Source organism: Phascolarctos cinereus, unplaced genomic scaffold, assembly GCF_003287225.1.
Source record: "Phascolarctos cinereus isolate Bilbo 61053 unplaced genomic scaffold, phaCin_HiC Scaffold_3;HRSCAF=262, whole genome shotgun sequence".
NCBI lineage: Eukaryota > Metazoa > Chordata > Mammalia > Diprotodontia > Phascolarctidae > Phascolarctos > Phascolarctos cinereus.
Window position 1 is genome coordinate 98620700 of NW_027555736.1, and position 144179 is coordinate 98764878.

At 38.4% G+C, this 144179-nt stretch overlaps 1 protein-coding gene across 3 annotated transcripts; it reads left to right on the top strand.

The window, feature by feature from the left end:
- The first annotated feature begins 11748 nt into the window (after window positions 1–11748).
- GPAM (glycerol-3-phosphate acyltransferase, mitochondrial) lies at window positions 11749–81718 on the top strand. Of its 3 annotated transcripts, none has more exons than XM_020988017.1 (22): window positions 11749–11980; window positions 41795–41849; window positions 42766–42896; window positions 43225–43347; window positions 46604–46677; window positions 49287–49400; window positions 56178–56327; window positions 58033–58129; window positions 58498–58634; window positions 59838–59937; window positions 60715–60927; window positions 63487–63600; window positions 64652–64737; window positions 65638–65756; window positions 68356–68426; window positions 69117–69381; window positions 70144–70286; window positions 72319–72396; window positions 75418–75558; window positions 76580–76769; window positions 77083–77141; window positions 78062–81718. In XM_020988017.1, exons 3-22 carry the CDS (start codon window positions 42795–42797, stop codon window positions 78104–78106), a joined length of 2421 nt encoding a protein of 806 aa, XP_020843676.1. In that variant the 5' UTR covers window positions 11749–11980; window positions 41795–41849; window positions 42766–42794; the 3' UTR covers window positions 78107–81718. The 3 variants fall into 3 exon arrangements, with proteins under 3 accessions (XP_020843676.1, XP_078007180.1, XP_020843675.1); XM_078151054.1 differs by lacking the exon at window positions 11749–11980 and adding an exon at window positions 39594–39749 and having other exon boundaries at window positions 77083–77145; XM_020988016.2 differs by lacking the exon at window positions 11749–11980 and adding an exon at window positions 39594–39749.
- The last annotated feature ends 62461 nt before the right edge of the window (window positions 81719–144179 follow it).

The following is a 144179-nucleotide window of genomic DNA, read 5'->3' on the forward strand; positions in this document are numbered from 1 at the left end:
TGAATCAATCTCTGTTTAGAAGCAGCATACATTCTAATGAGATCCAAGTACATGTACAAAATATTATATAAAAGGAATAAATGCAAAGTAATTAAGTCCGAGGTGGTTTGGGAAGGAGGGCATTAGTTGTGAGAATCAGGATTCAACGCCTACCTCACAGGATTGTTTTGAGATAACACGACAAAAGCTGTGAAAACGTCAAAGAGCTGTTATTGTTACACTTCATTGACTCCTCTTCCTTATTTTTCACTCACTTCTAGCCTTTTGCAGGTCAGCTTATTTTTCCTCTCTTTAACTGACGATTTTTCAAAGTGTATCAATGATCTCCTAATTAGTAAATGTTTTTCTTCCCTTCGGTCCTTAGCCTTCTTGAATTAACTCCCCATATTCAATCAGTTGCCAAGTTGCCAATTTTATCATCATCTTGTACCTACTCCTTTCTCTCTATTAATACATATTGACATTCTCACTATCAATTAAGGGAAATTAAATCATGTCTATATGGGAGAATGGCTTGAGGATCTTCTCAGAGAGATGAATTAAGGTTGAAGAAATTGATTTCATCATAAGCCCAAATGTATATGAAAAGCCTCATTTCAAAGTATTCTTGGTCACTCCACTACTTTGAAGCCTTCTGCCTGCAGTAATAGGTTCCATTCTGATCTCCTTTGCCTGTAGCTTCATGCCTCCCCGACCCATCTTCCACACATCACCAAAATAATCCTCTTAAGGTACACATGTGACCATGTTCCCTTCCCTGCTCAAAAACCTTTGGTCACTTCCTATTGCCTCTAGGATAAAATAAAAAACTCCTTCACCTGGCATTTAGGGACCTCTGTAGTCTGACTCAAAATTCTCTTTCCAGCTTTGTTTCATATTACCACCCTTTAACATTCTCTGTTACAGACAAACTGGGCCACCTGTTCCTGAACTCTATATTCAATGTCTAACTTTCCCTGCAGTTACACAAACTGTCTCCTATGTCTGACATATACTCCCTCTATAATTCCCCATTTCTGAATCTTTAGCTTACTTCAAGGTCCATTTTAGATGCCTCCATTCTTTCTACAGCCTTTCCTGATCCTATACTTTGAAGTATTCTTTCCCTACTCAAATTTTCTTAGAGGATCTTGTCAAGATCCTTTCCAGGCCTCTTCTGTCACTCTCTACCTTGAATCATATTTATGTTGAAGCATTCGTTGTAGAATGTATATTTCTTGAAGGCAGAGATAACACAATTTTAAAATCTTCGCCTCACCAGGACTTAGCATAGTGCTTCATAAGTATAGACAGTCAATGTTAAATAAGTGCTTTGGAGGACATTCTTGGTCAGTTAAGAGTGGTTCCAGATTACCTCAGAGGCTTCTTCTAACTCTGAGAGTCTATGTGTGAGTATAAGGGTAAAGCTGCCAAGGGACTTAGGTAATTAGTCAACAAGGTTTATTAAATTCCTATTATGTCTCAGGCACTGGGGATGCAAAGATGAAGCACAAAGTGAAAGAGTCTTTCTTCTCCAGGAATTTACATTCTTTCAGGATTAAGCAGGGATTGGAATCCAAATCTTTTGACTAGTACTTCTACTACATTGGTGGAATAGTTAAAAGTAGTGGTCTAAAGATTAAAAATTCAGTCAACCAATTTATTATTTTTTCTACAGGATCCTGAATAATCTATTTGGCTTGAACTTTTGTTTTACTTTGTTGACTGGTTTTTGTTGTTATTGCCAGAATATGTTGGTTGTTTCGTACAGTCTAAGTCTGAGCCACTGAAGGTCAACTCTGAGTCATATTTATCAGCATCATCAGATATTCACTATGTCCTGAGATGGCCATTTGTTCTGACTTTTTCAACTTTACAAACCACTGTGCATTTTGTTCTCTGCTTTCAAGATGCCATCAAGAGTGGGAACACATATAGATTTTCTCCCTAAGGTTTGACTGAGTCATCAAAGGCACAGATGCTCTGAAGATCCATTGCTATAATTACTTCACTCAATTTCTTTAGCCAACTTCTCTACCTTTGAGGCTGAATCTGAGGTACATAGTGCGAGAATGCTTCTGACCTAGATTCCAAGGAAAGACTTTGATACAGCCTAGGCTAATTTCCAAACTGGAGCCTCTAATGCTCCTCTCAGGTGAAGTAAAATTCATTCGTTCACTTGACAATTATTAAATACCTCCTCTGTGGTGCCTCTACAAAAGTCTTACTCTAGCATCTCCTTCTGGCAGAGAAGTTACTCTGAATCCTCAAAGCTAATGGCTGTGGTTGGCAAGTTATGCTAAGTTACAACTGGTTTGAGTAGAGAGTCTGTGATAGTTTTTATGTTTGTTGTTCAAGGACCATCCTAGCTTGGTAAGTAGAGACTGACGATCAGATGATGAAATTTTTGCCTCTATGGACTTCTAGCAGTTAAATAACATACCAACTTGGAGTAGGAGCTCATTTGCCAAATATCATGGAACAGAATAATAGAAAATTATGAGCATTATCATCCCATGAAGTACAGAGGGAAAGCAGTCAAAGACAAAATGAACCTGAAGAAAGTTTGATACAAGATCTAATTAAGACAAATCATCTGAAGGGCATTTATAGAGGAGACTAGGAAGGCAACAAAGAAATGCAAAATAGACGAAATTTTTTCATGTTACTGATATGCAAAATGGCACTCGGTACTATGCACCTGCTTCTGTAGTAACTAATAGTGTAAGGAAGGTCAGAAAATGGAGCAGAGAGGACTAAGAATCCCAATGATTAAAATGCATATAAAATTAATTTAACTGTTGGTAATCTTAACATGATCTTTGTTTAATGATCAATGAGATGTCATGTTGCTAGAAAAAAATCCATACCGACATATTCACTATAAATGAAGTCGTATCTAAACGGAAGGAAATAACTTGGCTTGCAAGTTCTTCTCAGAGAGAAAGTAGCAGATTAGAGGTCTTAGAAAAGTTCGTTTCATCCTATGCCCAAGGGCACACGAAAAAACTAATTTCATGGGACTTTTGATGATTTCACATTTCAGTGCTTATGAGAACAGTAGCAAACAGTTCACTATGGAGATAATTATTGTTTTTGCATAAACAAGCATTCCACAGGATGAAGAAATAGGAAAATAATATGAAGGACTTGGCAAGCTCTTCCAGACTAAGTCAATATATACCTTTGTAACTAGTGAGTTCAATGTAAAAGTGGGCATAAAGGAGGATAGTAAAAACAATATTAGGGCACCCATGTGGCATGATGGATAAAGTGTCAGGCCTGGAGTAAGGAAGACTCAAATTCCTGGGTTCAAGTCCAGCTTCAACCACTTACTAACTGTGTGACCCTGGAGAAATATCTTAACCCTGTTTGCCTCAGTTTCCTCACCTGTAAAATGAGCTGGAGAGGGAAATGGCAATCCATTCTAATATCTTTGCCAAGAAAACCCTAAATAGGATCATAAAAAGTCCAACACAACTGTAACTCTTGAACAACAACAACAATAACAACAAAATAATGTTGGTAAATACAGTTTATTATAAAAAAAATAAGCTAATAGCTTATAACGTTCTCAGAAATCTCACAGTTCCATGTCATGATGTAAGAAGCAGTTGATTGGGTATTTCCACTTCGTTCTGAAGCCTGACCGAGGTATAGAAGGGCCAGACTTGTTAGAAGAACTGGATTTATATACGTGAGGTATATAAAAATAAGTTGAAATACCAGCTTGGCATTTTTCACATGCTTCCATCTTCCCTGGATAGGAACAAAACAGAATGGACTTGTGTCATGGAGCAGAGGAGAAGTAAGTTTGTGCTTATGTACAATTTCCTGCCCCTCAGGAGTACTTAATGGTTGTGGGCAAAAAAACATGTTAAGTTTCCTATACTTGCTTACAGGTACTAAGAATTTGGACCACAAATTCCTAGTTTCCTTCTGCCTTTGTTTCCTATTCTGAGGATAGTCAGTCAGTCAACATGCTCAATGAGCATTTAAAGACTAGATATCCTGAGAATGGATTTTTCTTACCTAAGATATAGTAGCTGCTATGGCATCAATCACTTCTATAGAAGTGCATACCAATAATGAATGTGTGTTTGCACACCACCTGAGTGAAGAGACCCTGAGAGTGGACATTTTCCTGCTATGGGAGTTACTTTGTAAGTAATATCAAATTACCTAGTTCCTAACTTCTTGAGCTCCCAAGAAAAGGAAAGATACTGAGTTTAAGAATAAGTCACTGATCTATTACATGAAGATTTACTCAATAGAACTCTTCTTGGTGAGGGAAGAGTATATCCAACATGATCCCCAAATATGGAGAACTCGGGCTATGCAAAAGGAGGTCAAGCTAATTCTCCTTACTATTGCCATATGTTTGCCCATCAGTGCAGGTCTAGTTTGAAGGAAAATTGTTAAGTAGCCCCCTAATTAACTTCCCCCAAATTTGAAAAAGTCTAATGGGCTATTATTTGAGCATCTTATGTTTCCTTTTGTTCATGGGATCCTGTGAATCCTTTTAATCACATGCATTTTCTATGGATGAAATACAAGCTTTCCCGTACTCACACTTTTAGTCCATCAAATGCCTATATAAGAGTTGAGGACTTTGTCACCTATATTTTGGGAAACCTAGATACAAACTGTATCTAAGATTTATTTTAAAGATTTTCTTAGAGTTAAGCTCCAGATTGAGGGTGATGAACAAAAAGAAAAAAATTAAGGAACTGACCTTTTGGGGCTAGTCCTCAGAGTAAGAACCAGTCTACATTACTTCAAAATCCTTGGAGGTACCTGGCCCATGGGTTACAAGTCAAATAGTGCTGGACAAAGTGAACCCTAACATCCATCAAATTCACTTCAGAATCGGCTGCCAATCTGTAGTCAGATCATAGAATCATTAGAATAAAGGTTAAATTATTATTTATTTGGAATATATGATAAATATGAAAAGACATTGTACAATGCAACTTAAAATCCAAACTGTTTTAACAACTGATTGATGCCAAAAAAAAATTTAATTTTTTTTTGCGGGGGCGGAGGGGGAGGTTAATTGCTATGGGGAACTCTGGATGTGGAACTTCATTTCACTGATGCTGATTAGCTATTCTTTTGTGACTTATAGTCAGTTTTCTAGTATGCTGAGAGATTAAATAACATGGTCATGCAACCATTATGGTTCAGAGCCACAGCTGGAGTAGATATTTTTTACTCCAAAGTTAGTTCTCTATGCAGTTCACAACACTGCTCTCCAACACTACAAAAATAATTGCCACTAACAGGAGGGCAAAAGAGCCTAGAAACTATCTCCGTCATCAAATATTTAATCTCTTTGCCAAAAGGAGTCATGGAAGTCAAGGACTGTGTAACTCTGGAACATAATCTCATTTATAAAACATTTTGGAGGATGATGATAGAAGAAAATGAGAAATACCATCTCAGAAAAGGATAAAAAAAAAATTAAATAATCATTTATTACGTGCCTACTGTGTGCCTGTGCTAAGCACTGGGGTTACAAATAAGCAACAGAAAGATAGTCCCTGATCTCAAGTTGCTTACAACCTAGTGCAGAAGACAACACACAAAAGGAAGCTTAAAAACGGGGGAGCAATGAAGGGGGTACCTCATGCAGGGGCATCTTGTTCAGTGCAGTTGAAATCAGGCAGAGCTGCAGATTTCAAGTGGAGTGAACTAGAAGTCTATTTTCTGCTCTCTATAAAGAAAAGCTTTGGGAAGAGTGTAGTACTCTACTTTCTAGACTTCCCACCAAAGCGAGGTTGAGGAAAGTCATATTCAAGGCTTGAGTGGTGATGAAATTAGAAATGGTGAGCTTGTATTAGGAGGAGCATTCTATTCTGTGGAGCTGAAACCTGGCAGAGTTGCAGATGCAGAGTCTTGGTGTGTGACCCAAACGATCATCCCACCAGTATTATAGATGAAACTGGATGCAGATGGAAGAGATGCAGAATGGGACAGATTTGTCAGTATTTTTACATTATTTATTTTTGTTGTCAACTATAATTGAAGTATCATTTTTGTTATTTACTTAAAGAAAGGATAATGATAATAAGACATTGTATGCAATTATTGCAACCTTATCATGTTGGGTGGATCTTTTATGACTTATTTATAGAAAGTTGTAGACAAGAATTACATAGCATAAAAAGCTACCCAAACCAATGAATATCTGAATCTATCAAAGGTCAATGTACAATGTACTTTGGGAAATGCATGATTAAATAAAACTTAGCCCTTGCTGTAAAGGTAGAGCTACTATCTCTCTAATCTAGATGAACGGTGGATTCACAGTTCTTGCCTTGGTCCCCTTGGATGGATAAATGCAGATGAAACTCCTGCCATAGCTCTGTGTCCAGTCCTGGACACTTCATCCAGTCCATGGGGGTCTCCAGGTCTCCTAAGCTCTCTAAACTGGCGAATTAAATTGAATAGGGAGAGCTTTGCTGCAAGCTGTTTGTATATTTTTGTCTTTTTTTCCATTATAGCTTGTTCTTTCTCCCCGACTGAATTATAAACTTGTGTGAGGATGGGACTGTGCCTTCTTCCTAGTAATTCCCTTGGTACAACTGGTGCTCAGTCACTGCTTTTTGACTTCAGCATGACACTGCACTGGAGTCCAGGTGGGGCTTTTAGCTGAGAAACCCTATGTGCTTTGTCTCCCTCTGGCACACAGTGATCCCTGTCCTAAGGACCTTTCACTTTTTATTCACAGCATTAATCCCTCTCTGGAAACAAATTAAAGGGGCCTGTCTTCAGTTTGCTTTTCAAGTGATCCATAGGATTGAGCACTGGAAGGGATCTTAGTGGTCATGTATTTCAACTTCCTTGTTTTATAGATGAGGAAAATGAGTCCTAGAGGGAGGAAATGACTAGACCCAAATTGCAAAGATGGTAAGAAGCAAACCCAAATCCTTTCATTCCTATGCTTTTTACTGTACCAAACTGCTTCCTCATCTCATGCTATGTGTACTTTAGAAGGAAGCAAAGTTCAATGAAAATAGTGCTAAACTTCTTTGAACCCAAATCATGGCTTTATAACTTACTATATTACCATTGGTAATTGAGTTGTCTGGGCCTCAGTTTCTTCATCTATAAAATGATGATATGTAAAGACTATTCTGGTGTTAAATCTATGATCCTGGCCACTAGGCCTAATTGGGGAAGGGAAAAGTTTACCTTTATTGAACTCCCCTCTTCCATTTTATTTCTTATCTCCTTTTCCCCCTCTTTGGGACTCCTTTCCCTAGCCCAACCACCTCCTAATCATACTGCCCTCCTATTGCTTGAAGTTCCATATTGTGGCATGCCATCCAGGCCAGATCTGCTCTACCCAGAAGAAGCCTTACCTTTTTAGGTCAAGTTGTGAAGGAATTTAAAAGTCAAATACAGAAATTGCTATTTGGTCCCATAAGCCTTTGGGAACCATTGAAATTTACTAAGTAAATGATCAGTTACACACTTAAGGAAACTTATGTGGAAGATGGATTGGAGTAGAGAGACTTGAGGCAAGGAGAATAATGAGGAGGGCAATAGAATCATTTAGGTGAGCAGTGATGTGTGAGCAGACAGAATGGGTCAGTTGTGAAATATGTTGTATAGGGAGAACTGGCAAGGTTTGGTAATTGACTGGATATATGAGGTGAGGGAGAGTGAGAAGATATGTATAATAACACTGAGATTACAAACCTGTGAGGCCAGAAGACTAGTGAGATCTTCAGCAGAAATAGGAAATTTCCAAGAGAGGTGGGTTTGGTGGGAAAGATAATTAGTTCTGTTTTGGAGATGTTAAATTTGAAATATCTTTGGTCACCCAGTTTGAAATGTTCAATAGGTAGTTGGTGATGTGAGACTGAAGTTCAAGGAGAAATTGGACTTGGATGCACACACACACACAACATGCATATCTACATGTGTATACATGTTTTCTGTGAGTCATCTATATAGAGATGGGTGAATTTCAATTTCCTCATATTTAAAATGGAGACAATATCTTTATTACTCATCACAAGAATGTTGGTAGGACTTAGTGAAATTTGGGTGTGACCAAATTTCTATGTAAATTGTAAGCTATTATTGTTCTTATTCTATTATCTCTGGAGGGAAACAACTCAGCCCAAATGATTTTTCTCACGGTGGCTTTTGAGAAAGGGTGACAAAATAAAATGTTCAGGCTGTGTGGGGAAGGTGTCACCGGGGAGTGGGGTGGGGGGACATCTTCCTTCTACCATACTATCCGTTAAATCATACTGCCTCAGCGTCTGGGTAAAGATTTCTCATTTTAATCCTAAGGTTTCTTCCAATTTACTTTCCTTCTTTTCTGACTGATGTGGACTGGGAATCAAACCTTGGTGTGGGTGAGAGGGAACAGATTGATACTTCAGTTCTTAAAGAACTGAACTACCTTCATTTCATGCTTCTGCTTTTGAGTAGGTGGAAACTTCTCTGGAAGGTTCTCTGGGGTTTCTACTGCCTTGTGTCCCACATGTCACTTTTTTGGGGAAGGGGAAACAGAGGGGAGATATAGAGGAAGAAGAAAGGGAAAAAGGCATAAAACTATACCCTATGACAAGCCTTACAGGAAATCCCTTTGACAAATCTTTTAGTTTTGGCTGTCCAGCTGTTAGGAGCACACCCTCCTCCCCACCTCCCCCATCCCTGACTGTGAGTTCCTTGTTTCTCTGGAGGAACTAGAGTCCTTCGTACTTAGCCTCATCGCTGGATGTCTGGTTCCTCTATTGCTTTTTATAGATGAGACGTCCCTTGTGCTACCCCCTGGGTTAAACTAAGAAATTCAGTAGGTAGGAATAATATTCTAAGCAAGCAGGGCTAGAAAAAATGGAGCTCAAGCAAGGTCAAATATTACTTATGAGAGAAGGGATTGATACCTGGAATTTGCATTGCTAAGCATGCCTAAACCTACGATTAAATAAAAATGATCCAGTCCTGCCAGAATTGTTGGGATGGGGACCACACTTTAATAGAAACAGACTGGAGGCCAATGTTAGATAGTCAAAAGAATATTCAGGTGGACCCATTTTTATCAATTCTGTCAGAGTCCAAATTTCCATTTTTCTGTATTAATGTATGTTTAGGCACATTACAAAAGGGTTCAAACAAAGGTTCATTTTTAAAATGGAACTTCCCTGATGCACTCAAATATTTGTTTTAGACAATAAATTCCCTAGAGTGGGGCTAGAGAGAAAGAAGGGACTCTAGGTTTTCCTCAGTCATTGACACTTTTTTCTTGCTGAAACAACTGTATTACCTTGAATAAACGTTTTATGTCACATGCACCCAATAAAATCTAAGTTTCTTGAAGGTAGAGGTTTTTTTCTTCTTTTTTGTCGATCAATACAATTTAATTTGGGTAGCTAGGTAGCTCAGTGGATAGAATACCAAGCCTGAAGTCAGGAAGACTCATCTTCCTGAGGTAAAATCTGGCCTCAGACACTTACTAGCTGTGAGACCTTGGGCAAGTCACTTGAACCTGTTTGTCTCATCAATTCTTCATCTGTAAAATGAGCTGGAGAAGGAAATGGTAAAGCCCTCCAGTATGTTTGCCAAGAAAACCCCAAATAGGGCCATGAAGAGTTGGACATGACTGAAAAGACTGAACAGTAACAACATTTGATTCAATGCAGCTCAGCAAAAATGAAGCACCTCCTATGTGCCATGCACTGTGCTAGGAATTAGGGACCCAAAGACAAAAAAGAAGGAATGAATTGGGGAAAACAACATATATTCAGATTAGCAAATACATGAATACTCTGTTGGTCCTCATCCTAATTCACACTCACTCTGTCAAACCAGGTCCAGTTCTACCTAGCTATGTCTTTCGCCCTTCCTCAAGGTGTTAGGATTACTTTTAGGGTTTCAGGAGATTCTTCTAATGCCATTGGCTTGAACTCCATTCCAATGTGTTTTCCCCAAGAACAACTGCCAATTATATTTATCTTCTCTATATTAGTGACTGACCTAGTAATTAGCACCACAGTAACATTCAGGGATGTTTACCGAAAAGATTTAGCAAGACCTAGAGCACAAAAATATTTTCCCCAATAGCAGGGCAAACTCCCTTCTCTATCACCTTAGTCCTTGGGAAGAGCAGGCTCACACATAAAAGACACAGTAAATATGTGTTGAAATTAGTTTAGTCCAATTCATTGAAAGAATAGTGAATTTAAAGCATAAGCAGGCATCGAGTATGGGGTGTGCCTGTATATTTTTTGTATGTAGGTATTTGTATATAGGTAGGACATGATCACAGAACACCTATAACTTAGAGGTGGGAGATTTCAATTCCAGTTACATTATTATGTGGGTGACTTAAGGTAAGTGAAACCTCCATTTGGTCATCTGTCAAATGAGAATAATGATACTTGCTCTGCCTGCCTTGATTCTTTAAAAAAAATAAATTCTGAATTAAAAAGCACCAAAAAAGAAACATTTCCAGGTAAACAGAAAGAGGGTTATACCTAAAACCATGAATCTATTATGTACAGCTTACTTTAAAAAAAATGCTGTAAATTCAACATGTTACTTTCAAAGCTATCCTGCTTCTGTGTGTTTCCTCCTAAATTTCCTTCTGTTTCCTTCTGAGTATTTTTGAGATGCTCCAACGATTCTTTTATTCTTCTCTTTCTGCCAATACTATTGCTTGCTTTCCCTTTTCTCTAACACCTCTCTCCAAATAAAATGAGGGGAAAACAAACCTTATAACCAATTAGCACAGTATATCAAAACAAATCCACACATTTGCCAAGTCCACAAATGTATCTTTCTTTCTGTACTTTGAGTCCATCATTCCTTTGGCAGTAGGTAGGTAGCATGCTTCATCTTTCCTGCTTTGCTTTTATGGAATGAATAAAGCAATGTGTGTGAATGTGCATTGCAAATGCAAAACCTAGATATAAATGTAAAATATTGCTCTTAGGAAAGCTTAAATACCCTGACATTGAATGATCAATCTTAGTGAAGATTCAATATCTCTGAAAGCACATGCAATGTCAGCGGGGAAAAAGGACTCACTTTACACTCAGTTTTTCAGTAGCATGGCAATGGAATGATATGAAGGTGTAGGTGTTCTGTGAGCACATGTTACCTATGTGCAAATATGCCAGCACACACCATACTCTATGCCTGCTTGTGCTTTAAGTTCAGTGTTCTTTCAATTTAATTGGACTGAATTAATTCAACAAATATTTACTGAGTGTCTTTTATGTGTGACTCTACTTTCCCCAAGGACCAAGATGGTAGAGAAGGGAGTTTGCTCTGGTATTAGGGAAACTATGTATTCCCTGGTATTCTCTGTGCTTATGCTGTTGTGACCTAAACACTATCTGTCATCCTACTAAAGTGATGCTTCCTTAGCAGGATGAACTCTTTTTCCTCTAATGGCTTTGATTTTGGTAGGCAAGGGTCTGTTGTCCCATGCGACAGCATGAAGCAGGTGGCTTTGACTACTAGACTTGGAACTCCATCCAGCCTGGAGGGGGATGGGACAGGGAGGTGTTTGCCCCAGAAATCTTCCAACCAGGCCAGGCCAAGCAAAGGTAAAGAAGACACCACCTGCTGCATCATTAAATTATAACAAGCCCTGATATTCATTCCAGAAGCTTTGGGCTTGTTTGCTCTTCCTGGTGGAAGGGCAATTGTGATTGGCCCACCCACTGAGAGTTATCATGCCTTATCTCGGGCTGGTTATTATTTGATTAAAAGAGGCTTTCTCCTCCTGCTCAGTTTCAAAATAGAGCACTGGTTGGGGCATTTGTGCCTGGTGAGCTTGCAGTCATCAAAGAGGCTTTTGCTGAGGTTCCTGGAGAACTTTATAAGTCCCAGATCCGCTCCACAAATGAGCATCCAGAAGAGCTTTCAGACTTTCCCCGGGCTAGTGGTGGTCTCTCCAGAGCAGAGAGCTGGCTCATTGTGAATTAACCAGTTGCAAACAAACTCCAAACACCCTCAAGAGCTGAGCAGCCAGGTAACTTTTTTGTGCCCTCCTATTTCTTGAGTTATCTCATGGTGCAGAGGATGAAGGAAATTCTGGTTAGGGTCAAAAGGGTGGAGGTGGCACTTTCAGATACTAGGGCTTATATGTCAGAAAAAATAGAAGATAAACATGGAGATGCTAAATTTAGAAGAGCTTAGAAACACTTCAGGCTATGCAGATCTTTCTTTGGGTTCTGAAAATAATAACAGCAAAGTCAGTGTGCTTCCTTGTCTATTTACCCTGGGAAAGGCAACTAACTGGATAAGTTATGGCCAATTATTTAAGCTCTGAAAGGCCTTTGCTTTACCATTCTCTTGGCCAACAAACTGTCCTATAACTAGGGGTTCTTAACATAGTCCATGAATTTTTTTTTAAGAAAAGATTTTGAGGATCATATTTCAATATAATTGACTTCCTTCATAATCCTATACATTTTATTTTATTTTTTATTTTTTTGCATTTAAAAACTATATTCTGAGGAGTAGCAGCCTGCTAGAAGGGCTCGTGCTACAGATAAGATTGAGAACCCTTACTTTAAGCTTACTGATTTTGTATACATTCCTTTTTGGTGCTTTCTTTTCATGGCTGCATCTCCAAGGGAGAAAAAAAGATATTAGTCCCTAAAGCTATATTTAATTCTTTACACTTCACCCAGCTATAAATGTGTGTGGGCTGCAAATGTGACTGTTTACCCTTTGCACTTATTAAAACACAACCTGAAGATGCTCTGGGAAAAGTCCCCAGTTCTGAATTTCCTTTCTAAGATCTGCTTTCCTATTTTGCTTGAGGACTGTATTTTATTTGCAATGTGTTTCCTTTCATTTGAACCATATTCTAAGCTTAATGGACTTTTAGTGGATAAGGAAATTGGCCAGATATGTATGTTAAAGGCTATTCTCTGTGATGAAAGCTGGAGTCCTTGTGGTAACCTGCTAACTGTAACTATGCAAAGGGAGGATGAACTGAAGAGATGAAGGGAGAGATTTCACATTTTTGAAAGATGCTTGGGGGGAAATACATACTTCAAATATAAAGGGAAAGAAATAGGACTTTTATTGGCATCATATGAAGTGATGCTTTCAATCAATTCCTTATGCTTTGTAAGTTATAAAGCAATCATTCAAACTAATTTTCTTTTACTTGCTTTTTCTCACTGTCTTAAGTCTTGTTTTTCCTTGATGTTTTTTTTTTAATTCCTAGTTGCTGTTATCTGAGTTGTAATTAAGCTAAGGCAAGTGGGATATTGACTCAGGGTACCGAAATGGAGAGCAGAGGGACTTTATGAATTGCAAGTCTTGTATTCACCATGCATACTGTTATGACTTGAACACGTCCTATCTCCCCACTTAATTGATGTTTACTTAGCAGGATGAACTTTCCCCAATGGGTTTGAGTTTGACAGGCAAGAGCCTATTGTCCCATGTGACAGTATGAGGCATTAGGCTTTGGAGAACAGGGAGACTCCCTGATGGGTTGGTCTTGGCATAAGAAATAGACCATAGCTAGGTCTCCAGAGAAATGCTGTTCCTCAAGACCAAATACATCCCTGGAGAGAGAGGCAGCACAAAGACAAGTGGTCAGGGGCTGTTCTGTCCCTTGGATAACTTTCTGCCTAACAATATGGGGTCGTTAAGGGGACTCACCTTTAGGGGACTCAATTCCCCAGGGGACAGTATTCGTCTGTGGACCTTATTTCGCTAGATGAGAGGGGACTTTCAGGGGACATCACAACATATTTTCTCCCCACCCCGGACATAGGGGGAATTCAGGCTGCTGAGGTGGGGTGCTTCTCTTCTCCCCATTAAGTTAAGAAGGAAGATTAGCACAGTTATAAGTCAGGCCTGGAGCAGTTCTTCAGACCACGATCTATCCTCTTTCTTTCCTCTACTGCATTGGCACCAGGCTCCAGAATTCCTAGCTATGATTCTGGCAGACACATATCTTCCGAGCCATTTTTGTTCACAGAAAGTTTTTTGGGTAAAAGGATTACTCTTTCTGATGTGAAATGGGGCAGTGCTACTAGCAAGCCTCCTTTGTTAATGGAACCCCCAAGATTATTAAGACTAGCAGGTCCCATTTGAATAATATTTGTATTGTTATTAATCAGATGTTTCAGCACCAGAAATGACACAGACTTTCCACTTTAATAACTTCTGGAAGCATAAGTTTGAATGGTGTTACATAGGGATTATGCTTGTATAGAACTTTAGAGCTGGATGTAACTAAAAAGTTGTTGTGTACAACTAGTTCACTTGGCTACAGAGCTTACCTAGGACCTAGGATTTCCCAATCACCTGAAGAATCAAGACCAGCTTGATCTTTCACTCCAAGCACGCATTGATGAGGCGGGAGAAAAGATGGCAGCAACTCCGTTTATTTTTAGCAAAGCACTTACTTATATAGCAAAATAACAGGAACTCTTTCTCAAGTTACAGTGATGTATAGCCCATGCTGTGCTCAAGGACAGTGCATGCACAGTCCGTGCACTTACCTACCACCAATCACAAATACACTGTTAATGACTAATGAGTAACTAGGGAAGTTAGAGATGCATAGAATGGAGCACCGAACCAGGCAACTTTTGCTCACAGATCAATCACCTGAGAGGGGCCTCCGCCCATCAGTGAGACCTCATGAACAGCCTGTGGCCCTCTACATCCTTACAGATCCCCAACAAAAAGTGGTCATTTGGTCTGATCTCCCATCAAGCACAAGAATACTGTCTCCGGCATGCTTGGGAGCACTTTTATTCAGCCTCCACTTGAATAGTTTCAGAAGTTCTTGTCCAGACTCCTTTTCTAGAACTTCTGCCCTTTGGTTTTTAGTCCTACCCCCAATTACCAGCCAGAAGCCTTCTCTGATAATCAATCAGCAAGCTTTTATCAAACGATACTACATAAAAGTGACAGTGCTAGGTTCTGAAAATACACAAAACCAAAACTGTGACTGCCCTTAGGGAGGCTACAATCTATCAGGGGAGATAACGTGTGCATACATAATAAATGTGTATGAAATACTCATGGGGGAAGCCTTTAATAGTGGAGGGGGATAGGTGGAGGGAAAGGAAGGCTTCATGGAAAAAGTGACACTTGAGTGGAGTCTGTTCTAGGAATGGGGTGCCTGTTGACCTTTTCTGCTAATTATGGTGCCAATGGACCTGGATTCTTTTCTTCACATCTAGGGGAAAGAAGGGCCAATAGTGTTTCTCTCTCTCTCCCCTCCTAACTTGGATTCTTGTGGGATTGGATTGTTTTGGGTTTTGTTTGTTTGTTTGGACCTGAGTAGAAAACTCCTAGTGGGATAACATCCCACCATTGATGTAGACTGGACACTTGTCTATAATTTGTCATCTTAGAAAGTTGCCTGGGATCCTGGATAACTAAGGGACTTGCTCATGACCACATGGACATTATGTTCTAATAGTTCTTCCTAAAGCCAAAACTTGTGTGTATATGTGTGTGTGTGTGTGTATGTGTGTATACAACATATATATATATATATATATATTATGTATATATGTATGTATGTATATACACACATGCTAAATTGTACCAGAGTCCAGCTCCTGGCTCTAATCAATCAACAAACATTCATTAAGCACTTGCTATGTGTTAGATCCTGGGGATAGAAATAGAAAAGTAAGATTGTTGTTACTCTGGTGGAGCTTACAAAACAAATACAATATACAGTGATTGTGGTGAGGGGCACTAATAACTGGAAGAATCAGAAAGGGCCTCTTGAACGATTTGGCATTTGATTTGAGACTTGAATAAAATTAGGGTTCCAAGAGATAGAGGTAAGTAGGGAGAGTATTCCAGACATGGTGGATAGCTTATGCAAAGGGAGAAGAAAGTTTGAATGTGTTACATGAGGACCAGCTAGGAGGCCATCTTGGTTGAAGATTAGCATAAGTGAAGGGGAGTCATGTGTAATCTACCAGGAAAGATAGGCAGGAGTCAGAATGTGAAGACCTTTACAAGTTTAATAGAGGAGTTTCTATGTGAGCCTAAAGGCAATGGGGACCTGAAGCTTCTTGAATAGGTAAATAAACATTTGATTTAGGAGCCCTTTGGTCATACTTTGGTAGCTATGTGGCAGCTACAGTTTATCCTTTGTTCTCAAAGAGGACCATGACATCGGGGAGGTGATACCATGACATGCAAGTGAACTGGATTTAAGTGAGGGAGGCTGTGCAAAGTCACCAGCCTCACTTTCTCCTCTGGAGCCATCTGGGTCCGGTGGCCAGATATAGATCAGGACAACTGGAGATGGCCTTGGATGTAGTAGGAGACTTTTTAAACTAAGGTCTTTAATAGATCTCAATTTGACTGAGGCAACACCCATTTAGTGATTAAGGCTAGGTAAGAAATGAGCAGAGAGTGGCCTCAAGTGAAAAAAAAAGAGTCAATTTGGGAGGGGAAGACCTGGTTAAAACAGAAACAATTGCTTTTTACATTCACTCTGAGTCAATCAGGGCCCAAACAAAGTGGGACTTGGGCTGGGACCTATTGCTGGCCAATCAATGAGAGCCAGAGTGATTTGGGTTTAAGGAGTGGTCCTTAAGGAAAAAAAGATTTCAGCAGGCTACAATTTACTAGATCCACTATCTCTAGTTCAATCTCTAGTTCAAATATCTGTGTAACCTGTGGCAAGTCTCTCAACCTCCGTCTGCCTCAGTTTCTTCATCTGTAAAATGGGGATAATAACAGCACCTACTTCCTAGAGTTGTTGTGAGGATAAAATGGGATATTTGTAAAGCATTTTGCAAATCTTAAAGTACTATATCATAATCATCATTATTATTATCCACAAAAAATGTCAGTTTCATTTCTTTTATTTCAGAGACATTATCAAGTAATTTAATTCTCAAATTTAGGATTTGAGAAATGAAAAAATGAGTCTTCCACATTTTGCAACTCTTCTGCCATTTCTGAGATCAAATATTACAAATTAAATATGTACATGTGGCTTTTGTTATTCAAAAATAATAGAAGCAGCTCCAGTAACGTTAGGTGTATGAAGGCTTTTATAAATACTTTTTAAAGACTTGCATTGTTTAGTTTACTCATTTCTGCTCTATCAAAATACATCTTCAACTGTGTTTTCCTTCCTCATCCTTTCACCTAGTGCAGTCATTTATCTGATCCCAGATGAGACCTCAGGGCTTCCCATGACTGTGATTAGCTCTTATCTTGGCAGGAAGCCCCTGACTGAGCCAGTTTTGGACTCAGCATCTAGTGTACCTCATAGGGTTGCAACTGCCTCACTGGATTTTCTGCTTGTTTCAGATTCCTGTCTTAACTGCCTGCCTTGATGCTTGTATGACTGCTGCTTGTCTGACCCCTTCAGCCCTCATCTTGTCTGCCTGAATTCCTGAAATAAGCACTGTGACCTCTGCTAACCATAAGCCCCTAACATTACCTAGGTTTCTAATTCTGACACCCCAGCAGGAGCTACTTCTGTCTTGCCAATGCACAGAGCCTTGGCATAACACTATCATCCTCTAACATGACTCTCCTCCATCACAGCTCAGGTTAGTCAAAGAGACAGGATCTGAGAATGTTTGAACTAGAAGAGCCCCTTCGAGATGGTCAGTCCTACCTCTTTGTTTTGGAGCCTAGGAGAGTGAGGCCCTGAAAGTTATGATGTGATGCCCAAAGCTAGAGAGCTGGAGGCACAGTCTGGGTTATATAACTCATACTCACAATCTCAGATTAATGCTCTTTCCAGTCTACCCAATGGTCTCGGTTAGAGATGGGAAATTGTACACAGTACAAGACTGACTCCGGGTACACTCTGCAAAATTATCAATTTAATTTTTTACCCCTTCCTACTTCTACCAGGTTCTTTCTTTCCCTCTAATGCCTTTTCTATTCCCTTTTCCTATTCCAGTTGATCCCCAGTGTCTTCACATAGTCCAAGACCCCATGAGAAAGTTGACAGGAAAGTGTTAATGTCTGAAAAGGATGGAGTGTAGTGTTCTCTCCTCAAAAGGATTTGTGTTTTTAAAAATGATGCTCATTTAAACCAAAGGATTGAATCTCTCACATTAAAATGTTAAGAATTGTGGCAGATGATAGGGGAGATAATTTCAGGCAATGGGAGGGAGTAAAGAGAGGGGCTTTCAGAGGACACCTAAAGAGATTATGAGGCTGTTTGCCTGTTTAGAAAGTAAACTTGCTCCTGGACACCAAGAAATGTTGATATCTGCCTTGAAGCAGCAATGTACAATCATTAACACTGCCTAAAGATTGCTTGAGGCAGGGCATAGGTATATTCTGTTCCCCAGAGGTAGTACCAAGGTAATCCTTTCCTTCCTACCCTAGCCTTATTGACCTCTCCCTGAGTGACTCACTTATTCCATTACCACCTCCAGCACATGGTGGTTAGCCTTACTTTCCTAGCTGCATTTAATTTTCCTTTTGTGAACTCAGGGCAAGGTCCTGCAACAGTTCATCCGGCCCGGGGGGGGGGAGGGACTATGTAGCATCTTTTCTACACAAAATTAGAAGTTATTATTCTTCATGAGATGGGCCCATATTCTGAAAAATTGAAATTTGTAAGTCACACTAAAAGAAATGACTGGCAAAGGACCTACCTGCAACATTATAAAGGAGAAAAACTGGTCTTTGATTTCTTCCGCCCTCCCCTCTCTGAGCTATTTCTTTCTTCCTGATGCCCATCTGACTACAAGTGCTATTCTTGCTCTTAGCTTGCTTTCAACTAATCCCTAGGGCGATACTAGCTTATTATCATCATCATCATCATCATTATTAATCACCACCTCACATTTACATAGCACTTTAAAGTTTACAAAGTATATAATCCTGACACAATAACCCGGAGAGGTAGGTACTATAAATATTATTCCCATTTTACAGATAAGGAAACTGAGACTCAGGAAAGTTGTGACTTCTCTATAGTCACTCAACTAGTAAGTCATAGAACATGCTCTGAACCTAGACCTTCTGTCTCTAATATTCTTTTGCCTCTATATACCACATTATCTCTCTAGTTACAAACTGAAAGCAGCTGAAGGAGTGATTACTTCCAGAGATATTTAATGCACTTTCAACTCTTAGAAACCAAACTGGTTTTTCTATTCAAGGGAATGAAGATAATGAATAGTAAAGGGTAGGGGGGAGGAGTGGTTAGTTTAAAACAAAACAAAACAATAACAATAACCACCACCACCTTGATTTGCAGCCAGGGAACCTGTGTTCCCATCAAGTTTCAGTTGTGTCAGTTATTAGCTGTGTGACCTTAGATAAGTCATCTCACTTCTCTGGGTCTGTTTTCCTATTTTTAAAATAAAGAGTTTAGATTACATAATTTCTAAAATTCCTTCCAGCTCTAACATTCTGTAATTTAAATAAAATGTGGGATGCAGGTGGTAAGTAGGCTGGATATTTGGGGAAGGGTAAACCTAGTCCTTCCCAGCAGCTTCTGGTGAATGTTTAGAAAATCTTCCTTTGGTAATTCAGGAATAATGAAATCTGACTTTGTGAATTAAGTGGAAAGAACATGGCACTGGAATCAGAGGGCTTGAAATCAAACCTTAACCTCTGATGCATACTATATGTGTGACCTTGGGTAAGTCCCTTAACCATATTGAGCTTCTGTTTCCCTATTTGTGAAATGAGAAGGTTGGACAAGCTTGCCTCTGTAATCCCTCCCAACTTCAAGTCTATGATCTGAAATATGCCAGGATATAAGAAATGAGCTGGAGAAGTAAATGGCAAACTATTCCAGTATCTTTGCCAAGAAAACCCCAAATGGGGTCACGAAGATTCAGACATGACTGAAATGACTCAACAACAAAATAAGAAATAATAGGCCGAAGGAAATCTTTCCCAAGTTCTAAGTAGAAAGTTGAATCTCAAGGTGAATTTTTCCAAAGGGGTCCTAATGGGAAAGCAAAATCTTATTTAAAATAGAAATCTCATCTATCCCTCATGAATTGTTTTACCCGGAAGTAGAGAATCCAGTCTGCCAGCCTGGAGTCAGCCTTGGAAGCAAGCAGCTCTCTTGATTTTCACACTAGTCCCTTCTAATTAAAATCCTTCATCATTGCTCTGCTGCTGCTGGAGCAGCATCCCCCACGCTCACCCCAAGTCGGCAGGCAGGCATAATTTTTCCCCCTCTGCCAGGCCTGATTGCTTCCAGAGCTTCGGATTTGCCATGAACGAGCCCTTTGGTGGAGCTGAAGTGTAGTGGTTATTGAAATGCTGTTTCCACATAATTTAATCCACAGCCCTGCTTAGAGATAGAGATTGTCCAAAATAAGATGGATTTGAAAGAAAACAGCAGTCATTTTCTCAGGGCTGTTTGTGGAGCTGGGGTGTTTCAGATGAAAAGAATTCCTCAGTTAGCTGGTATGTGCTATGGAACTTTAATTAACCTGGCGTGGGTGTGAGTAGTTGAAGGGCATGTCTATGAAGTTTGGATGGATTTTTGGAATGAATACCAAGAGAGGCACACAGGGATGGCAAAGAAAAGCCTGTGGATGTTCATGCTTCAAAGATAGAGACCTGTATGAAGCAGACAGAATTACAAGTACAAGGAGTTTAGACTTTAGAGATCACAATCCACTCCTATCATTAACTTATTTTTTACAAATGAGGAAGTTGAGTGTGACAGGAGGGTCAATGAAGTGATGTGCTTAAAAGTCATACAGTTAATAAGTGTATATGGGGACTTTCTTCTTATCAATGGCTTCTTTGGGGTATAAGCCCAGTAATGGAGTCTCTGGTTCAAAGGGCATGGACATTGTAGTCACTTTATTTTCGTTGGTCACTCTCTTTTATAATCCGCTGAGTCATTAGCTTTTCTGACTCTGTAGACAATAAGAAAACACTTCATAATCTCAAAATGCTCATCTTGTAGCCTTGAGGCACACATGGACAGAAACAGGTCCCTAAGACTCCCATCTGGTTAACCAGAACTGAGAATGGGAACTTTAGATAGTACTCACATGAGATGGTTTGTTGTTTAGTTATTTTTCAGTCGTGTTCAACTCTTCATGATCCCATTTTGTTTTTTGGCAAAGATACTGGAATGGTTTGCCATTTCCTTCTCCAGCTCATTTTACAGATGAGGAACTGAGACAAATAGGGTTAAGTGACTTGCCCACAGACACATAGCAAGTAAGTGTCTGAGGCTGGATTTGTGAACTCAATAAGAGGAGTCTTCCTGACTCCTGGTCTGGCATTCTATGCTCTGTGCCATCTAACTGCATCACATGAGATGGTGCCTATAATAAATTCAACCTTGCCATAACAGAATCATAGATCTGGTGTTGGAAAGGACTTTCACTTCTTATGTCTCTAACATGTCACACTGTTGTCAAAGGATCATGGGTTTAGATCTAGAAATAACCTTAGAAACTATTTAGTTCATAGACAGCTTACTTTACTTTAGCTTACTTTCTCTTTTCTTTTCTTTTTTTTTTCTTCTTTTGGACTAGGCAATGGGGTTAAGTGTTTAGCTTAGTTTCTCAAGGTCACACAAGTAGCAAGTTGCATAGGTAGGGTTTGAATAGGACCACTGGTTCCAAATCCAATTCTCTTTTCTTTGTGCCAATCTTTCTCAGCAGGGGCATCTTTCCCTGTTGATTTCCTTCCATTGGCTGTGATTTTCCTACACGGTAGGTAGGAAAAATGAGAATCTCATTTATCCATTCATTCAGCTCACTAACTAAATGACAAGGCATTTGGTGAGTTTAGGAAGAAAAAGTCATAGTTAACTCATCTTTTACCCATGCTTCTTTGAGTTTCTTCACCTTGACATTTAGAGGATAGCAAGCCACAACCAACCTCCTGCCCCCAAACTGAGATTCAGTGAATCTATCTTTACCAAGAGGCTCACTGCCAGTGCCAACAAAGGCTTCATCCTTCAAACTCGTTGAGCTGTCTGAGATTACTCATGATCAGAACTGTGTGAAGTCCTGGAGAAACAGAAGAAAAAGATCCTGCCCACTTACATTTTATTGGAATTATTATTCTGTCTTACCTTAGAGACTGTCAGGTTCAACCATATTTTTCAGATGGGAAGCATTCATGGTCTAGTAGAAAGATCATCAGACTTAGACTCAGAAAACCTGGGTTCAAATCCTGCCTCTCTCCCTGACTAGAAAATTTGTGTGTCATCTGACCTCTTTGCTCTTTTAGTTTACTCCTCTCTGAAGTGATAGGGTTGGGGTCAGCTAGGTTGTGGGGTGGATAGAGCATCAGCCCTGGAGTTAGGAGGACCTGAGTTTGAATCTGGCCTCAGATGCTTACTGTGTGACCCTGGGCAAGTCACTTAATCCTGACTGCCTCCAAAAAAATAAAATAAAGTGATAGCGTTAGACTAGATGATTTTTAGGGTCCCTTCCAGTTCTAGTATTCTATTGTTTAAAATTATTCAACAAGCTGTAGACTTCTTAATTTAGGTCAGAAACTCCTCCAAGAGGTCATAAGACCAAGGCTAATTGAGGTCCAAAATTGGGAACAACATCCTGCCTTTCATCAGCTCAGTGCTGTGTGACCCATTTCAGAGAGGGCTAGGGTCTGCTCCCTCCTCACTATGCAATATACATCCCTTCCTAGGAAATCCTTGCTCCATTATTGAGAGAAGAAGTCAGTCTGCCAGGGCTGGACAGTTCAAAACCAGGAAGTGTCACAGCCCCTCAAAAAGGGCTTCCTTCGAATTCGTGAATTCTATAATGAATTCATGAAAATCTAGAAGAGTGTCATCTACCTCAGAAAGCAGAAATAATTGAAATAAAAGCTGTCCATACCTGTACCCTTATTAATTCCATTGTCTTTTATAGTTCATCATATAATTTTTATAGGTAAAGATCAATCTTGGGTTAGCTCAGGCCACCGATTCCATTTATAACTAGTCTATAGTATTGATGAAAGATTCAGCCATTTAAATCACTGTGGCTTTTAAAATGGTACTTCCCCCATACTAGAACTGTTATTGTCCAGGAACCCTAGATGCTCCTGGGGTTATGTAGCAGAACTGACAGAAATGACTAAATTTGTTAGATGTATCCAATTCATTTATTCACATCCATTCATAAAACATCTACTTTGTGCAAAGCATTATGTTAGGCACATTAAAAGACTAAATGAGACAATTCCTGCAATCAAGTAAATTAGCAATCAGATCCTGCATCTTAGCCTTTCAGAAGTAAAGATTCATGGCACCTCAGACTTGGAAAGGACCTTGGAGGTCGTCTAGTTCAACTCATACCTGAACAAGAATTCCCCATCCTCCATATACAACATCCCCCACAAATGGTGTCTCAGCATTTTCTTATAGATCTCCAAGTGGTGGAGAAATCATTACTACAAGAACAGTTAGGTGGTACAATGGATAGAGTGCCAGGCCTGGAGTCAGGAAGATCCAAGTTCAAAGATAACTTCAGGACATATTAGCTGTGTGCCCTTCAACAAATCACTTAACTTCCATTTACCTCATTTTCCTGTTCTGTAAAAGGAAGATAATATTAGTGCCTATCCCCCAGGGTTGTTGAGAGGGGAAAAAAATGAGATAATATTTGTAAAACACTTAACACAGTTACTGGCATATTGTTGGGGCTAGATAAATGTTAGCTATTATTAGAATATTATTATTACTTTCTGAGGCAGCTCATTCCTCTTTTGTACGTGGTTTAAAGTACATTAGCCCTCTGGGGTAAGTGAAGTAAAGAGCTCTACACAGAAGGTCATACCTCAATCAGATAGATAGATGGATAGATAGAAATACAAACTTATCACATATAAAGTAGCCATGGAAGTTTTATTTACATGGAAGTTTTTATTGTGGTGGTATTTGTATAATAGACTTCAATCTGAAACGGATATTACTGTATACCCAAGTAAATATTTGATAAATAGACTGTCAGCTCCTTGAGGGCAGCCCTACAAGGCCTTATGCATAGAAGATGCTCTATAAATGCTTGTAGATGATGATGAGGACATAGTGTGTGTGTCCATTTTGGAGAGAACAATTTCCTGCCACATAAACATGTTCCCATGATGATGCCTATTAATTTTTAATCTTTTCAGTTTCTCATTGAATTATTCAAAGGGAATGAATTCTTTTAAATGATGGAACAGTTTTGCAGACTCAACAGTTTTGTTCTGGCTCACTAGTAGAATCTGCAGTATTGAAAGGGAGCTTCTATAAGATGGTAGCCAGGAAAAGCTTCCAGGTTGCTGTTATCTCTTTTCGTTTTTGTTATGATTCTGCTCCCTATTCTTAGAACTTTGTTGAGACTGAAAGGAAGGCAGGCAGATTAGTTGTCAGAACAGAGGAGAAAGAGTATGAAAATTAGCCAGAGAAAACGCTTGGAGCTGAGCTATGTAGAGTCTTGTTTGTGGAACATATCACAGTAGGATAGAATCAGAGCTGGAAAGAAACAGAGACCATCTAGTCCTACCTCATCATTTTATAGAAGAAGAGATCTAAAGATGTTTTAAATAATATTTTATTTTTCCCCAATTACATGTTAAAACAATTTTTAAAGCTTTTTTAAAAAAAGTTTTGAGTTCCAAATACTCCCTTTCCCTCCTTTCCTTCCCTTCCCCCTCTCTGAGATGGCAAGCAATCCAATACAGTTTATACATGTGCAACCATGTAAAACATTTCCATATTAGTCATTTGGTACAAGAAGATGTGAATAAAAAAAATAATGACAGAAAGTGAAAAAATAGCATGCTTCAGTCTGTATTCAGAAAGTATCAGGTCTTTCTCTGGAGGCAGATATCATACTGTATCATGAGTCTTTTGAGATTGTCTTAAATCATTATATTGCTGAGAATAGCTAAATCATTCACAGTTCTTCATGGTACAATATTGCTGTTACTGTGTACAATGTTCTCCTTGTTCTGCTAACTTCACTTTGCATCAGTTCATATAAGTCTTTCCAGATTTTTCTGAAATCATATTGCTTGTCATTTCTTATAGCACAATATTATTCCATCACAATAATACATCACAGCTTGTTTAGCCACTCCCCAATTGATGGGCATCCCCTCACTTTCCAGTTCTTAGCCACTACAAAAAGATCTGCTATAAATATTTTGGTATAATAGGTCCTCTTTCCACTCTTTTTTTAAAAATGTCTTTGGGATATACATCTAGCAGTGAGACCTAGAAATGTTAAATTTGTCTAGGTTCACATAAGAAGTAGGTCCTCTGACTCCAAATCCAGTTTTCTTCCCACTGCCCCAAGCTGCCCAGGGGACATACTTGCACATGTTTCCTCTTCCATATTCCCTGGAGGCAGAGACTATATCATATTCATCTTTGTGTCCTTCCAAAGGGTCAAACACAATATTTGTCAATAAATGATTTCGAACCTTTGAGAATGGCTGCTATAAAAAGTTAGTCAATCTAAAAGGTGTTACAAAACTTCCCCCTTTCCCCCCAGTTTGGTTACTCTTAGGGAAATCATATATAATGCTTTTGTCCTATGTTATAGCTGGAATAGTATTTGGTAAGGCTTCTTGTTACAAGTTCTTTGCTGGAGTTCCATTACTTGACATGATCTTAGAATTATAGAATGCTGGAACTTGAAGGGCCCTTAGAAGCTGAGACTCAGAGAAGTGCTAACTTACTCATTTTATTATTGGCAAGTTATATGATTAGAATCCAGACTTCCTCACTCTCAGCTTGGTTCTTTTTCCCTCTCCCCCACTCCCTATAGCTTATTTCCTACCTTTTAAAAGCATTTTTCTTTCTAGAAAAAACCGTTTATATTTGAGAATAAGAAAAATACATATAAGAGGGGAAAGAATCATGAGGACTATAAAAACCCATAGAAATCAACTAATCCTACCACTTATACAGATGAGGAAACTGATGCCTAGAGAGGCTAAATGACTTGCCCAAATGTCACAAAGCTTATAAAGTCAGAACCAGAACCTTAGCCTAGTTCCGATGACAAAATCAGTGCTCTTTCCACTAAAAGCTGTGAGATAGAGAGACTGTTCTCTAGGAGAATATTTGTCAATAACAGTGAAAGAAATTTGAATATTCTTGACTAAGAACTTTTGGGTTTTTCTGGGCTGTTAGAGAAAGGAGAATTTCTAATCCTCATTCTTACTAATTGGAGCAGAAAGAGTAGATTAACCATTTTATTTCCTCATAGTAGCCCTGGCTCATACAGCTAGGATCAGACACTATGGCAGGCCCCCAAATGCTCCAGACTAGTGCCAACCAGATTGCTTCTGTCCAGCAGAGCATGATAGAAACTCCATCTTTGTTTCGGGTCCTCTGCCTCCCCCTTTGCTCACTATGAGCCCAGTCCCCACATCACCCTAGAAACAGAGGAGTGGATATTTTTCTTTAATGCTGAAATTCCATCTCTTAAACCATTTGAATTGTTGAACTGCTGAGTGCAACTTCAGATTAATCCACTTACCCTAAGAGCTTGCATAAGGTTTTCTGTACCAGATTAGACCAGCGATTTAGGTCTTACTTTTTAGACTGCAGCCAGTAATTCAGACTCTCATCTCACATCCTTAATTAAAAAAAAAGTGAAGTCTTTCAGCTAGAGGTTTGATATGGGTTAGGGAGGAATTTAATACATCCCTTCCTCTGATGTTGGCTCTTTGGGACTCACTCAAATAGTGAAATCTTGAAACAAAATCCTTTTTACTGTTGGCTATATCATAGACTTGTGGAAAGGTAGAATGATATGGTTGAAAAGGGCTTTGGAGGTCATCTATTCCCCATCACATTATAGGTAAAGAAACTAAGGCCTAGGGAAAAGATGTGACTTGGTCAGGGTCAAATAGTTCACGTGAGAATTAGGCCTAGAATCAAGCTTTTCTGATTCTTCTTTCTATGGGTTTTCCCCCCACCCCTGTACTACCAGATGTTTACCCAAGAGGTGAATCTGTCCTGAGACCCTCTAGAGCAGGGGAACTTTAGTTTGTGTCATGTACCCTTTTGGCAGTTCAGTGAAAGCTGTAGACCCCTTCTAAGAAAGTTTTTAAAATTCGTAATGGAAGGAAATGCTAAATTGCTGAGGTTAATGAAAATATAGATATATTTTCCCCCCATTCCAACCGTAGTATGAAGTTAATATTAGAGGAAATGCAATCTCTTACTTCAATTAAATTTTCTTACCAAGTGTCTAAAGGATCATTGTAAGTAAAGGCCAAGAATATAAGTATTTAAGTTCCTAGCAAAAAGCACATTTCTCTCTCATTTCTCCTTTCTTATCTAATCCATCCAGGTCTGTAACTAATACTTTGTAATAATTCTTTGAACTATCTCCCTGACATATTTGACATGTGCTTTGCATATAATGGGTACCTAGAAAATTATTGTTATACTGAATTAAAACTGAAGTGTACAGATTGGTTCTTACTTTGCTCATTTTTCTGAAAGGCAGAGACATGCTCATTAAACCTTACAAACTTTGAGAATTTTGCTAAGTTTGAACGTTCATTCTTGAGTATGAGTGTTTGATTGATATAGGCTTCTACTGTATCAACCATTTTTAAGTATCTACTATGTGCTAGGTATTGTACAACCTAATGGGGGAAGACAATGCACAGAAGGAGCTTTAGGGGGAAATAGGGCAGCACAGATGGGGCAGAAGCAGGGACTAGGTGGCAAGGTCAGAGTAGTTCCAAATAACGCAGTCAGGTGAGAAACAAGATGTTCTGAGTTATGATCCCTTCTTACATGGAGATTTTGGAGTTCATGGCTCTACCCTCTAATCTGATGGACTGAGGCAGTAATGAAGTAGAGTGCTAGGGCTGAGGGAATCTTGCAACATGATGAGGTTTTCCCAACAATGATCTTCCTGGGGCATGGTGGAAAAGTCAGAGATATCCCAAAGTAGTGAAGCCCCTTTTGGTGCCCACTTTGAACAGATCCTGTAAAGAAAGTAGGGAGGCCTGAGAAGCAGACTCAGGAGGGTTACACAAAAATTACTCTGTGAGGTAGGTAGTTTAAATGGATGAATGTAAATCCATCCTTGCTGATTAGCATAACCATTTTACATATAAGGAATAGGGAGGTAATAGTCTACTTGTATTCTGTTCTGGTCAGGCCACATCTGGAGTAAGGTACTCAGTTCTGAGTACTATAGTTTTAAACCAGAGAATAATCAGATTGAGAGGGCAGCCAGGTTAGTGAAAGGCCTAGAATCCATACTGTATGAGAATTATTTAAAAGAAATGGGTATGGTTAGCATGGAAAAGGATAGACTCAGGTGACCATGAATGTTGTGTTCAATTATTTGAGAGGCTGTCATATGGAAAGGCTGCTAGACTTGTTCTGTTTGAACTTAGAGGGCTGAACTAAGAGTTCTAGGTAGAAATTGAAGAGAGGCAAATTTAGACTCCTTAACTAACAATTAAAGCTGTCTCAAAATAATATGGGCTACCTGGAGGGGTGGTAGGTTCCTCTACTGACTCAGAGGTAGATGACCACTTTTCAGGCAGATTATACTGGGGATTCTTTTCAGGTATGGATTACACTAAATGGCCACTAAGGTTCCTCAAAACTTTCAAATTTTATGTTTCTCTAATTCTCTGATTTTAGAGGACACCCAGGACCACTGAAGACATTTGCCTATGTTCACACAATTAGTAGGTTCAGAACTCAGATCTTCTGTCCATCATCCTTTCTGCTGCCCCCATAGCTCATTGCCTGCTTATACGTAGACAGCTCAGCAGGCATTAAAGGATACTCATTCCTGGTATTCTAGCAGTGAGGATGGGTTTACACTGATTCCGCCATACTCTTTCATCAATGACACTTGTTGTGCAATGGGAAAATTAGTGGTTCGAGTTGGATTTGTGGCGAGGAAGGACAGCTCAACAGCTCAGCAAACTTTGATTCAGGGATTGAGTCAGTGACCTTGACCTCATTAAATTATCTGTGCTATGTGGATTTCCAACCTTTCTCCTTGATGTTTGGTATCTGCTACTGCTGGAAATTGGAGATGAGTAGGTGGCTTAGGAATTCTTTGCCAGAGGGGTAGCTCTTGTGTTATGTCCCACTCACCTGTCTGCTGGGATTTGATGCAAACGCATCACTCTGCTTTTCTTCATGCAGACCCCTGAATCATCTGAAAGATATTCAAACAAGTGCAATATCTCTTTGAAATATTACCTTATCTGCCATCTCCAACGGGAACTAACACTGTGCTAGCACTTAGTGGAAAATCAGCTATTGTAATCTTATAACAGGCCAGGAGAGCTAATAAGTTTCCAGCAACCTAAGCCCACCAGATAATGGTTTTGTCCCTAGTTTCACTCAGAATTCACAGCTCAGTTCTCTTCATTAGCATTGCTTTTATTCTTTGGGGCCATTGAACAGGTGTGAAGAGTCCAGTCATAGAAGTTTGCCTAACCAGGTTTTAAAAGCAGAATTTCCATGAGATCAGTTGCTTCATCTGCTTCCCGAGGGAGTTGAAAGTATTATCTTTAATTTAAAAGGACTTTCTACTTTACCTTTTGGATGGTAGGAGTGGGGATGGGGGGAAGGTGGTCTCCTGCCTAGTCACTTTAAAATTCTTCCATTCAATTAAAATAGACCCAGAATATTATCTGTGTTCTCCAGGAAGCTTTTCCTGCCTCTTCAGCCCAGACTCAGTGCTCTTTTTTTCTAAATCACCAAAATACTCATTTGGTGGGTGTAGGATTTGTTATTTATTTTTTTTAGAAAAAGGTTTTATTTTTACATGTCATTTCTTAATAAAATCCTTCCCATTGAATTGTGTTTTTTTTGTAACGAAGAAAAATAGTTAACAAAAATCCTTCGAAAGGAAACCTCCTCCGACAGTATAGCAACATTGTGTCCCCATCATCTCCCCACCTTTCTACTGAAGAGGGAAATGGTTTTCATTATCTCTTCTTCAAGTCCTGACTCCAAAACTAGCCATATGGTCCTGAGGATGTCATTTTATTTTTTTGTGTTTCTATTTTCTCACCAAGAGTGATAATAATACTCACATTACCCACCTCCCTGGGTTGTTGAGAAAACACTTTGTAAATCTTTAAAAGCTATATAGACATGAATGATTAAATTGTTATTTATACCTTTCTTATGGCACATCATATTTTGTTACATTTTGTAGTGATTTGTGTACTTCTCCCCTGTTTCACCCCCCCCACCCTCCAGAAAATGGGGGCCCTGCTTTGGGGCCAGTTTCTTATTCACTAGAACAATACTTCTTAACAACATCATCAAACATTTTAAAACTACTAATTGTACATAGAATGGAGTGGAAAGGATGCACAAACTTTAGATAACATATAGTCCCTGCCCTCATGGATCATGAGGTCTAGAAGGGGATGCAATACAAACACAGTAAACTGAAACATACCATGTTGAATAAGTCCATTTGAGAGCTGCAAAACAGAATGCTATGTGATGTCGTGGGGGAAGATCATTACCAACTGGGAGAAACCAAGAAGGTATTTGGGTTGGGATTTAAAGGCTGGCCATGAATTCAAGAACTGCAAGGATGTAGGAGAGCATCCTGTACCCCCCCCCCCCCAAGAAAAAATAGTTTGAGCTAAAGCAAAGAGACAGGTGAGAAGGCAGTGTAGATTCTGGAGGACACAGATAACTCTAGTTTGCCTGGACTATACTGTGTGGGCAGGGGAGTAATATGAAATAAGGCTGAAAAAGAAGCATGGTCCCAGCTTATGGAGAGCCTTGAATGCTAGGCAGAGGAGTCTGAACTTTACTAAGCAAACAATAATGAGCCAAAATAAGATTTACTGAGCAGTGAAGTATCTGAGGAAAACCCCCCCACAAAATACTACTATGGTGGTCTGAGATTTAGTCTCTTACATCAGAAATAATTTTTTTATTTAAATTGAGTCAACTTATATCTAAACCATTTCTAGCTTGGAGGAAGAGATGTCCAAACTGGCATAGAACCCCATGCTTTCTGATGTGGCTCTCTGTCCCAAGGAGATGTAAGCTAACATTTGCAGAAATCTCAAATAAGGAAAAGATGTCTTAAAACATAGTCTAGGCTAACATTCCAGAATTGAGTAACCATGTCATTATCCCATTTCTCCAGGCTCACTCCCCTCAAGTAATCTAAGGGGATTCCTTCCAGGAATCTATATTGAAAATCCAAATTGAATAGGAGGTTAGAAATGCTTCCAATAGAGTTGAAGAGGATAATTCCCAGGGTAGGGATTCTAGTTTAATCCCTTCAGTAGAATAAGAGAGATTACCTTCTGATCAATTTACTCAATGAAAGGTTTTTTTTGTCCTCAATCTATTACCCTCTTTTCCAAGGGACTTTCCCTAAGAATCTGGAAAGGACTTTAGTGAAAATATTATTTCTTAATATTTCTAGAGAAATGAAAAATAAGATTTAAAAATATGCTTCTATAGGAGTTACACGACTAAATTTATGCATAAAATAGATTTTCCTGAAAGCTTTATAATGGATGTTTGGGAGCCTGAAAAGAGCAGAGGCAGTGATTGTTGCAACAGTCCATGTGAGTGGCAATGAGTACCTCTGATTAGAGTGGTGGGAAGAGGAAAAGAGATGGGAGAATGTAGGAGATACTGTGAAGGCAGATTAGATAATACGTAGTAGTCATAAGGAATACACTGGGCACTTAACATTTTGTTGAATTTACAAGAGATTCATAGCGTTAGGCTGTCTCCTTTTGATGTCAAAACAATGACCTAAAGAAGAGAATTAAAACAATTGTTTGGTTTGCTTGCCTGACATTTTACATTTAATGTGATTACTATGTGTTTTCTTTTCTTCCCACTAAAATGAACTATTGTTTTGGTGTTCTGTAGACATAATATGATATCAGTGCTATTATTTTGAAGGTATATAAGTTCAGGTATGAGTCACACATGGTAGAATTAATAAAAACTGGAGCCTTTCTAATGGAGCTGAGTATACAAGTGTCTCCAACACTTTTCCTTTTCCTATGTGATACATGAGCACAAACCCTATCTAGTCTTCAAAATATAAAAGAAACAAGGCCAATGAAAAGCACTTAATTGCTTTTTGAAAATCCACCCCCCACAAATGGGCCTCTTTCTCTCCCTAATCATGATATTATTAAAAGCGCAGTACCCAAACTTGATCATCTTCTAAATCATGCTTTAAAATTTTCTTGGTCCCATAAACAAGTTAAAGTCAATATTGAGATGGTAACAAAGGGAGGTTGTTTGCATATCTGTAACTGGCAGAGCAACTATAGGGTGTAATTTGCCACATATGAGACAGAAATTGTTTTTCTGGGGCTTGAATTAATAAAGGAAGACTCAGGTTGAAAGGCACCAGCCAATCCAATCTGACAAAGTTTATTAAGTACTTAGGCACTATGCTACATCTGGGGAGATATTTGTTCAGTTGTTTCAAGCCTTTGTGATACCATTTAGAGTTTTCTTGCAAAGATACTGAAGATTTCCTTCTTGGGCTCATTTTACAGACAAGGAAACTGAAGCAAACAGGGCTAAGTGACTTACCCATAGTTACACAATATCTCAGGGTTAATTTGAACTCAAGGCTTCCTGACTCCAGGCCTGGTGCTCATCCATTGTACTACTGAGCTGCCTTGGAGAGATATTAAAGCCCACTAAAGCTATCACTTCAAGTTAAATGACCTCTTTTAAAGAAGAGCTTCTCTTTGTAATCTTATTGATACAGTCACATCCAGTCTAAAGACTAAGATTTCAAATGTCCCTTTATTTTATCTATTGACCCTAGAACTATTTCAAATCACTAGATATTTTATTGTGAAATCTTACGTGTAGATTTAAGTCCAGCACGTCAGTTGCTTCAGCTTCTCTAAATAATAGAAGACCAATTGGTCCTCTACTGCCTTAAATAGCTGTTAACTATGTCTCTTTGTATATGTCTGGACTGTGGACATGATAAGTCATATAGCCAATACTGAATTAAGATAGTCAGTTTCCAGTGCTCTTTGTTCTCTGGAATAAAAGCTATTCAGCAGAATTTGAGTAGAGGGATGATAGTATGCTACTGTGCTAACTTTGAACCTGATTAGGATTTGTTGCTATTTATTAAAGTGGGGCTACTGGTTCAGCAGGTAGTTACAATGCAATGTCTATCACTGCCATGAAAAATAATGTATCAAGTACTTACATATGATACTATCCTTTATGTCATAAGGCAAATTAGAAACCTTATTTATTCTAATAGTTAAGCCATTAGTGTGGATCTAAATAGAATAGATAAATATTATCTAGAGAGTATCTATGCAAGAACTCTTTAAGTAACAAGTAACATTGCACATGAAAGAAACACATAAAATAACATGAAAGAACAATAAAGAAGAAGATAAAAAGAGAAAAATTCTCAGGAAAAAAAGCTGACAATAAGAGCTTAAAAAAATAAGAGGCCAAGAAGACTTACGACCATGATTAATAATATGATAAGGGCCTAAAGGAAAAGGAGGACAAATTTCCAGGAGAATGGCATAATACTTCATTATAGTAGGTAGAGCTAACAAGGTTAAAAAAAAAAGTGAAGGTAAATGGATTAGAGCTCCTTCTCTCCAGAAACAGGAATGGAACTACCAAATAAACACCCAGGATGGTTGAGAAACTTAGGGAGAAGAATTAAAGGAACGTATAAGGTGGAAAATAAGATTGCTTAATGTAGAATTTAAAAAGACAAAGAAATAAAAAAAGAGAAATGAACCAGTTTAGGATATTGGAAAACTTTAATAAAGCAGTGAATACTTGGAAAAGCAAAGATGAATCTCAAAGGTGTTGATATGGAAGAACAAAAATCAGAGCATACCCAAAAGGTTGCAAATATGGAAGAATATTTTAATGTTCTACAAATCAAAATAATTGATCTTGAAGGCAGATATAATTTGAGAATCCCGTCACCAGTTTTGATAGTATTGTTGACCTAAAAGCTTCAAAGGCTCCTACTATGTTCAAAGAGGGCTAATGAATGTTGCAAAAAGAATTTGACCTTATGGTTCTGAAATTTATACCTGTTACTTTTATAATACTTAACATCTTATATTTTTGTTGTACTTAATATATTCTTAAGTGCTTTAGATCACATTATTTCATTTAAATCTCACAACAGCCAGGATATATTACTATACAATTATTACCACTTCCATTTTGCAGGTGAGAACATGTATTTTTTTTTTTGGCTAGGCAATTGGGGTTAAGTGACTTGCCTAGGGTCACATGGTTACTAAGTGCCAACTGTCTGAGGCCTGATTTGAACTCAGGTCCTCCTGACTCCAAGGCCAAAGCTCTATCCACTGATCCACCTAGCTGTCCCACATGGACATATTTTAAAGAAAACAGCTAGGGCACCAGAGAAAGGGGGAAAGGAAAATATTACTTCATGATTTATTGAGTGAACCCACAGTATGCACTGTAATACAGAACACATCCTTTCTGATTAATTCACAAACTTAATCTGTAGACTCTTGAACTTTCCAAATAATTTAGAGTAAGAAAGAATATTTTTTTCTTACAATGAAATGTGGGAAATGATCTCTCAAAGTCTTTTCAAAATATTTCAATACTTTGGAAGAGTAACATTCAATATATAATGTTAATTGAATCCCATTAATTTCAGAATTCGATTGGCATATCACTGTGGATTGGCTTCAAGTTCCCTTTCACTTAGCAAATAATTTTTTCTTTAAATTAGTAAATATAAACAAGCTTTTAAGGAGAAAATTTTCAGTTTTTAAGAGAATCAACTTTTTTTTTTGGCAATTGGGATTAAGTGACTTGCCCAGGGTCACACAGCTAGTAAGTAACAAGTGGTTGGTCTGAGGCTGGATTTGAACTCAGGTCTTCCTGACTTCAGGACTGGTGTTTTATCCATTGTGCCACCTACCTGCCCCAAGAATCAACTTTTGATTCAAAGTACCTGAAAACCACGGTCCTGGACTCAGGAGGGCCTGCGTTCAAATCTGGCCTCAGACACAAAACACTCTCTAGCTATGTGACCCTGGGCAAGTCACTTAACCCCATTGCCTAGCCAAAAAATAAAAAATACAAAAACAAAGTACCTGAAAACCACTCACTCATTGACTTCAAAACAATTTGATATTCTAATTGCAAATGACTCATTCTTAATCTATTAGGAACCCTATTATGTCACAGCTTGATTTGAATTGATTTCAATATTTCTATACTTGAAACTGACATTTAATTTCTTTTAAAATTCTACAATTTGGGTTTATTAATTCAGATTGACATAATTCCCAATCAGTCCTAATTAACGAAATGTTAAAATATTTTGAAATCATTAAAGTCTTGACTAAAGGCAATGCAATTATCCTCCTCTTCTTTAATATCCTCATCCTGAAAATGCTCTTCTCTTTTTCATGAGGGTGGGTCCTAGTGCTACAAGGTTGGTTGCCCAGACATTGGAAGGAACAGCATTGAGGGTACCCAGGACTACTCAGGGATTTTAAACTACATTATACAAGTGTTATTTTAAGGAATCAGTTATATTCAGCCTGTATAAAGAAGACTTGGTGGGAGTGGTGGTGGATCAGGATAGCTGTTTTCAGATACCTGTAGGCTTGGTATGCAGAAGAAGAGATCAATTTATTCTTTATTCTGCTTGCCCTCAGAGTGAACAACTATAACCCATGGGGGAGGTTGGAGATACAGGGGAGAGGATTTAGGTTCAACAAAAAGACTTTTCTAATAATCACAAAAGGCAAATACTAGAGTCAAATACTGGAAAGGGTTCTTTGGGAGGTAGCGAGCTCCCTTCCATTGGAGTCTTCAAGAAAAGGCTGACTTGTCAAATATGTTGTAGTCAGGATTTATGCTTTGATTAGGATTGGACTAGATCTCCTTTGATAATCCTTACAGTACTATATCTCTAGGATTCTAGTTCTTTTAGTTCAAAGGGACAAAGAAAAATAAGACTTCACATTATTACAGTTAGAGATGCAGTGGACCTTTGGGTAAAGGAAAGCAGCAGCTGGTGCTAGTAGCACTGGGGGAAAGTCTTGAACTCTTTCCTACTTATGGGAAAGCCATTCAATTATAGCATATGCATGTAGCAATAGCTGAGACCTTTGGGTTGGTGTTCCTAGGCCATTCCATTTTACTGAGGTGACTGAGCTGTGAATTTTTAGAAGGGGAGAGAGTAAGAGATTTAGGTGAAAACTTGTTGCAGGTGAAATTCTGTGGTGTCTAGCTATCCATGTGATTTTCTTGTAGTTCTATCTGGGTTTGGAATTCTCTATGTTCAGTGAGTTCTTGGGGTAAGTTTTATGCATTGGTCTGTGTTGTAAACTTCCTGGTCTTAGCATGCATTAGATGAGGATGATTCTGTATCACAAGGTCAGTAACAGTGACAACCTTGATAACACTTGCTGAATGTTTCCTTATTTTCTTGGGTGAGTCTTATCAAAGACCACATAGGGCTCTGACAATCAGTGGTCATGGGAAACTCAGGCTACTACCATGGTTTGATTCTGTTTAAAACCTGGAGTTAACAAGGATAAAACATTACACATATACACAGCAATAGAATCTGTCCATTGTGATAAATTATTGGGAGAGTTATATTTTATTTCAGAGACATATTTCTCTTGGGCTCAGAGGCTGGATCTAATTTTCCTTGGTTAAGCATTTTAGAGTATTCTATTTCTTCAATCACCTGGATTGCAGGTGGAGTAAGAGTTATTTTTTCTCTAAAACAGATTCTGAATTCTGACAGGCAGATTCTACTATTATATAAGTCAGCACATTCATTTTGATAGGAACACTCTGTTAGTATTACAACCAGTCACAGGTTTTTTTTTTTTTGGCAAAATACAAGCCCCTTATATTTCCTTCTGTACCATCTCCTAATGACTATTGCCCTCAGTATTTCTACAATCATCCTTTGATGTTTTTCTAAAGGAATTTCTTCTGGTTTTCTAAACTGATAAATTTATTTTCAGTCAAACAGCTACTTAATCAGTTGTATTAAATGAGAGTTAGATTAAATCTCTAGGGTGTTTTCTATTCTTTTCTATAATTCTCTGACAGTAAACACCAATCAGAGGGATTCATTCTCTACTAGCTACCAGTCTTTCCTGCTTTTGATTTACTGGATGTCTGGACTAGAATCATTGACTGCCACCATCCAGACAGCCCATTGCTGGGGACTTCCCCTCCCTCTTTTTAAATATACTGTTGATCTACTCTTCTACTTAGAATCCTGAATTATAATAGCTTGAATCATAGACTATGAGATATTGCCCCTTTATTGTGGGGATAATGTAGACATAATTAGCCCTATGATGATGGGCAGGTCACTTTTCTATAGGCTGACTTCAGTTTCTTCTCCTGTAAAGTAAAGAGGTTGGACTAATTGTAATAATAATAATAGCTAGTATTTATATAGTGCTTTTAGGTTTGCAAAGCAGTGTACATGTTTGCTCATTTGATCCTTGTAACAATTCTGTGAAGTAGGTGCTATTATTATCTTCATTTTACAAATAAAGAAATTGAAGCTGAGATGAGTTAAATGACTTGTCCAAGGTCAATAGATAGTAAATGTCTGATTTGAGATTTGAACTCATGTCTTCCTAACTTCTAGTTCAAGAAACATTTATAAAGTACTCACTAGGTGCTAGGTATTGTGCTAAGTGCTGGGGATACAAATAAGAAAAAGACAGTCTCTACTCTCAAGGAGCTTGCAATCTAACAGAAGAAGACAGAACACAAAATGAAGCTGGATACGGTGTGGAGGGAGAGAGTGCCCCTTGAGGGAACATGATGATAATGGAGTTGAATCCAAAGAATGTAGCTGGCAGGGTTAGGTGAGATGTTTCTAATGTCCCTGCTAGTTCTAGCAATCTGTAATTCTGATCTGGGTTGAGAGAGAGGCTCTCTACTCTCCCCATTTCCAGCCAGATGACTACAATGGGACTTACACCATCACCATCATTGTTACACAACTGCAGTTCTTATAGGTGTCCTATAATGTCTTTTACTATGATTCAACCATATTAAAACACTGTTACTCCAACTGAGTGAGACAGGAATGTTTCTCCACCCCCTCCCCAATTTCACTATTCTTCTTCATCACAAACTATAATGGAGTATGGAGGCATTGATCCATTTAGAGATGATTGCGACTCAGCTGGAAGTACCTCCCCACAGTCACTTTATGTGGCAGTAAGAGAGATCCTAACCTGAAGCCACAGGATTCACTAATGCCAGTTGTTTTTCTGGACTCCAGCCTTCTAGGAGGTAATAATGTAAACTTTAAGCCCCAGACTGCTGATTAGGACTAGGGAGCTAGACTGGGAGGCAAAGCATAGCCCAAGATAATCCTTGGTAGCTTTGCAAGTCCCAGGTCTAAGTAGGATGCTACAAGGCCAGGAACAACAGAAGACTTGTATCTGAGCCGTGGTCCTTTTTTCTTTTCACCTAGGTAAAAAGGTATCTTGAGAGGTAGTGTATCCTAGTGGATAGAAAGTTGTTCTGGAACCCCAGAAGAAGTGGATTCAAGTCTTTCCTCTGACACATACTGAGTGACCGCAGGGCAAACAGCTTAACTTCTCAGTAATTTAGGCAGCTAAAAACTACAAATTGGGAGGAAGTTGCAGACCTATGTTACTAGTTCTCTGTACTCCTAAAATCAGAGTTCTAAGGCCTATGCCTAACAGAGTAATATCCACATAGCAGTATATGTGTCTCACCCTCTTATTTCCTTTTTCTCTGTACTATATTTATTGTATGGTTTCTGTGCTTTCATTGTATAGTAATGTATATTTGTATGTGTGAAAGTTTCCTTCTGCTAGGTTGTAACCACTGTGAATGCAAGGTCTAGATTTTATTACCTATTTCTTAGTATCTGATAGACATAATTAATAGTTTTTGCCTGCTGGTTTAGTCTCCAGAGTCAGTTCTCTTAGAGGGATTTAATGGACTTACCTCCCCGATATTAAAGTCAGGGCAATTGTATCATCCTACATCAACCTGAAAATAAAAGGCAAGCAGGTGGGATCAGGTATAAAAAAGAAGAATTATAAGCTGCTATGGAGTCTATTTAGGACAGCTAGGTGGTGCAGTGCATAGAGTGCCAGGCCTGGAGTCAAGACTTATCTTCTTGAGTTCAAATCCGGCCTCACACACTTATGAGCTGTGTGACCGTGGGCAAGTCACTTAACTTTGCCTCAGTTTCCTCATCTGTAAAATGAGCTGGAGAAGGAAATGACAAACCACTCCAGTATCTTTGTCAAGAATACCCCAATGGGGTCATGAAGAGTCGGACAGGACAGAAATGACTGATTCAAACAGGAAGAGCATCAAAGGAAAATCACAGAAGTGGGGCCTCGCTTCACTGGGGTCTCTCTATTCAGTCATTTCAGTCCTTCTTCACTGGGACAGCTTTCCCCTGAGGCGCAGACGAGCACGTGCTGGGGGCGGAGCTTGGGAGCAGTCGCCCCCCAATAGCGGCGCGCCAGAGCGCACACTCCCCCCATAGCCCGGGCCGCCCTGCCTTTGGCCCCGCCCCCTCTCCCCAGCAGTCGGCAGGTCTCTCGCGGCGAGCTCGGCTTCGTGACGTCATCAGGGCGCGACGCCGCATCTAGTGCCCCCGCCACTGCGGCGGCGGCGGCGGCGGCGGCGGCGGCTGCGGCGGCCGACACTAGAGTGGGACAGAGAGACAGAGAGGGAGAGAGCGCGCGCGCAGCTGCAGCCACAGCTGGAGCCGGAGCCCTAGCGGCAGCCGGAGCCGGAGCCGGCGCCGGGCAGCGAGGCGAGGCCCGGCCCGGCGCTGCTGGTGGGTGTCTGCGGGAGGAGGAGCTCAGCGGGGTCCGGGCTGGCCGCACGTTGGCTGCGGCGCTGTGGCTTGGGGATCGGGGCTCCTTTGTCTTTCTCTGCCCTCCTCCCTCCTGTTCCCCCGGGCGGGGCCCTCGCCAACCTGTGAGAGCTGCGGTCATTCTTCTGCGGCTTGTTGGTGTATGCCCTGGGCTCTGGCTCTGCTGCCCTTCCTTTCCCTCCCCAAGGGGCACGTGTGAGGCTGTGCCTTTGACTTGTGTCACCCCCGGGGCACTCGGTCGGGGGAGGGGAACGGTGCCTTAGACCCGTGTCACCCCTAGTGGCACGTGGAAGGTGGGTTGTGCCTGTGCTCAAGGAGACGGGCATTGTGCAGAAGCTCTGACTCAGCCCCATGGGGATCCCAAGTTCAGTGGCGCCTGCCACTGTGTTGTTCTGCCCCATCCACAGAGAGGTCCTCTTCAGAAGAGAAAGCTGGGGTCTGAATTCCTCAAGGGTCAAGAGAGGGAGACAAATCCCCATTATCTCTTAATGAGGACAAGCCTCACATCTTCCCTTTGGATGAAAAGGATCTAAACGGGTTGGGTGTTTTTTTTTTTAACCTCCCTATAGGAATTGCAGTGAAACTTCTCTAAGCTCTTCACCTCGCTCCCTTAGTGATGCAGGAAAAAAAAATGTAGGGGTGTGTGTGGAGGTTGATGGTGAAAAGAAAAGGGACTCTCCATGCCCTCTTCGAAGCTAGTGTTGAAATAAGTATTGAAGAATTGTGAGAACAGAAGGCACACATGCCTAATTCCGTGCCAACTCCTGTTTAGAGAGCAGGTATTGCAAGGTTTTTCCCTCCCACTAGTTAATACTTTCAGGCAGGCAGCGACAGCTAGAAGGAAGTCCAACTGGGATCTTTCCTATGTGTGAAGTTGGGAGCAGGAAGACGTTGCATTCCTCTTGGGCAAAAAATCTTTCACATCCTGGCCTTCTCCTTGGACTTCTTCTCCATCACCCTTGCAATTTAGTTCTGTAAACTTCAGTAGACCAAATTAGTTTTTCCTGGCATCCTGTTATCACTATTATATGGGAATACTCAAACCAAAAACTGATAAACAAATGCTGAGCTTTTATTTATAGAGGAACTTTAAAACCTGATGTGTATTTTTACTCTTATATCCTTTCCTATTAGATTGTTATAGTTACTGTAAGTACTTAAGAACATAAGTATTATTGGATTAAGGGTGATGACTGTCAGACTATTTTAGATAAATGCCTCGGTCTAAGTCTTAACTAAGTGGCAGTAATTACTGTGGGCGTTGTGATGTAGAATTTAAAAAAAGTATTAAATCGAACTATACTAAAATGACTGATTTAAGAGTTAGCACAGAATAAATTAGGAAGTTTTTATATCTTGTGTGTATGTTGCTGTACTTCCTCTCTTGCCGTGTGTCCTATAAGAAACTCTAATGGTAGAGCCTTCTGAATATAATTGCTTATTGGAAAGGGAGAAAGTGAGTGAAGATCAATTGTGTTTAGTTTTGGGGTCTGCATCTTAAAGATGTAAAGAGGTGACCAAGATAGTGTAAAAATCATGCCATATCAGAATTGATAGAAGGAATTGGAAATGTTTATCTTTGAGAATAGAAGAGTTAAGAAACAGTTCAAGTATTTGAAGAATTGTCATGTAAAAGAGATTAAACTTCTTCTGTTTGGCCCCGAAGGATAAAAGTAGGAACATTGGGTAGATGTTTCAGAAAGGTACATTTCTGCTGACATAAGGAAAAAAAAACATCTTAGTAGTCATAACTGTCCAAAAGTGGAATGGCTTGCCTCACTGAACTGTCTTACCAGTGAAGTCTGTGAACACTTGTTGGTGATGTTGTAGACAAGGTCATTTATAACCTAAATGACTAGACCTTAGAGGTTCCTTCTTTCTCTGACTTCGTGAAATCTGTGAAGTTAAACTTGAGATGTTTTAAAAATACCGTATTTTTGGCTAGGAAATCAAACTAATATTGGTTATTATCTTTATTTCTAAATTATTATCTGTCCTCTCCCCAGATATCAATCTCAACAAAGGATAAGGAGGAGGAAAAAAGTTCCGTAAAGAAGGGAGGTGGGTATGTTTTCTTATTTCTTCTTCAGGGTCAGGTTTGATCATTATAATCACAACCTTCAGTTTAATAGTGGTAGTGGTATGTTTGGTTTGGGTAGATTTTGAAAGATACATTAGCACAATGACTGTTTCAGTTACTGTAACAACTCAATTGGAGGTTATAGTCAACTAAGTTGAGAGGTTAACTTTCAAGCTCTCTTGAGTTTCCTTATCAGGTTCTTTAGACTTTTTTAAAAAATGTTTTATTTTTCTTTATTTTTGCCACAATAACTCAATGAAAATAAGGGAGTTGTAATCTTCATTACTGAAATCATGGCTCCTTAAAGTAGTGATGTAAGATTTGCTTTATGAACTTAAGTATCCATAATTTACTAGCTTTTTCTTTAAGGAAAACATTGATTCATCTTGAAATGAACCATTATTTATATAGTTAAGTGAATATAGGAAAGTTTAGAGTACCCTGAATTGTAAATATATTCATCTATTTTTAATGTATGCTAATCATACATAGGACGTTATTTTTGGTTGCAGTACATTATTGAATTCTTTTGACTTAGTAATGTACTTGAGATCATATATACATACACACATACCACATATGTGCATACATATATAAATCTATAATGTAAACACCATACACATATAAATATATAAATGTAAATTTCATGTATGTATATGTATACATATGTACACATGCATATACACATGTGTACAATACATATACACACATGTATACACATGTACACATACACATATGTGTATATAGGCATACACACATACATATATGCACATATATGTATATAATACATACATACATATATGTATGTATGTATATACACATATATATAATTTGCAAGTCAGCGTTTTACTAAGATATTGAAAATATCTCACTCATACATAATTTTATTTTATATAGCACATGATTTGGGATTTTAAGTTGGTGTCATGGATGAGTCCACGATGTCCCTTGGTACGATAGATGTTTCTTACCTGTCAAATTCTTCAGAATACAGTGTCAATAGATGTAAACACTCAGGTGAAGAATGGGTAAGTTTAAACTTTATTGCTATGCCATCCCCTTCTGCCCTCCCCCCCCAATGAAGCATAAGATTAATTTCAGTAATCAGGCAAACAGTGACCATACAAAAATTGAAATGAAAATGGGTTATGGCAGAAGAGCAAAATTATCATACTGGTTGTGCCACTGGCAATGTAACTATAGTTTAATAAATTAAAAATTTGTGCCTATGCCAAAGTAAATGAATGCATAGGTTGCTTAGGGTTTTTTTTTTACATTTGATTACAAAATTTTAGAATTCAAAGGGGGGTATGTACTTTTCTGCTATTTAGACCCTTTTCTCTTAATTTTTACTAGGGAGATTGTGGTTTCAGACCCAGTGTCTTCCGATCGGCAACTTTAAAGTGGAAAGAAACATTAATGAGCAGGAAGAGGCCATTTGTGGGACGATGTTGCTACGTGTGTACACCCCAGAGCTGGGTAAGCCTTTCAGTGATAAGAAATTGAGGAAGGTGTTTTATATGTTACAGTTGGGGTAAATTTGATATTTCAGGGTTTTAGTATTTTTGACTCACTTTTAACTCTCTATTTATAATCCACACTTATGCTGCAAAATATGTTGAGTGGTATTTTCTCTGCCCACATCTTTTATAGGAATAGTATATATAACTTTTCAGAGTGTCTTTGGAAGAAAGAGCTCAGGGGGTTAAGAAGAAAACAATTTGACATTGAGCAGTATTAAACATTGTAGCAAGAAAAGTTGTAGGGGTAGAACAGAACAGAGGTGACTGCCAAGGGCAAACAGTGTTTCCAGTAGCTGCTTTGCTGTCCTTTAAGGCCTCCACTCCCAGGAAATGTCTATTGATTTTTGCTGTAGAATGGGGGTAGAGTGGGAGTGGAACATAGTATTGGGAAATCTCCCATTTTAGACAGATATTTGTCAGGATGAAGACTAAAAAATAAAAGTAACAAAAAAATTAAAATGTGTTCAAGTTTCTTTGTAGGAGACAAGAGCTATGTGTAATAACTTGAGTTCCTGGGATAGTATTTTAGAAGGATCAGTTAGAGAAAAATACAGGAATGTGTCAGAATAAGGAATTCTGGAACTAATGCAACAGTGTTCCAAGTCTGTGAGAAAAGCCTCTTAAAAAATTTGAGTTAAGTTCAAATGTTAAGCTTCTTTGTCCTTAGATTCTTATTGAGGAGGAAAATGCTGCCATTCATGCCTTACTTACTGCCTGTAATGTGTCTGTGTGAATAGATCGCTATGCTGAATGTGAGTTTTCTACTTAATGTCCTTTTGGCAGCAAAAGAAGTCAAAGACAGAAAGGAAGGGATTTACAGCAATGGAAAAAGGTTGTGTGTGCCACTCAAGCTTCTCCTAAAAAAAGCTTAGTGATCCTTAAGAATGTTCCATCCCTAAGCCACTGTGTTCCTTTGAAACCCAGAAGTGGTTCAAGCACACAAAGTAGCTTGTAATCAGGAAAGATGATGGGATTTTTGCAGATAGGGGCCAATCTTTGCCTATTGGAGCCTGTTGGGAGCTAGAATTTCTTTTGGAAGTACCCTGATAAGCTTTGTTAGGTACTGGCCCTCTCTTTTTACCTGCAAGGCATTTGTAAAAGAATATGAAATGAGAAGAGTCTCTGCCCTCAAAAGTAATAGAAGGGATAAGACACAGACACAAACGCAGACACACAGACATACACGATTTCCACTGAGAGTATTATGTGATCTTTGCTGATAAAGAGATCAATTTCAGCTGTGAGGAGCATAGAAGAGCTGACTCCTGAAGGGAGGGAAGGATTTCAGTAGGTAGAGATGGGTGGAAAGTTCATTTCAGGCATTGGGGACCATATGAGCAATGGTAAAAGGGACCAGAAAGGACAGGATGGGATTGGAAAATTTTAAAGGGCCCAATTTGACTGGAATGTAAAGTATATGAAGTGTAGGAGTAATATAAAATAATTTTAACTGGCTTCTCTCCAATAACTAGCTTTCCTTATTGGGAAGAAAAGTCACTACCGTTTTAAAATCTACCCATAAAGAAATGGCCTTTTGCCAGACTTTTTCTCATTTAAAATGGTAGCCTGAACATGGGACTTATAAATGTCAACCCCTGGTATCCAGTCCATCTTAAATATCTTCTTGGTAGCCTTGTCCCAGTAACTTAGACTCTCTGCAGCTTCTTCTTTTCCTTTTCTTCCCTTAAAGTATGTAATTCCTTTTCCCTTTAAAAGGAGGTAACGTTCAAAGCAGGTAACTTTTCAAAGATCGATTTAAGTTAATGAAAGAGGAGCAGTATGGCATAATGGTAAGAGTCAGGTCTTTGAGACACAGTTCATTTACCATGAGGATTTAGGCAAATCTCTTAACTTCTCTGTCTCAGTTTCCTTGTTTGCAAAATAAAAATAATTCCAGAGTGTGTATGTGTGGGTGTAATTATGTAATTTATTTATTTTTAGTTTTCAACATTCACTTCCATAAGATTTTGAGTTTTAAATTTTCTCCCCCTCCTCCTTCCCCCCTCTCTAAGACAGCGTGCAGTCTGATATAGGCTCCATTTATACATTCATATTAAACACATTTTCACATTAGTCATGATCTAAAGAAGAATTAGAACTAATGGGAGGAACCTCGAGAAAGAAGAAACAAAACAAAACAACAAAAGAAAAGGAGAGCAAATAGTATGCATCTATCTGCATTCAGACTCCAAAGTTCTTTCTGTGGTTGTGGATAGCATTTTCCATTGTGAGTCTTTTGGAATTATCTTAGATCCTTGTATTACTGAGAAGAGCTAAGTCTATCAAAGTCAGTCCTCAGCACAATGTGGCTGTTGCTGTGTATAATGTTCTCCTGGTTCTGCTCATCAGCCTCAGTTCGTATAAGTCTTTCCAGGTTTTTCTGAAGTCTGTATGCTCATCATTTCTTACATTTCAATAGTATTCCATTACATTCGTATACGTCACCTTGTTCAGCCATTCCCTTATTGATGGATATCCCTTTAATTTCCAATTCTTTGTCACCACAAAAAGAGCTGCTGTAAATATTTTTGTACATGTGGGTCCTTTTCCTGTTTTGCTTTTAAATTTTTTTATTTTTTAGGCAGTTGGGGTAAAGTGACTTGCCCAGGGTTACACCGCTAGTAAGTGTCAAATGTTTGGTCTGAGGTCGGATTTGAGCTCAGGTCCTCCTGACTTCAGGGCTGGTGCTCTATCCACTGCACCACCTAGCTGCCCTCCTTTTCCTGTTTTTATGATCTCTTTGGGATACAGACCTAGAAGTGGTTTTGCTGGATCACAGGGTATGCACAATTTTATAGCTCTTTGGGCATGTTCCAAATTGCTCTCCAAAATGGTTGGATCAGTTCACAATTCCACCAACAATGCATTAGTGTTCCGATTTTCCCACATCTTCTCCAACATTTATCATTTACTTGTTTTGTCATGTTGGCAAATCTGATAGGTGTGATGTGGTACCTCATAGTCATTTTGATTTGCATTTCTCTAATCAGTAGTGATTTAGAGCACTTTTTCATGACTATAGATAGCTTTAATTTCTTCCTCTGAAAATCAAAGTATATTTTTTGAGAAGAAATACTACCTGTTAATAGAAATAGTGCTCTTTTTACCCTTGTAACCTTGAATTTCCTATTTTTATTGTCATGGAAAAATATTGAGGTTTACGTAGAACTTTCTAAACTTTTTTGTGGGGTGTCTCAATTTTTCTTCCATAGGACAAGTTTTTCAACCCAAGTATCCCTTCCTTAGGACTGAGGAATGTTATCTATATCAATGAAACTCATACAAGGTAAAGTGTCACTTTAAGAAAATACATAATTATATTTGTTTCAAACTTAATCCAGCTATCAAAATAATCAGTTACCAAACCTTAGTTAATTGTTACTTCCTGGCAGTTAATTAAAATGAGGAGGCTTTTGGTGGGACAGACTTTTTGTGGAGAAAAAACTAGTCATGTAAGGGACCAATTGTTATTGCTGCTGTAATTATGAAGTGTACCATGATATTACTTAATAGACCAGATATTAATGTACCACGTATTACTTAAAGTTTTATGCTTAATTTGCTCATATATTAGTTTCCTATCGAAAATGTGTTATTTTTTTTCTCCAGGGAAGCTTGATATATTGTTTTGGTGTTGTGTTCTAGGATGAATATTTTTACTTAAATAAATTATTAAAATTTATTTACTTTTTAGTGGAATACAAAGTGATAATCTATCATTTGAGTAAGGTGGCTCTTGGAATGATTGCTTCCAAATTCAAATCAAATGGGAGCAAGCTTGTGGACTTAAGGAAATGATTCAAAATGTTGGAGTAAGAAAAAAGGAGCTTTGTTTGTGCAAAAATTTGATGACAGTGGAAGAGTGAGAAAACAGGGCTTGGGGAAAAGACATCAGCAGATAAAATAGACCCATTCAGCTACTCTTATTTTTTTATTAGCTAAAACTTGGGATGAGAGTAAACGGTTGGTGAAACATACTGAAAAATAGTTGAAATTCTTTGAAGCAAGGGAGGGAGCATTTTTTAAAGTGTCTCCTGTGTGCTAGGCACTTTGTAAATATTACCTCATTTAATCCTTAAACTTATGAGGTAGGTGCTATTATTATGATCTCCATGTTACAGTTGAGGAAACTGAGTCAAGCAGATGTTAAATGACTTGCTAGGGTCACACAGCTAGTGTTTGGGGTTGAATTTGAACTCAGGTCTGCATGACTCCAGGCCTGGACTTCTATTCAGCGCGCTACTTCACTGCCTGTGAAAAGCCAATGTGAGGTCATACTGTTGAGTCACTTTCTATAGTAGCTCTTCATATTAGCAAAAACTGGATGCTTGCTTAGCTGTCTTAGGAGAATTTAATTCTCATATTCAAGTGATAAAGTTAAATCAGTATTTTGTTGGGAAATGTTGTTTTCCTTCTTAGGCCTCTCCACCTTCCTTAAGAAATATGTATGTATGTATGTATGTATGTATGTATATGCATAAAATCATCTGATTTTTAATAGAAGCAATTAAGATTGAGTTCCCAAGAAAAGGAATCTCATTTATATAAGTGTTGCAAGCATATACTGATATTTGGGCGTTTTATTTATAATACTGTGCAAATTGTGCAATTATATCTAGATGGAGTCGCTCTAAGAAATAGAATCATTAAACCATTGTCTAAGAAATATCAGGGTATTTAGCTCCTAGTGGGCATCAGCTGCCTAAGTACATTGCTTAACACTTGGCTAGATAACAAGTTTTTTTTGTAATGTCTAGACAAAGCGTAAAATAAACCATAACAACTTTATTTTTCCATCAGGTGCACATAATAACCTGGCAGATTATACTTTCCTCCCTTTGGAATTTAATTGCCTAGGAATTTCATAGCATGACTGTACTTTGTACCTTGTAATGATATTCCACTAATAATAGAGAAGTGTACTCTGAAAGAAGAATATTTTGTATTTTTGTAATGCTTACTTTTCAGAGGCTTGGGATGGTGTCAAAAAGCTTTTGAAAGGAAGAGAAGGCAGTGAAAAAATTTTAGGATGGAGTGATGAGGAAAGTGGGTTTTATTATCGTAGAACTGAGTTATTTCATGTGTTCTACTACATATTTCAGTATAGATTTATAAATAGTGAGAAAAATAGTAACTGTTTTCAATGTTAATTGTTATGAAGATTAACAGAATGTGTTATTGACAGTTTGGAAACATAGAGACAAGATTCTAGACTACACTGCTAATGATATATCTTTGAATGATCATGTGCTCAGCCAGACTCATTTAAAAGCAGATGCCTCGAAATAATAAAGATAATTTCTTTTTTTTTCCTAATGAATTGTATTGCATATTATGGGCTTAGTAAGTTCCTTGAAAGTGAAAACTTTTAAATTTTGTGGCATTTTGGTGGTTGTTATTTGGTAGAGGAAAAGGGAAAACTACATAAATCAGTTTTTTATTTTTAACCTGGGGTCCATAAGCTTTAAAAGAAATATGCATAGCTGTTTTTCAGTATAATTAGTTTCCTTTGAAATTCTATGTATTTTATTTTATGTGTTTAAAAACATGAATCTGTGAAGGTATCTGTGGGCTGTACCAGACTACCAAAAGGGTCCATGATGAAAAAAAGTTAAGAATCCCTGGTATAAATGAGTACTTACTTTAAATTTTAGTTGTGAGCCCTTGAGAAAATTGGCATAACTATTGATAGCATAATTTCTTGCCCTTGGATAACTATTGTAGATATTAGATTGCTGTTATAACTATTACAGATCTAGGTGGAAAATTTAAATGAATATTAGAATTAAGCTTACTTTTACAGAAAGGACTTGGGGGGGGAAGATGAAAAACCAAAATGATTAAAATAATTTGTTTTAGATGTTAACAGAATACCTGACTATTTTCATATTGCAGGCATAGAGGATGGCTTGCAAGACGCCTTTCATACGTACTTTTTATTCAAGAGCGGGATGTTCACAAAGGCATGTTTGCCACCAATGTGGCTGAAAATGTATTGAACAGTAAGAGGTGAGGGGAGAAAAAATTTCTATACCATTCCAACTTCTATAGAGCAGCATTTCCCAAGTTTTTTTTTTACTTTGTTAAAGTTTTGTAAAACATCCTTAGAAAATACAGATAGAGGGTAAAGTAGATTCTTTGAGGAACAGTAAACATGCAGAACAGAATGCTAGAATTGCAAATTATTAATTATATGTTTCACAAATACCACAGAAATAAGTTGGTTTAGGAGATGTGTGTTTCCTGGAAAGTGTTGTCATAACAGTAATGTGAGATAATGAATGCATTTTCAGTTTGTAATTCATTCTTCAAGATCTGGAGGATAGGAGTTGAGTTATCAGAGTTAGTAAATGTTATATGCTTTTTGTATTGAAATATAGAGTAATAGACTTTTTTTTTAGTGTAGTTTGTTCCTTTTGGATTTTGTCATTTTGTAGTCACTAACCAGCCAGGCCTGATAAGTCTGGCTGTCCACTAAAATCACTATGAAAATTTAAAACTACTGACTTAGCAGAGCTCTCATAGGATTGTTAATGGTGCCATTTATTTTAAAAAATTAAGCCGTTTTCCATTGTTTCCTACATTAAATGTAACAGTAATCCAAATAAGAATTTAGAAGCAATTTAAGGAGCTTGCTCCTTGGGTCAGTGGACTTTCCCTTTGAGTAAATAGAATGGACTTATAAATCTGTGGACTATATACTTCCATTGCTGCTCTCCTTTTTTGGAAGGTAGAGCCAGCTACATCTTTTGGTGCAGGGACCTCTAAGGAAGCTCCCTCTACAAATGCTGACCATCGACTATCCACTAATTGATGATGCTAGAAGGTTGCCTTGGGTGGCAGAAGCTTAAGGGATTTGGCCAGGGTCACACAACCAATTTCTGTTAGATGTGAGGCATGACTTTGGTCTTTTTGCTCTCTATCCACTTTACCATGCTTCTCTCTGCTTTGCAATTTAAAAACAATTTGGATTTCATTTTATGGTAATTTAAAAAATACTCTAGTACTCAAAAAGATCCCCTCTAATAAGTGCAGAATGCAGTCATTCCCATCCTGTGTAACTCCTGTCTGTTTTTCCCTAAGTTCATTACAGAGGGTCCATTCAACAGGCTGGGGACCTTCCTTGCTGTTAACATTGCAAAGATATCTGTGGCTGACATGGGCCTATCATTGGTTATCCCAGCTCTTGCCAGCTTGTCTTTTTTGCTGAATACATTTCTTTGATGTCATCCTTCACTTCTCCTTTGTAATTCCATTTCTAATGTTTTGTATACCTGTTTAACCCACCAGATACCTTTCTGTTGCGCTCTGGATGCTTGTTCTTGGGTTTTTGGAGATGAGTCTTCCATGCCTCAGGCATACAGCACCAGAAACAATATTTATATTAAAAAGATGGGCCATTAAAAGAATTTTGGGTCTCAGGGCCATTAAAAGAATTTTGCGGTTTCCAGAAGGCAGTCCCGCCCACTCACTTGGTTTTTGGGTCTAATTCATTGTTTATTTGCAGTGCTTGTCCAAGAAATGCATATGCACACACAGCCATTGGAAAAATTCTATAGCTTGTTTATTGCAATGCATATCATAGTTTAGAAATAGACATTCTTCATCTCTTGGCTTTTCCTGGGTAGATTGTTAGGCCAGACTCATGTGAGTGGTCATGGATCTCATCCAGGAGGCTCTACAGTGTTCTTAGTCCTGATGCAATCTGCATAATGTCATCCACAAACAGGAGCATCTGGAGTATTGAAGTACTTCACCATTTATACGGAATCCTTCCATAATTTTGACTGTGCTGTTTCCCCATGATTGTGGTAAAGATCTTTGTCAAAGTTATGTCTCTGTTTTGTGTTTTGCCTGATAATAGTAATCAGAGGCTTGTCAATCAAGGTATTTCTCTTATATTTTTTAAGGAATCATAAATAATTTTGAGGTATGCATGGGAGACACTTTACTGAAGGAGAACCTCTAAGGCAGGCTTTTGCTTAACTTATACTTTTTTATAGTTCACAAGACTATATGTATGATGGGCTCTTGCTTCTCTATATCTTTTAGTCAATTTGATGATGATAGATATTGGGTTTGCGGTGGAATACTGCTTGTGAAAGCCTGCTAGCTCTCTTTTGATAGCTTCAGTAAGAATTTCCTTAATGCTGTGTAAATTATTTTTTATGGGAAATATTTTATATGGGAAAGTAGGCATATTGGTCAGTTATTGGTGTGCCTTCCAATTGTGTCTTATCTATCCAAATAAAAAGATCCTAGATTTTTGGTTGTCTCCCCCTTCTTCATTTATCTTGAAAAATTGACCTATCAATGCCCTTCCAGTTGCATTGCTTTCTCTATGCACGTGTAGTCTGGTTCTGTTTCTTTTCTCATCTTTCTCTTCGTTGCCATTTTTGCTACCTTTGTAAGTACATCCCAGGACTGTGATGTTAGAGTCTAAATGTGGTGACGCCACAATGCTTGATGATGACAAGTGTGTGTTAAAAACATTTTTGTAGATCTTTTCCATCTTATATCACTATCCAGTTTCATCTTTAAGTGTCTTTAGCTTTTTAAAGGCAGCTAGTTGTCACAGTGGATGGGGCTTTGGGCCTGGAATCAGGAAGACCGGAGTTCAAATTTTGCCTCAGACACTTAATTAGCTGTATGACTCTTGGCAAGTTAACTTCACTTCTGGCTACTTTAGTATCCTCAATTGTAAAATGGGGAAAATGATAGCATTTACCTCCCAGGATTGTTGTGAGGATCAAATGTGATAATACTTGTAAAACACTTAGCACAGTGCCTGGCACATCGCAGAAACTTAATAAATGCTTGTTCCCTCTCCTTTCTTCCCCTTTGTTCTTGTAATGTCCTTGGTTAGGGTGTCTTTCTAAGCTTCCTTCAAACTGTTTTTATTCACAACTGCCTTTCTTTGTTCTATTTGGCAAGTCTGTATTCTAAACAAGTGTTTTCCTTGATTGCCATTATCTCTTCACTTTTCAATGAAGTCACTTGTTAGTTGACTAATGCAGTTTTTTCACCATTTTGGTGTCTTCATTATAGCAATTGATTTACATCTGCAGAGTTTCTGCATAAAATAATTATAGCAAGTGTTGATGTCTTTTTGTTCATATGCCATTTTTTTTTGGTCATCAGTAGCTTGTTTAAATGTTAGGATGTTACTTTTCTTTTTTTTAAGATATCTTTTTTTAATTAATTTATTTTGATTTATCAACAACCACTTCCATGTGCTTTTGAGTTTAAAATTTTTCTCTCCCTCCCCACCACCCTCCCCAAGACGGTGCACAGTCTGATACAGGCTATACGTACACATTCCTATTAAACAAATTTTCACATTAGTGATGTTGTAAGTGAGAATTAGAACCAATAGGAGGAACTACCAGAAAGAGGAAACAAAACTCAACCGAAGAAAAAAAAATAGCAAATAGTATGCTTCGATCTGCATTCAAACTCCATAGTTCTTTCTTTGGATGTGGATAGCATTTTTCATCATGAGGCTTTTGGAGATGTCTTAGATCCTTGTATTGCTGGGAAGGGTTAAGGTTATCAATATTAGTCATCGCACAATGTGGCTGTTATTGTGTACAACGTTCTCTTGGTTCTGCTCACTTTACTCAGCATCAGACCATTCAAGTCTTTCCAGGTTTTTCTGAAGTCAGCCTGTTCATCATTTGTTATAGCACAGTAGTATTCCATTACATTCATATACCACAACTTGCTCAGCCATTCCCCGATTGATGGGCATCCTCTCAATTTCCAATTCTTTGCCACCATGAAAAGAGCTACTGTAAATATTTTTGTACGTGTAGGTCCTTTTCCCATTTCTGTGATCTCTTTGGGATATAGCCCTAAAAGTGGTATTGCTGGGTCAAAGGGTATGCACATTTTTATAGGATGTTACTTTTCAAATTATACATCATATTTATAAATATCTCATTTTTATTCTAGTTTTTTATTTTGAACTTGACTCTGACAATTTGTTGGATTGACTACAACAAACAGCTGGGGCAAGAATGACTTTTTTATATTATTAGTGAGTCATTCTTTGTCTTAGGTATAACTGATTTAAGTTTTTTGTGATACTATATGACACTTGCTGTGCCTTTTTTTTTTTAATAACATTTGATCTTTTATTTCCCAGTAGCATGTGAAAACTTTTTTTTTAAACATATGTTTTTAAAACTTTGGGTTTCAAATTTTCTCCCTTCCTCCCTCCCCACCCACCCTCATTGAAAAGGCAAGCAACTCAATATAGATTGTACATGTGCAGTTATGCAAAACACTTCCATAGTAGACATGTTGTGAAAAACTAACTCTATTTCCCTTAATCCTATCCTGCCTTCCCGTTTATTCTATTCTTTCTTTTGACCCTGTCCCTCCTGAGAAGTATTTACTTCTGATTACGTCCTTTCCCAATCTGCCCTCCTCTCTATCATCCCCCTGCTCTCTTGTCCCCTTCTCCCCCTATTTTCCTCTAGGGTAAGACAGATTTCCATACCCATCAATTTACTTTTTTGAAGAAAGTGTTTGTGTTTGTAATTTACATGTCTTTGGCCTCTCATTCTTTACAACTGATCCATAACTTCCAACATTTTCCATTATCCTTGCCTATTTCTACTTTCATGTTGAAGTCATGAAGTTACTCAGAATCAGTGTATATGTTAATTTAATTGACAGGTCTTGTTGAGTTTTTCACAGAATTTCTCTACCTTTTTATCCTTTGTAGCAGACAAGCTACAGTTATTTTCATTGTCTTTTTGAAAATGTTTATTATAAACATTGCAACACCAGATTAACCCGGTGTCTTGGGTTATGGTGTTTCTTGTTGCTTTTGGGAACATGATAAAACCAACTCTGCTGACGTCCTTTTTTTATCTTTTCTCTCTAATTTCTCTCAGTGAACTCATCAGCTTATATGAGTTTAAATATCATCTCTGGTGATGATTCCTAAATTTCTGTATCTAGTCCTAAATCCTTTCCTGTGTTCCAGTCTCACATAACCTATTACATTTCCACCTGGATGTCCTGTTTAGAGCTTAGAGTCAACATTTCCTAAAAGAATTAATTTTCTTTTCTTTCAAGCTCACACCTTTTCTGAATCTTTCTATTCCTATTAGGGGTACCACCATCCTTCTAGTCACCCAGGTTTGCAACTCAGTGTTGTCCTTGATGCCTCACTCTCTCTCACCCCACATATCCAGTTATTGCTAAATCTTGTCCTTTTTACCTCCATGACATCTCCTGTATCCATCTTCTTCTCTCCCCTGTATAACTACCACCTTAATTTAGTCCCCTGTCAACTCTGCTTGTAGGATGCAGATGGTTGATGCAGGTGGAAGGTCTAATTAGTCTTCCTGCCTCAAACTTTCCATTCTTATCCATCCTCCACAAAGTTAAAGAGCTGTGTTCTCTTTAAATACAGCTCTTATTACATCACTTCCTTACTGAGTATACTGAGGGGGTGGAGGGGGGATCCTTTAAGGATGAAATATAAACTCTTTAGCATTTTAAGCTTTTTACAGCCTAACTTTAACTCTGCTTCTAGCCTTACTACATATCAGTCTTGTTTTTGTGTACAATGACATTCTGTCACTCTCAAAAGTCTTGAAATTGTCCATTCACTGTGCCTGGAAGCTTCTCCTCTTAAAATCCCTTACTCCTTTTCAAAGCTCAATTCTCATGCCATCTTCTGCATAAAGCCTCTAATGATTCCTCTGTCTGCCGCACGCCACACTAGTACCTTTTCTCCAAATTATCTTTTGTTTCATTTGCATAGATCCATTTGTGTACCTGTTTTTTCTCCTGGCTATATTGTAAGTTTCTCAAAGGCAGAAACTTTTGTCTGTGTTACCCCAGTGCCTGGCAGATAGCAGGTGCCTAATGAATGTTTGTTAGTTGATTGCTTCAGCAGGGAAAATCTGTGAGCCATCCTTCCATTTAGCTGCAGCTTTGAGTTTCATTTAAAGTGAGAATGTCAGATTGATGCAATTTAGTTCTTTTGTAGGATGTCCACTTAGTTATTGAACAATATTATTGTGGACGATCTCACATTTAGATTAACAATGATAAAATGTTTATGATGAAAAAAACACATTAATTTTAATGGATACTATCGGTGTGGTAAGGATAATATTGATCAATAAGGTTTGCTAAACATTAGCATTTATATTGCTCAGTAAGGTTTGCTAAGCACTTTGACATGTTATTTCACCTGATTGTCACAAAATTCCTGGGAGGTTGATGCTATTATTATTTCTGTTTTGCAGAAGAGGAAACTGAGGCCAAGGGAAGTTATGTGACTTGTCCAAGGTCCTATAGCTAGAAGTTTCTGAGACAGGATTTGATCTCTGGTCTTGCTGACTCTAAATCCAGCATTTTTTCCACGTGCCACCTAAAAGAGTTATAAATTAGAGGCAAAGTAGCCTTTCAGAAAGAGAAGTCAAAGATTTTCTCATTGCTGCCTTTAGACCCCTCTGGTACATATTCTTGAATATAGTCATTTCTTTTCTTTGTTCCTTCAGACTTTTTTCCTAGATTGTTTAACAATTCTGCTTGTTGCTTTGACCTAAATTAGAGCTTTTAGAATCTTTGGTTGTTACTTGACAGCTTTAGAAGTTCTACCTGGAATGTCATTCTTTCCGTTGCTCTAGAAGGAGTGTTATTCCCTTTAAAAACATTCAGAATATTGTTTCATCTCTGTGAAGTGAATGAATACTTTAGGAAATTTGGATATAGAAAGCAGCCCAGAAGTAGTTACATTGTCTTCATTTTTCAAATCAGAGTGCAGGAGGCAATTGATGAAGTGGCTTTGGAATTGAGTTCTGGAGATGGCTCTGCTCAGCAGCAATCGAAGTCTATCAGCAAAGTGAAGAAGAGAGCTAAGCAGATTCTTCAAGAAATGGTCGCTAACGTCTCACCAGCAATGATCAGGTAATGGCAATCAAGAAAATTAGTAAGAACAGAATCAAGAAATGGGTTTGAAGTTCCTATAACGTATAGAACATACGCTCATTGTCAAGGATGAGATGAAGATGTAGTTCCCATCCTAAAGAAATTTGCAGTCTTGAAGTGAGATGCCACACTTACAGAAACATCTGTAATGTTAGGTGGAACATTGGGTCATTACAGACATAGATGGTATTTTGGGAGGCAGAGATAAAGAATGGAGCATTTCAAGGATAGGGAGCAATGTGAGCAGAAGCATAGTGATGGGGGGGAGATTGTGGACAGGGACAAAGGTCAGGGACAAAGCATGTAGTCCGGTTTGGCTATAATGTAAAGGGAGTAGTATTGACAAATAAGGTTGTAAAAGAAGGCGATAAGCTATGACATGAAAATACATTGCATCCTTATAATCTCTTTTGCATCCATCTACCTTCCTTTCTGTTTTCACTACCATCACCTTAATATAGTCCTTCAGTGTTCCCTACCCCATCAATGCCCTCCTTTCCATCTTTGCCTCCTGAAATCCCACCTATGTCTGTAATGATCTAATGTTCATTTAACATTATAGATGTTTCTATATGTGTTGCATTCCTCTGAGTTTTGCTAGCTGTAAGTTTGGCACCTCTACTCTAATCTTCCCGAGTGTAGCTTGAACCAGATTGAAATGTAATTGGGAAATGCTTAATAAAATAAATATACAATACAACATAGATAATGTTAATTTGTGATTTTAGAAAATCGTGTCAATACATGGCCCATAGATCTCTTTCTAGTTGAGTTTGGTACCATTGGGTTATAGGATCATTTAGAGTTGGAAGGGATTTTACAGATATTTTTGGTCGGTTTGGTCCTTGATTTAAAGATGATGAAATAGGCCAAATAGGTTAAATGACTCACCCAAGGTTAAATAGATTAGTTTAGTAGCATAGAAAAGATTAGTAAAGGGGAAAGTCTAAATGCAGACAACTCAGAGAAGGCTTCCTTGGTAATTAAGTGAATGATATTAAGGGCCTGTATGACAGGATGGTGTCATACAGATGATGGTAGTGAGAATAGAAAGGAGGGAGGATGGATGTCAAAGAGATTATAAGGCTACAGTGTATTTCCAAGCAGTAGCTTATCCTATCCCCCTTTCCCTCAGGACTCAATAAGTATATTTGGATATTCTCTGAAATGTTATAAAAACCCTAGTTGAATGACTACTACTTGTGTTCTTACCTCAACTATCTTGCTAACCTCTTTTCTATTTCTCTAAGCAAACTGTTTTGCCAGGTGTATATGAACAAAGAACACACTAGATTCATCATTTTGTTTCCTTCAAATTTCAGTTGACTGTGGTGGTATTTGCTTCTGAGATCTAAGTTATATTAAAATCTAGTCACATATGACTGAAGCTGATTCTTTTTTAGCTGATAAACTATACTACATTAATGAGTTCTGCAGGAACAGTAAAAGGCCAGTCAGGAGGCCAATAACTTGCAATGAGCTACTGGTCAGGTTTTTGGGGTAAAAATGAGGGTAATGTGATGCCCATTATAATTAATGAATCTATAAATGAACACATGCTGGGTTTCATTGACCATTATGTCAATCCAGTTGTTTGCAGATAGTTTTAATTACAAATAGCTGCTAAGCTGGTGGTGAGTGACATTTGAGCAGAGGAGCATCTTAGCATTTTGTTTTCTCCTAGGCTGACTGGATGGGTGCTACTAAAACTTTTCAACAGCTTCTTTTGGAGTGTTCAGATTCACAAAGGTCAACTTGAGATGGTCAAAGCAGCCACTGAAGTAAGAAGATTAGTCTTTTTGTTGACTTTTAGTAAGCCATTTACCCTTAGCCCCCCATGTTTACTAAAACACTTTTTTTAGTTTCAAATATTTTGCAAGGTTCTTTTTTTTTTTCTTTCTGAGGGACATGCCCCTTTTTGTGGGATCCCTCATTATTAGAAGTCTCTGTGGTAGCTGTATGCGGTCTAGATTAGATGGGATGTTAGTTTCACCTCTTAGTGATTGTTGGCAGTTTTCATTGTTTAAAGCATTTTGTTGGTAGTGTTGTAGCCTCGATTGATTTATTTGCTAAATGTTATGCTAAAATTTACCATTTGTATTTGCCTTTTAATTTAAAATTGCATATCTTTTTTCTTCCCTCCAATCAGATGAATTTGCCTCTTATTTTCCTACCAGTTCATAAATCCCATATTGATTATCTGCTGCTCACATTCATTCTTTTCTGTCATAACATCAAAGCACCATACATCGCTGCTGGCAATAACCTGAATATACCTATCTTCAGGTAAGAATCAATCAGCTTAATTTGAAATTCAAAGTAAAACTGATACAAGTTTAGTTTGAGGTTTTATTTTGTCCCCTTTATTCTGTAGCACAATTTTTTTTTGCTTTTAGGCAGTTGGGGTTAAGTGACTTGCCCAGGGTCACACAGATAGTAAGTGTCAAGTGTTTGGTCTGAGGTCGGTTTTGAACTCAATTCCTCCTGACTTCAGGGCCAGTGCTCTATCCACTGCGCCACCTAGCTGCCCCATCTAGCACAATTTTTATATAGCATATTTGGCAAGTGGAAACTTGAAGCTTGTTAGGGAATGTATCAGTGGAAAAAGACAGGTAGGAAAGAGAATGACTTTAAATCATCAAATCTCAACTTTAACTCTTCAGAGTGAGAAGTGCAACATCTGTATACATTGAGATTTCCTTTATCATTTGCGGAGAACACAAAAAAATCCAAATTGTAGGAGTGAAAAGGATGACAAGAAATTAATAATGATAGCTAATATTTATATAGCACTTACTTTGTGTTAGGCGCTGCTGTGCTAAGTGCGTTACAGTGTTATCTCATTGGATCCTCACTATAACCGGTGCTGTTATTATCCTTATTTTACATATGAGGAAACTGAAGCAAATGGGTTAAGTGACTTGCCCTCAGGGTGTTGTTTTCCCTGACTCCAGGCCTGGTGGTCTCTCTACTGCACCACCTAGTTGCCTGATTAGCATGTGGTGTAATAACTTGATATTGTAATTGAACAATATTGTTAAAATAAATAGAAGATCATTAACTTTTGATTGTTAGACATGCTGTGAAATTTCCAAATCAGCTGTTATTAGTGATTATTTCATCTGGACAGAGTTCTTCTATAAAAAACATTTGTTTTGTAGCAAAATATGCCACAGGCAGGCATTCTAGCACTTGGGTATTTTATAGAAACTTGCATAAGGATTTGATATTCAAGTGTAGCATAAAGTGCCTAAGCATAAATCACACTGTCAGTTTTGAGAAGGTAAAGATCACATATAGGCCCCTTTGATTTGGAACCCATTATAATCGAGCCTGTTTTTGAATAGGTAGAATAGCTCAAAAGATATATATGTATATGATTCTTATAATGGCTGAAAGAATCAAATGCTGAGTATTTGAAAGATTTGGGTTTTGAAAGATGAAGTTATCTTTTCTGCACTTAAATGATACATTCTTTCATTTTTACAGTACACTGATCCATAAACTTGGAGGCTTTTTCATACGACGAAGGCTAGATGAAACATCAGATGGACGAAAAGATACTCTCTACAGAGCTTTACTCCATGGAGTATGTGTTCTCTCTAAAGCTACTGTGTTAGTTACCTGAGAAGAAAGTTATAACTTGTCTTGATATTTTGATTTTTTACTAAAGTAAGGAAGAGACAGTGTGGTAGAAGGAATAGAGAGTCTGCCTTGGAGGCAGGAAGACCTGGATTCAAGTCTTGCCTTTGATGGGCCATAGTGATTCCAATGTTAATATTGTGCAAGTCCTGCAATTTCTTTGTCCCATTTAGCTCTCTAAGACTGTAAGTTATAGATGAGTTGCCAATCTGCATTGCTAAATGGAGTTTTCCACAGTGGGAGATCCACACACTGATAATTATCAATCCAAACAAAATCCCCTTTCCCCTTCCCCCGAAGCTGAAGAAATGTGAAAGTTGAATGTAGGTTTTATTATTCTGTAGTGCCCCCCCCAAGCTAATGTAGGACAAGTTTCTCTGCCATTACCTTTAAAGATACTCTGCTAGTATGTGAATATTTTCTTTAATGTTTTAGTTTGCATAAATTTATTGTGATTAGTATAATGAATAGAGAGTTGACTTGGCAGTCAGGAAGACTTGGGTTTAAATTCCAATGGACACATCTGGCTGTATGTCCTGGGCAAACTACTTAACCTCTCAGTGTTCCAGGCTTGAAGGCTTTAGCTGCAGAGCAGGTGTCAGTTCTCATTGAGCGTGAGGAAATGAAACCAATGAAATTGTAGTTTGGGTTGGAGGAATAAAAAAAAGCGTATGGTAAGTTTTATGATCTTGACTTACTGTTTTGTTTTGTCCTCCTCCCTTAGCACATAGTAGAATTGCTTCGACAACAACAGTTTTTGGAGATCTTTTTGGAAGGAACACGTTCTCGCAGTGGAAAAACCTCCCATGCTAGGGCAGGCCTCTTGTCTGTGGTAGTGGATACTCTTTCTACCAATACCATTCCTGATATTTTGATAATCCCTGTTGGAATCTCCTATGAGCGGATTATTGAAGGTCACTACAATGGTGAACAACTGGTAAGACTGTCTTTTAACGTTGAGTAAAAAAATAGGGGTTTTTTGGGGGGGGGTGGGGGGTACAGTCAGAAGGGCTCTGTCATCCATACCACTTTCTTGCTTTAATATAGTTAATGTTTTTGGTGTTAATCAGTAACAAGTATTGAGCACACCCTCTTTGCAAGTCAGATATTTATTAAGCTTGTATGGGGTGTGAGGCACTATGGAAATAAAGACTTGAGGTAGGATCACAACATAAATACAGATAGTAAACATAAGATGATTTGAGGAGGGCAAGCTTACTAACAATTGAAAGCATGAAGGAAAGATTCATGGAGGAGATAGCAACCTTGAAGGAAGAGAACAGTTCTGAAATGTGGAATTGAGAGAGTACTTTTCAGGCATGGGTAGCAGTTTTGTGACTGAATGGAGTTGGGAGATAGAATACCTGGGTTGGGTAATTATCTAGTGTGGCTCTAGAATGAATGATAATGATAGTTGAAATTTATGTAGTACTTTCGGATTTGCAAAGTGCTTTATATAATTGTCTCATTTGAAATGACAAATAAGAAATAAGAATGAAAAGGTAGGTTGGAACCTAATTGTCAAGGGTCTTGAAACACCAGATTGAGGAGTTTGTATTTTATCCTACTGACAATGATGAACTGCTGACAGTTTGAGAACAAGGAATTGGTTGTTTAGGTGCGGATTCTGTTAACAATGTCCAGCTCAGAGGTCCAGGAAGGTGGTGACAGAAATAATTTTTAGACTTATGTGATATCATTAGCAGCTTTGAGAGAGCAGTTTCTTTACAGTATTGTAGTTAAAAGTCAGATTGCAAGGAGTTGAAATGAGTGCAAAGAGCCCATGAATTTTTTATTTTAGAAAACGTGGTTTATTTCTTTCCAAGCTGGTTATGGATGTAGTATTAATTCTTCGAGGAAATGTTCTGAGTCAGAAGTACTTCTAGGAAAACTTGATTTCCTTCTTGTATTGGCTTTTCCTTCCTGGGTCTGTACTCCACAGCTGTTGGAGTGGCAGCCCTGTAGAGGCTCAAGTGGGAGTGGGTCTTAGGTATGATTGTGAGAAATTTCTCTTTGGAGTTGTTTGTGTACAAGCTCTGAATGCATAAGGACAAAATAAAGACTAAACCACTACTAAAGGAATTTGATATCAGTTTTAAGGATTCACTTTGGGCCTAATTTAGTTTTAAGGCTTTTAAACATTGTTTATCTTCAGTTAGGTGCCAGTTTTCTGATGTGTCAATGAAGGACATCAAATCACACATTTGATGACTTAGAAACTTTAGAAATTTGATGGTTAAACCCCATTCAGAGGTCAGGATAGGAAATATAGATCCAGATACTCACACTCACCAGAAGAGTTTAATGTTAAAAATATTCTGCCAACTTCTACTGTATATTTTGTAAGTTCTTCTTCACCTGGTCATGTTTTTCAAGTTATACCTTTAGCTTTTTAAAATTAAATTTTTTCAATTATCAAATTCTTTTTCTCTCTGCCACCTCCAGGGGGTAGGGGAGGGGAGAAAAACAAGACTTCTAACAAATATGAATAAGGAAGCCAAACAAATTCCCATGTTGGCCATGTCCAAAAATATATCTTAATCTGTATCTTTAGTCCATCACCTCTCATGAGAAGGTGGACAGCGTTCTTTATTTGTCTTCTGGAGTTAGGATTGATCATTGTGTTTTAAGAGTTTAAGTCTTTCAAAATTGGTTGTTTTTGTAATGTTGCTATTATTGTACAATAGTGTTCTACTCATTTAACCTTACATCAGTTCATGCAAGTCTTCCTTCCCAGGTTTCTGAAATCCTCTATTTCATATACAACAAATAATACAACAGATTTCCATTACATTCATATTTCATAATTTATTAAGCAATGCCCCAATTGATGGGCACCCTCTTGGTTTTCCACTATGAAAAGCTGCTATAAATGTATTTATATGGATAGAACCTAAATCAAAAGGTATGCACTGTTTAGTAACTTTTGGGGGTATAGTTCCAAATTGCTTTCCAGAATAACAACTAATTTACTGCTCATCAACTGTGCCTTTTTTCCTGCAGCCTCTCCAACACTTGTCACTTAACTTTTTTGTCCATTTTGCTACTCTGATAGGTGTGAGGTGGAACTCTCAGAGTTGCTTTAAATTTGAGTTTATCTAATCAGTAATTAGTTGGAACATTTTATTCTTATGGCTATTAGTGGCTTGGATTTCTTTCTCTAAAAATGCCTGTTTATAATAACTTTGACTATTTATTAATTGGAGAATGGCTCTTAGTCTTATAAATTTGAATCTCTTTCCTGTATGTCTTTCTTGAAACTGAGACCTTTGTCAGAGTCACTTGCTGCAAAGATTTTTCTCCCAGTTCACTGTTTTCCTTCTCATCTTGGTTGCATTGGATTTGTTTGTGCAACTCCTTAATTTTATATGATTTAACTTAGACATTTTATCTTCTCTTTTAGCTTTCATAAACAACACTGCTACTTTGGCCAGACAAAGAATTTGTTTTAAGGGTTTTTTTGCCCAATTTTCCTTTTTTCTTGATTACTTGTCAGGGTAAACCCAAGAAAAATGAAAGTTTGTGGAGTGTGGCAAGGGGAGTCTGTCGTATGTTGCGTAAAAACTTTGGTTGTGTCAGAGTGGACTTTGCGCAGCCATTCTCCTTAAAGGTGAGTGAAAAACATCAAGACACTGTGCAAGATGGAGTGGCAGGCTGAGTCAGGACATCTTGATTCCACTTATGGACTTTGAGTAGCTCCAAGTCTTTTAGTCCCTCTAGACCTCAGTTTCTTCATCTGTAAAGTTGGGAGATTGGGTTTGAGTCCTCATCAGTTCTGTCGTCCTAAGATTGGAAATGGGAATGAGAGATAAGCAGTGGATATGGGGAGCGAACCCAAGATGCAGGGACCTCTTCATCATGGCCATTTTTCTTTTACGTAAGAATGTTAGCGTGCCATGCCTGATAATACGCATCCATAGTGTTTCAATATTCATACGGTTAAGGCTATTCACAACTTTCCCCTGCTACACATATCTCTAGATCCTTTCCCAAGCTTTTTACAAGATAGCTTCTGCATTTGGTTACATGCTAATTCTCTGTAATCTCGTATTATAGCATATGTGATTCATGTACTACAAAGTTCATTGGTGAAATTGTTGTGCTGGCTATCACTGTTAATACTGTATGCCTTTTCTATATAATTAAAAAATAAATTTGGAATTCGAATTCCCTGTAGGTGATGATAATCAAGTGGGAAAAAATGAGTTAACTGAAAAGTTCCAGTTTGATTTGGAAGCTGTCTTAGGTCAGTGGTTTCTAACCTATGGGCTGCAGATCATTGAGGGGGTGAGTTCATGAATCCAAATTTGCACCAGCCATTCTTATTTTATATTTTCTCAGTAAGTGGAAACCAGGGCTACAACTAATATTACTTGGGGTTCCATGTAATTTTTAGACATTCAAAGGGGTTTTCATAGTCAAAAGGCTGCGAAACCACTGAGCTAATTTAGCATTGCAAAATGTTAATTTGCATTTGGTTTTATATTTAATTTAAATATGTCCTTTTATAGTTCTTTTGAAGACTAGATGGATGTATTTCTCATTATGCTGAGTGTCATGGTTCATTGAAAAACTGCCTTTTTCTTAACTTATAACTTGTTTTCTAAAAACAAAAATTAGATGCTGTAATGAGAGTGAAATATCATGGTGTAATTTTACAGGAATACTTAGAGAGTCAAAGTCAGAAACCTATGCCTGCCCCGCTTTCCTTGGAGCAAGCTTTGTTACCAGCTATACTTCCTTCAAGGTAAAGTTTTCAGAATACTTGGTTTATTATTAATTTAGAGAAATGAAAATAACTTAGAAAAAGTTTGCATGTGTTTTCATTGTCTTTTTCCTGTAATTTTTCTGATGGCCTCAGATAAGATTTTGAATCTCATTATTATCTTGTTATGAATGTTTTATTATTTCTAGAATATGTTCTTGAACTAAGGGTCCAGTTACCATTTATGAATTATCCATAGATGAATATGTGAGTGTTTCATCTGTTGTGGTTTAAATTAGTTCTAGTAATAGGTTTTGCATATTACATGTTAATTCAATTTGTAAAACAACCTTAGTGTTTTAATTTCACAGAATTTTTCATCAGAGCAATTGAATAAGGCCTTGCTTTAGGAGCGGTTTCAAAGCTGTTGAACTCTGAAGTGTGTTTTAATGAGATTGTCATGGTGTGCTTCTTGTTGCAAGCATCCTTGGGTGAAGCGTTACTGGGATGAGTGACACATAGTGATAGTTTAAATATATGTTACGTTTCTTGGGTATAATATTTAAAGCTAGATTCATTAGTTTGTTAATGTAGAAAAGCATCTTGTTTTTAGGAACCGAGAAATTTTAAATCAGTTATCCGTAGGGTTTGATGACTTAGCATGCCTTATAACTTAAAGTGCATTTTATTTTTTGCTCTATGTGCAAGACAAATGAACTCTTTTTAACTTGCTTGTAAGAAGATTGCATACACTGTCATACACAGTCACTTTATGAGCTGTTTTTGCGTAACTTTTAAGTAACGAAAGGGGTGATTAAATACTAGGAGCAGATGGCATATACAGTCATGACTGATATAAAAACAAAAAACTTAAAATTTTTTCTTAAAGTTGAGACTCATTAAATATTCATTTTAAAATGTATATTGAAATTTTTTCTTCAGACCTAATGATGATGCTGCCGATGAAGGTAGAGAAGCTACAGTTAATGAATCCAGAAATGTAAATGATGAGTCATTCAGGAGGAAGTTAATAGCAAATCTTGCTGAGCACATTATGTTTAGTAAGTGAAATATCAAAGCATTTGAAACTGAATTATATTTTGTTTTATTTTAAAGCTTAATTGATTTTATTTGGCTTACTTGGAGTCATATGTTTCTGTGTGTGTTTTGGGGACTTTTTTTTTGATGAGTTAGTAATTGTTTTCATGTTCCATCTATAAATTTGCATTATACATACAGATTATCATATACATCTCTTAAAGTAGATTTGCTTTAGATTTCCAACTAACTACATCATGAACTATTTCTGGTTTAGTAAATTCAGTGACTGAGCCTCTTACGTGAATTATAATAAGTGTTAAAAATGCAATATTTTTCTTCTCATTCAGTTTTTCCTGAAAACATCGTACTTGGAATAAAAGTTAAATGAGGTGAACTTTGTGGGCTTAGTCCTACAGACAATTTGTCTCATTTGCAGACTTTACTTGGGCCCTGGAGCTTTTAGGTCTACTTGATGTTAAAGATTTTGTTATAGGAAACATGCTTAAGATGATTACAGGGTCCTGTGCAAGTATTTTGTGCAAACAGACTTCAGAAAATTATGAGACACATAAAAATACAGCCATAAGAAACTCTTCTTTCTCTTTCCACCAACATCACCAGCTGATTGAATTGTCATTCACCAACTGGCTAATCAATTATGGTTCTAATGGATTATTATACCTAATTGAGTGGCCTGATGTTGATTGATGCAGTACCCTTGAAGGATCTCCTGTTTCCACTCCCTTCTGTTTATTTGACACAGCAAATCAAATTCTTTGCTGAGGGCAAAATAGTACAAATTTGAGCTGTACTCTGAGCAGAGGAAGAGCAGAGGACATTACTAAGCCCTCATTTGAGCTTAAACACGTACTTTAGCATGTTATAAGTAATTGGCATGAGGATAGCCTACTGGGTGATGGGCCCATATGGAGCAGTGCCACCAAAATATCCCGTGTGATTACAGCTTTGGCTACGCAATTACTATTCATGTACAAAAAGACAATGATATGTCTATATGGGAAAGCTCTCCTCTTCCTTTAGTTGAGTGACCTGTGTGTTTTTAGTTACAATCTCCCCTGGTTTGGGATGCAAAGTCTAATCTTTCCTCTAGTTTTCTCAGCTACATTGTATTTTTTACTGCTTTTGATGGAGCCTTCAAATTAATATACGTAAAGAAAATGAGGGTGAGTACAAACTTGAGAATTTAAAAATGGACTTCTTAATGATGCCAGTAACATTGCTTCTGTGACTTTTATTATTAATATTAAAGTATAACTATGGTCTGGGAAAGAATGGAAAGGACTTGGTGGTTTAAAAGAAATTTGCAAATAGATATGTTCAAGAAAACAATAAAAAAAATCGGTTACTAGATGTTATAAACTTCTGATCTACCATTGTTTAGTATCGGTGAAGACTGTTAATTTGATCCACTTAACATCTTAAACACCTTCTGGTAATGTCCTTCTTTCCCATTCTTTCATGTTCACTTATCTGTTTGATTTATAATTTGTGTTTTTGAATATTACTCCAAATGTTCTTTTATGAATTACAATAATATGCTGAGAAAAATTTAAACAGCAGGGTATACCTGGAAGAATGGTGAAGACATGGAGGTATAAATGAAGTAGATGAGAGTCTGGAGCAAGTAACATTATATGAAGGATTATCCTCCAGTAAAGCCTTTTCCTATATTGATAATTTTTGGAGGGACAGTATGGTGAATTGGGATCAGAAGACCTAAATTGAAGTCTCAGCTCAGCTAATTTCTAGTGATGACAAAGCTACCTAACCATTTCAAAGAATGTTATCCCCATTTTCAGGTGAGGAAACTGAGGTCTAGAGGTTATCCCATAGGGCTATTAGGAAAATACTTCGTATGCACCTGTGGATTGTTGCCATCCATTTAGTAAGTGCTTACTTTGTACTTCACACTTTTTTAAATGTATAGTAAATCAAAGGAAACATTGGATGGCATCAGGACTCAAGGAACTTATAATCTGAGGAAATACAAGGACATCAATATGCTACAAGTTAGTGTATTGAACCTGTGTGAGAGAAGTACAAAGCTCTGTGGGACTGCTGTCTTGGTGAAACTGTCCTTCCTTTTAGGGATATGTCGGGAAGCAAAAGAGCCAAACCCTTTTGAAGAGAGTCTGTACTGGATCCACCACATAACTGACTCTTCTTTATGTTGAAGAATATTTTATAACTAGGCTCCAGTGTGTACACAGAGCCTATCAGTGATAGACTTATAATAAATTTGCCAGTAGCTCGTTTATCATCCTTAAATATTTTTTATTTAAGGCACAGATGTTTTCTAAGTGAAGAGGTAGCTGGCGGCTCAGTGGGCAGAGCGCTAGGCCTGGAGTTAGGAAGACCTGAGTTAAAATCCAGCTTGAGACACTTCCTAGCTGTGTGTCCCTGGGCAAGTCACTTAACCTCTAATTTCCTGACAGAAGCATCCACTGGACAAGGAAATGGCAGCCACTACAGCATTTTTGCCAAGAGAACTCCACGTACAGCTATGTGGTCACAAAGAGTCGAACACAACTTGGAACAACAACAAATGTTTTCTAAGTTATGTTAGAAAGCTTAAGCCTTTTTTTTTCTTTCTTCTAGCTGCTAACAAGTCATGTGCTGTTATGTCAACACACATAGTGGCCTGTTTACTACTCTATAGACACCGGCAGGTAAGTCTATAATGTTTTATACATCATAAAATATTTGTTAGAGTGTCTAACATATTTAATTAACCTGTTTAATTGAACATCTGCTGTGTATTCAGCCCCATGTTAGGGGCTGTGAAATACGAAAGATAAGAGTAGGACAAGTTCTGGGTCCCCAAGAAGTTCATTCTTGTTGGAGAAGTGCACAGTGTACGTGTGGAACAGAATATAAAATCAGATGCTTTTTGTGTATGATAAATTGCTTAGTACTGAAGAAGCTATATAGAATTCATTGTTAATGTTTGTAGTTGGGAAGCTACTTGAATTTACATTTCTCTCTTCCCAAAGTGAGGAGAACACTGTCCAGATTGCAGATTGTTTTAAATAGTTTTTTCCCTTTGTTCATCTTAAGTATTTTTAACCTGAATTCTGATGACATGTAAATAGCCATTGGTCTTTCCATCTGTGGCCTTGTGGGTGACCTACGCTTTTTATATTTTACTTGCTTTGTGACCTAGCTTTATGGAAATTTGTTGGATTTTTTTTATGTCATTTGATCCTATATCTATGTGTCCTATGGGTGAGGTTTGATTACTCTTTACATAGGGATGACATGACAAAGAAGAAACAAAAAAACCCCTTAAATATTTTTGGCGTCTTGACTTTTCCAGACAGTTACCTTAATTGTGATTAGGCTTTTTTCTATTCCTACAGGGGATTGATCTTTCTACATTGGTAGAAGACTTTTTCATTATGAAGGAGGAAGTGCTGGCTCGGGATTTTGACCTGGGATTCTCAGGAAATTCAGAAGATGTCGTGATGCATGCAATACAGCTTCTGGGAAACTGTGTAACCATCACCAACACCAGCCGAAATGATGAATTCTTCATTACTCCAAGCACAACTATTCCTTCTGTTTTTGAACTTAATTTCTACAGCAATGGGGTGCTACACGTCTTCATCATGGAGGCCATTGTGGGTTGGTAGATCCATGGCACATATTAACTAAGACTAGAGAAGACTAAGTTTTAAGTGCCAAAACAGAGCCTTATGGTTTAAAAAAACCAAACAACATAATTAGATGTTGTCTCATTGTGGTAGAACTGGGCAGAAAAAAAATATCAGAAAAGGAAAAAACTCATATTTATTTACTTAGTCAGCAAGTATTTATTCAACACCTACTGTGTGCATAGTACTGTGATGTGTACTGATTGAAATAGAGAAGGAAACAAGAAACCTGCCCTCTGGGAGCTTTCATTTTTGTTGTGAAGACAGAATGAGATGTACACATAGGAAATGTTTAAATAACAATGTAAAGGCAGAATATGATGAAATGCCTACAAATGTAATACAGATAATATGTGTGACAAAAGTTCAGACGAGGGGAAGCTTATAGGATCAGAGTTGGAAGGGGCTTCTGAGGCCATCCAGCTTAGATCAGTGTAGGCTGAAGTGGTTGGAGAAGGAAAGTTTCATGGAAGAGAGTGGGAGCTGAGCTGCAAAGCTAAGCTAGATGTGCCTGGCCACGGGGAGTGATTCATTTAAAATTCAATAAATATTTCTATGGAGACCATTTTCTTAAATAACATTAGTTTGCAGTTACTGTCTTATTTTAGACACTTAAACATTTGGCCAGTTTAGTCATATTATTAGGGTGAAGGGTTAATCTTGTATTGCTTTTCTAAGTTTCTTTTAGAAAGTTGAAGCTCCTCTTTCTCATTTTTTGTTTTCATTTGTTTAGCGTGCAGCCTTTATGCCATCCTGAATAAAAGGTGCTCTGGGGGTACTGGAGGTGTATCACCCAGCATGATTAGCCAGGAACAGCTTGTCCGCAAGGCTGCTGGCTTATGTTATCTGCTTTCTAATGAAGGCACCATATCACTAGTAAGTGAACATTTAATCATGGTGTTTGTTCCTGTTTATTTCCTTTTCTTGAAAATGTTCTTGAAAAGATTATTGCAATCTTTTTCTTATTTTTTTTTCTCCTATGCTACTAGCTTTTTATTTCCATCTTGACACATGAACAAAATTCATTATATATGTTGGTTTACAACCATCATTGTACACAGCTGTGGAAATAATAGATTTAATTGATAAGACTATCAGTAGAGGCTTTATTATATTTGCCCTCTAATAAAATCTTACCCGAATGCCTTTTTGTGGCCTGGTGTTGGCTGTAGCTTCTTGAAGGCTGTGCCATCAGACCTCAAACTCTGCCAGCAATCTGGAAAGGCTTTGAATATAACCTAATGATAGATCACTTCAGGATCAAATATAAAATCCTCTGTTAACGTAACCTGGCCCATTCACACTTTTCCAAACTTGTTGGACTTTATTCTCCTCCATGAGCTCTTGTGATATGGCTAAACTAGCCTCCTTGTTGTTCCTTGCAATTGACATCCCACGTCACATTATTGTACCTTTCCCTCAGCTCAGCCATCACCCTTCCATGCCTGGACTGCTCTTTCTTCTCTCCTTCCTCTTTTTCTTTCAAGTTCAGCTCAGGTTCTTTTGCAAGAAGCCTTCCCTGGTCCCACTTGTTGCTTAGTGTGTGCTCCTCTTGAGATTTAACTTTGGTCTGCTCTTTATTTTGTACGTACCTATTTACATGTCTTCTCCACTCAAACATAACTTCCTGGAGGACAGTGGCTTTTTTTTTTTTTTACCATTTTTCAATTTTTAATGCTTAGCATAGTGCCTTGCACGTAGTAAATGCTTAATAAATGCTTGTCCATTGATTGTTTGAACAGTATTTTGTAGAAGAACCATTATAGTTAAGTTCGGAGAAGTTCATCACCAGCTCGGCTGAAAAGGCGATACCTTTTTTTGCCATAACAGCTCTCAGATATTGCTGAATTAGAAAGGCGTTTCAGTGTGTGCCAGTGGAAGGAGCAGTATGTGCTCTGAGTTAGAGCACCTCAAAGTGGAAATATGTGCAGGGCACCGTGTATGAATGTGTTTACATATGTTCCTTGTTCTTGATAGACTTGAAATGAATGTTTTACATTCTCCAAACATTGATGATGATACCATAAATTAGGGCTGGAATTAACCATAGAGATGGTCTAGTCTCATTCTAGCATTTTACAAACAAGGAAACTGAAGACCAGAATAACAAAGTTAAACTTTTACCTTCTGATAGAATGTAAGTTGTTTCAAATTGTAGTAATTGCCTCATTTTGTCAGTGTGGTACTAAGTTCTTAGAATGAACACAAATAAATATCTGTTGAATTGTTTTATTTTGGTGGTTTGTAATCGATAAGTATGTTAACTCAAGAGTGAGATATGCCACAATGATCCATTGGTGACCACAGAACATTCTAGACTGTATTTTATCCTCTTGTCCTTTTTCTTATGTAAGATATCATGAGGATATCATTGGAGAATTCCTTGGATACTGGTACCTGATTTTCTGTGTGTAAATTGAGGTATATCAGCAACGGAAGGGAGGTGGAAGGTTATACTCTCTAGGCTGGAGGGGGTTGTCTTCTTTTCCCTTATAGAAGTTTCTGAATGTTTCACTTCCCCATCCGTAAGTGGTATATTAAGGTAATATTTTCTAGGGGAAGGTGTTTCTTAAACAGAAGAAAATGTTGTATATGTTCATTCTAAGCAGCTCTTTAGCCTGATCCATTTGTTTGGGAGAAAATCAATTTAGTAAGGACCCAAGTATACTTGGTGCTGTGGGAGATGCTAACCTGAATAGTTAAACAAGATACCTTCTCTTTTTTCTTTTGGAGCTTACATTCAAAGAGAAGGGGGTGATTTTGAAAAAAAAAAGGCTTGGGAGTAAGTTACAATTTGCTTTGTCTGGTGGTGTTTAAAAAATATGACGATAATGTTTATTAGCTACCTGATAAAACGCTTTGATACAAATGTGCCGAATGTTCACTTCTAAAATATTTTCCTTTTCAGCCTTGTCAGACATTTTACCAGATTTGTCACGAAGCAGTGGGAAGGTTTATTCAGTATGGCGTTCTTGTGGTGGCAGAGGTAAGATGGGTCATTTACCTTTATTTTTGGATCTGACTCCTTGTCCTCTCCACCAGTTACTTTCTACATTATCTCTTTATCAGTAGAGGGAATATCGTAGCCTGGAATAACTTCAGATTGTTAGTACTAGATTCTGCAGTATTGTGGGCACAGTATGAAAGCTACCTTGATGTGATACATGACCTGTAGAACTGTATGTTCTAAGGTAAGATATCATACTGTTTTGTGACATTCCTCTGGCATAAGGAAATCTGTCCTGGGAGGACACAGGTTCCCCTTTTGACTCTTGCTTTGTAAGACTGAGCTCCCAGTGCTCAAGCCCCAACCAGAGATGCAACTATCAGAAGGGAGAGTCCCTATCTGGGGACCTAGTTTATTTCTAAGGAAAGGCCTGTGGGCCAACCAGAGATGTTGAAGAAAACAAACCCATCAATGAATTTGAATGCTGTGAATAGTGTTATAACAACGGCAGCCCAGCTAATGTTCAGTTACAAATAATGAAGAAGAGTCGGGGGGATGGAGGGGAGAAGGGAACCTGATGTACGAGTCAGACATCTACGTATTAACAAGACTAACGCTCAGGTAAGGGTGGTGCTGTGTTGGAGAGCGCAGAGACATAGGTCCATTCAGGTGGTTTATTTAAGTGGCAAGGCTTGGTACCCTGGGAGTGGCATGCTCCAGGGAGGGGAGATGTGCTCCTGAGGAGGAAAGACCTTCTCCTGGGGAGGGGAGAGCTATTCTAGTGGAAGGGAGTTATACTCCAAAATACCCTTCTGAGAGTGGAATACTTAAAACCCTGTTTTAGATGACTGTCTAGACCTGGCTGATTTGCATGTCAAAGTTCAGAGAACATAGGGGATTTTACATGGGTGCAGGGGAGGAAGACAAACTGAGAGCTGACAAGTAGCATTTTTGGACACACAGCTATCTATAGCAGTGGTTTCATGCATAGATTCTATAAGGTACAGCCTCCCTTATGAGGAGTCTGTCATGGTGGTCTTACAACATGTGTGCATATGCAATGCAATCAGTTGGTCTTTCACTAAGTAACCTCTCCTTCCTTAAAGTTTAATCAATTCTTAACTACTTCACAGCAAAATTTTGGTAGCTACTCTCTACTGACCTCAAGGACACCCCTCTTCTTTCCTCAATGTGTTCAAAACTCGACTTGGTCTTTCTCTCATCCCCAACTCCTATCCTCATACTGTGGGACTTCAAAACATGTGTTGGTACTTCCTCAAAGATACTAGCCTCCCAGTTCCTCATCTTAACTCATTTCTTTGTGGCCTACTCCTCCATCTCACCTCAACTGCACACTGAGTTGATATGTGATTTTGCCATCATCCACAGATGCACCATTTCTATGTTCATGAGTTCTGAAATTCCCTTTTCAGATTACAATCTATTGTCGTTTCACCTCTCCTCTCTTTTTTGTCCTCACCATACCTTTCAATCCTTTGACCCCTCAATTCTTTCCCAAGGGTGCAGTGGCTTCCTTCTCTTTCTCCACCTTGACCCCGACCCCTTAATGAACCTTACAGTCTCTCCTTAAGTCCCTTGCTCCTCTCATCTTCTTGCTGCTCTTGCCTGCCAACCCTCAGCCTTGGATTATTCCCATCATCTTTTACTTTCACACCACTCACATGCTGATCAATGAAGCCAGAAAAAAATAATGAAACAATCTTGAGTAGATCTACTACAAATTTATGTTACATAATCTCATCTAGGTCCTCTCTGAGGTAAGGCAATTCTTTGACACCTCATTAATTGACTTATTGTCACATGGCAGTTTTTCTAAACTATGTCCCCTGCCCTCTCAAAACTGAGACTTTTCACTGAGCGCTTCCTCTTTTCACCTCCTCCTCATCTCATGTCACCTAGATGCCTTCTCCAACTATCTCCATCTTTACTTCTATCTCACATGAAGAGGTGGCCCCTTCTCTTTGCCAAGGCAAAGTCCTCTACATGCACAAGAGACCCCATTCAATCCCATATTTTCCAGCAGATTGTCCCCTCTGTTATCCATACTCTCACTTTATTTTTAATCTCTCCCTGTATGCTGGCTGCTTCCTTGCTGCTTACAAACATGTCCATGCCTCCTCCATCTTCAAAAATCCATCACTTAATTCATCCTTGCTAGCTATTGTCCTGTATCAAATTGATCTTCCTAAAGTACAAGTCCCACCATGTCACCTCATTATTCAGTTCTCTTTCATCTCCAGGATCAAACACAAAATTTGGCTTTTAGAGCCCTTCCTTACTTCCCCCCTCCTGCCCTTTCCAGGCTTTTTATACCGTACCCCCCCACATACTCTTTGATTGAGTGACTCTGGCCTCCTTGCTGTTCCTTGCATAAGACAATCCATCTGCTGACTGCATGCATTTTTACTGGCTACACCTTATACCTGGAATTCTCTCCCTCCTCCTCCTCTCTGCCTCCAGGCATCCTTCAAGTCCCAGCTAAAATCTGCAAGAAGCCTTCTAGTGCCTTCCCTCTGTTGATTTTCTCTAGTTTCTCCTGTTTATAGTTTATTTGTACATAGTTGTTTGCTTGTTGTCTGACCTATTAGGCTGGGAGCTCCTTGAGAGCAGGGACTATCTTTTACCTTGCTTTGTATCTCTGTTCCTTAGATGGCATATTGTAGGTGCTTGATAAATACTTGTTGACTTGGTTACTTTTAACTGGTTAATGTTTATTTCAATTGTAGTTCTCCATGATGGAATTGATAGGGGTATTATGGTGAATGTGGGCAAGCAGTTTGGGGGGCAGGATTGATTTCAGCATTATTTTACTTACTTTGGTTAGTTTTTCCTAGGAATTTTAGCTAGGAAGCTGCTCCAAAATAGAGAACCACAGAGAGGTTTGTAGCCTGGACCAGAGAAGGGTTCAGAAGGGACCAACAAACCTGTAGGTATTGGGTAATTTAGTTAGACCTCAAACCTTCAATCTTTTCCTTTTTCTGTATTGTATGTCTATGCTTAGTGATCTTTGTTTGACTGTTGCACTTCTTTCCAATTTAGCAAGATGATCAAGAAGACATTAGCCCTGGTCTCACAGAACAGCCCTGGGACAAGAAACTTCCTGAGCCTTTGTCTTGGAGAAGTGATGAAGAAGATGAGGATAGTGATTTTGGTGAAGAGCAGAGAGATTGCTACCTGAAGGTATTTTTGTGGGAAATTTTGGAGTATGTGGCAGTGTGATGTTGGAGCAATTAAAAATAATGGTTCAGTTTACCAGTGTAAAGGAAATCAGGATTAGAAAAATCAGGAAGATTAGTGTGAGCGTAAAATCTTTTTGTTGATGGAAGGGTGTGTGTGTGTGTGTGTGTGTGTATGTACATGTATGTATATCTATATGTGTCTCTGTGTGTCTGTGTGTGTGATTTTTGCCTAGGTTAGGTGCTGAAGTTTTCCCTTATTCCCCAGGCATAAATGATCTTTTTGTGAATTCCCATAGTACTTTGTATGTCATATGAACTTCCACACCCTGCTTTCTGGTTATTTGTGTCCAGAGAGATCATCAGTTCTTTGAAGGCAAGGACAACATCATCGTCATCTTAATTCCCCTCAGCCTCTAGAACATTGCCCTGTATAGACTTAGTGCTCAAAAAATGGAATCGCAACAAATTTAATTCTTTTCATTAAACAATTCTTAAAGCACTTGCTATGTCCTTGGCATTCTGCTTTGCACTGGTTCCATGACAAAAATGAAATGGCCACCCCCAGAGAGCTTACTACATTCTGTTGAATTCAAACCTGTCCTTGTATCACATTCCTTGTTGCTTGTGAACGTTGCTGATTTCGCATCTCTTCCCCTTACGTGAACCCCAGAAGGACTGGCTCCAGGGGTCAGCGTGGGGAAGTAGTGACGTGGAAGTGTCATGGCTCAGAAATTTGGTTTAGGCTCGATATTGGTTAGTCTCTGCTGGCACTCTTTGGGGACTTGACTCAAAGATATTGTTTCTAGTTATTAATCCTTAGTGTCCTATATCATGGCTGATAATTTCTAGTAAGTATATGTGTGTACAAAAATACCTTTTTAAAAAAGAGTGGTAAATAACATGGTGTGTCTTTTCTAGATTCAGCCTGTTTTTGAGTGGCTCTCTTAGTTATCCAAACAATATTCCTTCAAGATTCAGTTTGCTTTTTTTTAAATGATAACTTTTACTGTTGTATTTTCCAGGTGAGCCAGTCCAAAGAACACCAGCAATTTCTCACCTTCTTGCAAAGGCTCCTTGGGCCTTTGTTAGAGGCCTATAGCTCAGCTGCCATCTTCATTCATAACTTCAGAGGCCCTGTCTCAGAACCAGAGTATCTGCAGAAGTTACACAAATACTTAATAACTAGAACAGAAAGGAATGTTGCTGTTTATGGTATGTCAAGTCATTTTTTTGAGAGGGGGTGAAGTTGGTGATAGAAATGGGGAAAGTAACTTTTATACTTTGATTTGTGAACATGATTTTAGAGTGTTAGAACAACAGATAAGAAGCTTGAATCCCAGAAACAGGGTCATGGATTGGTGAAGAAAGATGACAGTAGTGGCAGAGCTAGGCACAGAGCTCTTATGATCCACGGGCTAGGGCTTTTTCCCTTCCACCATACTGACTTTCTGCTGATAAATGGAAATCTAATGAGGCGATGTTTCTCCTCTTAACCTCAATGCCTTCATTCCTCTTCCACACACAGCTGAGAGTGCTACATATTGTCTTGTGAAGAATGCAGTGAAAATCTTTAAGGATATTGGGGTAGGTATCCATTTCTGATATTGCAGAAATTTACTTTCAGTTTCATTCCACATGTATGTAGTTGTAACTATAACATAAGCTACCCCTGCAGTGCTTGGGGGTGGGAGATAGGGATGGTGTGCATATGTGCTTTTTCAAGGTGAAAAAGACATCTGTGGATGGTAGTGAATGAGGACTATTTTATAGAATATTTTTTGGCCTGTAATCTTGCTCCTTTCAAATGCTCTTTCTCTGTAAGGCATCTTTGTAAATAACAAGTCAGTGTGTCTAGCACCACTCAAAATATCGGCTAAATTAGCAATTACATTTGTTTTTTACATTTACTTTTAAAATATGATTATGGCTATTTCTATTAAGTGAGTATTACCATGTGGCTCCACCTTAGACTTGCTGCCATTCAGTGTTATGTGTAAAATCAGTGAGGGGTAAGGAATGGCAGGCTTGACTGATGATGAGAATTTTTGAATCTGTTGAAGTTTTAAGCCACGATTTTCAAGGCTGTATTCTAAAGGTTATTCACTCACAGTTGAAATCATTCTCTGTTTGCTCAGAATTTTTTGGAATATTTTTTTTTCTGGATCTTTTCTTTGCCTTTCATATTCTGCTTTGTATTATACTTTATACTTGTACATGTAAAATGGAAGCTCCTTGAATACAGGATATGTTATTTTCCATTTTTGTATCCCTAGCACCTAGCACAGCATTTTACTGTAATAGACAGCTAATTAATTTGAATTTAATCAAAGTAATAGACTAGTACAAAACTGTTATTCTTAAAAGCGGGGATGGATTCCCATTTCCTTTACCTTTGGTGTCTTTGTGTTGTTGAAATGGCCAGGCCCCGTAGGGTAGGTGGAAGGTCAGAGTGGAACAGAGATGTAATATGAGAAATTAACATGATCTGTTCCCTTTTCTTTTAGGTTTTCAAGGAGACAAAGAAAAGAGATTATCAGTTTTGGAACTAAGCAACACTTTTCTACCTCAGTGTAACCGGCAGAAACTGCTGGAATATATTTTAAGCTTTGTTGTATTGTAGAAGAATAGTAGCACTTTTGCCTAAAGAGAAAAATACAGGGGGTGGGGAGTGGTGAGGCCAGCACAGTCTCCAGGACTGGCCCAACAGTTTGAGGTGCCATTATGTGGTAGGACCTTATCTGACTGGAACCACTGGAAGACAAGTGCCTTCTTCCCTCCATGGATTTGTGATAATCCTAATTCTGCAGTAAAACCTACAGTTAACACTTGGATATAGCCTCAGTTTGCAAATCATACATTTTAAATAACTACTTTTAAAGTCTGATTACTGTGACTTTTGCAAAAATGTAGTGATAAGCAAAAACCCCAAGCTTGTTTAGCAAACTTAGTGCTTTCAGCAAATCTACCAGGATTTTAATGCTTTTAAAAATAAGTTAAAATCATCCAATTCACTGACTTTTTTACTATCTTTAAAAAAATAGAGTAATATAATTTTTCATATATGCACCTTTTATTTGAAAGCTCTTTAACAGTTGAATGGACTAATGCTAATTGTAGCCTGGGATCAATGTTATTTTCTTTGGGCTCTGATATAGAAGATGTTTTAGAGCTGCATGAAATGAAATAGTAGCTTAGGTCAAGAAATTAAAATCATGATAAATAACATAGCAGGGAATAAACCAAGTAGGCAGAGTTCAAAAGGACCTGGCCAAGTATCTTTCACTTTTGTAAAAAGTGCCATTGAGTTTTTATTGACCATAGTATTCAACTAATCATTCAGCTAGTGTTCAGGACCTCCTGTTTTATATTCCTCTTCCTGAGGTGTGCACTTTTCACAGCATTGTGTCTCTTTACTTCTTTCTGAAGTATGAAGGAAATTGCCGCCTTCTGGATTGTCCAGAATGGACTTATTTCAGTAGCATCTGAGTGCTTCTTGGGAGGCTCCCACCCAGCCGTGGATAGCTTAGCTTGGCTTCTCTTCAGGTGATAAGATCTGAGCCTACAGTGCTATGGCTGGAGGGCTGCTTCCGTGTGGTGGACACATTAGGCTTTGTGAAAAACCCATGCTTCTTCAAAATTACATGCCAAAAACGTATCATGTTAAATGTTATTGAGACCACACAGTGGCAGATAATCATGGAAGGCTGTCTGTTTGTAATAGGCATGTGCCACTTTGTTAGCAGACAGCATAATTGTATGTTAATTGCACTAATGTTGATATTCCCTTAAGGATAATGTGACCTTGAAATGTTTTGTAATGGCTTGCTACTCATTATCTCCACGGTATTATGAAATTAAGAGGTTTTTTTTCCCCAGTGAATGTAGTGTATAGTCTTTTAATCTAATGTAACATTACCAAGACTTGTTAATATTGAGAACGTTGGTTTTAAACTACTATTTAATATTATCTCTTGAAAGATCAGGGATTTTTGGATACATGTTACTAACTGGCATTACACAAAACTCTTCACTTAAAATGCCAAACAGTGATGCTGTAATCTTGTAATCCTTCTTCTTAAAGAGTCAAATTCCAAGTTAAATCACAACTTATTCTTCAATAATGCTTTCTGGAATACTAAGCAAATGGTTATTTTGATAGTAAACTAATCTGAATTGTTTGTACCTCCTTTCTGGTCCTCTTGTATTCCAAACCACTGTTCTAGAGGGGCACGATGATGAAATTCATATTTTAACCTTCGAGTTTATTAACCAGGCTAGCAAGGAATGAACACATTTACATTAGTTAGGACACTACACTTGGAAGAAATACTTAGGGAAGCTTCCTTTTTTTCTTAGTTTTGTTTTATCTTGGGAATCAGATCTTTTATTTTTTTAAAGTTCTGCTTAGGGGATTTGAAAAACCCAGTGAACTCTACCCTTTTTCTAACTACCCAAATTTTAAGTTCAAGACTTTCTCAGTTCTGTTGTAGTTTGCTGGTAAACTGATGTGGGAAGGTCCACGGCACAATCACTCCAGCAGGGATCTGTGTACAGCCTGAGCTTGCTTTGAGGAATAGATAATAACTTCTCTTTTTGTTTCCTGTTGATACATTTAGATTCTACCTGTCCACCCCTCCTTTCCTGCCCTGCTCCCCTCCTGCCCCGTGTCTTTTTTAGAAGTCCAATCAAATGCTTTGGAAAGTGAAGCAAATGATCTTACCACTTAACTAACTCACTGTGAACATAATTATGCATGCTTTTTGTTATTAACAGGTGCTTAGAAAACTTTTTAAGAAAGAAAAATCTCAACCAAAGTTACAGTAATTCAGAGATTCTGACACCCAAGATAGTTTTAGAATAATGCACTATTCAGTGCCTCAGTTACTGGAATACATTTAGTTCATTTGTAGTGAAACTGCAGAAGACAGAGCTCCATCCCACTTGACCAGCCAAAGCATACTCTTTGCTAACGAATATATTTTCTGTGTAATATTTTCTTAAAGCTGGTGGTTTCCATTTAGGGCTAAGCAAACTAGGTGCTTATAAATACTTTATTATGGTTTACTGTACCGCATGCACTTATGTCCTCTGGGGAGAAGACTGTGAATGAAGAACAGACCAAGTAATATGAAACTTCACTCTTCTTAATAACAACATGCTGTGTAATTCAGACTAGCAGAGAAAGAACTACTTTTTTCCCTCTTGAAAACAACAAAAAAACCTCCAACAGAATGAAATTGGTTGAACTAGAACAGAAGGTACTTCAATAGATTTGAGAATGAAGGAGTTGAGATATGTGAGGAGAGTACTGTCTAAATCTAGATTACTATGAATTTAGATTGTGAGCGGTTTGGAAAAGATTTACTCTATATTTTAGACACTAAAAAATCAGTGATAAAAGATGAAATTACACTGAAGCAAAAAGGTAACTTGCATGCATTTTATATGATTGTGTTGCATATAATGAGTGTATATGTGAATGTGTGTATACACTCACACACACACACACACATACACAGAAAAAAATTATATTTCCCCTGGAGTTAATAAGCACAGAAAACTGTTGTGATATTGGCTTGCTAAAGGGAGAAGCCTCAAGGCTGGTTCATCTCAAAGATCTCAGATCTCTACTGAAAGTACAGAGCTGTTGCTCTAATTTGGGGTAAATAGTTATATCCATAATGAGGACCTAGAAGTCAATATTGCCATAGCTGAATTTAGATTGAAGTGAGCGACTGTTTTAGAATTGAGATAGAATGGAACCTGTTCATTGATTTTTGCTGATTCTAGTTTGGAAAAGTTAGAGTGTAAAAATCAGTTTGGTTCTTTTTAGGAACTGGAGACTCAGTATTTTGCATTTTAGTTTAATAGAAACTAATGATTACATTTTGAAAGAGAAATTTGTGACCTTGTTCTAATATCTCAAACTCTGAAATGCGTTGATAGCAATTTTTAAACTACTTGCCTGTTTCTGTATATAAAAACACAAATTAATATTGTAAAAAAATATTGATAGAAAATGTTGTAAAAAAAACAAAACAACTGTGAGTCTGTGAATTAAACCAGTTTGGAAATGTTAGCCAATTTCTATGCCTGTTAAATGTCATGTCAGAAGCACAGAAATTTAGTTTTATTATAATAAATTACAAAATCACAACGTGTTTCATGTCTCTGCACTTTATTTTTGAGAGGTTGAGGGGAGAAGTTATTAACTTAATTCCAAAGTGGGGTAGGATGGGGAGTTAAAGCACATCACTTGGAATCTTTTCATATTTTCCTCTGTTTTATACAAGTCATTAAATTGTTAACATTTTTTTTGAGTGACCTCTGTTTTCATTGGCACTGGGAATTCCCAGTATGTAGGAGCCTTCCACCAATACAGATTGGTAGCATCTCTGTAACTCAGTCTCAGCATGTTGCCTGGTGGCATTGAGAAGTTGTAACTTGCTGGTAGTCAAATAGGTAGTAGTATGCATCAGAAACGACGTGAAATGAGGTTTTCCTGACTCCAAGGCTGGCTCTCTCTCCACTTTGCCATATGCCTTCTCTGTCAGAAACAAATCCTACTTATATTTATAAATGAAACATGCACACCGTAGGGAGTAGCTCTCTAGGCAGTTTCACAGAAGTTTTAGCTTTTGATATGTATGCATGTCTTTTATTTGTGTTAACTTACTCTTGAAGGGGTACCAATGACCTGACCAAATGCAATAGCCTTAGCCCTAGTCCTTATCCTAGAATGCTAAAGTGTCAGAAGATTCAAGATACAATGAGAATTTTCAACTTTGCAGAAGGATTCTTTTGAATGTGTACCTTCCTGTCTTCTTAAGAGCTTATATTTAAACACAATACAAAATTAGGAAGGGTAGGGAGGCTAAAGTGTTAGGAGTCTCTATGGTTACTAACAGTTGTTCAATTTGGCATTGAATGAAAACTTCCCATCAAAATGGAAGGAGATAATATATCCTGTATGGCTTCATTTTTTATGGCATCTTTACTCTCCAAAAACAAAGTCCAATTCTTATAAACATTGACATTGCAGAGGACAGGGAAGAAAGGGGAACATTAGCTTCTATAGCTGCTTCTATGATATTGACCTACATAATGATGCTCTCTGTTCCTTGGACCATCACCGAATGATGATAAATTACAAATAAAACCTCCTTTATGTTGTGATAAACTGTTCATTTCTGAGAGGCCAGGGAAACGGGAAGAGAAGGGTTTGGGGCCCATATAATGCTCATTTTTTTTTGAGCAGGTTTCAGTCATTATAGATGTATGTATATGTGTATATATGTTTAAAAGCATAAAAAAAATTCCATAAGTGATACTGTAGTGGCCTTTACTTAGTCTCCATATTCACTGCTGTCCTCTTCCTGTTCTCTTCTGTACTATTTCATGGTTGTTTGTGCATCAAGGCCAACCTCTGTGAGCCTGTGTGGTTCAGGCTGTTTTGTAGGCCCAAATTTCTTCGGAATTAAAACCAAGTAACCACATATTCTTATGTTGCAAACACAACTGGGTGTCTTCAGTGTCTGAGGTAAAAGACTTCAGACTCCAGGCAAGTTAGCTGGTGGCTGTCAGTACACTTTCTGTGAAGTCAGCAACTTGATTCTTTTCTGGAGTGATGCCCCTTGTCCCAAGGGGACCTGACATCTTTCCCACTGTGGTGCTGTTGACCATGGAGCCCTGTGTTGAGGTGCTAGAGGGTTCCAGTTTATGGAAGAAAACTTGGGTAGGTTAATCAGGGTTGAAAGACCCAACTAGTTTATAATCTGCTTGGCTTTTGTTTTGAGTTCATAGAACTTATCAAGGTCCTGTTTCTTTTTGCCAGTGGGGTCTTATCTGCCCACAATCCCTGGGCTTCCAGCTGGCAATACATTTACGATCACTAAAAAGTTCATCTAGAGAATGCAGTTTTGGACATGGTCGTACCACAAATCAGGCTAGCATTTCCTAATTTTTAGTTTTATATACTGGTTACTGCTAGGTCAAAACTCTTATAATATAGATATAGGAGACCTCACTGTTCAGTATGTTATATAACTTAGGTGAGATTCCTAGGATATAGAGATGGGGAGACCTACTCATTCAGTATGTTATACAACTGCTAAGATAATAGATGGGGAAGACCAAAGGTGAAAACCTTTCTTATTTCCTCTCTCCTATGTGACCTCACAGAGTTATCCCTGATCTCTTAGCACTTTTCTGTTTTCCCTCTTCACGAGGTTCAAATAATTAATCTTAAAAACTAAAATTTCCCCTGAACCCTTTGCTTGTCTTCCTCCATTCTAGTTTCTACCCTCTCTACAGTGTCATTTAAGTCATCAAGTATATATGCTTTATAACCGATATTTTCATGTCCTAGCCACCAATTTCTTTCTTAACCCTATGCTTCGCCAAAACTGTTTTCTTGAAAGCAATCAATGATGTCTTTGCTTTTTCTTTTCAGTGCTCATCCTAGCAATTGTCAGAAGTGAGGGGTGAGGACTAGTCTTAGGTTCAAAGACTCAAATGCAGAGGTACAGAATTAGGGAAGAAATGGATTCTTATAGCTGTACTGGATCTCAACTCTGTTGGCTTCAACTAAGTGGAGAGGAGTATGGCTAACATGCTTCAACTCACACAGCCTTGGGCTGATTCTTTGCATGAGACAAATCATCACTAGCCAAAGTCCTTTGTCCTATACTCTGTCTGTGTCGGTGTCCTGACCTTGACCTGCCCCTCGAACCTCCCCCGACCCCATTTTGGACCCGTTGTTTCTAGAATTGAATCAGAAACTGCCTAACCCCCAGACCTGTGTGGATTTCTGGTTTTGCACTTTGGGAATGCTTGCTAGTTACTCTCTTAAGTTTCTGAAGCTAGTGATCTTTCCATTTTACCACAAACCAAATCTAGAGAGATTGGTTTTTATCTGAAATAACATAATAAGTTGGAAAGTTTGGGCTAGAATTTCTGTCTCCTGATTTTGTGGTCTAGGATATTAAAAAAATTTTTTTTATTGATGCCTTTTGTACTTTGCAAAGTTACAATCATTTCCCTCATCTCATACCCCTCATCGCATCGACTTCCCCATTGTAACAAATACAAACAGTTAAGTAAACAAAATAACAGCATAAGCAATGTTCCCAGTTTCATAGATGCTCACTTTGACCTTGAGGAGTTTCACCATTTGTTCCCCTGGGCCAAAATTAACCCAAATTCAGCTACCTTTTAGAGCTTTTTTTGTTTACATTAGTGTAAATATGTTGTTCTGGTTCTGCTAACTTTGCTTGGCACCAGTTCGTGTAACTCTTCTCATATATCTCTGAATTCTTCTTAAACTATTCTTTAAGGCCCAATGGTAATCTATTATGTTCTTAGAACACAGTTTGTTCAGCCAATCCCCAATTGATGGGCTCCCATTTTGTTTCCAGTGTTTTGCTACTGCAAAAAGTGCTTTAAACATTTCTGTATACTTGGGATCTTTCTGTCTGTCAAAGCCTGGAGCTAGGACATCTTTCTTACCTCATCCAGATACCAGCATAATTCAGTCTGTGAAGGCCATGGCATTCGGGCAGAGAATTTGCCTTATCTTTTGAAATGTGAGTTCAGCCTTCCTTGCCCCTGTGTAGTTGGAAGTGAACTCTTTCCTTAAGTTTCTCAAGGTGCTCACTTTATTTAGACCCTTTCTTTGAACTTACACAAATTAACTATGGTATAACTTTGAACGTATACACCTTTGTTCTCCTTCTGGATTGTTGGCTGCTTTGTACTTGAGCATAGTACAGTACCTGGAATGCAGGTGCTTAATAAATCTTGGTGGGATTGAATATATTTTCATAAAAGCATGCAAATAAAAAAAAATTAAAAAGCATTCACATGATGCTCTTATAAATAAAAGTTCTCAAATAAATGTTCTCAGTAAGGTGTGCAAATGATAGGTTTTGCTATAGTCCCTGCCCAGTCATGGTATTTGCAGAGTTCATTTGATTTAGAAAAGACTCCCAGAACTTGAAAATTGCCAGAAAGATTGCAAAGGTTTCCAGAAAGGTGCAAACAACCCTGTTACCTTGCTTCATCCTACTGCCTCTAATATTTTTTTATGAGCTTTCTGGAAGAGTGAGCAAATGACACCTAAATAAAATGGAGATATTAACTTGGGAGATGTATTGAGCAGATGCAAGTCAGGACACATCCTGGCTCCCTTTGAAGTCTATCAATGTGTTTACTGGGTTGGAAAATATCTATTGGAGCAAAGGGAAGAGATGTGTCTGGAGGCCTTTTCTCCCAGGCAAGACCAGGCCAACTCAGATTGCTGTCCAGCCTGTTTGTGTGACTCCTGTAGGGTATCATTTTATTACCTCCTTTGGAGACCTTGATGAGCCCAATTCTTTTAAAAAATTTCAATAACTGGTTTGTGACTGACTCCTGTTAATGAGATTCTGGTTGGATATGATGCTATGGTTCTCCATCAGAGGCAAGGTTTTTAATGGAAAGTTTGTTTCAGTCCCTAGATGGAAGAAACTACTGAACTTTTACCCAAAATTGGTTTTTGTAAGAGGCTTCTGGCTTCATTAACTTCCCACTGCATAATATCTCTTCCCTAAAGGCAAGATGCAGAATGAATTAATTTTGAAAGTTGGGCTAAGTTAGGCAGCTCAATATAATTCTTGTCAGTGGTCAGAATAAAAAAAAACCCTAATTTTTGTGGCAATAGTTTCATGCATAGGTTGTCTACATAGTTCATTGTTCTGCTTCTATTTTTAAGATCCATTGTGTTAGTCTACGTGGCCTACCTGTTTTTTAATTCTGTTTTCCCAATGATGAAATCTTGTTGGTGATTTGAAATATATTTTCTAGAAACTATGGGGAAATATTGAGGTAGGAAAGAAAATCAGATTTTCCTGCATTGTGAAGGAACTAGGATATACTGAACACAGCAGGGCAGTATGGGTATATCAGTAAAAGCCTTTGAAAATTCCCAGTGAATCTCACTTGGTGAACTGGGGATATTCCTGAAAAGCTACATGTAAATCTGTGTCTTGAAAATGAAAAATAAAATGTCAGGCCTCTAGGAGAGTCACTCATTGCCACATGGCAGTGGATAGAGGAAGTCATTAAGACTTAGGTTTATATTCTACCTCTGATACCTGTCCAACTCCAATAAAAGGTTATTGTGAAGATCAAGTAAGTCAAGAAGTGTGGTTGTGTTTTGAAAAGCGTAAAGCAACTGAGTGAATGGAAAAATGCAACATTATTTTTTCATACGTTACAAAGAAGGTGCTGATCTGCATTGGTAGAGGGAATGTCCTTACTGGGAGTTCTCTATGAAGTTCCCCATACCAGTGAAATTAAAGGTTATGTTCCTATCCCTATCTTAATATTTTTACATTAGATTTTGTTAAGGTTGAGTCCAGTATCTAATACTTAGCTTGTAATTGGCTTAAAGGAGTGACATTACATTAGTGTTTCTGGGAGCAAACACACTGTCCAAGGTAGATTATTGGATCACTTTCTCTATTCCAGCTCTGCTGCTTACTATTTGTGTGACCTTAGGTAACTCCCTTAACCTCTTCTGGTCTCAGTTTACTCATCTGTAAAATGGAATTAGACTAAATCATCTCTGAGTCCCTTCAGTTCTATACCTCTGATCTGTGGTTATCTCAGCTAATTCCCCTCCAGGTATGTGATGTTCTTACTAAGCCAGACTACTTGCTGACCCCTTGCATATATTAAAGCATTTTCTTATTTTTATGCCTTTTTATTATGTCATTCCCTATGCTTAGTACAGCACCTGGCACATTGTAAGCACTTAATAGATATTTATTGATTTGGAATGCACTCCTGATCAATATCTGCCTGTTGGAATTTTTCAAGGTCCAACTCAAATGAGATTTCCTCTCTGATGCCTTCAGAGATCTGCTCCTTCCTGCTTTGGGAATGGCTTTTTCTTCTTCCCATTTCATGTAGCTCTGTTATCGTCTTTATGATTTTACATTCTAAATTGGTGTTATTATATAGGAAACTTAAAGAGGTGTATGTGTGTATGTGTTTATATACATATACATACATATACAGTATCTATATGTATGTATATGTATATAAACATTTACACACATACATACACACATACACATATATATACATATATATACACACACACACACACACACACACACACATACACATTAGATACTGCTTTGCTGTGTATTTAACTATATGGTATTGCATATTAGGGGGGCAGCTAGGTAGCATAGTGGATAGAGGGCTGGGCCTGGAGTCAGGAAGACTCATCTTCCAGAGTTCAAATCTGGCCTCAGACACATACTAGGCTGTGTAACCTTGGGCAAGTCACTTAACCCTATTTGCCTCAGTTTCCTTATCTGTAAAATGAGCTAGAGGGGGAAATGGCAAATCATTCTAGTACTTTTGCCAAGAAAATCCCAAATGGGGTCACAAAGAGTTGGACATGACTGAACAACAATAAATTATATATTAGATTGTTGTGGCCAAAAAAATTAATCTTCAATTGGCCAACCTACCATGTATTCTATTTCAAATTCTAGTTATAGAAGAAGCTAGTGGTATACTACAAAGGATGCTATATTTGGAGAAGAGCAGGATTTTAATCCTGCCTCAGATACTTATGTGATCCTGGGCAAGTCATTTAACCCTTTTTGCCTCAGTTTCCTCATCTGTAAAATGAGCTGGAGAAGGAAATGTCAAACCATTCCAGCATCTCTGCCAAGAAAAGTCCAATTGGGGTCAGGAAGAGTTGGACGTGACTGAAACGACTGAATGACAACTTCGAGGCTTCAGGCCTAGGCCTCTATCCTCCTAGACATTAGGATCGATAACAACAACAACAACAACAATAATAATGGTGATGCTTTTCCAGGGCACCGATAGAGTGTTACTACCAACCATCCATAGGGTTCAGAGTTAGGATGATTACCCTGAGAGCAGCTCACAAAACTGTGAGGCTGCTCTGGGGACAGGGTGCCAGGGAATGAGTAAGCCCAGTGGACGCATGGAATACATGAATTTTTATAGCATTGCTATACAGTGAAAAGACCAGTGGTCACATAGCAAAGACCATAGTGTAAATTTCAGCTTTGCCATTCCCTAATTGCAAAACCTTGAGCAAAGTCACTTCTTGGGCCTCAGTTTCCTTTTCTGTAAAATGTTGGATGAGATGACATGAACTTAAAGGTCTCTTCTGGCCCTGAAAATCTGAGAAAAAGTTCCACATGCACCTCCCTTTATACTTCCTTGTCTCTGGCATCACCATGAGAATCACTGTAGTGATGCTTTGATGGGATCCGAATCCCGTTTCTCCAGGCAAATCTGACCATATGCATACCTGGAAAAGAGACAAGGACCAGCTCCAATACCATTGGAATGGCAATCTCTTTGCTTCTGGATTTAATGTAATAATGTTAAGGCCATGTCCCTAAACCCATCCATATGCTGATGACACAAAGGAAAAAGAATCCTGGGCTTGGAATCAGGTGATTTGGGTTTGAATCCAGCTTCAACTACTTACTAGCTATATGAACATGAGCAAATCACTTAAGTCCTTAGATCCTCACTCAGTTTCTTTATTCATAAAACAGGGATAGAAATATATATATATATAATGTGCAGCAATATGTCCATCTTTTTGTCATAACTCATTATCCTACCTTCTGTCTTGGATCTAGGATTAGAACACAACTCCTACCCTAGGGCCCTGGGCCTCCATATCAGTGCGAATTCTCCATATCTAGCCTAATGCAGATCCCAGCACATTGCTCCTTCTCTCTTTCTACTAACCAACCCCCCAGTGCTTTTCACCTTTACTTAATCAAATTAATACTCCCATGCCTGGAAAGGAAATTTCAATCAATTGCTCTATGGCTCAATTGACCATCCTTTTGACTTCAGAGACCAAAACACCTTTCCCTGCTCATCAATCCCTAATCATATATGTTTTCTTCTCCTATCAGAATGTAAGCTCCCTGAGAGTAGGAACTACCTTGCTTTTTTTGTATTTGTGTTCCCAGGACTTGGCATAGTAACTATCATATAGCAGGGGTGGGGAACCTGTGGCCTCGAGGACACAATGCAGCCCTTTGACTGAATCTGAACTTCACAGAACAAATCTCCTTAGTAAAAGGATTTGTTCTGTAAAACTTGGATTCAGTCAAAAGGCCGCCCCCGAGGACCTAGAGGGCCACATGTGGCCTCAAGGCTGCAGGTTCCCCACTCCTGGTCATACACTAAGCACTTCATAAGTGCTTCAATCAAGTTAGCTATCTCACAAAGTTGTCTTTGTGCCAAACTTCAAGCTAGCTTCTTAAGCTAGCGATTAGCAGTGGAAATGTCCAGTTACTTCTTTAGCTGCATATTGTAAGAGTCGAAAAGAACCTTAGAGGAAGGAGTATGCTGATAGGTGTTTAACAACTGGTTCAGCAGAGGGAAAAAATGCACAGTGCGATTTAAGTTTAATTTGCCTTATTAACATTTTCTCCATCACTTTCTTAAGTCTAGAAATCAACAAAACATTAAATCAAACCCTCATTTGTGTTTACTTGATATCTGAGGTTTAAGTGCTCAAATTGAAATTTTAACAATTGGCCAGTTTGAGCCAGCTCTAGCAAACCACTGCTTAGAAAAGAGATATGTATGAAATGCTTGGAAAATCTTAAAGCTGTATGTTTCAGATACCATTTTATTATTTATTTAATTCTGATATTTTTAATGGAGTCCAAGTTGAAATGACCTTAGGACAATATTCTAAGGATTATTCACAGTTGGATACAATACCTGCTTCTTGGAACTGAAGCATTCATTAGGATATGATTTCATCTTCTATTGGCTCATTAAAACCTTTTTTTTAGGACCTCTCCAGTAGCAGATAGGATGATGGGGATGGCATATATGTCTATCCCCATAATGTGTCCAGTATATCTGCCCACATAATTTTGGTCTCCTCTGCTAAGTCTTTATAGTTGGAAAGCTTTTCATTCTGCATAGCTGGGCAATTGAAGATTTAGTATGGTAAAATCTATTAAAAACATTGTTCTCAAATATTTTTGGATTAATGTTATGTATGGATGAGTGTGGGCAACAGTTTTGTGATAAATGTTCTGATTCTAATAGGGTTTATTTGCTGAATTCTCAAGGTTATCTTGAAATCTGCACTTCTAGTATGGGGGATTTGTTATCTTTTAATTTAAGAAAGAAAGAAAGCTTCTGATGTTTAATTTGAGCCTCTATTAATTATGTTATTATTTCATTTTTGTCATCATACTCATTTCCTTTCTTAACCAATCCTCCACTTTCCTGAGGAGTACATTGAGGATCTATGATAAGCACAATCAAGAAAATAATAAGCATAATTTTTGTAAGGTCCTGGTAAGCTTTTTGAGTGCCTTTCTTTGAAGGTAACTAGAAATAATAGAGAAAGGCAGCAGCTCCAGTCTTCATTTGTGCAGATACTCTCTACTAAGGTCTTCCTCAAATGTCTCAACGTTGCCATGTATGATTTTGCTACTGAAGTTCTGGCAGCAGGTTATATCAAACCGGAAAAGCTTAAACCAAGACAACAGATTCACAGAATCTCAGAGATGGAAGGGACCTTGGGAACCACATATTCTGAACTATCCCTGAAGAAGAAATTGCCCTACAGTATCCCTGAAAGTGGCCTCCAGTCCTTGTGAAGACCTCTAATGAGAGGAGCAGGGATCCCACTTAAATCTGAGGCAACCCATTGTGCTCTGACATTTCTTTCTTGACTAACCAACCAGACTAAGTACAGATAGGCTCTCCAACAGCAGGTGGTGCTGGACATCATCATTGAAGGGTATCAGTCCACCCCCCCCAAAAAAAGAATGAAAGTAATTGTTTCTTAACTGACAGGAAATGACTGGTAATGAACATGGGAGTCATTCCAGAATCAGCTGTTTATACACAGTAATATCTTCAAGTGGTTGGAGCAAAGGTCAAATGAACATCAAACTAGAGAAAATAATAATAATTAAAAAAGACACACTGTACAATTAATTCTGTTTAAACAAGCTATTGATTCTGGATAAAAGTAAATCTATTGGAACTTTTTAATCACTATTTTCTTTAGAAGTTTGATACTTTTAAGAATCCATGGCCCCATTCACATGAGTACTCTCTCTAAAGGTAGAGAATGTGACCCATCCATATTTTCCCATTCTTTGCAAATCTTATCAACATCTCCTTTATAAACATTCTGCTGGGAGTCCAATCAACAGCTGAAGGGTGGTTAAGTGGCTTCTTCTAGATCTCTTGACATTGCCTAGATACCAGGAGAACATTTGGGCTTTTTAAATACTGTAAAATGGTAGTCACTATGAAGAGAACAAAAGAACCCAGTAACCATTTCAGAGAACAAACACTTGCTTTCCATGCCAAGCAATACACAGAAGCTAAGAGCAACACCTTCTTATAATACAAACTTATTTGCAAAATATTTTAATATGATAACTGTAAGCTTAGATACAGAATCACCTCTCAAAATAGAGAAAGCAGTGAAAGAAAAAAGAGTCCATTGAAAAATTTAGCACAGTACTTCTCAAACTTTTTCATTTTAAGACCCCTTTGTGCTTTTAAAAATTATTGAGGTGCCCCTTAAGAGCATTTGTTCATGTAGGCTTATTGATATTGACCATATTTGAAATGAAAACATCTTAGTGTTATTATGAAAATGGTTTTGACCTCATGGATCCCCCCAGAAAAGGGTTGTGGGGGCCTCCAGGGATCTTTAGGCAACACTTTGAGAACCTCTGGTTAAGTGTGATTGCCAACTAATCCAGATCATCCTGATGGCATTTATAGGAAAGAGGAAAACAAATACATGTGAAATAGAACAGATTTGTCAGTATTTCCTTACTGGTCTGTTCCCATTATCTTAACTCACAAGAAACCTTTTCCATAAGTTCATCTTGTTGACTCTAGTTATTAATGTTCTTTTCCTCCTCAAATGATTTTATTTAGCTGAGTAAATTATTTTACCTAGCTGAGATTCCTTTCTGTAAAGCGCAAGTTCCTTCTGGGCAAGGGCAATTTTATTTTGTTTTTGTGTCCCTATTAAATTTGTTTGAGTCATGGATAGCAGTGGAACCACCACATTTGGACCCTATCACTTCCAAACCTGATGTCTAGATGAGTAATTAGTAATAGTACTTAAGAGGATGGAGTTGGTAAGAACACTTGCGTTTGACCAAATTCACACAGGAACAATTAATTCTGGTGCTGATATGGTTTTCAAGGTGCTATAAGATTGATTTTGAGATATATCTAAGACAGTAAGCTTCCAAATAATGGAACAGATTACAGCCAATACTGGGTGTCCCCAAAACCTTTGCACAGCTTTAAAATTTGCAACAAGGATTTTGGAATACCCCATATTACCACCAAGCTAGATGCTATGATTATATGAACTGAGAAGAAATCAGCAAATACTGAATCCTAAGATTACTTCTCTGTTGCTAGAAAATCTTTGAGTATTTTTTTTCTCTTACTGATGAAAAAACGAGAAGGGAGCAGGTAGACTTTTGTAGGTGATTCTTAACAGTCACACAGTTGCCTGAAAGGGGTAGAGAAAACCAGATCCCCCTGTGTTTATATGGAAACCACTTGACAAAGTAAAATACAGTCTTAAATACTCTCTTCTAGCATGGCATTTCCTATATGTTACAGTCATATAAGATTTCTTGATAGGAGAAACAACTGAAATAACTGTTCAAGGATCATCAGATTATTAATATTCAATTTGTGAGACAGTGTGATATGCTCAAACACATTCACTAGTGTCACAGCAGGTGTTCTGTGGAAAATTCAGATATATTCTTTATAGGTGGGAAATAGATCCTTTTGCTTGTGGGTAACTTTGTGCTGATTGTGTTAAGCCATGTTAATACTACAGGTTCTCTTCTAGGAGATCCTTGTCCACTTGAAATAAACCAGCTGATCCACACAGGAAAAAACTAAATGGATGAAGAATGTATGATGCTTTGATTATGATATGCAGGTGAGTGGATGTCCCAGGTATGGAAGATTAATTAACAGATATGGACAAGACTTCTACAGAATAAGACCACACAGATATGCTTTTATTTAAACCCATAGAAGGAGTGCCCATGGAAAGCATGAATCTACAGAAATGTGTAAGTATCTAAAGTTAATAATCCAAAATTTAAAAGTAGTTCTCTAGTTATGTTCAAAGGCAACTCATCTGCAAATGAACATTGTTCTCAATATTATAGGAATGGCTTCATTCATTTATTCACTCTTTCATTCAATAATAACTATGAAATAATTAGATTTTGAGTTAGGAAGTCCCTTAGAGATCACCCAGTTGAGCCTCTTTGTTGTACAGATGAGGAAACTGAGGCCACACAGGTGAAATAAATCTCACAAGGTCACCCAGTAAAACTAGGATTTAAATCCAGGTACTCAGACATCACATCCAAAGCTTGTTCTTTGTGACAGCAAGGGAACTTTCTTGAGAAGTCATGCAAATTGAATCCTATTTCAACTACACTAGAAGAGCCTTTAGAAACCTACCAATTTCTTTTGTAAAACAAATAATCCTCTAATGTGTCTTTTTTAAAATATTGTTTTTTATTAATATTATTATTTTTTAAAAGCAAACCTGGTCTGGAAGGTACATCTACAATGAGAACTCTTGATGCAGCAGCAATACGCATACCTCTGTTGTCCACAAGGTGGTGCTGTTACTTCATATTATTTTCTGGCACAAACCAGGCAGAAGGTACCTACAGTGTAAAACTGTCCAAGAAGCCAAATGTTTCCCTGGGTAACTGGACGTTGTGAGGCTGACTCAGCTAGCCAGGCCCTAGATTGACTTTAATGGTAACTGATATTATTCTTAATAATGCTACTTCTTTATTGCCTGTCAGAATGCAATATGTAGTGAAGTCCAGAGAGCCCTAGACTGGGAGACAAGAAGCCTGGATGCTAGCCCTGGCTCTGCTACTGATTTGAATGGGTGATCTTGGGTAAGTCATTTGAACTTCTGATTTATACTCTCTAAAACTGAGGTTGCACTAGATGATGACTGACATTCCGAGACTAAAATAAGGCCCAGGATTTCATCTTCTAAATGCTTCTGTTTAAAGGAGTGAAGTGAGTAGGGAAGCTGAGTTTTGAATGAAAGAAAGGGATATGAATCAGCATTGAGGATGAAGGAGTCTCTGGTGATTTGCACAGATAGGAAATGGGAATAAAATTGGGTGCTTGAGTGTGAATAGTGTACAAGTGAATTGCATGTGGCAAAAGAGATATGCTAGAGTAGTAAAGACTTATGTCAGGAAACAGTGAGAAATGTTGAGTGTTAAATGCAATCCCTGTGAGCCTTAAGGTGTAGGTCACTTGATGAAGGTTAATATTCCTTCTAAGCAATGTATTGGTATTCTTCGGAGCCTAGGTTCAGTCCATAAGGACACTTGAAGGGGTTAAGATTCCCTCATTAGCTCTCAGCCCTTGCCAAGGGAAAGCCAAAGTGCTGCTGGAGACCCAGGAAAAACTCCTAGGGCACCAGATCAAGCTTCACCGTGCTGCTGAGACAGGGATAACAATGTGAGATGGGGATAATGGGAACCAGATCCTCCAAGAAGGGTTCCCATACAGTGGGCTGTCTTGCTGTTCTAAAGCACCCTTTGGAAAGAGATTGTAGAGAATTGAGTTTGAGGTTTCTCTCTTACAGTACTGATTATGCTGCACCCTGAGGGAAATGCTAACCCATGTGGCTGTCACCAATCTTGCTTAAGTAGCTAGCACCGATTCCTTGTCTAACTTACCTTTATCCTCCCACAGGATGCTTATCAGCTCTGGATCTGACATAAGCCCAAGTTAAAGCTTCTCTGTGTAGTTTTATGGGGCTTTTTTTTTCTGTGGTTGAGAAGTGCATGGATGAAGGGAGGGGACCTGACCAAGTAAAGACTGGGACTATCAGTACAAGAAGTTTTAACTGTCTATGGCAGAAGCTGGAAAATTTAGGCAAGGATCAAAAGAACACAGTAAAATAAACATTTATTAAGCACCTGCTCTATACCGAGCACTGAGCTAGGCAAACAGGGACATAAAGACAAAAACGTAATGGTCTTAAGGAACTTTTTTTACTAGGGATGGGATGGGGGCAAATATATATACACATATATACAGAATGCTGCCATATATATGCATATATATATATACACACATAATATATGTATATACATATATACACATATATATGTATATATATACATATATATGCATATATAATATATATATACATATATATATATATATACAGAGAGAGAGAGAAAGAGAGAGAGAGAAACAGAGATACACACACACACACACACACACACACACACACACACACACAGAGAACAATAAAATGGCAGCATTCGGTAGTAGCCAGAAAGCTGAATTGAGAATCAAGAGAGCTCTGCCCATAGGTGTTATTTTACCTCACTTGGTCTCAGTTTGTGCATCTGTCAAATGGGGATAATGTTATTTAACATATTTAACTCACAGGGTTGTTTTTGAGACTCAAAAGAGAAATGGAAATTGTGTTTTGGAAAGCAGCAATTATTAGACACATGAAAGGAATCTTATTTATGGATTAAAAAAAGAGTTTATATCAATGTTCTATTAAGCAGCCAACTTTTCTAGGCATTTAAAATACCTAGGGTATTTAATTCTTCTATGGTATTTAAAATTAGGGGCATTTTTTTTTTGTAGCAAGTGGAACATCCAGCTGCATCCAGTCAGCTACATTCTGAGGAGAGTTTGGGGGCCTAGCAGCAAGGGAGGAAGCAGCTGCTATGGAAAAAAATGTCAGGAACCTCTGACTCCCAGCCAATTTATTGTGATCTGTCTTGACTTTTCCCATTTAGGGAGTCTTCTTTTTTTCTGGATGGGAAGAGCTTTTATTTTTCCCTTTAGAATCTCAGAGAATGTTAGAGCTGGTGGGAACCTCAGAGATAATGAGATCTAGGACCTTTATTTTGCAGATAAAAATGTGAGGTCTAGATAAAAGCTGTGACTTGTTCAAGATCACCCAGCTGGCTTCTAGTATTGCTGTCTAGTTGGTACCCTGGGATTAGTGCTGTCCGTTGCAGGCGTTTGAGTGGCATGATTTCAGAGGCATATGGAAAGTTTTGAAACCTCCTCTCCTCTCTTTCCTGACTGATGCTGGAAGTTTTCCCTTTAGCGGTTTTATCTTTTGATTTAGATCAAAACAAAGGCTAATTCTGTTACCTAAATGCAGGCACCCTAAGGGAGAAAACACATTAAACCTTCTCAGTTATTCACATATTAGTGTGATTGAATAAGTGTAGAAGATCCTTTTCTGAGAACAAGTAAGTCAGCAGAGAGGGGGATGGGGAAAGTGTGAGTCATGCATGGTCCTTAGAACTGGGAGGGACCTTTGCCTAAATCAGGCTTTTTTTGGGGGGATTTATCTTTCTTTCAGATTCTTCATTTTTATAGAAGCAGGAATTTAAGCTTAAAACCATGAAGAGAGTAAGAGTATTGATTCTTTGGGATAGGGAACTGGGGCTTGATTCTGGAAGGATAGTCCCTGTAGGGGGAAAAAGGTGCAGAAATGGTACAAGACAACTCCATCTGCTTCACAATTTAATGGAGAGTCCTTTCTGCTCAAGGAAATCTAGATATAAAATGTTGAGTCAACACGAGCTGTCCCTAGCAGCTCTGGTTTTACAGGGAATTCAGAACTGTTCCCCTTTTCCCCTAGAGGGCGCCAAAACACCTTGCTCAGAGCCCCAGGGGTTGGTCTACTCAGAGCATTCCCACTCATTGTCCATACCCTTTTTCCAAGAGACAGACTCAGTGCTTTGCCCTGGGGTGTCAGGGGCTTTTAAAGTTGACTCAGGTGCCCAGTGTGGCTTAGTGGGAAAAGAATTGGTTTGAGTCAAAGGATTTTGGTTTAGATCTTGGTGTATGACTTTAGACAAGTGGTTTACCTTCTCTGGGCTTTGGTTGCCTCCTAAGCAAAATAAGGAGATTGCTCTACATGATTTTTAAGGCTCCTTCCAACTCTAGATACTAGGGATCAAATCACTGTCTCCCTATGCTTCTCTTGCTTTCCTCTCTGCTCAGGTCCCCACTGGCCATCCTTACTACGAATCAATCTGCTTCCCTACCTTGGATTGAGAGCCATCCCACAAGGTAGAGAGAGTGCTGGTCCCTGCCTCTGTTGGGGAAGAGCACTTCATACATAATGTAGAGGGAGCCATCCCATGGAATACATGCAGGGATGGACCTGGCCTCCTCTAGTCACATGTGCTTTGTCTCTCCTCCCTCCTCAGAGCCCGCAAAGTGGGTGCTTCTTGTGTCGTGGGTACCAAGGGGCCAACCAGTGGCTACTGGTTAAGCACATTCTCTAGTGAAGGAGCAAGAGCAGATGTGGCCCACAAGAAGGGGCCAGGATACAGGCCCATCCTCATTTGTGCTCCATGAGATCTTCCCTCTCCTTCACTAATACAGTTCTCATAAGCTCATGGAACATGTGGCTCCATTTCCAAAGTTACTGCATTGAACAGATAACAAATCTACTGGGAAACTAATGATTAGTTAACAAGACCTGGAAAGGTGGAACCTCTAGGGAGAATAAAGATGCAGAAACAGGAGCCTATAGGTGAGGTAAAGGGACAAGACAACCTCAGCTGCTTCACAATTTAGTGGAGGGCTATTTCTGCTTAGGGAAATAGGTCAAGGACTTATTATGTCTCTAGGCCTTTGCTAAATACCGTAGGGATACAGAAGCTTACCTCTTGATCCCTTCCTTCTAGAAGTTAAAGTCTAGCTACATGGCGTACACTCATGAAATAAGATAGAACAATATCAGACAATATAATTAAGTTATTAGCTATCTTTTATATATTTGTATCATTGGAGTTCAGAGAAGAGAGAGAGAGAGAGACAGACTGCTGAGGGATGATGCAATCAGGGAAGACTTTATGGAAAAGGTAGACAATCTGGGTTTTAAAGAACGAGTTGGTTTTGGAGAGTTGGGGAGAGGATGGCATCATAGGCAGGAGGTTTTTTCTGCCAGCACCTCTCTGCACCTCATAACTAGTCTGGTAACCTGGAAATCACTGGTTTTTAGTCTTAAAAGCTGCTCGGGGTATGTGTGTGTGTGTGTGTGTGTGTGTGTGTGCGCGTGCGCGCATGCATGCGCATGAAATGTGCAACTGTAGAGCTCATGGGATCTACCCATGTCTTTTCTTGCCAGAAAAGAAAGATGTCATGTTCTTTTGGCATGATACTCTCTCTCCCATATCTGTGTCTTTGCACTGGCACAGCCCATGCCTAGAATGTTCCTCCTCCTCACCTGTGCCTTCTTGTTTCCTTGGCTGCCTTCAAGTCTTGACTCAAATGCCATAGGAGGCCTGGGGGAGGCCTTTCCATGTCCCTCTAGATTCTAGTGACTTCCTCTTTAGGATTACATCTGATCTACTCTGTAGGTATTGTGTATATACTTAGTTATTAATCTATGATTACCTGGTTTTTAACATGTTAGAATTAGAATATGAGCTCCTTAAGAATAGGGACTTCTAAAAATTAGGATTTTTAAACCTTTCGTTTTATGTCCAGCACAGTGCCTGGCGCATAGTAAGTACTTAATGAATGTTTTTTGATTGATGTCTCAGTACCAGACTGAGCCTAGACTTTTCAGGAGGTAGCTAGGATGCTCTGAGGTACATGGCACCACCTAGCAAAGCGTTAATGATTTAGAAAAGTTTTGTTTCTCCAGCAGCCAAACCGTCTCCAGTGCTCTGGAGGAGGGGAAAACTTGTGCATTCCAGCTCAAGCACCATTCAGGAGCATTACAATTCCCCCAAGGGTTAGAATACAGCATTGATGTCAAACTCACATATAAACTGGGACCACTAATTGGTACATAAGGATCCCTGCAGCATCAGATTGACTTAGTTTTAAAATGTAATGTCATCTATGTTTTATTGTAATTTTTTTTGTTAAGTATTTCCCAGTTACATTTTTATTTGGTTTTAGCCAAGGAGTGGCCCTTAGGGCCCATGTATTTGACACCCCCTACAGCACCCCCATAAGCCTACAGAATCACAGAGAGAGAAACCTTGCCCAGAATGGCTCCAGGGCAAATTGAAGGACCACATTTTAATTCTTGGAAAACAGATAAATCAGGCATCTTATATAGGATTTACATAGAGTCAGCCTGAAAATGTTAAACTGTTTAATAACTTAGGCCATTGGCCTGGCAGAAGTTAAATAGTATGATTAAAAGATGTAATCAAAATTAATTTGAATCAAATCAATGAACATTTATTAAACACCTATTATGTGGCAGGTTTCATGCCAGGTGCAGGGGATAATCAATCACTGCCCCTAGGCAGTTATGTTCTATAGGAGGTATTTGGGGCATGGGATGCTGGGAGAAGTTGCAACATGTAAACAGATAAATGCAAAGTAGTTTCAGAGGAACAAGGTACTAACAAGTGGGCAGGTGGGTGGGAATCTAGGAAATTTCAAGGAGATGGTGGCATCTAAGGTGAATGTTATAGGAATCTGGGAATTCTAAGAGGCAGAAACAAGGAAGACATGCATTCTAGGCAAGGGGAAAATAATCTTTGCAAAAACATAAAGACAGGAAACAAGGTTTGGAGTTTGGGTAGCAGAAGTCCAGTTTTACCGGAACATGGACTCCATGAAGGAGAGAAAAATGAAATCGGTTTGGAAAGGTAGGAGAGAGCCAGTTTGTAGAAGTTTCGAAATGCTAGACCATGCACATTTTTTCTTGGAAGTAATAGGGAACCACTGAGATTTTGGAACTGGGGAGTGACATGCTCAGACCTCTGTTTTAGGAACTTGGATTTGGCAGCTATATGGAAGATGTGTTGAAGAGGTGGAAGACTTGAATCATGGAGGCCAATTAGGAAGCTATTTCAGTCATGAATATATGGTGAGAAGTGATGAAGGGCTGAATGATGGTGGGAGCTTTGAAAGTGTTGAGAATAAATTGACAAGCATTTATCGAGGGCTTACTGAGTGCAAAGCACCGTGCTAAATGCTGGGGATACAGAGACAAAAATAAGACAGTCCTTGCTCTAAAGGAACTCACGTAATAAGGGAGATAACACATATGGAAAGGATTTGAAAAATGGGACAGATGACAGAAATGTGTAAGTAGAACTGAAAAGATTCTGCAAATAATTGAATAGAAGGAAGTCAGGAGAGTGAAGAATTGAGGATAACTGAGGCTGTGATGGTTGGTGACTAGAAGGATGGTGCTATCAACAGAAATAGGGAAATTCAGAGGAAGTTTGGGCTTGGGGAAGAGAAAGAGTTCTGGTTCTTTTGGGGCATGTTATGTTTGAGATGATAGGAAATATAGCTGGAGATGTCTAGGAGGTAATTTGTAATTAAACTGTCAATGGGAGTTTAAGAAACAAATGGGCTCTGAGGTGGGGAGAGAGAGAGACCAAGATTGAGTCTATTTTTTTTTTTGGCTAGGCAATGGGATTAAGTGACTTGCCCAGGGTCACATAGCTAGTAAGTGTTACATGTCTGAGGCTGGATTTGAACTCAGGTCCTCCTGAACTCAGGGCCAGTGCTCTGTCCACTGAACCACCTAGGTGCTCCTCAAGACTGAGTCTTGGGAGACATCTTTGCCTGGTGGGTAGGAGATAGATGATGATCCAGTAAAGAAGAGTGAAGAGTGATCAAACAAAAGGTTTTAAGAGAACTGAGAGAGAACACTGCCATGGAAGCTAAAGAAAAAGAGAAAGTATATAGAAGGAAGGCATAATTAGCCGTGTCAAAACCTACAGAGAGATCAAGCAGAATGAGGATTGAGGAAAGGTTATTGGATTTAGAGGAAATCTGGGCTTGGGGAAAAAAAACACTCAGAAGATGGAGTCAGAAGTCAGAGTTTGAGGTGTTGAAAACCAAGAAGAAGTTGAAAATGAAATAATAGGGATGGAATTGGAAAAGAGGAGATATAGGATTGAAATGATGGCAGTTTCTAGGCATTATAGGTCATAGGGATGGAACCAGTAGATAATCAGAGATTGAAGATGAGATAAAGAGAAAATATCTGAGGTGGCCAAGGTATGGAGCAAGACAGGAAAAGGTCCCTCCATCTATTTAACAAGCATTCATTGAACACCTGTTATGTTTCAGATACTAGCTATGTGTCCCTGGGCAAGTCACTTAACCTCTATTTACCTCAGTTCTTCAACTGAAAATGAGGATAAGGATAGCTCCTACCTATCAGGGTTGTTGTGATGAGATAATAATTGTAAAGTGCTTAGCAGAGTGCCTGTCAAACAGTTAGCACTATATAAATGTTAGCTATTATTTCTACTCTTGTTGTTGTCAAACACTGTGAAAAAACCGAAGACCAGAGACAGAGTACATCAATGGCTATTCCTGAATGGGATTCATTGAATCCCCATCCGAATTTGGGGAATATGTGTAGCCGAGAAGTTCCTAACCTGGTTGGGCACAGAATCAAGAAAGCCATGATCAAGAACTGGATAGATGAATCACAGAACTCAAAGCACCAGAGGTATGTGCATGTGGTGGCATCTGAAGCAGAAGTGGAGTTAAAACCAGGATTCTCAACAGGGTCTGAGAAGGGACTAGCAAGAGGTAAGGTCTGGGGTTCTTGCTCCAGTAGTTTGGTACTAGATGCAGAATAGGGTGTTGAGTTAGAGTTATCTCACTTTGCTGTGTTTAGTTTGTCTATTGACACATGTTTTGATGTCAAGGTATGAGGGGTTGGCCCTCCATGCTGGTTTCTTTAGACCTCTTTCTATCTGAGGAACTTTTGCTCTCACTACCCTTGCTCTCTATAAAAGTAAACAAGTCTACACTGTTTTAGACAATTGACTAATCTGACAAGAGCAGGTAGTTCACCTTGCCTTTAGGGGCACTTGAATTTGGGCTTGAAGACCAGTATACATATAGGGTGTCCCAAAAGTCTTGGTGTGGTTTGAAGTTGCAAAAGCTTAAAATGGAAACTTTTGGGATACCCTGTTTATCATACATGTATACATACACATATATACGTATGCCTATGTATAGATATACATAACATGTACAGACACATATACACTTGCATGTGTTTTATTGGGGCTTTTTGGTTTTACACCATAATAATTTCTGGATATGGCTAGCTTGTCCTCACCTCCAATCGAACCCTTCCCTTATAATAACAGAAAATAAAGTAAAAACAGATATAGCAATAGCACCCAAGAGAATATGCAGCATTGTATATCCATTCCTTCCTAGTCCCCCACCTCTGCCTCGAAGAGGGAGATTTGTTTCTATCTTTTCTGGAAACAAGACTGAGAATTGCTGTTCATAGTCCTGGAAGGGATCTTAGAGGCTCCTAGTCCTCTACTTCCCCATTTTATAGGTAAGGAAACTGAGGCCAAGGAAGGTTAAATGATTTACCCAAGCTTATTAATCACCAGAGGTGGAATTTGAATCTAGGGCCAATCATTCCAGGGCCAGTGTCCTCTCCACTTCACTAGACAGCAAGAGAATTCAGCTTCCCCCCCCCTTTCCTTTCTTTACATTAAGTATATATATATATATATATACATATACACACACACACACACACACACACACACGCACACACACACACACACATATATGTATGTATTGCTCTTTATTTTTCTTTTTTCATTGTATCAGTTCACGTGAGCATTCCCATGTTCTGGATTTTTCACATCTGCGGTTTCTTACTAGACAATTGAAGCATTTTTAAAGTGCTTGTGTATAGGGCCCTCTTCTGGGGAATATCCATAAAAATAAGATTATCCCTGCCTACAAGAAGCTTGTATTCCATTGAAATAATGTTCTGCTACGTTCATTTCCTACATTTTGTTCCTCCATTTCTTTAGTTGATGAACACCCACTTCGTTTCTCTATAGTCAGCAGAGAGTCATCCCTCCAATCTACCTCTCTGTATGATGTGGCAATGCTTATTGTTTAGGAGTGGGTTGCCTCTACCAGTTAGAGCTTGGCTCTGAGACTGCCACTCCCTGGGTCATCCTACCTTCTTTTGAAAGGGTTATAATTCAGTGGATGCTAGTCACATGAACTGGACATAATGGAGTTGGTTTCCCAAGGAAACAGACATGCTGGAATGCTATAATCTGTGTTACTCATAACGTAGAATAAATTGATAAATAAGTAGTCATTAAATAGAAGAATAAATAATAAAACATAATTGCTTACTGAAGTGGCTACACATTCTCCACTCTCCTAGATTATAGATTTTTTCTAAGACATAGATTCAGTCTGGACCCAGGAGTTCTAGGACACAAAGAGTTTGAGTTTTCCCTTGAGCAGAAAATGGAGTACAACACTGAAGTTTCCAGGGGTGGTTAACTTGTGTTCCCTTATCATCAGGTACAGATGCAAACTCTGAAGTAGGGACTTCAGTTCATTCAGAGCATTGGAAGTGTGGAATGTAGGGTCTGCTGTAAGTGGGAATTCAGAAGAGTAGGTAATTCTCCAGTCTTGGTGTATGGTCGTAGTACAGGCCTCTAACCTTGTTTGACTGCAACTAACACATCATAGAGCAGAGAGAGTGAAATAGTAGCCGACAGGAGTAAGAAACCATCTCACTATAATATATCTTTGTATTCTTTTTTCTCTGACTTTGACCACTCTCTGCTGCTATTACATTTTGCTACATTTCTTGAGTTTTCATTCTAAAGCCCTTTCTGCTCCTTGAAGGTGGGAGGGAATGGTAGTGGCCCAGCAAGGGGCCTCACCAAAAAAAGAAAAAAAAAACATAAGGGAACAACAAAAGAAGATTTAATACTAGAAAAGCTGGTTTTGGAAAAAGGGCAGAAGAGGGAGGGCAAAGAATTGAAGAAACTAGAATCTTGCCTGCCAAGCAGCCAGGCTGGTGGGTAGCAAATAGAAAAATGATGAGCTGCTGATCAAGTCCTGTTAACAAGAATGATGGCAATGAGGAGGAACCACCTGCACCCAGTTTTGCTGAGTAGCTGGCATACAGGTCCATGGGCCAGTGAGTAATGCACCTCAGATGCAACCAAATCGTGACTCTATTTGATAGTATTCAGTGGAGAAAGGCACCCTCACACCAGTGCCCTGTGATGTGAGAAGTAATGGAATTTCTGCAAGCAACTAGCCAGACAACTACAGTATAGGCAGTGTCCTGTTTCCACGAGCAGCGTTTCTGTAGCTCTTTTGATTCTTGGCTCCTTGCTCCTTTGAAATCCTATTTTCCTTCATGGGATTTTTTATGTTTCACCAACCACATACAAAACATTGTGGAGTGATTTATGCATCAGGCACGTAATTCCTGCCAGCATGGAGCTTACAGTTTAGTAGGAGGGCTAAGACCTGCACACAAGTAAGTAATACAAAGCAGAGCATGGTATGAAAGGGTTCTGTCTCCTTCCCTGGTTTTCTTTCCATGGGACAAGATTCAAGATGAGTCTTCTTGTTTTCATGTTGGTTAGGCAACACAGTAGGGAAAGGTGTGGCCGTGTGTGCTGGAAGAACACCATATTTTCCCCTCTACCAATGCCAAGATTGAATTCAACCAGCAGGTTTAGGCTGGGAAACAATGCCACTATTGCTATTGTACTAGGACTGGCCTCTTCCAATTTTGCAGATGCGGAGTGATCAAATGCAAAGGATGTTAGGGGAAAAGTCAAGTAAGATTCTCATCACAGGGTAGTGGTATAGCTGAGGGGTCACTGGATTCTCTTTCTCTTCAGTGCATTGATGAATTCTGTTGAGAGGCACTCCTAGCCTGGGGAAGGCAACATATAGGGTATGGACTGTATGTGCTTCCCTTTGGAAGTTACATGTATCAGAGAGCAATGCATGTATAAAGCAGCAATTATTAAGCACTTACTATGTGCCAAATATTATGTTGCCAGGACTGAAATATTGATCTGCACTAAAGTCTGGTCACTGTTGGCACCATTAGGGAGTTGAACTGTGATGATTTCATTTCTCGGGCCTCGTAGAAGCAAAAATGCTTGATTACTACCTTCTGAAAGCAGTCTTACCTTTTATAGCATGCCCAGTTGGGACAAAGGACCTGACAATTTCCAGGAAGGACTGTCATGCTTATTCTTTCTGTTAGGTCCCCTCCTTCTGCTGTAAATAAGGGTAGCCTCTTCTAAGACCATGTCTCCTACTATGACTCGGGAGACCATAAATCTGGAGGCTCTTTTGTGGTATTTATAGTTGTACCCCTTCTTTTCCTTCTCCGTCTTTGGGGGTTGTAGATCTATTACCCTTTTGGGGGGTGTCTATTGTTCAGGTTGGATAGATATCTTCCTTTGTTGCCCCTTCCTCTTTCACTATGCTCTCTTCATGGATTCCAGTTATGCATGTGGCCTTCCCTTAAATATGCCAAATTAAAGGAAACATTGTTTTGGCTTATCTGTGAAGATCTGTTAACAAGGATAAACCATAGATTCTTTATGTCAGTCTCCAGCAGACAGTGTATCATCACATACAACATGCACTTAGGGGAAAGAAGCATCCCAAATACTTCAAGAAGTAATTTCCTGGAGCACATTGTTTTTTGTAAGGTATGTTTTTTTTAAAATTTATGTTCTATGAAAGTACAGAGTTTTTACTGAGAAAGGCAACTTATCAGCTCACCAGCATCAAAGGAGTTCTTGATATTGGTGTTTATAGGAATAAGGACTTGATCTGTGATTTCATTGGTATAAGAAGCTCTTCTTCCAATTCAGGTCAATAGCTTTTCTGTAACTTCTAGTCTTGAAGAGTTGCCAAGAGCCGTGGGAGTGTGAGTGACCTGTTCTGAATCACATGGCCAATGTGTCAGAAATGGCACTTAAATCAATGTCATCCTGGCTTTGAAGAGACCTCTCTATACGCTATGCCAAGCTGCATTTAGTGCCATGAGATATAACTTCTAGCCATCAGGGATCAAGGAAGATTTCTTCAAGAAGGTGGCTCTTGAGTTCAGGTCCCAACTGAAACTGGGAAGGCTTGACAGGCACAGATGGGTGGGGGAGCATATTACAAGTAGAGTGGAACAGCATGAGCAAATTCAGGGGGGCAAGAAAACCTCAACTGATGAAAACTAGTTTTACTGCTATGGCCCTGCCCCCCATTGCAGACTCTTGCTGGAATGGTACTGTTAGGGTTATGGTTCCCACTTCCTTGTTCCTCACTTATTAGGAAATTGAGAAAATGTTGTATTTCACTAATCCTGTAGCTAACAGGACAGTCTCTCATTAGTACCACACTGCATCTTTGCTTCAAATGATATGAGGTTGAGTCTTGAGGGACTCTGGGCCTTGATTTGGAGAAAGGATTTCAACCCACCTTCTTCCTTGGGCTACTCACTACAGGCGTGGAGGCAGAACACTGAGACTGTCCCTGCTAGCAGCTATTTTTTTCCCCGCATTTTGAAAGTAGCAATAAAGTTTGTTAAAACTCTCTCTCTGTGGGATGATGCTTTTCATCTGGACTCCTCTGAAATACAAAAGGGCAGAACAGAACCTGGTAATGGTGAGTCTGGCTGCAGCACAGAGTATATGAAGGGGAAAAATGTGAGAAGTTTAGGAACCAAAAGTACCAGGAAATATAGTTCTGTAAACTCTGGAAAGGATATTCCAGTGTCTTACACAAGTAAGCACGCCCAAAAGGATAGGACAAGAGTCTAGAGAAGTTGTCAGGAATATAGGTATCACCAACGTTATCACATGATATCACTTGGGACAAATCATAACCTTTGAACGTCAGTTTCTTCATCTATAAAATGAAGAGGTTGGACTAGATAATTTCTGAGGTCCATTCTAGTTCCAAATCTATGACCTCATGATCCTACATAAAAAAGCCCCCAAGAACACCAGATTCACTTCACTGTTTTGTTACATAGAGATCTTACTTCTCTTGCTTTTCTTCCTGTCAAGTGCCTCTCAATCTCTTTGCTTTTATCTGCCTCAAAGTAGGAAAGCTGTCTTCATTAATGATATTGAAAATAGCTGTTGTCTACCTGTTACCACAGCTCAGCTGTTCTGCCTCCCTGATTGTAATAGTCATAGGGTGAAGTCAGATAATGGAGGGGGGGTTTCAACTTTATTTCAGAGAAATGAGGAACCACTGCAAGTTTTTCATGCAGGGGAATGATGTGATCAAAACAGTATCTTTAAAGATTAATCCAGTACTTTTTGTGTTGGAGGAGGAAGAGAATAGTGATGAAAAGACCAGTTAGGAGTTCACTGAAATAACTCAGCTATGCATTAGAGAAGGTGTGACTTAGGACAGTAACTGGGAATAGAAGGAGGAGACTGATTTGAAATAATGAAGAAGGCAATTGAAGAGGCCAGTGTTGTTTGCTGGAAAGAGAAACTGGATTTGGAGTAGGATGATCTGACTTCAGAGCCAGACTCTGGTTTAGGAGCTGTGTGGTGTTAGACAAGTCACTTCACCTTCACGGGCCTCAGTTTTCTTATTTATAAAGTAAGGACTTTGGGCCCAGTTATCTTTAAAGTCCTTTCTAGTTCTAATTCCTATAACCATATGGCAAGATTTGGTATTTGCCTTGCTTATATGGGGGAGGAAGAGCCTGGGAAAAGAGTCAAAATGTCTTTTTTTCTCTACATATTCTAAGTGCCTAACAGACAGCATGGAATGACAGAGAGTGGGTCTCAGAGTCAGGATGGCCCAGGTTCAAGTCCCACCTCTGACATGTGCTGGCTGTTTGGCCCAGGTCAAGTTTCTTAACTTTTCAATGCCCTAGGCAGATCCTTAAGACTAAAAGTTACAGGATTGTTGCTGATCTACATTGGGGAAGGGAGTTTTCTCACCTGGGAATTCTGTATTAACAATGATGAAATCATAGATGCCATGATGCAAAATTCCCAGTGTTTAAAATTGTGTCTAGAATGTAGCAGGTACTCAATATTTAAGCTTGTTGAATGAATGAAAGAAAGATGATTCTAAATTTTCAAGTCTGAGTAACTGAGAGGATGGTGGTGCCATGGACTGATTAGGAAATCAAGAGGAGGGGCTGTTTTGGAGGGAGGAAGAGATAACAATCTGTTTTGATATGTCCAGTCAAAGGACCAGTGGAATGTCCAGGTTGAGATTTCCAGGAGGAATTGGAGGTGTGGATCTGGAGATTAGGAGGGTGGCTGGGGCTGGGGTGGGGCGGAGTATATGTTTGCGAGTCATTTTCACAGAAGCAAAGCAGTGGTGGGGTTCCCCATTGCGCATGACAATGGAATCAGCCTTTCTCCAGCCAGAATTGTATTAGTATCTTCCATTTCCTGAAATCCTGCCTGATGGAACTAGTCTGTTTCCAATTACTGTACCTACCCCTAATTCAATAAAAACAAACTGAGAATGGAGCTTCCAAGGGAGCCGCTGGCACTGCTAGATTGCCTCAAAGCTTTTATCTCATTATTAACAAACATTTTTATGATGAACTTTTGACCATGGGTTTGTAAAAACCAAAAAAGCCCTCCCAACAAGGCTGCTTCATTTAGACTCTATTCCGTTCCCAGCTTCTGAGTGTTTTTGTCCAGTTACAAAAAAGAAATGTAAGACAAGGAGGTCAGAAGCCATGGTGCCCCAGAATGGCTTTTTAGTCATGTGATAAACATTGACTGAATGTCTACTGGGCTTGCAGCCAGTGGAGTGAGTGCAGGCGTTTGTGTAATGGAAAGAGACCTTAGAGTTAGAACAGAGGATCACAGAATTAGAGAGCTGGAAAGGTTCATGGAAGCCACTTCTACATCCCTTAGAATGGAAGCCTCTTGTGAGTAGATTTTCATTCTTTGGACTTTTATCCTCAGTACCTAGGACAGCACCTGGTACAAATTAAGTGCTTAATAAATACCTGATTGATAGATTGATCTAGTCTAATCCACACATGAAAGGAATCCCCATTATAACATACCCAATTTCAAGCAGGAGGAACCATAACCTTTTGCAGCAGCTCATCCCACTTGGGGAGAACTCTAATTATTAGGACATCTTTTTCTGACATCAAGCCTAATTTGGACTCTTTCTAAATTTCTACCCATTTCTCCTGCTTGTATCTTCTGGGGCTACACAGAACAATTCTAGGCCTTTGTCCACATGTTAACCCTGCAGAACTTGAAGGAAGTTATCATGTTCCTCCTAAATTTCTTCTTCTGCAGGCTGAATGTCTCCAGTTCCTTGAACTGAGCCTCCAATGATGTGGACACAGGACCCTTTACCATTCCAGTTGCCTTGCTCTTGATACTTTCCAGCTTATCAATGTCTTTCTTAAACTGGCAGTCAGAACTGAACACTGTTTTGTTGTTATTCAGTCATATCTTACTCTTTGTGAGCCTGTATGGGGTTTTCTTGGCAAGTGGTGTGCCAATTTCTTCTCCAGCTCATTTTTGCAGATGAGGAAACTGAAGCAGACAGGGTTAGGTGACTTGCCCAGGGTCACACAGCTAGTAGGTGTCTGAGGTTAGATTTGAACTCACAAAGATGATTCTTCCTGACTCCAGGTCCAAAGCTCTATCCACTGTGTCACCTAACTGTAGGTGAAACCTGAGAAGGGCAAGTACAGTTGGATCATTTTGAAAAGCCATGCTCTTCATTCTGTAGTTCAAGATCACATTAGCTTTTTTGGCTGCCTCATCACACTGCTGATTCATATCGAACTGGCATTTCATAAAACACCCTGATCTTTTTTAGAAAAACTGCTGTCTACCCTGCCTCCCCAACCTTGTACTGAGGATATTGATTTTTTATATACAAATGAAAGGCTTTACATTTATCCCTATTGAATTTCATCTCATTAGATTTTACCCAATGTTCTAACTTATCAAGATATGTTTGGATTCTGATTCTGTCATCCAGTGTGTTAGCTATCCATTACAGCTTTGTGCCATTTGCAAATTTGATGAACATGCCATCTATATCCTTTTCAGAAATCATTGATGAAAATGTTAAACAGGGGGCCGCTAGGTGGCGCAGTGGATAGAGCACCAGCCCTGGATTCAGGAGAACTTGGGTTCAAATCTGCCCTGAGACATGTAACACTTATTAGCTGTGTGACCCTGGGCAAGTCACTTAACCCCATTGCCTAGCCCCCCCCAAAAAAATGTCAAACAGCACATAGTTAAAAGTACAGAAGACTTCTTGCCCACGTTGACATTAAACCACTCATTGAGGCAGGCCATCTAACCATCTGAATTATCTACTCCATATTTTTCCATCTTTAGAATCATAGAAAGAGATAATTTATCAAAAGCTTTGTTAAAATTTAGGAAACTATGTTTATGGCATTCCTCAAATCTACTAGTTTAGCCATCCTATCAAAACAGGAATGATATTAGTCTGGCACGATCTGTTCTTTTTGTAAATTAAAAAAAAAAGTTATTTATTTATTTTGAGCATTCTTTTGTTTTTAAAATTTGAACTTCAAATTCTCTCCCTTTCTACCCTGACCCACTGAGAAGGCAAGCAAAATGGGTAGCAATTATACATGTTAAATCATGCAAAACAAATTTCCAGATTAGCCATATTGCAAAAACATGAAAAGAAAAGAAAACAAGAAAATCATACTTCAATTTGCACTCAGAGTTCATCAGTTCTCTCTCTGTATGCAGATAGAATTTTTTCATCATGAGTCCTTTGAAATTGTCTTGGATTATTGTCTTGATCAGAGTAGCCAAGTCTTTCATAGTTGATTATTATTACAACATTGCTGTTAACTGAGTATGATGATCTCCCAGTTCTTCTCATTTCACTTTGTATCAGTTCATAAGGATCTTACATAGGTTTTTTTTTTGTGTGTGTGTATGTAACCACCCACCCTTTCATTTTTTGTAGCACAAGAGTACTCCATCACAATCATATGCCATATATTGGCATATGATTGTTCAGCTGTTCCCTAATTGATGAGCATCCCCTTAATTTCCAATTCTTTGCCACCGCAAAAAACTACAATAAATATTTTTTATATATTTAAGTAATTTTCATTTTTCTTTGGAATACAGACCTATTGTGTGTATTGCTGGGTCAAAGAGTATACACAGTTTGATACTCCCTTTGGGAATAGTTCCAAATTGTTCTCCATAATGGTTGGACCCATTCACAGCTCAACCAAAAATTTGTTAGTGTACCATTTCCCTCATCCTCTCCAAAATTTGTCATTTTTGATAGGTGTGAGGAGATACCCCCGAGTAGTTTTAATTTGCCTTTCTCTAATCGAGAGTGATTTGGAGCATTTTCTCATAGGACTATGTATGGCTTTGATTTCTTCTTCTGAAAACAGCCTTTGTTCACATCTTTTGATCATTTATCAATTGGGGAATGGCTTTTATTTTTATTAACTTGACTCAGTTCTCTATATATTTGAGAAATGGAGACTTCATCAGAAAAAAATTGGTGTAAAATTTTTTAAAATTTACTTCATTGTCTATGATACTTTTAGCAAAATGTAGTTTTCATGACTTTCTTTTAATTGGGTCTATTTTTGCTTTTGCTTTGTTTGAGATCATTATTTTTACCCCTGCCTTTCTTACTTCATCTGAATAGATTCTGCTCTTGCCCTTTATTTTAACTTTGTGTGTATCTTTCTGTTTCAGGTGTGTCTCTTGTACACAACATTGTTGGATTCTGGTTTCTAATCCATACTGCTATCTGCTTTCATTTTATGGAAAAGCTCATCTCACTCATATTCACAGTTATGATTACTAACTGCAAATTTCCTTCCATCTTATTTTCTTGTTTATCCTTCTCTCTTTTTATCCTTTCCCTCCTCAGAAGTCTAACCACTGTCTTCCTCAGTTTGGCCCTCCCTTTTATCTTCCCCTCCCCCCATATCTTTTGTCTTCTTCCCCTCCTATTTCCCTATTGAGCAAGGCAGATTTCTATACCCAACCAAGTGTGTGTGTGTATGTATATATATATATATATATATATGTATATATATATATATGTATATATGTATATATATACACATATATGTATATGTATATATATATACATATACATATATATATTCTTCCCTTTTTGAACCAATTTTGATGAGAGTGAGGCTTAGGCATTGTCCAACACCCTTGCATTTCCCCGTTCACTATAAAATCTCTTCCTTGTATACCTCTTTTATTCTCCCCATTCTACCTTTCCTTCCCCCAGTACATCCCTTTTTCTGTAACCCTGAATTTTTTGGAGGTCATGCTAACATAATCAATTCGAATTCATGCCCTCTGTCTATATGGATTCCTTCTAACTTCCCCAATAATGAGAAAGTTCTTAGACGTTACATGTATCATCTTCCCATATAGGAATATAGACAGTTTAGCTTTATTCCCCCTATGATTTCTCTTTCGTGTTTACTTGTTTATACTTCTCTTTGAGTCTTGTATTTGAACTTTAACTTAAATTACTGGAAGAACTTGATGATGTGATTATTGAGCTATTGTCAGTGATCTTGAAAGACCATGGAACAAGAAGTGTCTCAGGCCTGGAGAAGGGCAAATGTTTCTTTAAAAAAAAAGAAAACAAAGTTCAACTCAGCTGAACTCTCCTAACATTCCCCTCCAAACAACTTTAAAATAACACCTCAAATAAAATTTTGGAGCAGCAGAGCCAACAAAAGATCAGAGTGATACAAATTTTCCAGCCTAAGACAACTTAGAAGGTCCATGGGATAGGTATGTAACGCTGGGGTTGGGGTCTGCCCAGAGAGTAGCAGGAGCACCAGCAGTGGGCCTTGGAGGCAGTAGTAGTTGCAGCTTTAGGAGCTCTCAGGCCAGAGATAGTAAGGCGGTCTGACAACTAGTCAGAAAGAGATTACAAGGGACCCTTTGCTGGCACTGGGTGCAGCTGGTATTGATTTGGCAATTCTATTGCCCATATGCAGTTCTGGGTTGTAGTTTCAGGGTAGAGAGCACTTGTGGTAGGTTACAAGGGAGCAAAGACCCTGATCATAATTTCAAGGCACAGAAAAGTGTTAGCTCTTATAGGTTCAGGACAATAGGGGACCTTGTCACAGTTCCAGGGTCAAGAGGTATTCCTTGCGTAAAGACCAGAGCACAGAAGAGGAGAGCAAGAAACACACCACTTAGAAAACTAAACCACATATTAATTTTATCTATGCTGTATTGGAATCTAAAAACTATAGGCCATTGAGAATGATTTTAATTCCTGGCTAATTTCTAGAATGTATCATTAATGGGATGACTAGCAAACATCTAGAAAAAGAATGAAAGCTCACAAAAAAACCCCACATTGCTTCATCAAGTAAGTAAACTATTTTTCCTGAGAACTCATTTACGTTTTGTAAAGTTATTAAATTTTTTTAGGGGCAGCTAGGTGGCAAAGTGGATAAAGCACTGACCCTGAAGTCAGGAGGACGTGAGTTCAAATCTGGCCTCAGACCAAACACTTGACACTTACTAGCTGTGTGACCCTAGGTAAGTCACTTAACCCCAATTGCCTTTTTAAAAAAGAAAGTTATTAAATTGATATAGGACTAGAATTATCTAGATATGGCTAGATTTCAGGCAAGAATTTGACAGTCTCTCATATAATTCTTGTGGAAAAGATGGAGAGATGTGGTCTACACAATGGCATAGTTAAGTGGGTTTGTAATTGGTTGAATGGCTAGACCTAAAGGCTTGTTATTAATATTCAATATGGGTGTGGTGGGAGGTATCTGGTGAAGTTCTCTTGGTATCTATCATTGGCCAATTTGTATCAATGACAGATGAAAATAAAGATGGCACATGTATCAAACTTGCAAATGACACAAAATTGGAAAGAATGATAAGCTAACAAGTTAGATGGCAGAGTCAAGATACCAAAAAAAAACATTTTCACAGGTTAGAACTATGGAGCTAATCTAATAAGATTAATTTAATATGGATAAATGTGAAGTCTGACATTTAGGTTTAAATAACAATTTCACAAATATAAGAGAGAGGAGACTTGCCTAGATGGCAGTTTGTTTGAAAAGGAGCTAGAAGTTTTAGTATATTGCAAGCTCAATAAAAGACAATAGTATAAAATAAAAGCCAACAAAGCTACTTCAATCTTAGTCTTCATTACAGGAAGGATGGTATTGAGACTCGGGGAGGTGATAATCCTTTGCTCCTCTGGCCTTGTTAGACCCCGTCTATTGTATTGGGTTCAGTTCTGTATAAAGGGTCAAATACTTAGGGCTGCAACAGTCCAGAGTGCTGCTCAAACCAGATTAAAATGTAATTGGGAAACTTTTAACAAAGTAAAATATAATAGAACACAGACACATTACCATGTGTCTTACTGAGTCAGTATATCCCTTCAGGGATCATTATATATGGTTTAGTAGCATTTCTATTTGAGTTTGACGCTGCTGTTGTGTGTGATATTTTAGCAAGGTTGATAAACTGGAAATGTTCAGAGGAAGCTGATTGTGATGGTGAAGGATGCCAAGACATGCCATATGAAGATTAGTTGAAGGAGTTCAGAATTTTAGCCTGAAGAAGAGACCACTTAGGATGGGACATGGCATCTGTCTTCAGGTGTTAAAAGGGTTTGTTTTTTTTTTGGTGAAAGAGGGATGATATTAGACTTTTCTGCTTGGGCCTAGAGGAGAAAAGTAGGAAAAATGAATGGAAAGTACAAAGAGGAATTAATGCTTAGAGTAAGGAAAAACTTCTACCAATTAGAGTTGACCAAAAGGGGAATGGACTGTTTTGGGAATAAGCAAAAGTTTTTCAAGCAAAAACTCAGTAACTGCCTTTTAATGCATATTGTAGAGGTGGTCCTTGTTTAGATGTGGGTTGGACTCGATGAACACTGAGGTCCCTTCTTTCTATGGGGACTCTCATGACCTGCCTTCTCTGGCTAATTGGGCCGGTTTCCTGAGTCCTACAGTTGATTTTTCAACTTGGAATTAAAAGACTTTGCATACACCTTTGGATCCTTTAACTTTTCAATTTGCTCTTGATCTTTAGGTATATTTATACATTCAGCTCCACTTAATGTGTCTCTGTTTATAGTTATTCTTGTGCTTTTTCCAGGCTTGTATGTGTTTGGTATCTTCCATAGAGCTTGAATGACTTGTGGGTATGTACTGCAAATTTTATTTCTCACATCACCACTTAGGGATTTGAGAGCCATTGTTTCTATTAGCTCTATTCTTGTCTTACCAGACTCCCCACTCTGGCTTTTTTCAGCTTGTCCTTTCTGGTTGTTGTCTAGCCCTTATACAACATACAGGTTCAGAGATTTGAAGTACAAGTAGTACAAAAATTCCAAAGCAGATAACGGACATAGCATGCCAGGTGCAAAGAGACGAAATTCCTCCCTGAGTTGCACAGCCTACCCCTTTTGGGTTTTTTTTCTCCTTTCCCTATCAAATACTCAGTGTCTTCTTGTTCCTTGCCATCAATACAAGCTCTTAGAAAATAAAGTTATTAGTCATTTGTACCAGAGTGTAAATTAGTATACCTCATGTTTCCTGCCACTAGGTGGCATAGTGGATAGAGTGCTGGGTCAGAAGTCAGGAAGACTCATCTTCATGAGTTCAAATCTGGCCTTAGGTACTTACTAGCTGTGTGATCCTGGTCAAGTCACTTAACTCTGCCTCAGTTTCTGATCTGGAAAAGGAAATGGCAAATCACTTCAGTATCTTTGCCTAGAAAACCCCAAATAGGGTCACAAAGAGTCAGACATGACTGAAAAATGATAGAACAACAACACCACCTTTCCAATTTTCAGGCTTGTTTGATAATAATGTCATTAGTGAAAGAAATTCTGACCTTTGGTAAAAAAAAAAAGTGATGGAGGATTTTTTTTTTTCTTGAAGAGTAGGAGAGACTTTCTGGTATCCTAGAAATAAAACTGAAGACTCACCACCTTTTGCTATTAGGACAAGAACCTCAGGGCTTTCCATGATATCTGGTTAGTAGTGATGAAGGCTCCTTGACAATGAGAGACCCAATCTACCTTTAGCACGTAGATGTATTTGTAAATCCCACTTTAAAAGGTATAACTGCTTACAAGTTCATAGAATCACAGAATCTTATCACTGAAAGAGAAATCAGAGGCATCATCTAATCCAATCTATGTCTATTCAGTAAGTTCTGTATAATGTCTCCTCTACATGGTCATCTATCTTGTACTTGAAAGTCTCAAGAGACTGAGTGGGAGGAGGTGCAACCCTTTAACACCATTGGCATCCCACACTACTTTTGGGGAGTTTGAACCGTATGGTAATTTCCCCTTACTTTGAGTAAAAACCTGCCTTTCCAATTTCTTTACATTGCTTCTGATTCTGCCTTCTGGGACAAACAGAACAAATCTAATTCTTCTTCCACATGAAGACATTTTAAATACATGAAGACAGCAGTCATGACCTCCTAAAGACTTCTCTTCTTCAGGCCAAAACATCCCCAGTTCCCCAAACCTGTCCTCGTGTGACATGATGTCTGTTATCATGTTCTCTCTCCTCTATGTGGTGCAGCTTACAATGATCTTTCTAAAACATAGTGTGCCCAGTACTGAGTACAGTTCTCTACATGTGGCCTGACAGGATGGAGTACAGCGGAAAGCACTATTATCATCTGTTTAGTCCTGAGAGCTATTCTATTACACTGTTGACTCACATTAAATCCTTTTCATGAATAGGTGTTCAATTTCTTTCATAGATTTTTTTTTAAACTAATTTGGAGTGGAGACGGTGAATTCCATTGGTAAATAGATTTTTATTGGTATCTTTTGTCTTTAGGTCATCTGTTGTTCATCCTTTGTTCTTGAAGAGAACTAATGACATCAAAAAATCCAATTAGGTCATCCAGAGTGTAGCCTTCTCCTCCCCCTCCCAGAAAGCCATTCCTTATTTATATTAGAGAACTTCCATTTTTAAAAGAAAGAAAAATGGGGCAGCTAGGTGATGCAGTGGATAGAGTACTGGCCCTGGAGTCAGGAGGGCCTGAGTTCAAATCCTGCCTCAGATACATAACACTTACTAGCTGTGTGAACCTGGGTGACTTAACCTCATTGCCTAGCCAAAATCAATCAATCAATCAATAAAAATAAAAGAAAGAAATAGGAGAGAAAAATTATTAAAACAAATGAATACATAAATACAAACAAATACATAAAAACTCTACTGATATATATACGTATATATATGTGTGTGTATATATATGTGTGTGTATCGATATGTGTGTGTATATATATATGTGTGTGTGTATATATATGTGTGTGTGTATATATACATATATATACATATACATACATAATATATATACGTATACATACATGCATGTATATATACACATGTATATATATACATGTATATATGAATATATATATACATGTATATATATACATGTATATATGAATATATATATATATAGATGTATATATATATATATAGTATTCTTTCCTTTCCAGGCTTTTCATACCTTATATCTCCTTTTACCCTGTATTCTGTGTAATCCAGTGCCACTGGCCTTCTTAGAGTTCCTTGAAGGTAAATATTCCATCTCCTGAGCATTTTCTCTAGCTATCCTTCTTGCCTGAATTGCTTTTCATCCCCCAAGATGAAATTCCGCCTTCTACAGGCAACGTTTCCTGATCCCCTTTTATTCTAGTGCCTTTTCTTCTGTCGATTATTTTGAATTTATCACGTATTAGTTTTTCGTACACATTAATTTGCATATCATCTTTCCTATTAGATTGGGGGCTCCTTGAGGGCAGGGACTGTCTTTTGTCTGTCTGTCTCTCTTTATCTTCAGCATATCTTCAGCTATTTGCCTGGCAAATAGCAAGTCCTTTATTACTGGCTGACTGTTCCATTTCTGTGTACTCTAACTTCTACAGAGGAGTTGGGGAAGTTTATCTTCTATCTCTTCTTAGGGGCAAACTTGTTCATAATTCATTGAAGTTTATTCCTAAGACTGGTTCATTGGAATGGGGAATATTTTAGGAAATTACATGAGCAAATATGTATTGATGAATCAAACAAGGCTCCATTTTTTTTTTTTTTTTGGCAATTGGGGTTAAATGACTTGCCCAGGGATACGCAACTAATAAGTGTCAAATGTTTGGTCTGAGCCCAGATTCAGTCCTCCTGACTTCAGGGCTGGTGCTCTATCCACTGTACCACCTAGCTGCCCCCCCCCAAATTTTCAATTCAGTATAAATATCTCATTGACTAAGGAGTTTTGCAGGTTGCAGCTCCTTGCCTAGCATGATAGACTATTAATAAAACAAACTATCTCTCTTCTTGGAGGAGAGGAAGGCATTGACACCTGAGTAGAAGGGGGGGACAGGAGAGAAAGAGAAGCAGGGTGAAGGAGGGCAGAAAATGGAGAAAAGAAGATATAGCTAATTCCTCTGAGAAAAGCCACATGATTTTTGGCTCTGTCAAGCTTTTGTCAATCAAGATGGATCTTTTAAAAAATATTCTTTTAAGAAAAATAGTTTATATTTGTAGAGCACTTTCAGCATTACAAAATGCATTCTTTATGACTATGAAATTAGAAAATTGGACTAGACGACACCTAAGGTCCTTTCTAGCTCTAAATCTGTGATTACAAGCTGGGTAGAATGCAATATTATTGGCCCCATTTTACAGGTATGAAAATCAAAGCTCGGAAAGTTGGAATGGCTTGAGTGGCCATCCAACAACTGAGTGTCCAGGCCAGGATTTGACCCAATTCTCCATACTCTAAGTCCAGCATGCTTCCCATGACACAACTTTGATGTTCTCTTACCAAACATTGATGGCTTGCCTTGTATGCCAGCTGTTCACCCGAAATCCCAACTCTGCTTGGGCACGTTATAGCTTGGCTGCAGCCACATATTAAGAATTAGGAACAGCACCAGGGCATGCAATGTGCTTTAAAAGCAAAAGAATGGGTCGACAGTAAACCATTAACTTGACTATGTACTCAGTCTGCTCACAGGCTTCAAGGAACATTTCTCTCTTGTTCCTGAAGAGGGCCCATTATTCATTCTAGCCTGACGCCTATCCCACTCTTCTTTTCACCTCCTCCCACACAATGTTTTTCTCCCCCATTTACTTGTGTTCAGTATTGAATAAGATGTAAAAGTGAATGACAGGGAATTAGACTGGAACTTTGCCAAGTGAGGGATGTTTAAAAGTTTTTTCCCCTCTTCTTTTGAAGGATGCTTTGGTATCTTCATCTGCAACACAAGGGGGTTGGATGGGGTGGTGTCTAAGTTTCTTCCTCCTTCTATTTGGTCTATTAAATCTATTAAACAATCCCCTACTCCTAGCTTCAGCATACAGATGAGTCAGCATCTACAGCAATTAGTAATATTACGCCTGATGTTCGGCTTAAATTAGTAGGTTAAACAAGCTTTTAGGGTGATAAGGTTAGGAAAGTAATAGCTTCCTCCCCCCCCCCCGAGTGAGTCATCCTACCTCAATGCTTGCTGGATAAGGTGGCCACCTTCAGGAGGAATTCAGCAATGGCTAGAAGTAGGACTCTCTTCCCATAAAGAAATGCATCCAGTCAGACATCAACACGTTGTTATGTGTATTGTATGTATCTGTTGTTCAGTCATTTCAGTTGTGTCCGACTCTTTGTGACCCCATTTGGGGTTTTCTTGCCAAAAGATACTGGAGTGGTTTGTCATTTCCTTCTTCGCTCATTTTACAGATGAAGAAACTGAGGCAAACAGGGTTAAATGACTTGCTCAGGGTCACACAGCTAGTGTCTGAGCCTGGATTTGAACTTGGGTCTTCCTGGCTCCAGGCCCAGCGCACTGTCCATTGGTCTACCTAATTGCCTTTAGCATCAACATAAATATCATTTATTGTGCAGTTTATTCAATGATTTAGACTCTGGGGACCTGAATTCAAATAGGACATAGTTTAATGAGAGGCAATGTGGTACAATAGAAAGGTACCAGGTCAGGAAGACTTGGGTTCAAATTCTTCTTCAGATACTTGGTTGTGTGATCCTGGGCAAGTCATTTAACCTCTATGCACCTCAGTTTCTTCATCTGTAAAAATGAGGAAGTGGGACTTGCTGACTTCTAAGTTAGTCAGCAAGCATTTATTAAGTACCTACAGTGTGCCAGGCGTGGTGCCTTCTAGCTCCAAATTTATAGTTCTCTAGTGCCTCCTCTTTTACTTACTAGCTGTGTGACCTTGGGCAATTCATTTAACCCCACTAGGCCTCATTTTTCTGAGGAGTTTGGTCTAGGTGACCTCTAATGTCTCTCCTAGCTTGAAATCTATGATCCTACTTTCAAATTCATCTAGAAGCAAGGGGTAGAGATTACTTCAGAGGAAGACTAGACTCCAAACAAAAGCACAGTGAAATGGCAGGGTGGTGGAGTAGGACACACCCTCTGTCAGGAGACCCAGATGTTGGTCTTGGGTCTATCATTTAGTGGCGAGGGGGCTTTGTGCAAACAAAGCTTTCCTGAGCTTTGGTTTCTTCCTCAGTAAGATGGTATCTGTTCTGTCTGCATCACAGGCTTAGTTTTTGAGGCTCACGTATTTGATAGCTCATGCTATTTATGTATTAACATATATGAAAGGACTTTGTAAATGGTAAAATGCCATGTCTGTTAGTTGTTGGCTCTTATTCGATGGAATGAGCACATGGCAAGAAGAGAGGGCAAAGCCTCCTTTATTATTCTGACCTAAGGAAGACCATGGGCTCTGCTTCTAGCTTGACCAACCCAGTCACCATCAATGTGAGTAGCCTTCATGGTGAATGGGTCTTCTAAACCTTTCCTCCCAAACCCATCAACACCAACTGCCAACCAATTGACACCAATAAGCAGCTGAACCCAAGAGCCTTGGGAAGAGCTGTACTCTTAGGTCACCAACTCTGTTTCTAAACTTCTCCTGCAACCATCAACCAATGAAGCATTCTTTGTGGAGATGCGACCTGGCAATTGTCTTTGTGCTAAGCTGTCATTTACTTGAAATCATTTTAGGCAATTCAGATGAAATTACTTTAGTTATTATGCGTTCTCTGGGGAACTTTACAAAATCTTATTTATCAACCATTTATACCCAATTCTCCTTTCGAAAGAAAATAGAACCTCAGAGGAGGAAGAGATTTTAGAGAGCATTTATCTAATCCTTTCATTCTACATATGAGGAAACTGAGACTCAGAAAGATTAGGTGACTTGCCCAAGGCCACAACTGTGTAATTGAAATTTGGGGTTTAGAATCTATGTTTCCTGTTCATTCCTGTTCTATAACCACCTGCCCTGGAGAAGCTCCCGGTGTAGTATGGAAACCCAGGCTAACAAACATAACCAGTCTCAAAGCCACATTCCTCTCCATGGTTTCATGCTTTGTTTTCTAGCAAACACTATCGTGTGGAATTCAATCTTTAAATTGAAGACCCTGGCATGTGCTTTGTTAAACCAGTTTAAGGAGAACGCTATACTGCTTTCTCCATTGCATCACCTGTGTCTGCTAGTTTCCATAACATTTTGTCCAAGTCTATAACTTACTGATGTTGCTAAAAAGAGGAGTAGAGAATTGGGGGGGGGGTGTTGTTGGTTATGTGGAAGTATATGGAATGGGGTAAGGATGTGTGGAAGCTTTGCAGTGGGAAGAACAATAAATTTGATATTTCTGGGACCCATTAGGTGGTTAAAAAGACAGAGTAAAGGAGAATAAAATGCCAATATTTTATTTCTACAAAAACTACTCTGGCCAAACTCCACACTAAAGTCATGATAATACACAACTATGGGAACTTAAAAGGAAGAAAATACTTGGGCACTCGTATATAACAAAATGGGGATGCTCTATCATCTTCAGCTCTTCTCTCTTGCATGATCTTTTAGGAAGTCCTTTAGCTCTGAAGAACTGTGGAATAATAAGCCATCTAAGCTGCAGCATGGCCAGAAGGCTGGTTCCTGCTGTGCTTGGCTTGCTCCCTAAAGATTAGCAAGTGGAAAAGAGATAGCTGCATGATGCTTAGAATCATTATTGCAGCTGCTGATGTGTGTATTGCTATATTCGTATTAAAAAACCCAAACCCTAACAATTAACTTGTAGGCTGGTAATATAAGAAAGGAAGAGAGAAATTTGACACCAGCATAGTGGAAGATGAATAATACTGTACAAAGAGGCTTGATGAGAAAATATACGAATGAAGTTCCATGCAAAATAAAGGTACTGGCCTTTGAAATTCAAAGATGATGAAATTCATTGACCATCAGTAGAAAAACCACTTTGTTTTTCCTTTAGTAGTGGGGGTGAATATGCACTGAGCCATTCACATTATCTTTGTCTAATTAATCCCATGATCATTTTTGAGACTGGTGATCTGTGACCTTGAAGAGAGGGATGAAAACCATGAGACTATGATTTTCTTCACACTGAGGCAAACCTAGCCACTCTCACATGTTCAAGTACTTCTATACTATTTTCCTCTATATATACTGTAATTTTAACATGTCTATGTATTTACTTTATTTCTTCTACTTTATTGTGAGCTTCTTAAAATCTGGGACCATGTCTTATTTATATATTTGTATCCACCAAATGATTCCTTGCATATAGTAGGTGTTTAATAAATGTTTTTGAACAAACAGATGACATTCTATTGACAATCTCTTTTATTATATAATAGTAGCCTACCTTTGGACTACTTCAGACATTTCATTGATGATGAAACCTACTTCAGTCTGAAGTTAGCATTTAATTTTAGTTTAAATGCCAATTCCTGAAATGGTTCAACAAAGCAGATACTTGCTAAAGCCTTCATTTTAAAGATTTAACTCAATACAATGGAGTTTGAGGAATAACAAAGCTTGAAACTGCAGAGTTGAATGTCTGTGACTAGTTTTCTGTGTTAGTCTTATCTCCCAGACTACTCTGGGAGCTCCCAGAGTAGTACTCTGTATCAGGGAATTGGGCATATTTCTTCAGCAACTCCATAATCCTGAGACCACAATAAGTGCCACTTAGTAGATGAACATTTAATTGGAACTTTTAGTTTGGGGGATTGGGATTTGCTTCCAAAAGTATTTGGAAAATTTAATTCAATATTGAGAAGTTTTCTCCATGAAGTTCTGTTTCATTACATCAGCAGGGAGTGAAGGTGACCCAGGGTTCTTGAAGACAATGTCAGCAATGACCCATGCTCTTTCAGGTTCTAACATGGTAGAAAGACTTTGCTTATGACCCTAGCAATGGAATAAGTCTACTTTACAAAGAAAGAGTAGTCTTGTTAAGGATGGAGAGGATGGTCACTTGTTCATGAATTCTTTGGACATAGCAACTCATGGAACAAAGGAAAAAATACATAATGGCTCTCAGTCTTGAAAACTGACCACCTTTGCTTTTGCAGGGAGGGTAACAGAATGGCAGAAAAGGAGGAAGAGGGTGCTAAAAAAATTGCAGAGGTCTAAACAGAAGTGAGGAATGTGAGGCCTTGAGGCCACATATGACCCCGTAGGTCCTCAAGTGTGGCCCTTTGACTGAATCAAACTTCACAGTTCAAAGTTCTTAGATGAATGAAGGAATTGGTGGAGTTTGCTTTGTAATGTACTCGGAAGCAACAAGAAATATACTTTCATGGGACATTTGGTTATGTCATTGTAGAGCTGATTATATGTTGGAAAAAGACCACCATTTAAATAATTGCAGCGTATGCATCAGCTGCTGTTGTAGGAATGAGAGGCAGAGAAACTCTGGAAAGAACTTGATAAAAGCGTACTGGGGCAGCTAGGTAATGCAGTGGGTAGAGCTCCAGCCCTGGAGTTGGGAAGACTCATCTTCCTGGGTTGAATCCAGACTCAGACACTTACTAGTTGTGTGTCCCATGGCAAGTCTCTTAATCTCTCTGCCTTAGTTTCCTCTTGTGTAATATGATAATGATAATAATATCCCCCTCTCACAGGGTGGGGCAGCTGAGTGTTGCAGTGGATAGAACATTGGGCCTGGAGTAAGAAAGACCTGAGTTCAAATTCAGACTTATATACTTACTAGTTATGTGACCCTGGGCAAGTCACTTACCCCTATTTGCCTCAGTTTACTTATCTGTAAGATGAGCTGCAGAAGGAAATGGCAAACCACTCCAGTATCTTTTCCAAGAAAATGCAAATTGGGGGGTCATGAAGAGTTGGACACAACTGAAGTGACTGAACAACAAAAACCTCACAGGGTTGTTGTGAAGATAAATGAAAAAACATGTAATGTGCTATATAAATGCTATTATATATGAATATATATGTGTATGTATTATATATGAGAATATCTATATACATACGATCCACATGATGTTAAGAGAAAATGGGGATCTCTCATATGGGAGATCATGGACAAGAATTACAAAGGATGGGCAAATATGGAAGGAAGAGGGCAGGGGAAAGGAAATAAGCATTTATATAGCACCTAACATGTGCTAGGGACTCTGCTAAAGTATTTCTTACAAATATTATTTCATTCGATCCCACATGGATAGGTTATGAGCTATATCATTGGAGGGCCCCCCATGCTTATTAGATCATGAATCCGGCTGACTATTTATACTGGAGAGTTAGTAACAGTCTCTGAATTCTTCCTAATTGTCATTTATTATGACTCAGTTATACTCCATTATATTCAAATACCACTATTTGCTTAGTCATTTCTAAGTTGAGGGGTATCTACTTTGTTTCTAGTTCTTTGCTAACACAAAAAGTTCAGCTACAGATATTTTGGTGTACATTTGACCTTTCTTTTTGTCTTTTCCTTGTTTATTCCCGGGGTTAGTCCATATTACTTGAAGTAAGCAGACCCAGGAGAACCATGTAGCTGATAGTCATAATAATATGATGGTAAACATCCCCAAAAGACTTCAGAACTTTGACTAAAGCAGAGACGTAGTCTTTTTCATGCTTCTTCATAGTCCTTATATTCATCATTTCATACAACACAATAACATTTTGCTAATTCATATATCACAATTTGTTAAGCATGTCAATGGAAAACTCACTTTTTTTTTTTGGCTACCACAAAACATGCTACAATGAATATTCTGGAGCCTTATTTCTGTTTTTTCCTCCTTTGATTATGTGTCCAGTAGCAGGATCACTGAGTTTATATTATTTGAAATGAACAGAAGCAAGACAACAACTTACCTGATGGCCACAATGATGTGAGGGTAAACATCTCTGAAAAACATCAGAACTTAGACTAAAGCAGTAACTGATCATAACTTTGAAAGGCTGGTGATGTAGCCTATCTTCTATCCCTTGTTAGAGAGCTAATGGGTTAGAGATACAGAAGTAGTCATCATTCTTTCTCCTAAATGGTCAATATCTTGATTTATGTTGTATAACTACACACATTATAAAGAAAGGCTTCCACTTCTGGGGAGGTGAGTTGGTGAGTGGCAATAGATATGAAAAAAATAGAGTATCAATAAAGTCTTTTAAAGATTAAACATGTTTCTATTAGCCTCTAAGATCAAGAAGTAAGTGATAACCACATCAAGGATAGTGTAACTCCTAAACTTGTCTCTTCGAAAACATATCAGGTTAAGAATATGAAGAATTAGAGGGCTTTATATGCTACTAAACCAGCCTAGGGGGTAGCTAGGTATTGCAGTGGATCGAGGAAGGCTCATCTTTCTGAGTTCAAATTTGGCTTCTGATACTTACTGGTTGTTTGACCCTGGGCAAATCACTTAACCCTATTTGCCTCAGTTTCCTTATCTGTAAATTGAGTTAGAGAAGGAAATGGTGAACCTCTCCAGTATCTTTGCCAAGAAAACCCCAAATGGGGTCACAAAGAATCAGACACAATTGGAAATACTGAACAATAACAAAACTATCCCAGAAGTTGACTCTCCAAGTAAAGATGGAATGATGTCAACTAACTTGAGCCAGACTTAATACATCCATTTTCAAGTATAACAACAAAACAACGATAACAATAAAAAAGTTCATATTACTCCTTTGAACTTTTCAGCTAAAAAGTTTAAAATTCATGATTCAAATGCAAATATGTGAATTTTATCATCTTGGGGGATATTGCCTGTAAGGTAGCTCTAGGCTACAGGAAATGAAGGATTTTGATTTGATTATAAAATGCAGGAAAGCTTATAAGCACTCAAAATAGGAGGGGATGAAAAGGACTCTTATAGGAAGTACAATATGCCTCTTACTTAAGATTCTAAAAGGCGATCATTTGAAAGAGAAATCCAAAGTGTTTTATTAATCTCAAACCCTGCCTGGTTTGATGACTTCAGAGATTTCTGTTTTCCCTGTGCTGCCCTCAACTCTGGCATTAGAACAACAAGCTTAAGAAGTTAATTCTGAGAGTCAAGAGGGAAAACATTTTCAAGAAAAAAATCAACCATCTTGCAACCTAGAACTCCAACCCTGGTTAACACAGAAGAGAAAGTAATTTGAATCCAACACTAAGCCTGCATTTTTTTTTTACCACTGGCAATCTTTGAGGGATATGAAGAAATGTGCTTGGCCACAGGAAGGTTGCCTCACTTTATATATCATTTATGGACACCTGGCTTGTCCACTGGCTTTCATTCATTGAACAGAAAAATTGAATAGTCAGAAACCATGATCTTGTTGAAGGAATGAGTGGGGATTGAATTATAGCATCCATAGGACTCATCTCTTGGCTTTAATGAGTTCTTCTATTATCCAACAGATGAGGAAATGACCTTCAATTTCAAAATGTAATCACATAAGGAATTTGTGATGATGCAGCAGAGTCCACTTTAACATGGGAGGTAGATGAGGATGTCCTTCTATATTTCACAAAGACAACAACAGCTAGTTATTTGCCAGCCTCTGAAGGGTCCCTGTCCTAGCAGAGTGCCTCTCTACTGACTCCCTATCAGGCCTGTGTCTGGCATGTGCAAGGATTCCCAGGCCAGTGATGGGAAGGGAGTAGTGGGATCCTTCTTTTCCTCCCACCCCTGGCCTTTGTTTTGGTGACCTGGATGAATAGTAAACCAACAAATGTTATTTGAAATTAACAGGATGTGACCTCTAGCTAAGAAAGAGAAGCAAATCTTTCATTACATTTTTATAAATATGAGTTTGCTGACTACAGCATGGCCAGGAATGGATGCCAATAAATCCGTCCCCCGGAGACAGCACAGGACAATGGGAATAGATATTGAGCTTATAGTTATAGGACCTGGGTTGTGAGTGGCCATCTCTGCCATTTACTACTTATTACCTGTATGACCTTGGGCAAGTCACTGAACCTTTCTAGGATTTTGTGCCTTCATCTCTAAAATTAGAGGGGTGGAATAGATAGCCTCTAAGTTTCCTTTCAGCACTAGATCAGTCATCTCCTGATTTATTCCTCCCAAGACAGTCTTGCTGGGTATTTCTAAGAGAGAGTAACAAGCAAAGAGTTATAGAAAGTGGCATGTACCTGCCTTATCTCAGAAGGGGAGGGGTCTAGAAGCTAAGGGAGACTTGTCTCTAAGAAATAGAAACCTAAGCATAAAAACAAAGCTTAAGACATGCAGTATGTATCTAACACAGAGAGGGCAGATTTATTATAGGTCTGGGCCTCTCACAGGCTAATAAGATAACTGTTCTACTCTACAGATGGACTTACCTTGAACTTGAACTATATTCTTGGAGTTATCAATAACCCCCACACTTGGGCAGGAAAAATGTTGAGGGCATCCTTCACTCACAGAATGGATAGAATCTCTTCCCTTTCCTAGAGGCTTGGAAGAGGAAGGGATCTGAGGTCCAAGGTACAATTTATATGTACTGAAACTGGTAGAAAATGCATTCTATCAAACTGTGGCTTTTGTCCTTGGGAGATATTCTGGAGAAAGTACTAGATAAATAACGAATTTATTGAGCAATTACCATATGTTAGGCACTGTGCTAGGGGCTGGGATAGAAATGCAAGTTAGCAAGACAATGTTTCTGCTCTGAGGAGCTTATATTCTAATGGGGGAAGAAAACACACATGGCAGATCTGGAAAAGAGGTATTGGACATACATTTGGCAACATGGTATGAAGATGGCCTTGAAGGAGAGAGAGAGGACATTGAGGCCTGGTTATAGGTAAAATGAGGCAGAATCTCACCTGGCAGAGATAATCCTTGCAGGTGCAGATTCCAAAGTTCTGAGAAGAAAAGGATAAATACATAGGTAGCATGGGGTCGAGATGGCTCAGAACTGAGGTGGAGGACATGATCTTATGGGCATGAGTGGTTCAACATAGTCTATTCATGACTACTTCAGCACTTTGGTGCCTGTGTGTGTTGGGCGTTGTGGTGAAAGTGGGCAATGCCAGCAACCGCCATGAAAGGACAAAAACTTTAGAAAGGATGAACCAGACAAATGGATAAATCTTCATCACTCTTTTCAGTTGGGCTTTCTTTTATTGTGTAGAATGTTTGGTCTAAATCACTACCTGGCAGTAGATTTTCCCATTCATTTAAGCCCCTCAGATTTTGGCATTGTGCAAACTACCTTTAAATCAACTCATCCTGGCTTTTTGGTTTGTACTTTTCATCTACCCAGCTCAGATATTGTTTTCCTCAGTTCCAGTCAGAGATTGCCCTTTGCCCCACCCTGTTTGATCATTTGTATATGTCAGAGAGCCTATCTCCTGTTGCAATGTGGGCTTCTGGGTTTATAATTTTAATTACCACTGCAGGGTGGGTGGGTAACCTGGATAATTATGGCTTATGTTTATGTAGCACTTTAAAGTTCACAAAACACTTTATGTATGTGATCTCATTGATCCCCTCGGTAACCCTGTGAGGTAGGTGCTATCATTATCCCTATTTCACTCCCATTATCCCTATTTCACTCCCATTCCTCTTCTCTCTATCTATTGCTAGCTAAGCGTTTGAGGGAACCAGTTAAACTTGGGACTCTGGGAAGATTTCCATTCTCCCTTTTGTCCCCCATTGAACACGAGTGATGAAGGGCTAGAGAAGAGGGTCTTAACCTACAGTCTATGAACACGTTTAAAAATTAGTTTATTTTCACAAGCGTTGATTATCTTTCCTTCATAATAAAATCCCCCTACCAAAAAAAAATCCCTTATAAAAATATGAATAATCTGGCAAAACAAATGTCTACATTGTCTATGGCCAAGAGTTCAAAAGATTTTCAAAATTGTCTTCTTTATACTGTGGTTGTCATCGTATAAATTATTTTCTTAGTTCTGCTTATCTTTGCTCTTTCTTCATCAGTTCACAGAGATCTCAGTTTCCTCAGAAACTGTCCATTTAAAACTTTTGTAGCATAATAATATTCCATTACATGTATCATAATTTGTTTAGCTATTCCTTAATCAGTGGGTACCCATTTAATTTCCAGTTCTGAGTTACTACAGAAAGAGCTAGTGCAAATATTTTGTATATATACACAATTTTCTTCTTTCTTTGCTCTCTTTGGGGTGTAGGCCAGTATTGGTATAGTTAGGTCATAGTATGTGCACAATTTAGTAACTTTTTGGGCCTAATCCCAAATCTCTTTCCAGAATGGCTAGACCGATTTACAATCCCAACTATAGTATACAAGTGTGTCTTTTTTCCTACAGCACCCCCCACCCCAAATATTTGTCATTTTCCTCTTTTGTCATCTTTGTCAATATTATGGGTATGGGGTGGTGCTTCAGAATTGTTTTAATTTGCATTTCTATAATTATTAGGACAGAGAATTTTTTTCATATTACTATTGATACTTTAGATGTCTTCCCTTCAGAACTGTCTGTACATACCCTTAGACTGTTTATCAATTGGGGAATGATTCTTACTCTTGCAAATTTGAATGAGATCCTTATATATCTCGGATATGAGATCTTTAATCACAGAAACTTACTGTAAATATCCCCCCAATTACCTATTTCTCTTCTTATTTTAACTGCATTAGATTTGTTTGTACAACCTTTTCAATTTTAAATAATTGTAATGTTAAATTTTATCTCAGTGATCTCTCTATAGAGTGTTTAGCTTTGAACTTATCTCCTATTCATAAATCTTGTGATACCTTTTATGTCTAAGTCATGAATGCATTTGGAATTTATCCTGCATATAGTATAAGATGCTGGACTGTGGTCAATTTCTGTCCAATTGCTTTTCCCAGTGTTTTTTTTTTGTGGAATAGTGAGTCTTTCCCCCAATAACTGGGGTATTTGGGTTTGTTAAACACTATGTGTGTGTTTGCTTGATATGTTGTGTACTTAATCTGTTCTACTGATTGACATCTCTTCATTTTAATGATTACTGATTTGTAGACTAGTTTGAGATCTAATACTGATAGATCCCTTTTCCTTCCAACATGTTTTTCATTATTACCCTTGACCTTTTGTTCCACCACATTAATTTTGTTATTCTTCCCTAATTCACTCTATAAAATAATCCTTTGATAATTGGATTGGTACAGCACTGAATAAGTAAATTACTTTAGGGGAGTATCATCATTTTTTGTTTCAACCTGCCTATGAACAATGAATATTTTCCCAATTACTTAGACCTGTTTTTATTTCTTAAAGAGTGTTTTATAATTGGATTCATATAGTTCATGGGTGTTTCTTGGTAGATATATACCTAAACATGTGTTTTCTGTAGTTATTTTGAATAGTATTTCTTTTTCTGGTCTTTTCTACATGGTTTGATGGGAAATGAACTTGTTTTTTAAAACAAATTTTAAAGCAATTTTTTTGATAATTATATTTAAATGTAATTAATTTCCTTTGTTACCCTATCTGTTTTATACATTTAAAAATTATTTTGAGGAGTCCATAGGCTTTGTAAGGATGCCAAAGAAGTCCATGACAAAAAAAAGAAGTTGGGAATGCCTCAGAGGAATGTTTTTCTTATTGTTCTAGGGGCTGCCATGTGGTGCAGTGGATAGAGCACCGCCCTGAAATCAGGAGGACCTGAGTTCAAATCCTGCCTCAGACCAACCATTTGACACTAACTAGCTGTGTGACCCTGGGCAAGTCACTTAACCCCAATTGCCTCATCCCCCAAAAAAGTAATAAAAAAGAATTATTGTTCTAAATGTTTTCAAAATAATGTAACATTATCTTTCAGGAGAAGCAGCATAAGAAGGCAAGAACCTGAGGCTCAAACTACAATGGATCAATCAGAAATGCATTAAGCACTTATTATATGATCAAACAGCTCTGAAGTGTTGGAGGCAGGGTTTGAATCTAGTTTTTCTGACTCTGAGTCCAGTATTCTATCCATTATTATTACACTGCCAAGATGGCTGGCATTTTCCCTTGCCTGGCACATGTGATAAGATAGATGGCACTGTTTCCTCCAGCTCTGCTCAGTGAGAGAGCAGGTGCTCTGAAGTTTGGGGGCTCATGGTGCTAACAAAAGTTGCCCTGCATTGCAGGGCATGGGAGAGGTCTCATGTGGGCTTTTTGCAGCCTAGCTCACAGGGTGAGGATGGGAGCAGAATCACAGCATAAGCCAGGGGAGAACAGGTTGATAGCTGGTGATATAAGACAAAGAACCAAGAAGGCTACAAGATAGTATTTGAAGCAAAAGTTGAATTGGGGAGCTAGGGTTGCAGATTGTGGAGCTAAATGAGTCTGATGACATAACATCTCAGGAGGAAGGAATGTCTCAGGATACCTCAGTATCTCAGAAGGAAGTTGGATCAAAGGCAAGTAGGAGGTAGGTTATAACCAATGGGAGGCAAGGTCTGGGCTTCAGGATTCAATTATTTGGAACCAGATAATAACAGTGTTTTGAGCCTGACAAAGAGAGATTCCAATTTGATGCACATGTTGTCTGATGGCTGTGTGTATGTGTGTTTTGAAGCTCCGCTATGTAGGATAGACCCTATCCTCCAACTTTCCCTGAATCCTCCTATAATGGGAGAATTACCCCCATCATTGCTGCTTTTGTCCTACACATCAACAGTGGACTCTGATTGATGTTCTTTCTACTACGTAGTAGGACTTCCTCACGGGGAAAAAGGCCATGTTATTTTGAAAACTCTATGGAAACATTTAGAAAAGTGTTTTCCCAAATGGCATTTCCTCTAGCCCTTCAGCACTGGGGAATATGCAGAAGAGTGAGTAGGAAGGGAATCCACCTCAAGTCCAAAGCTGACTTGGTTGTCCAAATGCTTGAATAGCTGTGGGTTGAGGGGAGGCAGGAATGGAGGTTTCAAAGAGATGTTAGAAACATGTATCTTATTGATCTCTAGTGTTTATGCATTCACAGTTGCTTTTACATCTGGTGTATGAAGGCTATTTGGCAGGAATCTGTTGAAAAGATGTCACTATGCCTGCTTCCTTTTTCTCTCCCTCTCCCCTTCTTCTCTCCCTCTCCCTTCCTGTTCTCTCTCTCTCTCTCTGTCTCTCTCTCTCTCTCTCTCACACACACACACAACACACACACACACACACACACACACACCCCTCCCAGGGAATGACTTATTCATGTTTCTTTTTTATTACAAACAATTTGAGGGAATGGGTTTTGGGTTACAAGACATGAGTGTAATACCAATGTGTTTGTTTGGAAGCAATTTAAAAACAAATTAAATGTGCATGTGTTGGGAGTTCAAGTACATCCAACAAAGCCTGGGTAGGATGGAACTTTGATGAAAATTCTCTTAGAAATTATAGAATAGAAGCTCACAAAGCACCACTAAGGCTCTCACCCTGTATTCTAAGGGCAGGACAATTTTTCTGCCAAAAGATGCCATTATACCTGCCTTCGTCTGCCTGGTCTATATCAGTGAACATCATTACTTAACCAAGTTTTTCACCATAGCAATAATAATAAATGCAATAATTGGTATTTATATAACACTTTACAGACATTATTTAATTTGATTCCCATAACAGCTCTGTGAAGTAGGTTCTGCTGTTATCCTTATTTTATAGATGAGGAAACTGAGGCTCAGATTAATTGACTTGCTTATGGTCAAATAACTAGTAAGTATCAAAGGCAAGATGTGTACCCCAGTCTCTCCTGACTCCAGGTTTAGCATGCTTTTTATCATATCACATTGCCTCTCTGTCATGCAATGTTTGCTTAAGAATCACTAGTGATCACAGGCTTTAGTGTTAATTATATTAACTTGGAGAATGACATCTTAAAGAAAACCCAAGATTCCCTTCTCTTTTTGGCATACGTTTTTTATTAAATAGATGAATTCATAATTCTTTGTGGCTCCAACATATAATAAGGTCCCTGACACATAGTAAATAATAAATTCTTACTAATTCATTGTTAACTATATAAATCAAATATATACAGTTTTTAATTTCCAGATAATAAAGTAGGGCACTAATTTGTTGAACCTGGTCATGGCATAAAAGGTTCTTTTATTACAACAATACCCCTCCTTTCTTAAACTTTCCTTTCCATCTTAGGATAGTTTGTACTTGGTGTGTATATGGGTATATGTATGTAGACCCTCTCCCTCCCCTCTTTTTTAAACTTTCTTCTTCATATTGGAGTGGTGGTAGTGATGGTGGTGTGTGTGTGTGTGTGTGTGTGTGTGTGTGTGTGTGTGCGCGCGTGCGTGCGTGCATGCTCTTTTAACCTCCATGAATATTTCTAAGGACAATTAGATCACTTGTTAGGGCATGGGCATTGTCTTCCTCATTGGCCTGCTGTATGGTTCTGAATATCTCTGTAACCACCAATTGCTAATTGGCTGCCTTCCTTAGGATTGGCTTTCTGAAAAACAACTTGCCTCTGACTTCCCAGCATTCTAGCATTCTCTTTTCATGGCTGTTCCTATTTCCTTTTCTCTTGAAAGGCCAACCATTGTCAATCTATGCCTCCCCCACCCCTAGTTAGCCCCTCTTTCTTTTCAGGGTTGTGCCATGAGGTATAAACTACTTAATTTTGAACTTAACCTTTCTTAACATTTCCCTGCCTTGGGCAGATAGGTAACTTCTAAGTATCCCTAACCAGACATAATGTTTCTTCCCAGACTTCTAGAAAGAGTAATTTATACTTATTGTCTCCAATTCCTCACCTCCCATTCACTTCTTAATACCTTGCAATATGACTTCTTATAATAATCACAATAGTAATACTAATACTTATATGGTATGTTCCAGGCACTGTGCTAAATGCTTAGCAATTATTATCTCATTTTATCCTTGTAATAACCCTGGGAAGTAGTACTAATATTATCCTTATTTTAAAGATGAAGAAACTGAGGCAGACAGAAGTGAAATAACTTACCTAGGGTCACACAGTTGGTAAATATTTGAGGCCACAATTGCATTCAGTTCTTACTTTCTCTATCGAGCTTTCTCTAGAGCTCCGTCTGTACTTTACTGAAATTGCTTTGTCTAGGGTTGCAAATGATTTCTTAATTACCCCCAATGATATTGTAACAATAAAGTCTTATGGCCTTTCCTCAGGCCTTATCCCTTTCTACAGCTTTTGACACTGTTAACTACTCAATCCTTTTAGTCAATTTCTTCTCCTTTGACCTCTGATAGAGCACCCTGCCCTTTCCTGGGTCTCCTGCTACATGTCTGACAACTCCAAACTCATTCTCCTTTTTTGGATTTTTCTAATTCTGATATTCTATGATCCTACTTTGAAGCTGATCATAGTTGATGAGTGTGTTGTTGGTCACAGTCTTAGCATGGTTGTAGTTATATTCCTTGTGATGGAGGTACACATAAGAGGCCAAAATTCTTGTCTTAAACTGGTGTTTACTTTTCAGCAAGAGATTTACTTCCTTTATCAAATGAATTGCCATTCTCAGGCAGTCCATCCTAATTTCCCAATCATAATACCTATTTTTACCTGATCTTTTGCATGTCTATAAAGCTGGATTTTTTTTTTAATGTGAGGCAGTCGGGGTTAAATGACTTGCCCAGAGTCACACAGCTAGTGAGTGTTATGTCTTGGAGCCCAGATTTGAAATCAGGTCCTCTGGACTCCAGGGCCAGTGCTCTGTCCCCTGGCCACCTAGCTGCCCCTATAAAGCTGTTTTTTGGAAATAAAATATAGGCTACACAATCATGACCTCAGTGAAGAGATGAGAAAATGCATCTTCTTTTGTTTGAGGGACTGTAGGCATGGAATATATCAGTACGCTACAGTCAGATGCCATTGTGTAGGCTGCTTTTACTCAACTGGTTTTATTATAAAAAGGAAGACTCACTGGGTCATAAGGTGGGAGTGGGCTAGGAAATTAAATCAGAAATGACTATATGATTTAGAAGCAAAATTATCATTATTATTAAAAAATTTAAAACACTAGGCAAGGAAGGCTCTTTAAGGATGGCTTGTCATACTAGAGGCAGCATAGTGGCGAAGGTGTCAGACTTTGAGTTAGGAAACCCTCAAATCCTGACTTTAGAATTTATTAACTATGGGACCATGAAAAAGTCACTTAATCTTTTTGAGCCTCAGTTTTCTCATCTATAAAATAAGAATAATAGAGATAGTGTCTACCTTGAAGGTTGTTTTGTCAACTGAAATATAATGTGTATAAAGTGCTTTGAAAACTTGGAAAACTATAAATGTCAGTCATAATTGCAATAGTGTGTTCAAAAGTTGGAGCAGAGCTACTGAAACTTGTAGTATTGGAGGGGCAGCCATTATGACATGAATCAGTTTTATATTACTTCAGGGTCAGAGTTTCCAAACTTGTGCCATGAGCCTATGAAGCAAGTTTATTTCATAAGGTCTATGAATTTTGGAGAGAAAATTATGTCTATATTTTCACAAACCTCTAACTGAAATTGAATATTCCCTTCAATTATGAATTTTAAAAGCCATTGCTTTGAGAAGGGGTCTCTAGTCATCATAAGACTTCTAAGGAGATCTATGTCACAAAAAACGGGTAAGAAGTGTTCTATCTGTTCTCCTAAAATGACTGGGGAAGGCAGTAAAATATTGATTCCTAGAGAGCAGGAACTCTGGTCCTGGCATAGTGCTTGCATAGGGTAAGTGCTTAATAAACATTTGAGTTAAATTGAGTTGGATCAAGTGAGAAGTCTCAGAACAAGTGCTGTATCAGAAATGCAGCCAGAGCTATCTCTGAATGGCCTTCTTGTTACGCATTCACCACCTTACTATGTTGGGACAGTAACAAGTGTTGCTGCCTAATATTAGACACCCAGGAAAACATCTGTCTTTACTCTCTTCACTGCTTTCTTGAGGGTTAACACATTGGAAAAGTCATAAAAAATATGCTTATATCAGGAAAAAAAATTGGAAACCAAATGATTCAGTTTCACTTTTTCTAAGCCTTAGAGACTCACTTGGGTCTTCCTCACACCAGTGAATATTCCAGATTTCCCAAAAGTACACAAGGGATTGAGGATGATTAAAAATTACTAGGTTCTTTAGAAGTTCCACCTTTAAATACCTGCAGTAAAACTTTCATTTCTGTTTACTGTGACAGTGCCTAAATCAAGTACTGTCTTCTTCTCTTGCAATATCTGCTGGCCGTGGTGCTGAAGTTTTTGTCCTTGAAACGGTGCTAACAAGTGGATGTATGGAAAGCTAGAGCATCTCTCCACAATTTCCTAATCAACTATATGTAGAATTGATACTAACAGTCCTAATGGATGAAGGAGTTATCCCCTCAGACATTGGACTCAAGGCATCAGCTAGGGTAAGGTTGGCACATTGAATACAGCCCTTCCCTAGCATACATGGAAAAGTTGTGTTGGTGGGAAATGAAATAATCTAAAAGTCTTTATTTATTTAAATTAATTAATTAATTTTTAGTTTTCAACATTCACTTTCACAAGCTTTTGAGTTCCAAATTTTCTCCCCATCTCATCCCTCCCCTCACCCCAAAATGGCATGCGTTATGAATACCCCTTCTCCTAATCTACCTTCCCTTCTATCTCTCCCCCCCGCCTTCTCTTATCCCCTACCCCTTCAATTTTCCGCTAGGGCAGGATAGATTTATATACCCCATTTCCTGTATTTCCCAGTTGTGTGGGAAAACAATTTTTTTTAACTTTTGCTTTTAAAACTTTGGGTTCCCAATTTTCTCCCTTCCTCCCTCCCCACCCACCCTCATTGAGAGGGCAAGTGACTCAATACAGGTTATACATTTGTAGTCATGTAAAACACTTCCATAGTAGTCATGTTGTGAAAAACTAAGTATATTTCCCTTAATCCTATCCTGTCCCCCATTTATTCTATTCTTTCTTTTGACCCTGTCTCTCCTTAGAAGTGTTTGCTTCTGATTACGCCCTCCACAAATCTGCCCTTTCTTCTATCATCTTCCTGCTCTCTTGTTCCCTTCCCTCTCTATTTTCCTGTAGGGTAAGATAGATTTCCATACTCATTTGAGTGTGTACATTATTCTCTCCTTAAGCCAAATCCGTCGAGAATAAAATTCACTCATTCCCTCTCACCTTCTCCCATTTCCCCTCCACTGTAAAAGCCTTTTCTTGTCTATTTTATGTGAGATAATTTACCCCATCTTACCTCTCACTTTCTCTTCATATAATCCTCTCTCACTCCTTAATTTTGTTCTCCAAATATCACCCCTTCATCTTCAACTCACCCTGTGCCATCCATCCATCTATCTATCTATCTATCTATCTATCTATCTATCTATCTATCTATCTATCCATAATATAATTTTTTCCCTCCAACTATTCTACTACTGACAAAGGACTCATGAGTTACAAATATCTTTCCATGCAGAATGTAAACAGTTCAACCTTAATAAGTCTCTTATGATTTCTCTTTTCTGTTTACCTCTTCATGTTTCTCTTGAGTCTTGTATCTGAAAGTCAAATTTTCTATTCAGCTCTGGTCTTTTCATCAAGAATGCTTGCAAGTCCTCTATTTCACTGAATATCTATTTTTCCCCCTGAAGGATTATGCTCAGTTTTGCTGGGTAGGTAATTCTTGGTTGTAATCCTATCTCCTTTGCCCTCTGAATATTATATTCCATGCCTGTGGTCCTTAATGTAGAAGCTGCTAAATCTTGTGTTATCCTGATTGTGTTTCCACAATACTTGAATTGTTTCTTTCTGGCTTTGCAATATTTTCTACTTGACCTGGGAACTCTGGAACTTGGCTACAATATTCCTAGGAGTTTTCCTTTGGGGATCTCTTTCAGGAGTGATTGGTGGATTCTTTCAATTTCTATTTTGCCCTCTGGTTCTAAAATATCAGGAGTTTTCCTTGATAATTTCTTGAAAGATGTCTAGGCTCCTTTTTTTGAACATGGCTTTCAGACAGTCCAATAATTTTTAAATTCTCTCTCCTGGATCTATTTTTCCAGGCCAGTTGTTTTTCCAATGAGATATTTCACATTGTTTTCTATTTTTCATTCTTTTGAATTTGTTTTACAGTATCTTGATTTCTCAAAAAGTCACTAGATTCCAATTGCTCTATTCTAATTTTTAAGCAAGTATTTTCTTCAGTAAGCTTTTGGACCTCCTTTTCATTTAGCCAATTTTGCTTTTTAAGGCATTTTTCTCCTTATTGGCTTTTTGGACTTCTTTTGCCATTTGGGTTAGGCTATTTTTTAAGGTGTTATTTTCTTCAGTATTTTTTTTGGGTCTCTTTTATCAAGCTGTTGATTTATTTTTCGTGATTTTCTTGCATCATTCTCAGTTTTTCCTCTACTTCTCTTACTTGATTCTCAAAATCCTTTTTGACCTCTTCCATGGCCTGTGACTGATTCATATTTTTCTTGGAGGCTTTGGATGTAGGAGTTTTGACTTTGTTGTCTTCTTCTGGTTGTGTGTTTTGATGTTCTTTGTTACCAAAGTAAGAGTTTATGGTCTGACTCTTTTTTGTGCTTCTTGCTCATGATCCCAGCCAATTACTTGAGTTATAAACTCTTTGTTAAGGTAGGGGTCTGCTTCCAGTGTGGAGAATGTACTGTCCCAAGCTTTGGGGGTTTTGTGCAGCTGTTTTCAGAGATACTTCTAGGGGCCTGCAAATTTTCAGTTCTTCCGAGGTGCTATGATCAAGGGTGAGGTGTTTACTCTTTTCCTGGCCTGTACTCTGGTCTATTAGTGACCACAAGCACTCTTTTCTCCCTTGGAACTGTGAAGAGGATTCTCTCTGTACTGCCACTATAAGCTCCACCATGCCAATGCTCCTCCTTGTCCCATGACTGTCACCCAGAACTGTGACCCATATACAAGCATTGGCAAAGCAAGAGAATCCTGCACCAGCAGAGAGATCCCTGCAACCCCCTCTGATCAGTCACTCAATTCTCCCTCAGTCTGTGGCCCAGAAGCTCTGAAGGCAGCTGCCACCCCAGGACCACACTTGGGGACTGGGGCTGGGACTGAGGGCTTCTCTGTCACCACAGACACAGACTTTTCTTACTGACCTTTTAAGTTGTTTTTGACATTCATCGATTGAGAAGTCTGGAAACTGTCATAGCTGCCTGTGATTCAGTCCTCTGAGGCCTGTTCCAGGTTTGTTGAGGCCTGCCTTGCCTGTGCACCAGCTTGCACTCTTCTCCCCACCTGGTGTGATGTACCTTTCTGATCAACCACTCAGGTTTTCTTGGGCTGGAAATTTGTTTCACTCTGTCCTTTTGTGGGTTCTGCTGCTTTAGAATTTGTTTAGAGCCATTTTTTAACAGGTATTTGGAGGGGTTGGTGAGAGAGCTCAAGCAAATCACTGCTTTTACTCTACCATCTTGGCTCTGCCCTAAAAGACTTTTTTGAATGTTAAAAATGCAAGAAATGCTCCCCCCTCCATTTTTGAATCATATGTTCAAGAATGTATGTTATTGATATAGAAAACTCCTGGTGAGAAAATTCTTCTACCAATAGAGATTAGTAGTATTAGGGAGTTACTAAGAGAGCTGAGAGGTTAAGTTACTTACCTGGTGCCGCACAGTCAGTGTCTGTTAAAGGCAGAACTTGAACCCAGACCTTTTATAATGAGCATAACTCTCTAGTCACTATACCATGCTGCCTCTCATTAAGGGAAGCACCTTAGAAACCATTTAATTCAGACTCCTAATTTTATAGAAGAGGAAACCAAGAGAGCTTAAATGATCCACTAAAGGTTGCACAGAAAGTTAATATCCAGAATTTTAGAGCAGGTCCTTTTCTTCTTTCCAGTATTTTTTAACATTTCAAAATATTAAGCAACATCAAACAATCTACAAACATTTATCAGGTGATGACTATTCTGCTAGTGGTTAGGGAGGATATAAACTTTAACTAAACACAGTCCCTGCCTTTAAAGAGCTTACAGTCTATTTGGGAGACACAACATAAACATTCTACTGACCCGTCTTCAGCATGTCACCTTTTCTCTCTTGGCTATAATTTCCTTCTCTGCAAAATGAGAAAATGGGATGAAATGATCCTAAAACCCCTTCCAATACCAAGATTTTATGATTCTAAATTACATTGTACCAAGAGAATAATAAAAACTTTCAGAATGTAGTACATAATATAAGTTGTTAAATGAATACCAAGGTAACTAAAATACTGTTTGTTCAGAGGAGGAAGAGTTTACCAGTTGGGAATTTAGTGTTATTCTGTGGTGTACTCGTGACAGTCTCTCTGTAATGATGTACAGCCTTTATTTCTCTGGGAGTTGGAGGCCATTGCCAACACAGAGTGAAGAAAGGGACATCTATCCCCTCCAACTACATGGAATGATTTGAGTGAATTTTTGTGGTTTTAAAAATTGATAAAAAAGCTGGGGAGAAGGAGAGAGAGAGAGAGAGAGAGAGAGAGAGAGAGAGAGAGAGAGAGAGAGAGAGAGAGAGAGAGAGAATATGTAAGATATGTAAATACAAGGCATCGTTACTATAGCTGTTTAGTGGCTCAGAAACCTGCAGTTATTACTTGCCTGTGTGTCCGCATTCTGACATGGTAATAAGTGATAATGCTTATATTTAGAGTGAAAAATGATACTCCATAGGCTTATACAGCATTGATTCCTCAGCTCACTAGACCTAAAACCTTGCAGCTCCACACCATTAGTCATTTTCCCCTAAGTCCCTAGATTTATTTTCAGGGAACATATATAGTGATGCATCTGTTTCCCCATAAGTAGGTGGATCATATTAGTTTTAAGTATCAGCGGGTTTGTACATCTAAAAGGATGGATAATGAGATTTTTTTTGTAATACTGCCCTTGATGGCAATGCTCTGTGACATTGCCTGTGCAGAAATTATCTTTAAACTAACTTTTTAAACTCTTTTTTTTTGAATCACTCATGATGTCTAGTATAGGGCTGTATGTTACATAAATAATCAACAAATAATTCTTAATTTAAAATATTTACAGTTTCTTGCAGAAGGCTTTTTTGCAATATGTTATTATAGCCAGATCTCAATTTTTCCAAGGGTAACTAAGGTGGTATAGTGTAAAGGACACTGGACTAGAAGTCAGGAGACCTGGGTTCTAGAGGTAGGATGTCTTGTTTCAAGAATAGCAAAGAGGCCAGTATCACTAGATTGAAGAGTATGCATGTGTGGGGGGTTCACAGTATAAAAGACTGGAAAAGCATATGGAGGGATCAGGTAATTAAGGCTTCAAATGCTAAGCAGAGGATTTCATATTTGATTTGGGAAGAGATAGGAAATCACTGGAGTTTGTTGAGTATGAGGGTAACATGGCCAGACCCATGCTTTAGGAAGATCACTTTGATAGCTACCTGAGTGGAGGATGGACTGGAGCTGGGAGATACTTGGGCTGGAGAGACCAATAAGCAAGCTATTGCAATAGTCAAGGCTTTAGATGATGAGGACATATAGAGGCAATTAGGGAGCATATGCAAGAAATATTACAAAAGGTAAAATCAGAAGTCCAATCAATACACTGGATATGAATAACTTCAGTTACCTAGAAAATACCTATAAGATAGAACATTCAGAATGCCAAAGAAGTGAAGTTTTATTGAGTGTACAGGCAGGAGTTAACACGGCAAAGAAGGTTTAGACATTCTGTTAAAAATCAAAGGCATTTGAAAGCCAAGGACCTTTTGAAATTTTTTCCCATTATTTTGGAATATTTATACTACTGTATTTGTCCATTAGCACATACAGTTGAAAACTGAATGTATTCTTAATTGTAGGAAAGCCCAATCACGTTTAAATACATCCATCTCCGTTATTCTTCAATCAAATCTACCTCATGGTGCACTGGATCTGGCATACAATAAGCATTTAATAATACTTCTTCATAGAATGATTGATCCAAAGGTTCATTCTTCTTAAATGGCTCTGCTAAAAGTCCTGCCTCCTGGCACAGAGGGAAAGACAGGAGGATTGTTTCCAGGAACATGTAGGAACTTTGGCAAGAAGCCTTCTTGCCCCAAGCCCTTAAACAGGAAGATTAATACTGCTTCTACTAATTCCTGGCAGTCAGGAATAGATGTGACTTCTGATCATTAAATATAGAATGGCCTGGTCATTCCAGTCTTCCAGGTGGCACTCTGCCAGATGCCAGATTCACAAAAGACCAAAAAGAAGGTAAGGTCAATAGAAAACTGCTTCCAGGCTGACATTTCTCAGGGGCTGGGGTGGGGGAGAGACTCAAAGTTTACATATATTTGCCTATATTGTACTGTAGGCAGCCATGCTGGATGAACTGATGGAATTTCCAACTGGGTACCATTGTCTTTTTTTTTTTTTTGAGAACTCCCATAGCACCTTGAATAGTATTTTGCATATATGTGAATCCTATTTCCAAAACTAAGCTCTAAACTCCTTAAGGATGGAGAGTATGTCTTATACTTTGGTTTTATCTGTATACCCCAATATCCAGTACAGAACTGGGCATGCATTATTTAATAAATATTTGTGTATTTAATAAATAATTGCTGTATCTATTTCTTTTATCTTCCTGCTCTTCACTTTTAAAAATTATTGATATATTTTATTTTGATTAAAAAAAGATATTTCTTCCAAATTTCACACCCCTTCCAGGAATATTGCCTTAAAACAGTTAAGCAAAAACCGCTTTCCACTTTTATTATTTACCAGTTTACCAAACAGGAAGGATATGTGCTTTGATAGTGTGACTTCATCATTTTCTGTTATAGTTGACCGCAATTGATTTTTAGTTCTATTTTAATTTACCTTTTCATTATGTATGTTATAATTTTGGTTCCTAGATTTTCTGAAGGTAGAGGGTAAAAGATTGACAGATTCTGAGAATCTCTGTTAGTGAATTCCTACCAGAGTCCTGGATTATTTCTATGGCTTCTACTGGTAAAAGGAACACACCTTCACTATCAGCTTAATTGATAATGGCAAAACATAATGGGAAAATAGAAAATATACTTCTATGACATCTGGAAACCTAGATTATAATCCTTCAATTTTTATTACCTATGTGGCCTTGGGCAAATCACTTTATCTTTCTGAACCTTCATATCTATGAAATGAAGGCAATAGTCCTATAATCTTTAAAGTTTTCCTTCTGATAAAAAGAACCCAGATATATTTTGGGAATCTCTCCCTTCCTTGATTCATTGGCCCTATCTAAGTAAAATTTTAGAATCTGATCATCTGTTACTCCCCCAATACCAGCCATCAGATCCTCTTATAAGCCTTTGAGCTCACAAGGCTTCAAGACAGAACAGTTTTATTTACACAGTAAAAGACACAGAAATTGCAGATGTGATGCTAAACAGAGCCATAAAGGGCTAACCTCCCTTGGAGAGTTTGACAGTCCCCCTGTTTGGGGCTCTAACAAGAGGGGAGA

Excerpts from the sequence above, each read along its gene's own strand:
- GPAM (XM_078151054.1), top strand. The coding sequence starts at position 42,795 with ATGGATGAGTCCACGATGTCCCTTGGTACGATAGATGTTTCTTACCTG. Across the intron at positions 69,382-70,143 it reads CATCATGGAGGCCATTGTGG|CGTGCAGCCTTTATGCCATC; the intron begins GTTGGTAGATCC and ends TCATTTGTTTAG. Across the intron at positions 75,559-76,579 it reads AGAGAGATTGCTACCTGAAG|GTGAGCCAGTCCAAAGAACA; the intron begins GTATTTTTGTGG and ends TGTATTTTCCAG.